This window comes from Mizuhopecten yessoensis, unplaced genomic scaffold, assembly GCF_002113885.1.
Source record: "Mizuhopecten yessoensis strain PY_sf001 unplaced genomic scaffold, ASM211388v2 scaffold9299, whole genome shotgun sequence".
Classification (NCBI taxonomy): domain Eukaryota; kingdom Metazoa; phylum Mollusca; class Bivalvia; order Pectinida; family Pectinidae; genus Mizuhopecten; species Mizuhopecten yessoensis.
Genome location: NW_018407978.1, coordinates 767,299 through 879,666, shown reverse-complemented (window position 1 = coordinate 879,666; position 112,368 = coordinate 767,299). Strand labels below are relative to the sequence as shown.

General features: G+C 35.1%; 3 protein-coding genes across 3 annotated transcripts; all 3 read left to right on the top strand.

Moving 5' to 3' along the window:
• The first annotated feature begins 18,402 nt into the window (after window positions 1-18,402).
• Window positions 18,403-65,635, top strand: LOC110457675. The gene is made up of 22 exons (XM_021509036.1): window positions 18,403-18,771; window positions 19,036-19,441; window positions 23,251-23,434; window positions 23,967-24,619; window positions 42,596-42,645; window positions 47,910-47,980; window positions 49,607-49,671; window positions 49,845-49,889; window positions 50,666-50,695; window positions 51,748-51,780; window positions 52,130-52,153; window positions 53,052-53,075; window positions 54,119-54,148; window positions 54,556-54,570; window positions 54,824-54,850; window positions 56,399-56,428; window positions 58,465-58,491; window positions 62,188-62,220; window positions 62,467-62,504; window positions 63,378-63,392; window positions 64,872-64,901; window positions 65,577-65,635. Exons 7-22 carry the CDS (start codon window positions 49,649-49,651, stop codon window positions 65,633-65,635), a joined length of 483 nt encoding a protein of 160 aa, XP_021364711.1. The 5' UTR covers window positions 18,403-18,771; window positions 19,036-19,441; window positions 23,251-23,434; window positions 23,967-24,619; window positions 42,596-42,645; window positions 47,910-47,980; window positions 49,607-49,648.
• A 1,016-nt stretch (window positions 65,636-66,651) lies between these two features.
• Window positions 66,652-79,157, top strand: LOC110457674. The gene is made up of 16 exons (XM_021509035.1): window positions 66,652-66,737; window positions 67,087-67,119; window positions 67,908-67,928; window positions 69,444-69,464; window positions 70,092-70,121; window positions 70,656-70,670; window positions 71,017-71,052; window positions 71,413-71,442; window positions 71,796-71,825; window positions 72,141-72,176; window positions 72,497-72,538; window positions 73,532-73,859; window positions 74,441-74,629; window positions 75,020-75,270; window positions 76,896-77,518; window positions 78,627-79,157. The coding sequence occupies exons 1-16, from the start codon at window positions 66,661-66,663 to the stop codon at window positions 78,935-78,937; spliced, it is 2,073 nt and encodes a 690-aa protein (XP_021364710.1). The 5' UTR covers window positions 66,652-66,660; the 3' UTR covers window positions 78,938-79,157.
• A 5,029-nt stretch (window positions 79,158-84,186) lies between these two features.
• On the top strand, window positions 84,187-93,493 carry LOC110457673 (rRNA biogenesis protein rrp36-like). Its single transcript, XM_021509034.1, has 3 exons — window positions 84,187-84,280; window positions 91,013-91,335; window positions 92,882-93,493. The coding sequence occupies exons 1-3, from the start codon at window positions 84,187-84,189 to the stop codon at window positions 93,404-93,406; spliced, it is 942 nt and encodes a 313-aa protein (XP_021364709.1). The 3' UTR covers window positions 93,407-93,493.
• Window positions 93,494-112,368: the final 18,875 nt, after the last annotated feature.

Below are 112,368 nucleotides of genomic sequence, written 5' to 3'. Positions count from 1 at the left end.
TTTTTTTTCTTTATGCACTTTAAATTCGAAGTTATTTTTAAAAAGAATAGCTACGCCTCTAGCATTTGATTTAAAAGAATTAAAGTAGCACTGAAAACCCCATTCACTTCTTATAATATTTTCCTGTTCTGTAGTAAAATGTGTATCTTGCAAGCAGAAAACATTACCACTTGTCGACCTAAGATAAGAAAACACATCTTTACGCTTAACTTTGTCTCCCAGGCCCTGATTATTAGCCGATAAAAACTGTATCTGAGCCATAGCTGTGACTTGAGAACGAGTTTATTTGATCCATCCCGGAAATAAATAGAGGAAAAGCAAAGACCGATAAAGAAATTAAAAGAAGAAGAAAAGAAAACATAAAAGACAATGATAAAGTGGTCATTTCATAGAGACTACTGCCGACAGCACACAGTCTTGAGTTATTTCTTGTTTATGATAATAAGAATACCTGGATAGATAACCATGCCTGCAGATGGGGTTCGCCGAAGACAGGAAGTAATACCACACCGGAAGTAGTGTAGTAACTATCGGATGGGATAGACTGTTTTAAAATTCCGGAAACATAAGGGAAGAGAGGGGAAAAGAGGGGAAAATGGAAAGACATAAGAACCCTTTTTACAGCGAAATAATATGAGTATACGAAACAAATATCTTATGAAATAGTAGGAATATACATATCCAATAACTGATTGGATTGTAAGGAGCGGTATAGCTGAAGCTTTTAAACTTATCAGACAAAAAATCCAGAGACGTCAGTGTACTGTATATATTGTATAAGAGAATTTTTAAGATATGTAAGCATGTCTATAGATATACATATGTATCAACATATACATGTTTTTTTTCGATATATATATATAAAAATAATTTTAATTAGTAGTCAATCAACAAGATAGATAAATGAAACTTGTATAGACTTACCGACGTATATGAACAATAGATCCCATACACAAGATTAAGCAAAACACTCACTGTAAATTTTCCAAAAGAAATGACACAATCACAGATATACAAATTTACACACACTATCCAAACACTGTCGTTACATCGGTAAAACCAGGGTAATTCCTGGCGGCACCATCGCGCCTAGTCCATTACCGATCACTATGCAATAAATATACATTTACACAAAGTTGGAATCTTCCTTAAGAAAATTGTCTGTGAGTGGTGTGCCAAACTGGAGCCTTCTCTTTCTACCATCAGTCAGTATAGCGAAAAGCTTACCGTCCGTACTGTACGAGTTCTTCACACACTGAAGCTTATACGCTGAGGATCTGCTGGTTGATCTTCGTGAGATCCTCAAACACCGTATATCCAGTTTTCTTCAATTTATAGCGGGCTTTGATGACCTCGTTCCTTTTTCGTCGATGTGTAAACTTGACGATGATGTTTCTCGGTCTTTCGCGGTTGAACTTCCCAAGAGGGTGAGCAATGTCAATGTCCCCACTAGTGATATCCACCTTAAGTTTAGAAGACACAAAGTTCACAAATTTGTCCACACATTCCTCCATAGTCTCTGAATCAGATGTGTCTTTCAGTCCGTGTATTCTGAGTGAGTTCTTGCGGCCGTGTTGCTCCAAATCGTTATGACGTGCCTCTATAGCGTCCTTAGAACACTGGAGATCACCGTATTGAGTCTCCAGGTTTCCAATAGTCAGTCGGAGATTCTCATTTTCCATTTCCAGTTCGAACACTCTCCCTTTGAGTTCTTCAACCAGTTCTCTATTTTCCTCTCGTATGGTTTCTTTCAACTTCTTCATCTTGGAATCAAAGTCTGCCTTTGTTATGAGCGTAGTTAACAAGGATGTAATCTCATCGAGTCTGTCCTCAATATTCTTATCCGCTCCCCTGGTCTTAACCCCGGCTGCTCCTCCCATACTGTGCTTTCTGTTGGCCATGGTTTCCACTGAGTATTAATACATATATATCAAGTCAACATATACAAGTCCATGTAGTTAGAATAGAGTGTGCTGTGAGCAGTAGTCACTAGGTAGGGTGTCAGGCCATTGTCCTAACTCAAAACGTCAAAAACACACATTTCCACCAAAAGTTCCAGAAAACAGATACTGATAAGGGATAAACTATCCACTTATGAGGTATGTAATCCAAAAATTATACTTCAAAACGTGTAATAATATATAAGAAAAACACTATTTTGTCGGAGCTCCAGACAAAGGACTACCCAGGCCCAGCGTGACCTTGGCCTATGTTACAATTATTACCTACCACTAATTTTACATAAACACATTGATGCTTTGTAGTATTTTGTCCATGTTGTTCACTGTGATATTGCTTCATGACCTGTATTGAAAGGGACTTCAGTGGCCAAGAGGTTAGGTGTCTAACATTCTGCTACCACTAGCCCTCCACCACTGGGTCGAGATCTACGTGGAGCAGTCGCCAGGTACTGGCCGTAGGTAGGTGGTTTTTCTCCGGGAGCTCTGGCTTTCCTCCATCTCTAGAACCTGGCACGTTTGTTAAATAGAGAATATATAGCCCTCGGGCTGATATTGCAGTTTCGGGTTGATACTGGGTGTGATATGGAAAAAGACTGTTTTTTTCTGTTTTTTACATACTTACTTACAAAAGCTAATATCTTGTGATGTATTTTTCTTTAGAAATACTGAAAAACGAAAAATTTCCAAAGGGGGTTTGATACGGGTTTCGTTGGCTGATACGGGTTTTGGTGTGTGATACGGCGGGGGCTGATATGGAATTTTGGGTTTTGATATGGCGAGGGCTGATATGGGTTAGAGCAATTGTTTCGCATCGCATATACAAAATAAAACGTATTTATTAGTAAGTATGTAATAATAGGTGTTAATAGGACGTTCAACACAAACAAACCAAACCAAACTTATTGAAAGTATTATATACTGATAAAGCTGTTGTAAATAGCTATATGTGTTGTCCCATGGTGTGTGACAGGTATCTTTTTCTCATAAAGACATTTTTCAACAGTGAATTAATTGTTAGACTGAATGACCAACTTCTAATCCGTCTTTATGTTAGAAAATATTTTTTCTAATGCGATATGAAGAACAATTGATCACAGGTACTTTGTATATAAACAGTCGAAGTTTATACCACAACATAAACACTGTTCCATTACAATTAAGTTCTAGCATTCTTCCAATAAAACTATGATGTGTAGGTATGGGTCTAGCATTTGTCCAGACATACATGTACTGTTGTAGTTGTGTTAGACTCTTGTATGAAGGTGTACTCATGGGTCTAGCATTTGTCCATTAAAACCATTGTATGGGACTGTGTTTTGAACTCATGGTTCCAGCATTGGTTCAGTTAAACCATTGTACGGTACTATTGTATGTTGACGTGTTCATGGTTCTAGCATCCCCCCAATAATATCATTGTGTGATACTATTATTTGTATAAGTGTTCACGGTTCTAGCATCCATTAAAACAATTGTTTGATACTGTTACATGTATTTATGGGTGCTCGTGGTTCCAACATACGTTCATTACAACAAATGAGTAATACCGTTGTGTGTATAAGTTTCAAGGTTTTGGCATCCCCCATTAAAACTAGTGTGTGATTCTGTAGCATATATAATACCTCATTATTCAAGAACTCGTCCATTAAAATCGTTGTGTTACACTGTGGTATACATAAATGTTCATGGTTTTGGCTTTCATCAATTACAACTACCGTAATTTCTTCCATATTGTCCGCTCCGTTATATTGCACGCAATCTTCTACAATTCATGCTTAGCAAATAATGTCTCAGATTGCCTACTCTGGCAGATTGCACTGATATACTCGTAGGTGGTTTTACTGTGATATTCAAATAGTGCCATTCATTTATGGAAAGAGCCAAGCTGACTCCTACAAGTGTAGCATTGCACTGAGTGCTACACAGATGTTAAAATACAGTGCCGGTTATATGATTCAATAGTACGTTCGATGATTGAACATTTTTATAATTATGCTGGTTTTTTAATTAAGATGTATACGAGTTTGGATACAAAAGTTAATGCATGACCTGCACTTTTTACAGTTTTTTGGAAACATTTCATCGCATTGTCCGCTTCATATATATATATTACGCAGAAGACATTGTTCGGTGTAAAACTCGATAGCCAAAGGACAATACGCAAGAGATTACGGTATCGTATTAAACTGTAACGTGTAAATCTACTCATAGTTTCAGCATTCGACCATCACAGACATCGTGAGTCTGCAATAAATATTTATCACTTTATTTTTGGACAGACGTGATTACGTTGATACATGCGTCAACCATTCCAGGATACACATTGTACGGTATGACCATGAATGTTAAATCATTGACTTAAATGTAATATGCCAATCGGAATTTCCGGAACGCGGCAGCAGCTGATCCAGACCAAAGCTTGGATTGGTCATTTTATAAACCTATGTGAGTAAAGGTAAACAATAAGAATATAAAAGCCAGCAAAGATATTTATTTCGTTAAATTTCAATTCGGCAGACTTCTACCTCACCTGTTTGCTTTTCCCGAATAATATGGTAAGTATTGTGTCCTTTTATTTGTCGTTTGGTATTATTACGAATCATATTGTTTTTAACAATACCGCAACGTTGTGAGTTTATATATGTATGATTTCTTGCTATATCATGTATTACCTTTCCAAAATATATCTAATGAAATTAACAGTTGAAAATCTGTAAAGAGTCAAGTAGGGTAGGAAATTGAGACTGATTTAATTTCTTGATGTTACATTTTTTTTACTTGGAAAGGAACCAAATAATAATTTATGCCGTTTAATCGACTATATTTTACGTTCAATGGCTGATGGAATACCATATATATATTGTACTGTTATTAAGAGATGTATATGCGTTTTCTATACTTTTTCCTTTGTTTTACTTTTACAAATGTTTCGAAACACTCTAGACATTAGCAACCGGCTTTCGGCGTCAGCATGCTAACTTTTAGGATTTCTTAAGTCCTCTTGCTGAAGTCGTGATAGCAATAGTAATCGTTTTTGAGTAGTGGCACGGTTCCTAATATAAACATTACACACGTTACTTAATTTGAAGATGGCCAGTACATCTCTAAATTTTGAAATTTGTATATTGAGGGTCTTTATGCACCTTCCCCTTCCGTTTCAAGAGAAGTTTCGACCAATATGAATGTCCAATTTGATGGCCCCTAGCATCAGCGATGTCTCTTTAAATAATAATTGTTATTAATTAATATTATTTTGTTAGCCACTGTCGTTCATATCTTTGATTGCGTCAATATTCTTTTGAAACGTAGGACTCATCAACGGTATTTTAGATCAAAGTAATGAAAATCAGTATTTTAAGTGTTTCGAATTATGTACACAAAACAGTCGATCGTTTTCTATATTTTTCAAGATTTTTTTTTATTAATTCTGACATGGTTATTTTATTATTTGTATCCCCGCAAGAATTGTTCAGGTCTGCTGTGCCAGCTCTATCAGTAATGCCGTCAGTGTTAGATTTTTTTATTCACTCATTTCTTTCATGATTTTATCAAAATTACTTCGAGGAGATATTTTGTTCGTTATTTAAAGTTTCTGACACTAGCTTTCACGATCTGGGTAGCTACTAATGTTCAGCGTATGAAATTCCGGGTAGTTTGGTTTTAATATCCAACAATCCCAATTTCCAACAATCCCATTCCAAGAAATATTTACAAGTAAGGTGGGTTTTTTTTTTTAACTTTTTTTTTTTTTTATAAACCATTGAGATACTTCAAACTTTCAAAACCCTCACACCTGTACCGGCTATAGAAAAATGTATTAGATCTAGATTTAATGATGAATCTCATAAATGAGGTGAACAAATTTGCCTCGTAAATATTACAATAAACCCCTAACGCTGCCCTTTCTACACAATGAGTTTTTCCATCATTCAAACACTATGTTCAAAAACAATAGTTTTCAGTGTTTGTTATCTGTTTGTTATCCTGCTTTGCACATGACCTCTCCAGTCATATCCGATTGTTCCCCGTTTCGTCATAGTATTGCTTCTTGTTGCGTGCAATCTGTCATACCCTAGGGAGTGACAAAGAAATCTTGAACAGATAAAACGAGAGACAATTCAGTCAAATATGGAAGAAATCGAAATCAATTTAGGTTTGTTCATTAACTTCATGTCCGTCTTGTTTTTATTTCCCCATAATTTAGTGGTCTGGTTTTCTTTGGGTAAGGTGGTTCTACCTATTTTGACTAATATGTATCGAATTAAATGTTGTAATCCTCTTTCAGGTTGCGGTTACCACACGACTGGTAAGTTATGCGTTTGCGGTTGTCATTGCCGTCGAGTTTAAACTGGTACGGACATTCTCATTAAGGAATCAAAAGGAAATTACGAAAATAGTTTTGCCAAAATCAATGACCAGTGACAGACGAGAAAGAGAATGGATTAGTACCGACTATCAGAGATTGGTAATAGACAGTTTGAAATACGGAACAGACTGTCCTACTAAAGGATCTCAAACACAATATACCAATGATGCACCAATTTACGCTCGGTCAAACTGTCCTTGGTATTTCAAGCTTCGACACGACCCTGATAGATTTCCAGCAACACTTCCGGTAGCTGTCCTGCGGTGTGGCCAGCGTTGCTATGGTTTACCGGACGATATTACCGATGACTTTACTTGTGCTTATGTGTTCCACGAAGTGACCGTTTTCAAAAGGGTAGACTTTGGTGATAATAATACAAGTTACCTAGAGCACATTGAGAGACTTCCTATAGGAGCTACGTGTGTACGGAAAAGAGAAATATAAATAAATAATAAAGCTGAATATTTTGATCATTTGTTATTACCACAAGTGACCAAAAATATTAACATATCGAATAGAAGATGTGCGCTTTGTGACGTTCGTTCCGATGAAAAAAATGGTGTTTTGTAATATCTTAGCAATATGTCCAGATGCTATATGTATGATAAGTTCAATGAAACTTACCGTCAAAACCAAATGTTTGCAATATCAGTAGCTAGAAAAGCATAGTATGTGGAAATCATCAAATTTTAACACTACTAAAATACCAGTTATATCAGTACGTCAACTCAAAACAGGGCACCAGCCAATTAACGACGAATATAGTTACAGCAATAAAACAATCCACAACATTGTCATTCGTATACATTATATTTGACATTAACATAAATTACAGAGATAGAGGAACAAAGAGTATAAAACTCCTTCATGAAGGATAGGGACATTTTACCGGAGGGGTTTTCAAATAGGGTTTTGCACGGATTTTGAAAGTCCCTTATGTATACTTTTCTTATCCTATATTCTTGGAATGAATGAGTATTTATCTCTTATTCCAATCATTCAAAATAGCTCAGAAACGTTGCGATTCCTGCTTCGAAACATCAGAATGTTCTCGATTTCGCAACCGATTCTTACCTCCAGAAGGTAAACTCATCGTAGTTCCGGATCCGGGATCTTTGTTGATGTTCTAACAGCTGCGTCTACCAAGTCTCTTTATATTTGTTCTTAAATGTTTACAAAACACTGTCTCTTATAACGTTGTTTTAAAAAACTAGATGTTAATTAAAGTATTTTATCATTGAATCACAATTCGTAATGCGATCTTGAATTGTTTATTAAGGCACATTTGATGTGTAAGTGATACTCATCTGAGTGAAGAGAATTTCTGGTGGTTCTATCATCACATATATATAGGATCTGACATGAGTTTCCATTTCATATGAGACGAGTCAAAGAATGTTTCAATTTAGCGAGCCTCTGGCGAGCTAAAATGAAAAATTCGTGACGAGTTTCATAAATTTTCTTATGAAATGAAAACGAGTGTGAGATCCTTTTTATCACATACTCAAGAATTGTGTCATTTATTCGTATAAAACGATAATTTTCATTTCATTTCAGAATATTTTATTGTACTTATCTTATGTACAAAAGGAATTGGGCAACAGGCATATCCTATATAAGCCCTCTCCTTACAATACATAACAGTATATACATATTATATAAATATTACTTTACAGATGTTTCTTTAAATATTAAAATAAGAGATTATTTGTACTTTGAATTTGATTTGACAATACATATTTCAAATATCGCAATTGTTGTAAGAGAGATTATTTTACAAAGCTATTTAAGAATCTATTAAAAACGTCTGGTGTCTCTAATGTAATTCTGAACCGTCTCCACAATAGTTATATTCATATTTACGTCTCGTAACTGGAAATCATAAATACAAGTTTGGGTATTGAGTGGAATAGCATCAGTCATCGCTGACAGAGTGTTAAGTATCATTAGTCTTTGGTTAGTATAAAAAGGATAATGCAATAATAAATTATCACGATCTTCGAATGGTGAACCACATATACAAGCAGGGCTATCATTTAAATGTGCATTAAATAAATCTGAATTTAAATTACTTGCAGAATTTCTTAACTGACATAATGTTATGTTAATTTTCTATCATCGTGATATTTACAAATGTTACTACATATTGGTTGAACATCCATATCGGATGAACGTAAAAAATCCCTTTTCAAGAGATGTCATACTCGGAAACAGACAGGCTGGATTGTTCCATTCTGACATAAGTTTTGGAAAAAAACTAGAGTTATGTAAATGCGTTCTTGGTACTGGAACATCAAATAACCTATTGTGTCGAAAGTTGTAATATTCAATGTTATTAAAAAAGGGCAGTATCAAGTCTGAGACATGAGATGGACAATTGTTATTAAAGAATTAATAAAAAGCAATATTTTGATGTAAATGTCTTCTTTTACTAAGTGTAACAAAGCCAGTCTCTCTATATAAAATGTTATGGCTCGTTCCTCGTCTTAAACCAGAAATAATGCGTGCTGCTTCAAATTGGATTGACTCTAAGACGTTGCACTCTCTCTGGGAACAGTTAGCCCATACAATATCAGCATATTCGAGGTTTGGACGAACATATGATATATATATTGTTTCAAGGGATTTTTCTATCAATCAAGTATATTCAGTCTTTTATATGCTTTTTCATAAATATAATGTATATGAGTTGACCAGTTGGCTTTGCCATTGAAAATATGACGAAGGTGTTTATGATCAATAACGTTATTAATAACTGCATTTTTAAAAAATAGGTTAGGATGCAACGTCTCAGAGTCTACCCGCCTTGAGAAAAGTAGAGCCTCCGTTTTATCCGGATTGAAGATGATACCCCAATTATCGGCCCAGACAGAAATTTTACGTAAATCTTCATTTAGTATGTCAGCAACTTCCTGTCTGTTTCCATCTATCAATGCATATAAAGATGTGTCGTCAGCGAAAAGCTTGACATAAGAGATTAAATTTTCTCCGATATCATTTATGTACAGTAAAAATAAATATGACCCCTGAGGTACTAACGTTTTCCAGTTAGATTTAAATCCATCAAAGACCATCCTCTGGGTCCTATCAATTAAATACGAAGAAACCCATTTCAAAATATTACCGCAAAACCCATATTTTTTTTAATTTGAAAATTAAACCATCATGCCTGACCCTGTCGAAAGCTTTGCTGATGTCACAAAATAGTATTCTAGCTTCTTTACCTTTATCCAAGTACTTTACAATTGCATCATATATAACTAATAATTGGTAGACAGTTGAATCTTTAGGTAGAAACCCTGATTGATTCTTAGAAACAATATTATATCTTGAGAGATAATTAAACATATGTTTAAAAACAATTTGTTCAAGAAGTTTATTAAAAATAGGAGTAACAGAGATTGGTCTATAATTAGATGGATTACTTCTTGCACCCTTACACTTGTACTAAGGAATTATTTTTATTTTTTCAACATTTATGACCTCATAAATGTTGAAAAAATAAATATCATTCCTTATATTTACATTGACGAATCCTTCCAGTGGATCGATACAACAACGAATAAAACAAATAAACAGGGTTTGTTCCTGCTTATACACAGGTGCAACGCAGTGGCGTGAACAGTGTTTTGTCGCGGGGAAATGTGACACTATCGTGAGAGATCTTAGCAACCGTCAACAACAATAACACAACAAAATGTAGTTCCATATTCAATGTTTATTTGTAGTACAGGACACGTGAATACGTGGATATTTCACAAAGCACAGTTCAATAATTAGTGTTTTTTTTAGATATAGACAAACACCAGGGCGGGGTGACGGCGGACGGATTTACAGGGATGCGGTCAACACGACATGACAGCGAAGGGCCGATTCAGTCTAATTTGGCTGGGAACCGAAATTGAAACTACATTGTACACCCATGGGATACGGAATGTGGAGAAACCCTGAGGTTACTGAAGTTGAACTTGCTTGTTGGAGGAGGTGATTTGGTACAAGTGACTGATTTGGTACAACTGACAGAGGATTTGAGTGTGAATTCGAACTACACGTGGACTGAGAGTGTGACACAGGGGCCGGCACAGTCTGACCCTTGTGTGACGGCTGACAGCGCGTTTGAAAGCGAGTGTTTTTGTGCGGCCGAAAATGATCTGTTATATGAACGAATTGACGATTCGCTACGCTGTCCTGTCATGAACAGAATGTGTCTTGCCTCGAAATTAAAATCATTCATTTGTTGAATTGCAATGGCACGGAGACAGTGGTTTGTGTAACGGCGGTCTACACCGGCAGCGATGCAAAATTCCGACATGAATCCTTGAAATGTCCGTGCGGCCAGCGGTTTTGAAGTAAACCATAACGGAGAGCATTCATTTGCCTTATTATCGTAATGATTGAACAGGCTTTCAGCGCTGGGATCCGTCTTTTCAATGAGTATCTTAAGGAGACTGACCGGACACGTACTTGAAAAGGGGGATGCATACATCCGTTTCCCCGTGGGAGCCTCGCAACCCGTCAATCCGCCCTGATAGTATTTTTGCTGTGTTTCATGTGTAAGCTGTACAAACTCGCCATTCTCGTCATTAAGGAAAGAGAACGAATCAAGTTTCAACTGTTGGCGGAACTCTGTGCCACGACTTACAAAGTGTATCGACAAAGCGTACCATACAGCTTACCGGAGAATTACCGGATTTATCTTAGCACTTTCAAGATAGGTTGCAATTTTTTTTAAATCAACTGCCTCGACAACTTTCTTATGTTGTGTGGGTCTAGATGTCCCAGACTTCAATTGCTTTTTCAGGAACCCATTTAGAGTTTTGTTTGCTACCTTAAACTCTTTATCTCGCACAATATCAATATTGCGGCCGATATCCCGAATGCGCCTATTTATAGCCCCCCTTATATTTTTCAAAGTGTTCTTGTGATATTCCTCAGCCTGTCGTGCTGGCATTTGCTTAGCTCTCTTCTCCACATTTTTGAGTTTTGCTTCACAGTAGAATGCACTCAATCTGTATGCCAATTCCTCTGTGGGTATACTGTTGAATGGGACATGCTCCCCAGACGTTTCCATGCTTCACTCTACAAAAAAAGAATGTCTTCTGTGTAATGATGAAGTGCTTTGGATTGCTTGTGTATTCAAAATCAACAACCGAATTTACTTCATCAGCATTAATACCTGTTATTATGCAGTTATACGGAAAGATAACTTTCAACAACATCAAGAGCATCAGCGGAGACAGTACGGTAACTTCCGTTAGTTTAAACATGNTCTCCTTGTTGCTAAAGATTGGTTGGCATCTACAAAGGATTTCCGCTCCTCCTCTGTAACCTTTTTAAATCGGGAAGGTACTAATCTGTTGGCAGGAAATTGATGAGGGGGGTCACTCCGGACCGGCTGCCCGGGGGATGGGATACCGGGGTCAGCACTCGCGGTAAGTTCTACCTCAATGTCTTGTGCCGATTTCATTTCAATGATTGATGAAAAATCCAGAGTAGAAATAAATCTCTCTACTTCTCGTCTGACATATCTTGGTGATCGGGTAGTTCCAGCTCAAAAGTTATTGTTTCCTCGTCCAGCTGACAGCTAAGTTGTTTTGAGACGTTCATTTTGACAGATGTATCAGACGACAGTGTAACTTCCGTTAACTCTGAGGTGTGGACTTTTTTAAAATATTAATTTCCAGTATGCAAATTATGTATCCATAGTACATAAATAACACAGAAACACGGTCGTTCCGAGTGAATAGTTTTTGTAGTGTATTACTACGCAGTGTGATCAGGTTACTATCAGTTCCCACGTGCTGAGATTCTATGAACACCTGTGTTATGCATTTATGAATGTAATTTTTGTCAATGGGTCTAAGCATACAGAATGTAAATAAACGGGTATAACATGAGCATTTTTCCATGCTGAAGGGAGAATACCGGAGGACACGCTGTCTTGTCTTACTGATCTTACCTCGAGAAAGTAAACTCATCGTAGTTCCAGATCCGGGACATTTGTTGATGTTCTAACAGCTGCGTCTACCAAGTCTCTTTATATTTGTTCTTAAATGTTTACAAAACACTGTCTCTTATCACGTTGTTTAAAACTAGATGTTAATTAAAGCATTTTATCATTGAACCACATTTCGTAATGCGATCTTGAATTGTTTACTAAGGCACATTTGATGTGTAAGTGATACTCATCTGAGTGAAGAGAATTTCTGGTGGTTCTATCATCACATATATATAGGATCTGACATGAGTTTCCATTTCATATGAGATTTATGTGACGAGTCAAAGAATGTTTCAATTTAGCAAGCCTAAATTTTCTTATGAAATGAAAACGAGTGTAAGATCCTTTTTATCACATAATCAAGATTTGTGTCATTTTTCGTGTAAAACGATAATTTTCATGCAACCTTGAAATGTAAAAGACCGCCATTTTGACTTCAGTTCGTAAGTTTGTGACGTCATGTACTTGTCCTAGGCGTGACGTCCCAATTGCAACAATTGAAACAATTAAAACTTACAACCAATCACATGACTGATAGGTCATATTACATTTGGTAAATATTTACTGGATAACACAGTACATTATGTGATAAATATAAAAAATAAACATTTTTCTATCATCGTCAACTTGCCTTCGTCAAACAGGCTGTTACATGTAACGCCCGTTGACTAATGTGCAGGGCAGTTACATTGATGTCAAATCAAGCGAGTGCAAAATAAGGGATACAGAATGTATTGATTTTGTCTTCTGCAGGAATAAGTGTAGCAGGATACCTAAGCGATTATCACGACAAGCAAGTGTAAATAATAACCGATATGGTAATAAAACAATATCAACATGCACAAGTAAGCATTGCGTATGATACTGCTTTGACTTTTTTTCAATTCTGGCTGCCCCATTAGGCAATAAGTCCTCAGGACGCATAGTATTTCAACTGTTTTCTTCTTGCGTTTTTGTGATTGCGTAATCTTAGGTTGACGATGCTCGCAAACAGCAAGTCTCCGAAAAAGATACAATGTTGTACACTGCTTCTGAAATCAAGGGCGACACCGACCTCAAACGGTCTATCGACCAATCGACAAACCAGATGCAGTGAGTGACACGCTGAAACAACCGTTCGGTTTGTGGGCGTGTTCTTTTTGAATACGGCTTGTTGACACCGTAACGATTTTGATTGTACTTTATACAAAAAATCATTCGCCCAGTCAAAGTTTTGCCCTTCACCGTTAAATTCTAGTTTTGCCCAGTGTTGTTTTCGTCCGTTACATTTAATCACCATGTGTATTGTGTTGTTCACTAATGTTCACTGTCATGATCAATTCATCTTAATTACGGAGGGCGAAAAAGGCGAAAGTTTAACCTCGGCGAACACTTCCGGACATACAGTATTCTTAAAAAAATTCAATTTAAATGTTTCGATCGAAACAAATCTCATTTATGGATTTGTAAATCCCAATTTGAAGAATACCCTTAAATCCTAACAATATGCTGCAGCCTATTATAACAGAAACATAAATCGATGCAAATTTGATACCAGTGGCCGTATTACTTTCACAGGCGATATCTTTATGGTCACATTGGTGCATTTTGAAACCAAGATTTCTCCGAAACTAACAAGATGAAAATCATCTATACATTGTTGTCTGCTTTATTACCCTAACGAATTTCCCGCCATCCACTTATCGTGAATATTCACTGCAGTATTAAACGACTTTCATGCTTCCGTCATTACTGTATATAAAGTGCGAAGCGTTTCTCTCCTCGTTTTTCATAGTGTCGGTTATAACCGGAACAAGGACGGTGAGCATCAATCGACTTAACTTCATCGCCTTCGACCAGCTATAGGGGTCAATATAGTACGTGTGTGCATAACGTTTGTAAATGTGGGCCCGAGTATTTGTTACTTTTGTGACCATCATGATCATATATATCAGAAAGTATCCTTGTGAATCCTACCCTACATTGTTATCACATTGTAAAGTTTTATTATGTTTGATAGCAATTTTAGATACATTAATGTTGTTTCTTTAAATTAATAGGCTTCATTGGTATCATTTTTAAAGCCAACACATATTTTTTTTTTTTTTTTTTTTATCAATACAATTATCGGTGTCAAGTTATACATTTCCATGATTTTCTATTTGGTGATGACTTTGCATACCGGAATTATGGCGGCCTCATTCGTTCCGGGCACAACAAATCAGCAAGATGTTACATTTGAATACATTAAAACAACGAATGTCCTTAACTTTCTGAGACTACTTCTATTGAACATAGTCTGGAATTTGTCCACAATCGACGACAATATACTCCGAATTCCACAACGGATTATTGTAATGGACGAGACCTTCGAGTTGTTTTTTCTTCGCCAATCGCAGGAGCGTTATATTGTAATTATCTAACCTACAGTAATCGTCAATTTTTTGTTTATTTATAACGATTCTCTGTTTTATGTAATTTATTGACAATTTCTGTCTATGGTATGTGCATTTATACTCGTTCTTCTTTTTAATTGGTCGGCGTAGTCCAGCAGCTTATGCTTTCGTTTCAGGGAAAACATCCCTGACACTCAAAGACGTTATGGTCACTTTCGCTCCCTGCACAGCTGGATTTTATATGTCATAGCAAATCGAAGGCTCAGTGTGCAACATCTTTTGAATGAGACAAAAAGACGTATATGATCTATTGGTGTAATTCGAAGTAATCTGTCAGTCACATAACGGTAACATTGTCTGGCTTTGAAGTGGATTTTCGCTTCTCTGTACTCTTCAGAGAACATGTACATGTATCAGCCTAGCAATTGGTAAGGTTTTCTCCCGAGACCAATCAAATAGTGATCAGCGTGCCTTCATTTTTGCTAGGAGATATTCTAGTGATTAAGAGAGCGAAAGTGAGTATCGAGGATGCAGGAGAATGGATTTGTGTACAAGATAACAATTAAGGGGTCGGCTTGGATTCATCTGAAATGAAATTCATATAATTAAGGGTTTTTTTACGCTCCTTCCTTTCTGGATCAGCATTATGAACTAATACCAATTTGGATTTCCACCTTTCGGGCCCAGCGCATCACCGATTTGAGTCATGCTACACGGATGAAACAGTGCTATATCTTTCTTTTCTTTTAATTGGCATACTGTATCTTTTACTTAATGTTATAAGTGCAGTCACTTATGTGTGTTATTACATCCATATTATAGACACGCATATTGTTTGTTTTTTTCATTTTTCATTTTTTTTTGTCTTAGATGACAAGAAACGGAACAAGAAATACCTTCGTGGTGTAAAACACAGGAAGAAAGGATGTAACAAACGAATCAATGTCTGTACAGGAATGCAGAGACGACGCAATAGGTGCAGGAATTTGTGTAAAAGCCTTATCAGAAAAGCAATATGTGTTTGAACTGCATGAAGAGCGAAAAGTAAGTAAACATATACTTCATATACGTCACATACTACATCACCTGGACCCCAACATTAGGAAAGGGAAAACATTACAAATTTGGATAAGCACAAAATATAACTTAAACTTTTGCTCTGCCCACACACAGGTGCCAAATGGAATATAATCTCTTTATTTCAATTTCAATAACTTACAGAAAGTTTGGTTTGGTGTATTTGTATTTTACGTCCAGCTATGTTACATTAGTAGCTATGGTCAAAGCTTTCTCAAGGATTGATTTACAGGTAACAGGATTTCGTGTTGATACACAAAGCAGGCGTTTTAATACAAAACTGCCGTTGTAATCACTGTCGTTCATTCCTTTCATTGTGTCAATATTATTCTTGATATTAGGTCTTACAACGGTATTTTTAGGTAAAAGACATGAAAATCAATGTTTTAAATGTTTCGAATTATGAACAAAAACAGTCGATCGTTTCCTTTCGTTTTAGGATTTAATCAATTCAATACTGACTTGTTTTTTATGCAGTGCCAGCTCTGGTATTTCAAGCTTTGACACGACCCTGATGGATTTCCTGCAACACTTCCGGTAGCTGTTCTGCGATGCGGCCAGCGTTGTTATGGTTTACCGGAAAATGTTACCTTTGACTTCACTTGTGCTTATGTCTTCCACTAATTATATGTGACAGTGTACAGAAGGGTAGACTTTGGAAATAAGAATACAAGTTACATAGAGTAAATTGAGATGTACTTCGTATTTGCGCTACGTGTGTTCAAAAAGGAGAATATTTTGTTATGTTGTTATTACCATCATCTTGCTACTACAAGTGTCTAAAAATATTAACATATAAAATAGATAATGTTAGTTCTGATGAGGAAAAATTATAACTGATGCATCATCCTAACAATATTGTATACCAGGACATTTGCACTGGGTCTAACTTCCGCTCTTCACGTTAAATTACCATGTATAATATGTTGTTACATGTAATCGCTGTAATAACTAACATCCCTTTATAAACTATGTTAGTTTATAGTTTTAGAGACCTATTGGAGCTATGTGTGTACGTAAAGGAGATTATAAATGGATGATTCGTCTCGATATTTTGTTTTTTTGTAATACCATCGTCCTATTACCATAAGTGTAACGAACTATTTAAAAATATGATATATAATCTGTGCTTTGATATGTTAGTTACGATGAAAATATATTGGGTTGTATGCATCGTCATCATAAATATACTGTATACCGGAAATTGGCGCTAGGTCAAACTTACGTCCTCCACGTTTAATTACTTTGTGTATTATGTTGTTAACATGTAATCGCTGTAATAACTAAGATCCCTTTATAAACCACGTTATAAGTGACAGTGATTAACAGAGACTTGGTAGACGCAGCTCTTAGAATATCAACAAAAATCACGGATCTGGAACTACGATGAGTTTATTTGCTCGAGATTAGATTCAGTTAGACAAGACAGCGTGTCCTTTTGTAGGGTAAGTAAGTAAACCGTAAACGGCGTCATAGTTGGTGAAATGGTCTGATATTTGAAAATATTTACGGAGCTTACTAAAATTACTGGATTCCAGACAAGTTACATTTGGTATTTTCAAGGAATCACTGAAAACTGCTTGAGTAGAATTTTCCTATTCTACACCCCTGGACAGGAAACAGTTTTTTCCTCATTCTAATCACCAGAATCGTATATTCGCTATGCATTTATCAATGTTATTGTGTTTTATTGATTCGCCCTTGTTTTTGTGTTTATGAACTATTATTTTGTACGGATGACACTGTCGTGAGTTTTATTGTTGTCAAGATGTTCGTTGTAGATTGTCTACTGTCTTATGTTTATCTGATGTACCCATTGTACTGGTACACTAGTTATGTGAACACTAGATGATATAGAGAATTGATACTTTATTAGATACTTACATTTCAAATATTTGATTTTAACGGTAAGTTGCACTGAGCTTAACATTGCAACAGGACATACTGCACATCGGGGAATTGTCGCTATTGTTTGATTTCCGCCGTTTTCACCCGCTGTTAAAATCTAGATTCGCCCAGTGTTGATTTCGCCCATCCCATTTGATAACTATGTTCACTTTGTTGAATTCTGATATTCACTATAATGCAAAATCACTCTTCATTATAGAGGGCAAAAATGGCAAAAGTAAACTGCGGCTAATATTTCCTGGTATACAGTATTGTTTTCTGAAAACTTGATACATACCCTTAAATCTTAACAATTAGCTGCAGTTTGTTTTCATTTTCATTCAGTTTCCCGTATTTATCTGCAAGGTAGTCTTATTTCGAAGTCATTTACACATGAAGTAAATAATGGTTAAATTTAAGTTCGTCCTTTTACCATAGTAAATTGATATTATAGAGGTTTTTATGGAACACTTATTTTCTTTTAAGCAAATGTTGCAATAACAAAGTTATGTGGTATGTAATTGTTAGCCTGTACTTTTAAATGTGTAAGCATACTTGGAAATTGTCCCTCATATCTTCAATGCAATGCATTTTTCAAAGCAGACTTATTTTCAAACGAGGTGTACTTTTAAAATTTGAGTGTAAATACTTTCCTATGGGAAAGCAATAATGTTTTTATAAGAAGGTTGGCCCATGTTCTTGTTTGTTTCTGCTAACGATTATACATGATACATAAAACGATGCAAAGTTTGATAAACAGTGGGTGGATATCTTTCACATGCTATATCGTAATGGTCACATTGGTGCATTTTTAAACCAAAATGTCCCCGAAAGTAGCAAGATGCAAATCAACTTTAAGCTGTTGTTAGCTTTGTTACCCTCATGATCCTCCCGCCATCCGCTTATCGGGAACATTCGCTGCAGTATTTAAGCGCGTACATGCTTCCGTCATCACTGTATATAAAGTCAGAAGCGTTTCTCTCCTCGTTATTCCTGCGGTCGGTTACAACCGGAACAAGGACGGTGGACATCTATCAACTTAACTTCATCGCCAGACGACCAGCTATAGAGGTTCATACAGCACGCTTGTGCGTAACCTTTAGTTACAAGGTAAATGTGGGCTTGTTACGTTTGTGACCATTATCAATATGGTTATTACATATATCAGATATTATCTTCATGAATCTTTTTCTACATTTTAATCACTTTGTAAAGTAACATTAATGTTTGGTAGAACTTTTGGTTACCTTGTTTTCTTTGAATTTATAGGCGTCATTGGTATCGCGTTTTAAATCAGTAAATATTTGCCTTGTAGAAATTTTGATACTTTTAAAAATAGAATTATTAGTATGAAGTTATATTTTTTATCTGTAGATGATTTTCTATATTGTGATGGCTTTGCATACCGGAATCATGGAGGCCTCATTCGTTCCGGACACAACAAATCAGCCAAATGTGACATTTAAATACATAAAAACAAACGAATGTGCTTCATTTCCTGAGACTACTTCTATTGAGCATAGTCGTGCAATTTGTCCATGGACTTCCACAATCGACGACAATATACTTCGAATTCCTCAACGGATAATTGTAACGGATGAGACACAAGGACTACCTTCCAAATGTAATAGTAACATGACGGGAAACTTTACATGTGAAACTATACGGAGAAGGATGAATGTGTTATGGAAAACCAACTGCGATGACGGGAAGTGTGTTCTAGAGGAGAGAACCATTACGGTGTCAGTAGGTCTGACGTGTGTCCAGAGTGGCAATGAGGGTAAGTAATTTCAAACCATCCTCCTATTGGTGTTCTTCTTGTTTTCTCCTACATTTCATAGATTTATTCACGTTCGTCATAGGGAAAAGATTTTGAAATATATTGATCACTCCTTTGTAAAGCAGACAGAAATATCTCGATCTGATTTTTCAAATAAACACAAGTATTTGCGATTTTTTCTGTATGCATTTCATATCTGATTATTCTTCTCCAATCTTCGTTCCTTTAAAATAACCATGTAATGGTTTACCCAATGCATGGCGCCATCTCTGAATAAAAAATGTGTCAAAATGTGGACAATACATCCTGGGTACAATTATAAAATGATGACGGAATAGTGACTTTTTCTAGGTAGGAAAATACAGTTTTTTCCACTAATAGAAACAGGTTTGCACGTAGGAAGCGTGGTAGAATAATAATAACTGTATTGTGTGGACTGAAAAAATGTCACCCCGAGGACAACGTTTTGAGGATCAGCACGACTCTTTGCCGGGTTTGACACTTCCAAAATTATTTTTTCTGTAAACAACCTCCTTCTGAAAAGAGCACATGCCTTCATCTAAGGACAGCTTAATTACAGTAGGTAAAGAGAGAAAAATGAATAATTCATCTTTTAAATCGACTTCAAAATTGCAACCGTCGAGTTAAGCGTACCTTCAGGTTGGGATTTCTTCGCAACTCGAAGGAGCAATATATTGCAGTGATTTAATTTAATCTACAGTAGTGATAACGATGCTCTGTTTTATGTAATTTATTTACAATTTTTGTCTAGGTTATGTGTATGTATACACGTTCTACTTTTCAACTGGTGGGCGTAGCGCAGCAGCTTATGCTATTGCGTCAGGATAAAAATTATGGATACTCAAATTTGTTACGCTCACTTTTACTCTCTGCACCTCTTGAACATGTCATATCAAAATCGAATGCTCAGTGTGACCACCTTTTGAATGAGACGAGAAGACCCATTTAAACTTTTAATGGACATGTACATCAAAACAAATCTGTCAGTCACATAAGTGTAACATTGACTAGCGTTGAAGTCTGGTGTCGCTCCTCTGTTCTCTAGAATATGCATCAGCCTAGCAATTGTTATTTTATTAACCTGAGACCAAACAAATAACTATCGGCGTGCCTTCAATTTTGCTATGTCATATTCCAGTGGGTAAGAACGCGAAAGTGACGCCTGAGGTATCGAAGAAGTTAGGAGATAGAGTTTGTTTACGAGATACCAAGGATTCGGCTTTGATTCATCAGTTGTTTATCTTGTTGTGTAGCGTTACATAGAACCATATTGATTTGAGGGTTGAGTGATAAACCATTGTTTATTAATTCATTCATTTTGAGATTCGTCTTCATAAACACGCTTTTATGTATAGCAAAATATGTGTATATATTTTGTTAGTTTTAATGGTTCAACGTCCGCTTCGCTATCGAGTATTAAGGTTGTAAAACAGACGAATATATAAACATGCTTGTATATACATGTGTATATGCAGCTGTGCTTAGTTAAAAATAGTGTCAACAACAAGGCCTATAGTGTGGGTTTCACCAGGCACACTACAATGCATGGTCTGATTGAGTTTGGTCTGGTCTTGTCTGGTTAGTGTTATTTCGGCAACATGTGTAACGATATATTACATGTAATATTTGCGGAAATATTTAAAATCAAAACATAAATAAATAAATACAAAACTGTTAATGTCATGGTAGTTCCAGACGCTTTCATGTTGACTTATAATATAATAGAATATTGAATGCAATTATCAATCATATTTAGCTAAATATAATTGATAGTCAGTATTGTTCACAAAATAGTTTTACTTCCTTTTTTAAATGCATGCGCAGAAATGGGTCATTCATAATTTGTCAACATACTATAGAATAGAATGTTCTTTACGCAGTTTCACTTTTTGCATTTTAACATTAATTCAAATATGAATTCCACACGGAGTAAACATTTTGGTGATATAAATATATTGAGGAAATACATTTTGGCAGATCTTGTATCCATGTCAACTGTCCCATCATTTTCAATTATAACATATCGTTTTAGCCAACATTGAACAAATTCTTTTATAACTACTTTGAACAGGCGCTTTACTTTCCTTATTGGGATTAAAACGAAATCTGAAATATATACATTCAATTCAAATAATAAACGTTGATCGATAGCTATTTTTTAGCTTTTATGATAGTTCACTTCAGGTATTGAGTACCAAGAATTTAAACTAGAGTATTACCGTAGTCACAACAGTGAAAATTTTCTCTAAGTCCCTTTCAAAATAAATATTCCATAAAAGTCATATGTTGTCTAATATTTTACAGTTTAATAGTTATTCGATGTATGTTTAAAAAGAAACAAACAGATATGCAGGGGTCGGAGTCAAAACCTTTACATTGCAAAGTATAATTTCTACTAATGTTGCTGCACAGGAATTTTTAAACACTGTTTAATGAGTGTCAAAATGGTCAGCAAATCATATAAAAAACTTTTGGTTTGCTTCATATTCTATAAAGGGAGATAACTCCAACTGAGTTATTCGATGTGATATAATACGTCGCTGTATCACAGAGATTGTCAGTTATCTATGAGTTACTTATTTGTTGGGTGTGATGCTATATGTCAATGTATTAGCTAGTCTCTCACCTGCTAAGCGAGTTACTGCTTTGTTGGGTGTGTTGCTATACATCAATGTATTAGATAAACTCTCACCTGTTTAGCGAGTTACTGAATTGTTGGGTGTGGTACTACAATGTATACATCAATGTATTAGATAAGCTCTCACCTGTTTAGCAAGTTACTGAGTTGTGTGGTTCTATGCTGTATATAAATGTATGAGAGAATTTCCCACCTGTTTGGCGAGTTATTGATTTGTTGGATGTGATGCTATACGTCAATGTATTGACGATATCCCACTTGTTTGGCGAGATATCAATATTTTGATAGTTACTGAGTTTTTTGGTGTGACACCCTGTTTCTGTATAATTATAATGTACCACATTGTATTTTTGAGCACGTGGATAAAATTTTCCACTTGCTGGGGAATGGGAAAATCCGTTCTCAAGTTCTTCCAACGTTGCTCTAAAGTCGTTCTCAATTTCCTTTCATTCTGACAACCAATGATAATGAATGTATCATGCTACCGGTAGATGGTATTAAGTAGTATATAGATAATAAAAGAATAAATCACTTGTTTTGCGTGATATTGATTTGTACCATGTGACACTATACGTCGCTATATAAATGAATAGGTCGTCTGCTTTATGATTTACTGACTTTTAGAGTGTGATACTTGATGTCATCGTATCAGAGAATATATCACATTTTCTTCGAGTTACTTATTTGCTGGGTGTGACACTTAATGTCACTCTTCTTCGCAATGATTACGTATGTAGTGAGACCATTTGTCTTAATAATCATTAGATATTTCGAGAAATCCGATCAAGTGTTATACTGAATAGTGATTATTTGATTATCAGCCTCTCTTTTGAATGGTCACTTCACACTTGACTCATTACTAATTTGACATTAACCAGTTCGCCGCCAATTTATAAAATTAATATAATTAAGTGTTTTGTTTTAATGCTCCTCCCTTTCTGGTTCAGCAATTCCAATCAATACCAATTGGGATTTCCACCTTCCAGGCACATAGCACAACCGATTTGAGTCCTACACTGACAGAATAACAGTGCTATATGGTGTAATTATTTTTGGCAAACTGTATCTTTTACCAATTTGTTTAAGTGCAGTCACTAATGTGTGTTTTACATCCATCATATAATCATGCATCTTTTTGTTTTTGTTTTAGATGACAACGAACGGGACAAGAAATGCCATCGTAGTGTAAAACGCAGGAAGAAAATATGTAACAAACGAATCAATGAATGCAAAGGAAAGCAGCGACGACGTGACAGAAGTAATGTGAAAACCGAATCAGAAAATCCATACATGTTTGAACTGCATGAACAGCGTAATAAGAACTCATAGGTTTAGTAAGTAAAAATATACTACACATATTACACACCTGCATCCCAACATTAGGAAAGGGGCAAACATTACAAAATGGGATTAGCACAAAATATAGCCTACAACTTATGCTCTGCCCACACACAGGTGCAGAAACGGTATATTTCAATTTTAATTACTCATAAAAAAAAGTTTGGTTTAGTGTATTTGTGTTTTGCGTTCAGCTACGTTACGTTAGTAACTATGGTAACAGTCTTCTCAAAGATGAATTTACGTTTTTTATTTTAAAGTTATGTCACTGTTATTTCATTGATACAACTACTGGACTTCGTGTTGATACACTCGGCAGGTGTTTGCTTACAATATACCTTGCTAGCCCCTGTCGTTCATTCCTTTGATTGCATCAATATTCCTTTTGCACTTAGGACTTATCAACGGTATATAAGGTCAAAGAAATTAAATTCAATGTCTTAAATGTTTTGGATTATGAACGAAATCAGTCAATTGTTTCCTATATTTTCAGGATTTTATCATTTTAACACTGACTTGTTTTTCCAGCATGGACAGAACTGGTATTTCAAGCTTCGACACGACACTGATATATTTCCAGCAACACTTCCGTTAGCTGTCCGGTGGTGTGGCCAGCGTTACTATGGTTTACCGGAAGACGTTACCGATGACTTTACTTGTGCTTATGTGTTCCACGTTCAGAAGGGTAGACTTTGGAGATAAGAAAACAAGCTACCTAAGGTTAACGGAGAGACTTCCTATTGGAGCTACGTGTGTACGGAAAGGAGAATATATATGGATGATTCATCTCGATATTTTTTTTATTTTGTAATACCATCTTCCTATTACCATTAGTGTAACGAACTATTAACAAATACAATATATAATCTGTGCTTTGATGTGTTAGTTACGATGAGGATGTATTGGGGTTTATGCATCATCATAAAAATACTATATACCGGAAATTGGCGCTGGGTCAAACTTATGTCCTTCACATTTACTATATATATTATGTTGTTAACGTGTAATCGCTGTAATAACTAAGATCCCTTTATAAACCACGTTATAAGTGACAGTGATTAACAGAGACTTGGTAGACGCAGCTCTTAGAATATCAACAAATGTCCCAGATCTGGAACTACGATGAGTCTACTTGATTGAGGTTAGGTTCAGTTAGACAAGACAGCGTGTCCTTTTGTAGGGTAAGTAAGTAAACCGTAAACGACGTCATATACTAACATTTCAAACATTTGATTATGAAAGTAAGTTGCACTGCGCTTAACATTGCAGCAGCATATATTGTATACCGGGGAATGGTTGTTGCAGTTTAATTTTTCGCCGTTTTCGCCCGCCGTTTGTTCATTATGCTATTTTCTAATATTCACTATGATGATAAATTACTCTTCAGGTCGAAAAAGGCAAATGATAAATCGCGGTGAAAATTTCCCGGTACACATTTTTTATTTGTTTTTTATTTTTATTAAAATCTTTGGATTAAAACAAATCTGAAAATGTTATCCAATTTTGAAGAAAACGCTATTTTTTATAAAATGTTTATTTCTTTTTCAAGTCAGGTATCCTGTACTTATATTAAGGCAGTCTTATTTTCGAAGTCATATTTAAAACCGTCCTTTTCCTTTAGACAATATGATGTTATACAGGTTTTTTTTAATGAAACAACTTTTTTCTTTTAAGCAGTTGTTGCAATAATAAAATGATGTGGTATGTGATTGAGAGCCTGTATTTGTACCTGTTTAAGCAAACTGAAAACATGTACCTCATACCATTTTTCAATGCCGTCTTATTTTCAAATGTGGTATGTTTTTGAGATTTGAGTGCATTAACTTTCCCACGGGAATGTACTAATATTTTGTTATAAGCATGTGGACCAATGTCCTTGTTTTTTTCTGCTTTAATTATTCCAGATACATATATCATTGAAGAGTTTGATACGCAGTTGGCGGATTACTCTCTCAGGCGATATCGTTAGGGTCACGTTGGTGCATTTTGAAACCAAAATTTCTCCGAAACTAGCAAGATGCAAATCATCTATACATTGTTGTTCGCTATGTAACCCTAACACACTTCCCGCCATGCACTTATCGTGAACATTCACCGCCGTTTTTAAGGGCTTTAATGCTTCCGTCATTACTGTATATAAAGTGAGAAATGTTTCTCTCCTCGTTATTCCTGGGGTCGGTTACAACCGGAACAAGGACGGTGGGCATCTATCAACTTAACTTCATCGCCAGGCGACCAGCTATAAAGGTTCATACAGCACGTGTGTGCGTAACTCTTAGTTACAAGGTAAATGTGGGCTCCGATATTTGTTACGTTTATGACCATTATCAATATAGCTATTACATATATCAGAAATTATCTTTATGAATCTTTTTCTACATTTTAATCACTTTGTAAAGTAACAATAATGTTTGGTAGCAATTTTGGTTACCTTTCTTTTCTTTGAATGTATAGGCGTCATCGGTTTCGCATTTTTAATCAAAATTAAAATTAAATGAAATTATTTGCCTTATAGAAATTTTGATACTTTTTAAAATAGAATTGTTAAAAACAAGTTATCTTTGTTTTATCTGTAGATGATTTTCTATATTGTGATGGTTTTGCATACCGGAATCATGGAGGCCTCATTCTTTCCGGACACAACAAATCAGCCAAATGTGACATTTAAATACAGTAAAACAAACGAAGGTGCATCCCTTCCTGAAACTACATATATTGAGTATGGTCGTGCAATTTGTCCATGGACTTCCACAATCGACGACAATATACTCCGCATTCCACAACGAATAATGGTAATGGACGAGACACAATGAATATCTTCCTAATGTAGTGTTAACATGACGGGATACTTTACATGTGAAGCTATACGAATAAGGGTGAATGTGTTATGGAAAACCAACTGCGATGACGGGAAGTGTGTTCGAGAGGAGAGAACCATTACGGTGTCAGTAGGTCTGACGTGTGTCCAGAGTGCCAATGAGGGTAAGTTATTTTAAACCATCCTTCTATTGGTGTTCTTCTTGTTTCCTGCTACATTTCATTGATTTATTCACGTTCGTCACAGGGAAAAGATTATGTTATTGATCACTCCTTTGTGAAGCATAAAGACATAAATATCTTATTCTGATGGAAAGATTTTTGAAGTAAACACAAGCATTTGCGATTTTTCTGTATGCATCTCATATCTGCTTATTTTCCTACAAACTTCACTAACGTTAAAGTAACTATGTAATTGTAAACCCAATGCACAGAGACATCGCTGCATAAAATGTGTGAAAAAGTTGATGATACACCCAGGTTACACTGCTAAAGTGATGACGAGATAGTGACTTTTTTGAAATTAACTGTCAGTTCCTTGGTAGAAAAAACAGGTTTATTTTTTTTCCTAGCAGAAACGAGAATGCATTTTTTAGAATATTAAAACCATTTCTGTGTGGTGCGGACATTCAATAATGTCAACCCGAGGGCAATGTCTTGAGGATCAGCAGAACTCTTTGCCGGGCTTGACACTCCCAAAATCGTATAACTAGGGATTGAGACTTTTCTGATTAAACCACATAGGATTAAATATTTTTTTACCTATTTAGAAATTGACAGACTGCTGTCGCAACTTGTAGGAGCGATATATAGTATTTATCTAATCAATAATCGTTATGTCGTTTGTGTTTATAACGATACCCTGCTCTATGATATCTATTTACTCTCTTTTTCTGTTTATGTTGTGTTTATTCATAAGCATTATAATATTCCTAACTAATATCCCTTTATAAACCACGTTATAAGTGACAGTGTTTCATAAACAGAGACTTGGTAGACGCAGCTCTTAGAATATCAACAAATGTCCCAGATCTGGAACTACGATGAATCTACTTGATCGAGGTTAGATTCAGTTAGACAAGACAGCGTGTCCTTTTGTAGGGTAAGTTAGTAAACCGTAAACGACATCATAGTTGGTGAAATGGTCTGATATTTGATATTTGACAACATGTACGGAGCTTACCAAATTTACTACATTCCAGACAACTTACATTTCGTATTTTCAAGCAAACACTGAAAACTGCTCGAGTGGAACTTTCCTATTCTACACCCATGGGCAGGAAAAAGTGTTTTCCTCAATCTAATCACCAGAATCGTATTTTGTATTATATTGTTTCGCTATTGTTTTTTTGCGTTTATCAAATATTAAATTTGTACGGATGACACTGTCTTGAGTTTTATTGTTGTCAAGATATTCGTCGAACATTGTCTACTGTCCTGTTTTGATCTGATGTACCTATACTACTATTACAGTCGAATTGTGAACATTTGATGATATAGAGAAATTATACTTAACTATATACGAACATTTCAAACATTTGATTTTGAATTAAGTTGCACTGCGCTTAATATTGCAGCAGGATATATTGTATACCGGGGAATTGTTGTTGCAGTTTAATTTTCGCCGTTAAAATCTAGATTCGCCCAGTGTTATAATCACCCTTCATATTTGATTACTATGTCCATTATGCTATTTTCTAATATTCACTATAATGATAAATTACTCTTCAGGGCGAAAAAGGCAAATGATAAACCGCGATGAAAATTTCCCGGTAAACAGTATATCTTTTTTTTTTTTATTAAAATCTTTGGATTTATTGTATTCATCTATTCAATAATCGTTATGTCGTTGTGTGTTTATAACGATACCCGTTCCATGTTATCTATTTACTATCCTTTTTCTGTACATGTTGTGTTTTTTCATAAGCATTATAATTTTTTGTTGGAGGGCGTAGCAGAGCAGCTTATGCTATCATGTTAGTAGAAACCTCCTCGATACTCAAAGGGATTACGCTCACTTTCGCTCTCTGAACCGCTGGAATATGTCATAGCAAAATTGAAGGCTCAGTGTGCACCACCTTTTGAATAAGACCAGAAGCCCTTTAGATATTTTGATGCAAATCAAAGAATAATAGAAAGCCTCGTGCTAAACCTAAAATTTTTATCTCACCCTCTGGTTGAGATATCTCTGTCTATATCACACAGGAGTGATTGATTATTTTTCTCCCACATTTTTATACCGTAAAAATACCTCCACTGCGAAGTTGTATTTTTGACCCCGATGCACCGTACTATCATCAATGGCGCATGAATACACACATAGCCGCTGTACTGCAAATGTGTGTAAACAAAATCCGCAACGTCAATAATAAATAGAAGTCATAGATATTTTATACATTAGTAGTATTAGCAACGTTATATTGTATATTAACATTTTTTGTCATAAGATTAAGCGATATAGTGTCTTTAACGAAAACACACAGAACTAATTGCACTTCCTGACTTCACGCTTCGAAAAGTTCACTCGGAGTCAGAATACAACACCCTCGGTCGTTTCGTTTTGGGGCTGACATCGTTATGTTCCTGTTTATAGTTATGTTAAAGGTTCCTTCAGTGATTGTTGTGCCTTGGAAGATACTTGGGATTTCACATTCATTGGATTTTAATTTACGAACGCGTTCAGGTTCGCACAAGGACATGCTGTTGTGCGCTGTAGTCACATGTGTAATATTTGTTGACTGTTCGTTTGACATTGACCGATGTGAGGTAGGTGCACTAGACCCAGTGTGTCGTCCTAAGTCCGTTTGTACGGTTTTATTTGGGCGATTTGTCATTGAGAGAAGAGACGACATCTTCTGTTTTTGTTTATTGTTGACTGTTCTGTAATTGTTCAAAGATTGAATGTTTTTGTGACCGGTTAATGTGATTGCCTGTGCATCTGGAATGTTTTCGTCCAAAAGTTTTTGACACGTGTATTTGCGAACACTGGTATTTGTCAATCTTTTTTGCACAACATTGTTTTCGGACCTGTTAGTAAACATTCCACTTTTTGTCACCATAGTTTTCATTAATTTAAACAGTTTGTTGCGCCCAACAGGAGCTCTCAAAAACCACTGGTCGCGTTGGTGGGGAGTTTTGCTGTGCGTCACCGTACCGAGGTAAAATGGGTGTTCGTCATCACAAAAATTGACAGGTCGCTTTTCCTTGTAAGCTTTGTACGTTTCTACTGGACATTTGTCACTACCGGGTTCCGCGTACATTGCTGGCTTTGTACTCCTTGTGTTTGTAACGTCTATACCTGTCCGTGTTTTTGTCTGTCTTTCGTTAAATTGTAAAAATTCTCTTTCAAGTTCCTGGTCATATCCAAGTTTTAGGTCACCCCAGCATAACTGTCTGTGCTCATCTCCTCCCCTCATCCCGAAATGAAGCATGTTGTTAAACCATACGGTGTTCAGCAGAGATTCAGGTGTGTCTTTACCTAGCTGTTTTGTCTCATACAAAGTGTTTATTTCAGAATCGGTGATAACATCCGCTGCCATTGGTTTATTCCCCATTCCTTTCTTTTTTAAATCTTTTTGTTTGGTTTTGAGCGCCTCTCTCGTACCTGCGAACTGATGACTGGAAATCAAACTATACCCATATCTATGACGTTTTAAATACCTTTCAAACGAGCCAAGCATCCCTCTTAAGTAACTGGGTTGATACTCGCTACCATCTTTCTGTCGTACACAAATTAAAAATTTTGAAAGGTGCGAATCGAGTTCGGTAGTTGGGATTTGGTGCATTTGGCGCAATTCGTTTACGTCGTTCAGAAAATGTTCAAACAGTTTCATATGACAAAGAGTTTTCTTTTTCGTGTTAATATTCTCGTTTTGGTCCACAAAGTTTCTTAAGTCATTTTCGTCCATGTTAACAAATCTACCGGCAACGCGTGGGGCTGTGGCAGTCGCCGTCTGCTGAGGAGAGCCCGGGGGCGCCGGGGTTGTATGTGATCGTCGGGGGGTCAACATTGATTCAGATTGTCCCTGCTCTAACTCATGTAGCATTGCCTGTGTTTCTGCATGGGATATTTCACTCAGATATTTGCTCACATCAAAATCAAGCATATCAAACTCAAGTTCGTCGTCTGCTAGCCCTTTTACCAATTCATGCTTCGACGCTGTAACGATAGTACCGTTACCAAATAATTGCACTTTGTACATAACATACGTTCCTAATGGTTTAACTTCATCTACAATTCTTCCCTTTTCACCATTTCTTCCTACGGTAACACATTCGCCTATTTTGAATTGTCGGGATGTTGAGCTTGCCATTATACAGTGTTTGTTTACATGTGTATTACATGTGTGTAAAAGGTGATGATGTAATCGTTTTTGCTGAAAGTGCACAGGGTCACAGGTCATGGTGAAAGAAGTGCGTTGTCTGTGACGTAATAGCGCGTGTCAGCTGTCTTGATCGAGGTAGATCAAGACAGGTTTATCTTTTCCCTACCAAAAACGGGAATGAACCTGTGAAGGGTGGGAGAATATGTCAGTCACGTAAATGTAATATTGACTTGCTTTGAAGTCGCTACTCTGTAATCTTCAAAGAACATGTATCAGCCGAGCTAATGGTAAGTTTTTTTTTTACCTGAGACCAACCAAATAACAGCGTGCCTTCAATTTTGCTATGACATATTCGAGTAATTAAGAGAGCAAAAGTGAGCGTTACCCCTGGAGTATCGAGGATGCAGAAGAACGTGTTTGTGAACTAGGTAACTAGGGATCGGTTTGAATTTATCTTTTGTATATCTTGTCGCGTGGCGTTTACACGGAATCCTATGGATTTGAGGGCTGAGTGATAAATCGTTGATTATTAATTATTGTAGTTTGAAATTAGTTTTCATAAACATACTGTTATATAACTAAAGAATGTGTGTATATATTTTGTTTGTTTGAGTGGGTTTACGTCTGCTTCGCTATCGAGTAGTTCAGTTGTTAAATAGACAGATCAATATATATAAACATGCTTGTATATACACGTATATATGCACCTGTTCTTAGCTAAACATATTGTCAACAGCAAGGCCTATAGTATGGGTTTTACTAGGCACACTACAAAACATGATCTGGTCGGGTTTGGTGTGGTCTTGTCCGATCTCATTGGTCTGGTCCGAAATTTTGTTTCATCTGGCCTGGTCTCATAGGTCTGGACTAGTAAATCGGAGACCAAAATCTGTCATTTTTGTCTTTTCTTTTATATCAGTGAATATTATTAAATCGATATTTTTTTTTTTTATGTACAAACATTCCAAATTTTATGTTGATCATGCATACAAATGTATACATTTGTTGTTTTCTAGTACAAATGCTTCAAATATCATGAATGTATTCAAATATGATATCAATTCAATTCCCAAAAAAAGTTGGCATTTATATTTTCCTTCCTTTTCACATTGTATTTCTAATTAATATTTCTATTGTAACTAGTCGCCTAAGCGTGTCAGCTTGAAGCAAAATGTCTCAAATACTGTAAAAACATCTGTGTTTTTGCGGGATGTTGATTTGTACACAGTAGCATGTGACACTATACGTCGCTACATAAACATATCCGTCGTCTGCTTTATGATCTACTGATTTCCAGAGTGTGATACTTCATGTCACAGTATCAGAGAATATATCTTTTTTTTCGAGTTACTTATTTGCTGGGTGTGACACTAATGTCACTTCTCTTCTTCGCAATGATCACGTCTGTAATGAGACCATTTGTCTTAATAATCATTAGATATTTCGAGATATCCAAACAAGTGTTCATCAGAATGGTGATTTTTGTATTGTCAGCGTCTCTTTTGAGTGGTGGCATTGTTCATAACTTTCATTTTACTCATTATAAATTTGACATTAGCCATTAGCTCCTCCTTTTTGAAATTTATAAGATTACATTCTGGTTCAGCAGTAATTTACACCAATTTGGATTTCCATTCTCCTGGTACCCAGTACCACCTATTTAAGTCTGACATGGACAAAACAGCTGTATGGTGCAGTCTAATCAATTTATGGCATACTGTATCTATTTCAAAATTTTGAAGGTGCTATCATTTTTATGTGATTTTACATTTCTCTTCTAAACGCATTTTTTGTTGTTGATTTTCTGCCTTTAGATGAAAGCGAACGGGACAAGAAATGTCATCGTGGTGTAAAACGAAGGAAGAAAACATTTAACAAACGTATATGTGACTGCAAAGGAAAAAGGAGACGACGTGACAGGTGTGGGAAGTTATGTAAAGAACATAATCAGAAAAACAAGAGATGTTTGAACTGCGTGAAGAGAGGAAAGTGAACTAATAAATTTAGTAAGCAAAACTACATTAAACAAATTACATTGCACACCACCTACATCTATTGGGTGGTCGGGTTGCGCAGTGAATAGCGAATGCGTCTTTAACCATGACGGCCGGGGTTCCAATTCCCGATCGCGCGTGAAAAGGTGTGAGTTTAATGCCCGATCACACGTATTTTCTCCGGGTCCTCGGGTTCCCTCTTACATTAAGAGCCCCTGCACGCTAAAATCCGGGCCAACAACACTGAGTCATATAAGTTATTTAACGTGTTTCATAATTGTTGTAAAATATTATATATAAAATTTATTTCTTCCTACATTCCAACAAATGGGAAGGGGGAAACATTATATACTGGGGTTAGTACAAAAATAACAAACGACCTATTCACTGCTCAAACACATGTGGGAATAGATAACCAGGGTAAGTAAATCTACATACCAAAATGTACAAAACCACACATCCGCGCACGATTACACACACGCGATCCCTGATATACTTGTACCGGCCGCGACGAGAACAGTACAAATTAACACCGTGATAATGAAAAGATATAAACAAGAAAAGAAAAAAAAGAATTTCGTGAACATATTTGATAGCTACCCACCAAATGTCTTGTATACAAATTTTTGAATAGAACATGTAAATATCAAATCGGAAAGAAAAGGCATTTTAAAACATTTTCTTTTGATAGAAATTAATTAGGTCTGATGTTATTTATCTGCACATGGTACCTAGAACGAGGTATCTCAGAGCGAGAGATGTTTACCTGGTAACTAGTTGGCGCCTCGGAGAGTCAGCTTTCACGTAGATATTGTGAATGTCATCATGTATAGATATATTTATCATTTTTTAATTAAACAAAATTATCATATCAACAACATATTTAGTAATGTTTGTATTCAACCACCTTACTGTTATATAAACAGTGTAAAGAAAAGGAAAAGGAATACAAATGCATCAGTTTTAAGAACATGATATAATATTCAGTGTGTTGACGTCATAGTTTGTTCTAATACGAATGTACTTAATACATGTAACATTACACTCTTTTGTACAAAATAGTTTTCTTTTAGTTTGAAAAAAATCAACAACAACGCTTTCTTTTATCTATCTTACGGACCCCGCGAAGGGACATGGTAATACATTTATTAATCTGTGCGCACTAGTTACCAAAAAAACGTGCGCACGAGTTAAAGAACATTAAAATAATGTCACAACACCAAGTCAGAGTAAACAATATTTTCTGTTATTTCAAATATGAAAATGCTAAACAGAAGCAGAAGTATAATAAATGATAATTTCCGAATTTGTAGCAAAAGCAGGTTTTACGAATGTGCGTTTACCTGTGGAGAAGTTGTTCTTTTCCTTTTTTTTTTTGTTTCCTATTGGTTTCCAATTCAGGAAAAGACATACCAAAACTACACATGAAATATTATCCTTGTTAAGTTATATTAAAACATGGAACGGAAAACAACCAATATACGCAGTTTGCTGTCAACGACAGCGCAAGACAATGTCCTGCTGAATTCTTCTTTAAAATGCATTGCTATAGGTCAGGATCTAAACACTTGCAGCCAATCACATGATCCAACATAGTTACATTGTCATTATACTTAGTAATTTTAATCTATCAAATGCATCGGGTCCTTTTTTGGGGCATGGTTAGCTTAACGAAAAGGTAAAACAATATTGCGGTCTTGTATTGATCTGAAACTGTATTTATTAATATTAAATAATCACACATCAACAAACGGGATACAAAATAAATGTTTGTAAATATTCAGATATTTCTAATAAATAAATTTAAAAAAATCTTGAATTGAACATCTGCCTCGTGGACAATATTCTGGTCATTTTAATGGCCGATTAAAGATTTAATTAGAAACCTTTAAATTCAGCTTTAAGCATTTATAGCCTTTAGCAATGGATGAGTAACCTCTCCAATGCTTTTTATTAATACCTTACTCCTATTTGATGACTGAAATACAAAACATCAAAATATACCCTGTGTACTAGTAGATCTTTTATCTGTTATACAGTATATTGCTATTGTAAACACAAAACAATAACTCTAATACCAAGTCTTCCCTATCAACACCCGCGCAGGTTAACAGGTCATCAACGCCTTACACCGAGGCTGGGTACGGAACAAAGGAAATGTTGTTGTCTATGTGTACTAACAAGGATAAACATGGTACAAAAAAAGTATGTTACATGTGCATTTCCCATTAAATGTTGGAGTTATTGTTAATGAAAACAAATCGTTCCGGTATGTGTACCTCGTGACAAAAAAACAGAATATACCCAATAATTAAAACAATAGTCTAATTCGTCGAAGTTTATTTTCCAAACATTTTCGTGACTGTAAATCCGGAAAAAATACAAATCCGGAAAGAATTATCTCAGAGTGTCCTACTACGACTTTATTTATCAATAGGAATTCGCGAATGCTATATGATTATAGGGAACCATGGTATAATATATATATATCGTTTTTGTAAACTTCGAGTTTCGTTCCTTTGGCCTAATCACACATGCAGGATTTCCGATTATCGATATTCCTTCGCCGAGATCAACCAACGGCGAGGAAATTATCCTTCTACTCCAAACTCCGTCTAACGGAAACGACTAATCAGAATTTTTTTCTGGATATCTCCATAAGGACAAATACAGTATAAAAACATCTTGTCTTATAATACTTAGAGTAAATAAACACATCTTACAAACTGCACATAACGATAACCGCTGCAAGATATCAGTATGGTATGATGATGTTTTATGTAGGAAATATTAACTTGATTTACTTTACAACAATTATGAACTAATGAGGGTCGGGCCTTAATTTTGGACGGAACCGTACTTATAGTGTCGTAGGAAGTGTCTAGTTCAACAAAATAATAACATCGATGAATATATTTCATACGTTTCAAAAAAGGATTTAGTTCCTACTATTAACATATAGTCTACTCTGTGTTATGAATTATGTTATTCAATGAACTCTTCATATTAATATGGCTTTATATATATATATAAACGTAGAAATAATGACACTTTAATAAACTGTTTCTTTTAATTATTGACTATCATAGTACTATTTATTTATCAATTTACTATTTTTGAACAAATGCTTTGTAATCACTCTTTCTTTTGCAGGTATTGCAAAGTTTCCCTGCCCTCATTGGCTTCATTATGCTTCAAGCTATCTGTAATTACACTTTGGGACAACAGGTGTGTGATTCGCTGGCAAACCCACCAATATTTATGAAACAACTTTCTGATCTAAGAAATGAGACAATGGCAGTAATAGACCCAGCATATAGAGGTCTGACTTCAGAAGTTGACGTCACTAGAACGGAGGTGCCAGTTGTGCCGCGAGGAGCAGCTTTCTTAGAAGATCGCCTACGCGCCGTGTGTCCTTGGAGCTACGCACGAAATGAAGATCCACATAGAATTCCACAGGTGATTTTTGAAGCAAAGTGCGATCACCAAACGACATGTTTCGGTTACCTTGGTAGCCATGACGCACTACCAATGAGAAGACCGGTTTGTTCGGAAATGTACTACTACTCAAGTGTTATGCGCAGGACCGGATGCGACGAAAATGGACAAAATCAGTACGAGAGGGTTATGCAAAAGATAAGTGCAGGTTGTACTGCCTTAAGACCGGCAGGATCCTAAAGAACGTAGCAGGGAACGCAACATGAAGCTGTTTTAAGTGCTCGTTATCGATGCACCTTCAAAATTCTGTCAATCTATTTGATAAGTCCGTTTACATGCAATGAACTGACCAAACATTCTTTATTCATGATATTGTGCTCTGTATGCGACACTTTTAAGGTTGTTTCAAATATTTACGTACGAAAGGAAGATCCCAACACATTTCAACAGGTGGTTTGCGACAGAACAAATTAGCGAAAAATATATTTTGAAACATGTATATCAGAAGTACAAAATCTATCTTCATCTACATGGCTTACGGCGTTTATAATTTGTGATAGCATAACAATACCAAAGCTCAAAGCACGGAAATTACGATAAGCGTCATCCGAAATCCCTGGGTACACCAAGACAGCTTGAAATTCTTACACAAAACTTAATGTTTTCTGTACCACACATGGCACCATCTACCAAGTTTCGTCAGCATAGATACATACATCTCCGATAGAACACCCTAGCAATGTAATAAGTTGTAAAGAGTCAACTGTGAAATGTGAATTCAATGAATCTTACAGGTTTGCAAGTTACTCGGGAAAGGAAAGTTTGCTCTCGGAAAAAAATAGAGTAAGGAACTAAATGGTTCCAGTGTATCATTTGGAAATTTTCATATTCTATTCCGTAACAACCCGAGAATCCCATATCAGCCCACTCTTCATTATATTTATTAATATTATATTATATTCTACAACATTAAAATTATGATGAATTAAACATGAAACCAACAGCAAAATTTATACTTGCTATTTAATATATAATCACGTTCTATCTTAAAATAAAACACAATAAAGAATATGCAGTGTGTATAATACTACACGTTTGCTGCACTCACTACTCGATGATTGAGGCGCGATTAAAAAAGGAAGTGTTTTTCGATTGGAAGTTTAACGGAGTGTTCCGAGCGGATATGAGTCGGTCCGGGATAAGGCCTCCGCACAACTAGCAGTATCATACATGCAAAACAAAAACATTTATCCTGGTTAATGTAAGATACTGGATATTCGGCACTACTTTTTGCACTATTATACTTCTTAAGACATTGCAAAAACTGGAATTCGTGAAAAAGTAAAAAAAATACTTTTAACGTCCTTTTATAATTGTGTTTAAAAAAATGCCAAAATATTTAAATTTGCGATCGTCTCTCCTCCTACAAAATTAACGAAAAAATAAATGTCTCCTGAAATTTATTTGGTTTACACTATATTTGTATGACGTCAAAAGTAAGAATCATCGATATACTGAGTAGTTCGTATATCACAATGTTATTTTGATGAAATAAGAAGAACAATGTTTCAAAGAATTCACCAGAGCATGAAATGAAATACTCAAGTTTTCTTTCTTTTTTCAACGAAATTGGTTGTCAACATTTATTTTAATTCATTTACAATTATCTAAAATATATGTCTTTAATTGAAATGCAACAAACACAGATTTATATAAATTTCCGTTTACCTCGATTGTTTTAATTTGTGACAGTATGTTAAAAAAAATATGTATTGAACTGCAATTCTTGTTTATCATTGTGTTTAATCAAATAAACATAGGTAACATATGGTAAAATTGAGGATCTATTTTTAAACCTCAAATTAGCAAACTATTATACACAGCAGTCACTCGAGTTAGTATTCGAAACTTGTCAGGTGTTGAATGGTGAGGTGTTTAGTAGGAAGTGTCTAGACTAAATACACAGCAGTCTTTCTTATAAGTACTCACATGAGGCACGGCAGTCTAATGGTAGGACGACTGGTTCGTGACCGAAGGGTTGCGGTTTTCTAGTCACGTGATGGCAATGTGTTGTATCCTTGAGAAAGATACTTTACTCCGCTTGTTCCAGTCTACTCAGCTGTAAACGAGGACGTGGTTGGGTAGTGCTAGAATTGAAGAATGCCAGCTGTGAGCGCCGAAATGGCAGCACCGGCTGTATACTCCCTAGGGAGTTGAGACAGATATTTGCTAGTTGCAAAGGCCCTATAACCACGGATAATAATTTGTGAACTGCTTTAAGACGACCTACGAACTTGGTTGTGATAAAGCGGCATATAAGAACCTCTAATTATTAATTATAACTATTACTCCAACTTATTCGCTAGGTCAGTGGGTTACCGTGTCGTAGGAAGTGTCTAGACTTCAAAGCACTACGTTTCTGTCGGCTTCTGTATAGCATGCACAATCGAGGTCAAGAGCGTTCATTGTCAAGATATTTGGTCGCGCTGTTGTGCACATGGTGAAAAGTACTTCAAGTATGTAATTAGTACGTATTGCATAACAATTGAAACTCCAACGAGCTCGTACACAATCACCGCTGACAATTATTTACATAATGTAACGTGTAGTTATGAAGTTGATGGAAGTGGTATGCAAAGGATATCAAACGAATTTTTACTTGATACACAAACAATGTACGTATTAAACATGTCGCTACGTCTTAAGACCGACAGGTTCCTGTATCAAGATATGACAGAATTAGCAATTTGTATTTTTTACCTGTACAACGATATGACGAAATCGAAAAATGCAATGTCGCGAGACACGGGACACCCTTTTCCTTTTTAAAACTTAAATAATGACTGGTTGTAGCATAAGTGTAAAAACTGCATAAAATTTCTATAAATATACCCTGGCACGCTGAAACGAAAATAAAGTAATGCTTTAAGACTGAAATCTGTAAAAAGGCCCAGCTGCTGAGTCATACGAATGACGAGAAAGAGGGCTAGATCTACCATATTTTGTCACATCGTTGTACAAGTTAACAGTACAAACTGTACATGTAAACACATTAGACAATTCCATGTTGTAGTATAGGTGTATAAAAGTGTAATAAGAGTTCTACTAATATGTCCGGGTAAAACAAAAACGTAAGGATTTTAGACTGTACCCTGTGGATTATTTTAAGCCTGGGGTATCGTTGATACCCTTGTGCATGTGAATATCTCAGATAATGACAAGTCGCATAATAGTTATAATTACGTTTGTGAGATTTGAATATTAAACTAGTCCAATATTTGGCTAGTAACCAACTTCATGCTGGTTGAGTTATATAGGGGCATGGTTTCACTTGCTATAATGTTCGCTTATATAAATTGGAATTTTACCTTCTTTAAATAGTGAGGTCACATTTACCAAATGTGTCTTACAACACCATGAAATAATATTTCTCTTAGGTTATACTTTCTGGAAAATCTTTTCAATAATTCAAAATCTTTGAATCGCATTTGCTGGATGTGTATATGTACCAAAATTTAACACAACAGTGTATTTGTACATTATCGTCGTAATTTCTGGATTGCAGATATGTTTTTGTCAAATTTGACTTCTATGTATAATTTTGCATTTTTGGTGAGGGTAGACGTACCTGTTTGCCTATTCATTGAAACAACACGATACTTTAAACTAATGTGTCACGTTCATTATTCAAATATAGCGTGTCCTTTGCTCGGCGGTTTAAAGCAATGCTACCCAATGCCATCAGTTATGCAGGTTGAACCAAAGCAAAGTAAACCGATCAGGAGGCACGATAGTCTAGTGGTAGATTGCCGTGCTCGTGACCGAATGGTTGTTGGTTCGAGACACGGCACGGCACTGTGTTGTATCTTTGAGAAAGTTACTTTACTTCGCTTATTCCAGTCTATTCAGCTGTAAATAATTACGTAGTTGGGCAGTGCTAAAATTGTAGAATGCTAGTTGTGAGCGTCGAAATGGCAGCACCGGCTGTATGCTCTCCAGGGGGTTGAGAAAGATATTGGCTGGTTGCAAAGACCCTATAACCACAGATATTAATTTGTGAACCGCTTTGAGACGACCTATGAACTAAGTTGTGATAAAGCGGTATCTAAGAACCTTGAATTATTATTATTATTAAAAATTATCAGTTCATTTAAGTTTTGTTTTAGTTAAAAGTTCTAAAATATTAAACCCTAACCTGAATAGATACCTATCAGTGGTATTATGTCCAGGCCTTTGACATCGCAATCATGATTATCTAAACAGGTTGAATAGGTCTGTTTAAATGTCCCCGAAATGCAAAACCACTTCTCGCCACGTTGATTTTCTATCTTGTATATTGTTCAAAGCAAACTATACAAAATTCAAACAGGTAATGGTTTTCCCCGCAGAAATTTGTGTTAGTAAAGGCAAATATAGAGTCACGATCATGTCAAAACGGGGTTCAGAGGGGGTAAGGAATTTGTATTTAACAAAGAAAATATTCCTTCGCTAAGAGTGAACGGATGAAAACATTTCGTCTAGTTTAAATGGCTTTATCTTATGAACTTCACGAGTAAAATAGATTAGTATTGCCCAACAAATACAGCAGGTTTGGTTATCGTACTCGTCTAGTAATCTGGTACATCAGTATATAAAACTGTTCAGGTCCGATAGAACCTAATTGATTCAATCACCTGTTTAGCGGACCAGTTGTCATACAAGCAATATTTATAATTACAAATGTTTTATATTACTATATAGCTAGTGTCGTATAGAACACCTACCTTTGTAATTTGACGGTTAGTCTAAATATGTCTTTCTCGGGCATTGACATAACCTTGTAGTTAAGTAATATAAAACTTATATTCATGTTCTACTTCAAAGGTATATGTTCATCTTTGAAAGTACCGTATCAAATGATGCTTTCTAAAAATATGGGTTTCCTACTTAAACAGAAATAAACCTAAATCAATTGCTTGTTTCATCGAAGATCTGAACGCTATAAAAGCGAGCCCCCGGTAAATCCTCCCTCTCCCACCCTAATCCCCATCTCAATCCCTAACCGAAATTTCAGTATGGTGTACGCGCCTCTATACGTCACTAATATCTTTTTTTTTTTTTAGATAATTAAAATATAAGTAAAAATCATAGATACTATTTTAAAACTATGCGCATCTTTATATGTCTCAATACAGTGTGAGAGCCATGTCTATTCTTTGAGGTTCTTTTAAACATGAACACGCGAAGGTTATATCTATCTATTTATAGAGTTTCTATGTTGAGTTATATTTGTAATACTTAGAAAATTAACTTGACCGGGAAGTAAATTGCAAAGCGGCCAGCATGTTAACTGCCGCTCGCGCAAGTTTTACAACGAACTGATATCAGGTAAGATTTTTAGTCTTGGACTGTAACGACCTTATCGATTAAAACTACACTGTTTAGGTTACAATATATCATGAAAGCGTTCTCTTATAAGTAGCTTTGATAAACTACATACCAAAAGTTGTACGGTGTATATGAATTTGTAACACATTCTGGCTAATTCGTTTTGTCTAAAATGCTCAGGGGAAACATTGATATTTTCAAAAAGGTGGCCAGTCCAAACGCATTTTCATGGTTTTTGAGCTTATTCTGTTGGTTGCAATGAGAGAAAAATATCCTTTCATGCCCAAGGGTGGAGGATAGGGAAAGTCCAACCTCGGGATTTTCAAATACCCCCACCCCCACCCCCACCCCTACTGGCATACTGTGTCTAAAACCTATTTTTTGAAGGTGCAATCAACCATGCGTGTGTTACATTCATCTCTCTATCATTTTTGTCATAAAGATAGCCCGTGCGTTTGGGATAGGGAGATAAAACGTGTTTAATACAGGTTTTCTATGGCCTTATTGATCACACATGTCATTGGAACAAGAAAATCTCGACGTGGAGACACACATGTGTACACTAGTTATGTCAAAATAATTAAATGTCCTTTTAACTTTGAAGGTCTATCAGACAGCAGACGGTTTTTGTTATAAACGTCACACGGAGTAGTACAATTACATAATTGCATGTTAAAAGCTCTACGGAGAGACCTTTAAATGTTTAGTGCATATCTAAACAGCACATGATATACACAAGTCTGTATGTGTGGATAAGGTGTATATGAATGTATTGATAGCCAAAGATTGTGTTTGGTTCAATGCGTTACTGGTACATCAAAACACAGTTAACAATATAATTTGATTTTGAAAAGAATATTTTTTACGAAAGCCGACGTTCAAAAGGATATGCAGGATTTAGCGACAAATTGCGTCAGGTGATTACGGGGAAGCAGTAGTAAGTAGGAGTATAAGTACCACTTAGAAAAGGGGGAAAATGCATTTATTCGTGCTACCATTTAAAAATTCTGGCTTATCTATTCACAAGCAGGAAATTTCGACATAACTGGAAATTTTGACTTACAGACTCCAAATTTCGACTATAAGATAATAACTCGAAATTTCGACTTATAATCTCTAAATCAAAAGATCATTCTCATGTTTTCACTTTGCAAAGCAGTGTTTAATATAAGCATAAATATTTGAAAAAGTTATCACTTATCCATTTTTCTTACAGACTGATGAAACATATGTATTTACTAGAACACACAGACATTACATACGCAGGTAAGTAAATAATCGAAAAATATAATGAAATTATAATTTTGTGATTTCACAAACAATTACGTAAAGAAAAGGGTGATGTTGCAGAATTATATTTTTTTTTTTTTATATATTTTATTATGATAAGTAATATATGCTTATGTACGTCTAGCCCGGTTTGTTAAAAATGACTTGTCTAGTAATTAGGATGGAACTTGGAAAGAACTTTTGCTATGCCGGTTCACAGGGAATACGTTTCTAGTGTATAGAAGATATAAGGTCGGGAAACAAAGCTGGTTTGCAGAATAAACAGTCCTAGAAGCAAGACATAAATAAAGTAAGTTTATTAATTATAGGCCAACTTATTTGACCGGTTTTCATAAGTCTGGTATAAGCAAAGTCAACATCACATACATTTTATTAAAACTGATATATTGATTTATTGCATTTCTTCAATTTCTATGGGCTTTTCCTCCTTTCCATCTTACCCCAATAAGGGTTCGCCCCTCGACCTGCCGCCTTCGTTAAAGTGAGGCTCAAGACGTTTTACGCCTCCTCATCTGAAAATCCATGGTTCTCCCCTACATACACGTAATGCAAACAATTTATTTGATAAGTCGATTTCCAAGTTGATATCTGGGAATTTGGTCTAAGTCGAAATTTCGAGTTAGTTGGTGTCTCAAAATGTATAGTTATGTTGAAATTTCGCAATTTTGAATAAATAAGTCGAAATCTGGAGTTATTATCTACAGATAGGTTGAAATGATTGAGTAGTCGGTGTTTCAAAAGGTAGGGTCAACGCCTATGGAGATTTGACATTAGCGTCGGGCCCCGCTTAGATTTTTAAAACAAGATAAATAAAAAAGGTATGGGTATAGGAAGCTTAAATCAGGAACAGTTAGTTTGAAAATTCATTCTATGACAAATGGGACCTCATCGACTTACACCTGTGTGAGGGTAAAATGTGTGGTAATACAACTTCTCCTAGAGCATTTAAATGACACAATTACTATAAAATTATATCATCATTGTGTGCACCATATTCCAACCGTTATTTTGATACCAAATATTACACCATTTCTAGAAAGAATTGTTCTTTTTAGTGAAGATTTAAGCAGAAAAGTATGTGAAATTTCATTACTTACGAGAAAATTCCCATTTTGGACACAATAATGTACATAGTTCTAAAACTAGTCTATTGTTCATACTATCTAAAAAGTTAGCTACCAATAATATCTTTTAGCATGAGGATTTAAAAAAAATGACAACCGGTAAATTGGTCATTTAACACCTTTGATGCAAAAACAGCAAAACATAGCCTTCTTTCCATTTTTCCTTTAAATTTTGTTTCTTTATAACCAAAAGTCTGTGGGTCTTGACATTTGGCAAGTAGGTTGTTCATGTGAATGGATATTAGTTTGGTTAACATTGGTGACATGAATGAAATTTGTTCAAATAGTTACAAGATTTGTTTTAGGAATTGAAATTAAAATATTTAGTCAGTAGATTTATATAAATCTTGGGATAAAGTTCAATGGGGTAAAACGTAGTATACAATTGAAGTGACATTTTTTAATATCTAATAGTGACCGGTTTTGTTTTTGTCAGTTTATATCATTGTGGCACTTCTAAGAAGTCAAACAGTGATGGAAGATTTGCAGTTCAAAATTCATTGATTTGCTGAAATGACTAAAACAGCTTAATTGATTGCTTGTTTGAACTTGAGTGTCGCATGGGCTGGTAGGCTGTGGTCTTGGTGACGTGCATGACCCATGACATACAATATGCATGCAACATGTGCACACATCCCAACTCTTCGCTTGCCCGCCGGGCAGACACAGTAGTAATCGTTTACAGGGTCATCTCGGTCATTTCTATCAAACGCAATCCAAACATTATATTTTGTCTGGGATTTGTGCCTGGAATGGATTTGGCCTCGGACGAGGTTTTCAGCATGCTGATAGACCAACACTTCAAAGTCCCCAGCCGGTGTTAGATGCTCTGCGATATACCTTGGCGCTACTTTCAGCTGGTATGATCCGCATGTCACTGTCTCGAGATACTCCATATCAGGTACGGGGAACTCGATTTAACAAGCGTCCAGCTTCACCCATTTGATCTTGTTGCGTCTAGAAAGGTCGGGCTCATCAGCTATCCTTAAGGCCAAGGTATTGTGCAGATTCAAACGGGATTGCATGCGCTCAGCAAGGCGATGGTCCCTCAAGTCCTTCTCTGGTGTAGACACATACATGGGTCCACGTATAGCATTTAAAGAAGCTATAGCTACTTATACCAGTTCCTCTATGATGTTGAGGAAGTAGTTTGAACTGAGTTGCTCTTTGAACAATTTCCACTGTTTCAATCGACCATGGTAACTCTCCACTACCCATCTCGACTTTGTGCACTGGCGGTCCTCGTTGGCAATCAGTATATCATGCTGTGTCTGGCCTGGCAGAAGATAAGAAGGCATGTACACCGAAAACCCTGAACCTCGCAGCAGGTCCAATACATCCCTAGACTGAGATGGTCAATATCAATGCCTGAACTGATTGGGCTACCTGCAGATAGAAAATGACTCAGTTCATAGAGGTCATTTATCACCTGACCAGCTCTGTCTTGGAGATGGAGCTCTAACGGTTCCCTTGTATGTAGGTCGATTGTCAATGAAGGGTTCAGGAAGTCGCCAATTATATGTTCATTGCAAACGCGTGCATCCAGTGGACACCACAGACAATGGAAACATGTTAGGCTTGTTCTGGCACGCTGTGGCATGTTGCATAACCCAGGGCCCTCTTTTCCACAGATGACACTCCTTTTATGTGAGTTACCACCATAAAAAAACTCTTAACAGAGATTAGTGATAGCTGGTTGGTTGACATGAAGTTTGTGTAAGCGTCGTCAAGATCATTTTCTATGTTATCTGGAGTACTTACACTGGTACTTTTAGGTTCACCAAACATAGATGCCAATGGTCTTTATTTGAGGTAGCGCTTGTAGCATTTACCACATATTATGCTTTCTTCTGATATACTGATATTCTCAGCAGTCAATACTTGCTGCAGCCAGTTATACTGAATATATATACATGTCTTATTTGAGCTCGAGACCCTTGAGGTAAATCTTTCAATCTGGTTTTGCAACCATGACCTATGCACACATCTTCCATGGCTTTACAGTAGGTGAACTTAATGAGAGATCAGTGTAACACCTTAGTAGTTAATACAGAATATCTGACTTAGATGTAAGTGAGCTTTGTGAAAATGGTTTTATCACAATTATAATACCTATACATACCTGTAGTCAGAAAATAAATCACTTTTATGGGTTGTCAGACAAGGTTATCTTTTCTTGCTTTACTTGTTTACAGTTAAAGATAGAAAACTAGAAAATGCCCCCGCTGCCATGTGAAATTAGTTTCAGTGTTCTTTAAAAAGTTACAACCACTTTGATATTGATACCCTAAAACATGCACACACACAAGCTACTACACTTAAAGTTGATTTTAATATTCATATGTTTTTTCTGTATGTTATTACCATCTCCATAACATATTGAATGAAGTTGCTAAGTGTTTAAAGTGAATCAGTATATTCTTTTCTATGTATAACAACAGTGACCTTGGCCTTGACCTTGGAACCCTGAAACACAACAATGTCCGAAGTATACCCATACTTGACCTTTGTATAAAGTTTGACCAAAATCTGTAAAAGAATGAAGTTGCTAAGTGTTTAAATTGAATCAGTTGATGATTTTCTATATATAGCAAGTGTGACCTTGGCCTTGGCCTTGACCTTGGATCCCTGAAATACAACGATATCCGAAGTATACCCATACTTGACCTTTGTATAAAGTTTGACCAAAATCTGTAAAAGAATGAAGTTGCTAAGTGTTTACATTGAATCGGGTCGGGACAAAAACAAAAACAGAAATGTATTGGTATTTACCATAAAAAACAATGATAATCAAATCTTCATGATTATGTGAAAATATGTATTGGTCATGTTTGGCATGCTAAAAAAATATTTTACCGGTTTTAATATTATATAAAAATGATTCTGTAAACAGAATATATATATGGACAGTTTTAAAGAAGTTTTAAATATAGACTAGCATTGTAACTATACAGAATCAAATTGACAATGTTGGATATATTTTAAAGTTTGTGAAAATTTTGCATGTTTTTCTAATTAAAAGTATCACTTCGCTTAATTCATGTTTGCCAATATGACATATTTAGTATCAAAATAACAGTAATTTTATACACTATACACTACCATAATTCATTTTCAAAATTACATTCGCCTATGATATTTATCTGTCATTTTGTTAGGATACCCCCGTTACTCAACCTGGTGTTATGAAAAGAGGTCACTACGGTTATCAGTGGTATTAATCAATAATCATATATGCAAATATTGTTCATTTTTATGTGTCTACATATGGCAAAAAAATTAAAGAAATCGAAGTGGGGGCCAAATGTTGATCCCACCTTTCTAGTGAAGTTAAAATATCGAAATTTTTAGTTATTAAGACGACATTTGTTTTGTTCTAAGTGGCCCTAGTGTTCTTCCGTTGGTGTTTATATATATATATTAGTTGTTTAAGTACAAGGAACGTGACATTTTAAATAGTTCCTAGATGATTATTAATTCAAAATCAGGGTTTCACTCCCATACCTTCAATCGGAGATTCTGCTGAATAAAAATACTGTTGTGTGTACGTAAATGCGAATAAATGTGATATAACTATGTCCCTATTTGAAATTAACATTTAAAACGCCAACAAATAAAAAAAGATCACCAGTAATATCTTGTTACAAGAATCATATTGTGGACCCATGTCCCATTGAAGGAAATTTACTATAGAACTCCACTGCAGATGTCCATTGCATCAAGTGACTTCTAATCGTTGCATTTTGATATACATGAATCTGCTGTGGAACTGGGTTATGGGGTTACCACCGATCAGGTAGCTCAGTTTTTAAGAGCGACCATGATCGGAGGTCTAGGGCTCGATTCTCCGTCTTCTGCTGTTGTATTATTACTAATAGAACATGGTTATGTCATACTTATTATTATTAGTTTCGTAAATGTGTAGTATTCTTTCAAGAAATTATTAAGAAAAAATATTGTCATGACTGCATAAATATTTCTTGCTCATCAACACATATTGTGACACTGATACATGGATCCTAAACATATAAAGGTTTCAACATATTTCACTTTTAATGACGCATTTAGGTATCATTAAGCCTAGACACTGATATTTCCTTTTATTCTCCAAACCAGAGCTCAGAGACCAGATTGTGAGTTTTACCTTGAGGCTGAAACAGTTACCACCGAGGACCTGTCTCTCCAAAGTAATTCAATCTGACCAACACAGTCTACTATAAAGCCAATACATATTTGGTAGAGGATCACTTCACATTAATCGACCCAGGGCAAGTGGAGCATTGGTGGTACAATGTAACAGGCTGTTTGTTTAAAATCTGTGATTTTACTTGTTGCGAGTAACACCTTAAAAGACGCAAAATATCATTCTGAACGGTGGTTTCTATAGACAACTTTCGTAACGATATTTTGTTAGAAAGAACATTTTGCGTACCTACATTAGTTATTAGCTCACCTAGTCCAACGGACTATTGCGAGCTAATAGTACTTGATTTAATATTTTTGTATTAACACATATCAGTTTCTAAAGGAAAGTTAAATCTAAAACAATAGTAGAAAAGGTCATGTTCTCAGAAGCCAAATTGGACTAAGCTTGGCAATTTCTGTAAAATAACCTCGGAGGAAAGTAAAAGACATGTTCGGACTATCAATTAATTAAAAAGTTTATTTATGAATTATTTTTGAGCATGGGACTGAAATTGGCGAAGTGACCTGATGGTTTTGAAACCGTCATGATGTAGGGGAGATAATTAGAGATTTCCACAGTAAATGCTATAGCCAAGTCTGAAATGAAAAGAAATTGCGCCGACAGTAGACAAAAATGCCTATCAAAATTAAAAAAGTATATTCTTCCCGATACAAAATGTAGAGACAAAACAGCTGGTACCGAGATAGTGAATTGGATACTTACACTGGACTAAGCAGACTATTTTAATATTACGAACATAGCAGATGATATCGCGATAGACGAGTGGCTGAAAATTGTTTGCATTACATGATCTCGCCCATGAATAATGATACCGCAGATAGTGTTGCACTCACAAAATGCATCCGTTTTGGACAACATGTATTTGTACACCAATACATTCACTTCATTTGGTCACAGTCTAAGAACAGCAGCATTGCAAAAGACATCGCGGTCAATCTTACTACAAGCTGGTGATACAGGTTAAAGTTGATCATTCAAGTGTCAAATATTACTTACTTCAGCCAAAAAAAGAAATTTGACGTTTAAATCTCCCTATTTAGATATAGGATATTCATAAAAATATAATATAATTTGATTGAAAGAAAGTTATAGAGGGTACGGTTTTCTACGGGGTACTCACGTTTCATCAGACATTTAGACATCATTCGCACACCAATCGGGTCAACAATGATTAAATATCAGTTGGTTTCATAATTGTTGATACAAAATTAATAAATTGATATTTACTTTGAAGCATATGTCATCCACGAAGAAAGAAAACTACATTATGTAACATTATCCTCGATACTCCAGGGATTACGCTCATTGTGCAGACAACGTAAGTGAGCGTTACCCCTGGGGTATCGAGGATAAGTGTAACATATACAATTCAGGTTAATTCACATATTGCATCTTACAATGATATTGTATCTTAACATAAAATAAATGTCAAATTATGTATTTACATTTGCTGACAACACAGGAATACTATATTTTTTAAGCGCACAGATTGATGTGATGGACTTGCTTATAACAATATAACTAATAATTTGTCACTTTTGTCTCCCTATCGAAAATGTTACATTTATTGAACATTTTATACTGATATTTTGTTCCATATTTTAAGATTCCTGTTGCGGCAGAATAGCCTTCTTGGTAATTGAATAGAATGGCTGAGGCAGCAAAACCAAGGTAAGTCGTATATTTGCTTTACATTTCCTTATTAAAATGATATTCTTAAGACTTTTGTACGACAATTAAGGACCTAAATATGTTTACGTCATGGTACTTAAACTAAACTGCTTTGTTTTGATAAATGGTTCAGGCTTCATGAAACGAAATATTCACGGATCGATCTGTTTCAGTGTTGACAAGGATAAAAATAAGGACAAACTGGACAAAAAAAAACTGTAAGTAGATAGTTTAGCAATTGATATGAATACGTAATGTTGTTTTATCATCGTAAGAAGATAACGGGCAAACATTGCTCTCAAAGGCGAAGGGCTAAAGTTTGGATGGGCGAAAAATTCGCGCTATATAGTACATGTATTAGTACGCTTAACACTTTATAATATTATTTCACTCTGCATTTCCGAAAAGTTTGTACTGATTATTATGCCCGGATACTGCATTAAACACATCAAAACAATAAATGCGATATTTCAAATAAAATAAATGTATTTCATTCTTAAAAATATGTACAAACAAATACAAGATTGTGTTGTAACATGTTTTAATGTATGATATTGTTATGTAAGAAATGAAAATGACAACGTTATACCGAAATTATTGAAAGAAAGTGTAGCATTTGGACTGTTTCTTCATTTCAAGTTCTTCATTACTTTAAGTCGGTTGACTTATCAGTCATAACATATATACAAAACAATACAGAGACAACATACAATATGATACACACACATACACACACACACACACACACACACACACACTTCATTTATACAGATGTAGCTGCTATCTTATGTATAGCCTTTTGTGTTTTTGTGTTAGTCCAATTTATCTCACTGTTGCAAACAAGTTATTTTGATCAATTGTATGTATGTTTAGCATAGCATTTAAACCGCAAGCGTACTAAGTCATGCACTTCATACTCACAAATATATAAAATGTAGGTGATCATGAACATCACTCCTTGTCTAAACATTGCATTCATTACTGATTGTTTCAGACGTGAACAGTTGTCTGAGTGGCATAGTCAGTAAGTATTTGTATTGTTTTAACTAGGATTGCTGGCTTTAACCAATGGTTAATCTGCTGTGCCTAAACTATGTGCATTTCTGATATATTAATATACTTTACATTGCCTTATATGCACTCCATACAAGTTAAATCATAGAAATCAATGCTCTATAATGGCATACACAGTTTGATTATTTACCAGTAAAATGCAAAGATATACTTAACCTTGCTATCACTTGAATAATATTCTTACCTGTTGTATTAACAATTGACGTAATTTAACATATTTGTATTGTCCATGCCTCATTTTTATCACAATATTGTTGAAAATAATAACATGTTATGATATGTAACTGTATACTTAGTTTAATGCAGAACCTGACAATCAAGGTTCCATTCTTCTTGAATAGGAACAAAAGATCCTCCTGGAACATGAACAAAGCAAAAAGTGGGGGTTCTTTTATTTGCTTACTTCAACTAGGAAAACAACTCTTATTTAAAGCTATTATACTAGCAATGTTTATCCAGTAACTGTCACATTATACCACATTTTCCATCTTTGACTTAGAGTTGATGTGACCACGTCCTTGCAGAGACCTCTCGTTTCTCGCAGTTTTTTCATGCCGTGCTTACATAAATGTCAAGGATTATAGACTATTGGCAATATTTTCTATACACTTTAATTCACGTCTTGAAGATACTTTTTACCATAATAAGTCTTCGGATACAAGCTAACCGAGGGATATGCGTTATTGTCTTACTTTGTAAGTGATAACTAATTATAGTTTCTGCATTGTTTTGTAGTACTGTTTCGTTGTGACTTTTTTATCTTCTTAGTTTCTGTTTTGAAAAAAGGACGAATTGTCCTGAAATTTTGACAAATTCCTTTAGTATAAACTATATTTCATTTCTTTTTGCATTCACATTATGAAGTAAAGCAACACACGATTGTATGTTCCCTTATCTGCTCTCTCGTTATTACGTTCTTCTTTGCTTGTTTACATATACTTTCATATGATATTTTCACAACAGTTGATAACCCAACTTAATATGAGTTTTGTATCGTTACAGAGTGGTGCGCAGTTTTCCAAACGAAGATGAAAGGTTTGTATCAATTTCTATAAAACTTCCGATATACATGTACATTTGAATATCTGCTGTTTCTATCATTTTTGTTTTATCAGAGCACCTTGAATCAAAACGCCAACAGTTTTGTTTGATTATGTTTACAATACGATTATTTCCAAAACCGTGTACATCACAGTAAAAAAGCAGAACGTGTTCAACATGATTTTTTTCCCTGAAACTATGTATATTTTACTTAATTCGTATAAACAAACTTTTGCATATAACAATCTTATTACACGATTGTTGACATATGCTGATTGCTATACCGCATGTATTGGAACACTTCAAATGGTTGTCATTTATATTGGTAGTCTTCTGTTTTCAGAGAAAGAGAAGAATTGCTTAATGAGTAAGTATTATTTTCAAATCTAAGGACAATTTTTTTTTCATTTGAAATATAGAAAACAATTACAGAATGTCAGCGAGTATATATACACTATAGAGAAACAATAGTTGATGTGTGTCACAAATATATCAATTTCACCAGCTTCACATCACGTCAAAAGTAAAATTCTAATAACGATATGCTACCGTATAACTATCAAAAGGGAACAGCAATATTAGCCTGTAGGTGTATAAACATTCTTTGTTATTCTGATATACACTAAACAGTGTATTCCCAACCAATATCTGTACTCTGATCTACAACAGTAAGTTTATCTTATTCCTGTACGATACTGCTGGTATTCATGGGCATGCACCGTATCTGCCCAGCACGCGCCATATCGGTTTCACTTCCGGCTTAACACATTTCACTAACCATCACGCCTTAATGACCTTTTATCAGTGTTACTGTCTATAATTTGTATGATATTGAGATGTTTACCGTGTTCTTTATGATAAACATAATAACATGGCATTGACACATAGACAAGATATTTACACCATAAGCTTTATCCTGGTATAAAAATAATAACAATCAATTAGCTTCAATAGCTTCAATAGCTTCCGTATACATGTTGTGTATGCCTGTTATTTTCATACCCTATCCCTTACCAACCCTTTGTCCAGAGCAGCCATCGGGCATCTGACCCCTGGAATTGATATGTGATATGGGATACTAGTCTCTAAAGATAAAGATCACCAACAAGTTTAAAATATATTCACATTTATACATATGTTAACCCTTTTAATGTAACATACATTTCAGTTATAACAAATTGTAAGAAACCTATATATAAATGAAAATCATACTACTTATTATGTTTTTTTGTGGGTTTTACATGGATAACTCTATTTTATTATAGGCTGGAAGACAGCATGCCTGCAAGGTAAGGATTTTTAACACAATGCCTTTTAATCTTAATTAGTTTTTAACGGCAAAATGTGTCAATAACAATTAATTTTTGATAGCGTATTACGATGCCCAAATTTATTTTCAAGGACAAAATATTTAACGTCTCGTTGCTAGTAAAATTGCAGTTCATCGGTATATTATCAAAATGGCGCTTATTTCCTTTCTTTTATTACTGATGAGTTTAAGTGAATAAAGAGTCAAACGACTTAATACTAAAGTAGTATGTATTGAAATTCACTCAGGGTACTCTTCGTTTGTCTCCACTAAATAACTACGACAATATTTTGTACAGCTAGTACTTTTCTTGTAATGGGACAGTTCTAAATTATCACCCTTTACTCGTTATTATTGATTTGAGATTAACCAGTACTCCGTAAATTTTGAAATTCATGTTATTAAGTGGTTTCCAACAGTAGATAAGACCCTTTTGGGTTTCCAGCTTTTTGGCCCCTACATTATAGCATCACCGATGTTGCCTAGAAGGACGAAATAACGGTATCTTGAAGTGTAATTTATTTGTTGACATGCTGTGTCTATTACCAAAAACATATTGTATAAAGACGAAAATCAATGCGTGTGTTTTATTGTCTTCTGTCTTATTCATAATTCATCAATTTCACATTCACATACTATCTCTAATTGTTTATATATGACTTACTCATGACATCCCATTCTTATTTAAAAGGTTGCATAAGTCAAATATCGCGGTTATATCGTTTGAGTTAAACAATATGAACTCAATTTTGACACAAAGAAATTCCTTCATTACTTCTGACATTTTGTTCGGAGTACCGATGCAACTAGCTACTTACTGTTTCTTTCCATAAAATTACTTACAGTTTAAGCATTTTAGCAGTAAAACACCAGTCATATTTTCACATTGTATTGCACTGTCGTGTTTTTGTGAAATTATTGGTATAAATACCTCAAATATTAAGTTTTATTTTACATTGCTGAAAAATATTTTGTCAACGAAAAAGATTGACAGCTATATTTTGCTTTCAATGTTTATTTCAGGCTATCTGAAGTCAAAGAATGTCTGCGCATGTATGTATACTATGTTCTTATTTACAATGAAACTAATTAAACATTGTCTTAAACGATTGACAAATATTAAACTAAGCAATTAAGAGGGAAAAAACAAACTGACAATGCTTATATCCTGTTGCTCTTTAAATACTATCATATGGGCGTTAAATTTCCGAAAAATATGCACGCTTGTTCACAAATAAAGATAAGGGTAAATGTTTATGACCTTTACCTTAATTCGGAACATCTCTTGCGTATTAAGTTATTGTAGCGTATAGGTTACATTTTGTAAACAACGTGTATATTATTAATTGCAATGTCAATGTATGAAACAGATTGTAAAATACGAAAATATCTTCTTCTTTTTTCAAACGAACGCGGTTTGAAGGACTGATGTTATATTTACCAAAATTGTTTTTTTACAGGTTTCTGGAAAACGGGTAAGTGTTTATATATATTAATATATGCATGTGTATAAACATACAATTTATTTTCATGAATAGGTATGTAAAGATAATATTGTTGCATGATACTTGATACTTTTGGTAATTATTTATACTTTGATATCATAAAATATTTTGATATTTTTTACATTTTGTAGTCCGTCTTTTTCACATTTAAAAAAATTAAGGTAGAAATACATGGTGTATGACATCCTATTTAGAAGTGCTATGTTTGTATTATGTGTTTCAGATCAGATTTCGTCGACACTTATAACCTGTACGTATAAAGATCATATGATACACTAGTTCAGCTGCATTATTTTATTAACTATACTTAATCTACATAGAAGTAAGCATGCAATTAATCTGTTTGTTTTCAATAGATGTTACTGCCGTGCAATAAATCCTAGTTATTAAAGCAATAGCAATTTTGGACTTTATACTTGGTGACATATTTTATATTTTATTCGAGCTTTGACGGTGTTATTATGTCCAGGTCGCACGACATACCTTTCTCCTGCTAGTACAGCTTAAACACTAACGGCTCCTTTTGTGGCCTTTCGTGTATTTAGGGTATCTTTTGTTTTAAAAGCATCATTACTGACGGTGGCAAAACGTTGATTAAACGAGCTGTCATTAGGCTTAGCTGGCATCGACGTCATTGTTGTTGTGAAGGAAGCGGCCGGATTGCTCGGATGTTTAAGTTTTTTCTAGGTGTCATATTTAAAATTTGATAATCACCGGATTTCATGAAAACCGTTGAATATCGACTTTTATTGATCGGGTTGTGGAGTACTCTCGGCCAATCAGAATCTGTTTAAAAATCAGTTATATAATAATTCATCTAACGAACTACATATATATCTTATTTTATTCGAATTGAATGTTTATCAAATTCACCTAACTTGTAAACTGTCTTCATTCCAAAATATGTATATTTATTGTTTGAACACCAAACTTTTGTGTGATGGTGTTTGTACACTGTCTAACAGTTAATTCCATCATATCTTAGTCGGGTTCACCCCTACCAAGTATTTCTCATCTGAAAAGGAAAATTGAGTTCCATTTGATTTCCTTGTTTAGACGATTTTTACCTCATTATGTCACCTCTAGAATAAGCGTTGTACAAAATGTATGTACCAATTTTGCGAGACATAAACACATATATATATCTGTCGTATGTTAATATCTGTGTGATTGTTTTTGCTTGCTTATCTTTGTTTACAAAACTCTTGTCTGGCATTCTTTGGACATAACATAAAAATTCACATGAAATGTTTTCTGCGTGTATATCATTGTGAATAGAGAGCCCTTTTATTTCAATTGGTCGATAGTATTATCGCAGGAAATACTTTATTTAACTACTTCGACCATGTTTTGTTCCCTCAACATAACTCCTGATAATGACATGAAGTTACTTTCAGGTTAGACAGACAACTTAAATGTCATGCTGCACAATGACACACAATTACGTAATGAAAGGATTTTACTGTATTTCTCAGTGCTGTGTTTATGTTGCCAGTAGCCCGTACCTTGATATATGTGTTATGATATAAGTAATGCCATATGTTTATACGCATGTAGTCTTTGATGAGATCATTAGTGAACCCCTCTGCAATGTGTAACGTATCAATAATGACGAGGTTCAAATGTTCTAATAACATGTTAAAATATGTTTTTTCCTACATATATATAATGCAAACATCAGTATGCATATGGATAATTTAGATACATTCGGTTTTTAGTCCTCAGAGGTAGGATAGTTTCAAACTATCAAAACATCTATTTGTCCTTAATTTGTCATATTGTATATTCCCTTTTCTAGATTTCTTCAAGCCGATGACATGACATTGGGGTAAGTTTCTTTTTTTGATATTTTTTTTCACAATATTTCTTTTTTCTCAACAGATGTCAGACAAAAATGTTCATAAATATTTATTACTGTTGTAATAAAGAACTATTTCTGTGCAGACTATTTAAGACAGCACGAAATCCAAGTTACAACGAAGCTAGAGCGATTACCACACTCTATGTCCATCTAGTGCAGTAAAATTCTTACCTTTTTTTCTTTCTATATATCTTCAACCTGTTATAAAACTAAATATTTCTCGCCGTTTTACGCTGTTATGAACAATCGAACCAAATACAAATTGTATGACTGAAATGCATATGTTGTATTTCTTTTTTTGTAAAAACAGGATTGCATTTTAGTTGTACAATCCCTCATTTTTCGCTCATCTGGTGAGCTTACGCCATACCGCAGCGTCCGTCGTCCGTCCGTCCGTCAACTTTTCCTAAAAATCGCTACTAGTCATGAACGACTGAGCAGGTTTTGACCAAATTTGGTCTGAAGCATTCTTGGGGGAAGGGGAACACATTTTGTATAAATGGTGGGAGCTGAGGGGCAGGGCCCAATAGGGGAAATATTGCATATTCTTTAAAATCCTTCTTCTTCTGTAGGAATCAAAGGATTTGTTCCATATTTAGTCTGAAGCATCATCGGGGAAAGGAGAACAAATTTGTATAAATGGTGGGTCTGGTCCCCGTAGGGGCTGAGGGGCGGAGCCACATAGGGGAAACATAGCATTTTTTTTTAAAAATCCCTCTTCTTCTGTAGGAATGAAAGGATGTGTTCCATATTTGGTCTGAAGCATCCTTTGGTGAAGAGGAACCAATTTTGTATAAATGGTGGGTCTGGCCTTCCCTGGGGCTGAGAAGCAGGGCCCAAATAGGGAAAATATAGCATATTCTTTAAAATCCTTCTTCTTCTGTAGGAATCAAAGGATTTGTTCCATATCTAGTCTGAAGCATCCTTGGGGGAAGGGGAACAAAGTTTGTATACATGGTGGGTCTGGCCCCCGTTGGGGCTAAGTGGCGTGGCCCAATAGGGGAAATATAGCAAATTCTTTAAAATCCTTCTGAAGGAATGAAAGTCTGTGTTCCATATTTGGTCTGATGCATTCTATGGTGAAGGAGAACCAATTTTGTATAAACCGTGGGTCTGGCTCCCAGGGGCCTGAGGGGCGGGCCCAATAGGGGAAACATAGCAAATAAGTTGTTAAAATCCTTCTTCTTCTGTAAGAATGAAAGGATTTGTTCCATATTTGGTTTGAAGCATCCTTGGGTGAAGGGGAACCAATATTGTATAAACCGTGGGTCTGGCCCCCAGGGGCCCGAGGAGCGGGCCCAATAAGGGAAATATAGCAAGTTCGTGGGTCTGGCCCCCCAGGGGGTCAGTTTTGTGAATTCTTGGGCCAAGATGACTCAATTTTGTATGAGCAGTGGGTGTGGTCTCCCAGGGGGCAGACGAGTGGGGCCCAATAGGAGAAATAGATGTAAAACCTTTAAAATCGTTTTTCGACCATCGGGATTAAGGGATTTTATTCTTATTTTGTTTGGAGCATCCTTGGGCCAATGGGACTCAAGTTTGTATAATTGGTAGGTATGACCCCCCCCCCCCCCCCCNGGGGCGGGGCTATGTTCACTGTATCTCAAGTACTGGATGGAACTTTCTGAAATTTCATACGTACTTACAGCACCTACCATGGAGTGCTATATCTTTACTTCATACTATTATTATTTTTAACATATTTAGGTGACCGATACAGGCCCTCTGGGCCTCTTGTAAGTTAACTTTGATGTTTTTAATGATAGGCTGAATTTATAAATATTTTATTTAAAACAAAATGGAAGTTGTTTTCCAGCATACCTAATACTTAACTGCAATCAGTTTTCTGGCTGGCTATTTTAGCATCAAATTTGACCGAGGCTACCCTATGAATACCAATCTTTAACATACCAATACTTGCAATGGAGGTATTATAAAGCTAATAATATTAATCTGATGTCGTATTTATAGCACAGATTTCTTTCATTTGTTTTCATTTTTAGAATTAAAAATGCTTCAAATGGTGATGGGTGAGTACACTTTGATAACATGTTCATGTTTATTATTAGATTAAATAATTCAGATGGAATTTGTACTTTCTAAAATCACCTAGTGCATTGCAAAATAAATATTAATTTTCAATTTCAACAAATTTTATTGATAATCATGATCAATTGGATTGAACAATTGGGTTGCCGTTATTATTTGTGTTTGCATTTTTAAGCTCACCCCAAGGTGAGCTTATGCCATACCGCAGCGTCCGTCGTCCGTCGTCCGTCGACTTTACACTACTAGTCATGTACCACTGAGCGGATTTTAACAAAATTTGGTGTGGAGCATTCTTGGGTAAAGAAGAACCAATTTCGTATAGATGGTGGGTCTGGACCCCCAGGGGCCTAACGGACAGGGCCAAATAGGGGAAATATGGCAAATTCTTCTTTAAAATCCTTCTTCTTCTGTAGGAATGAAAGGATTTGGTCCATATGTGGTGTGGAGCAATCTTGGGTTGTGGGAAACCAATTTTGTATAAACCATGGGTCTGGCTCCCCAGGGGCCTGAGGGGCGGGGCCCAATAGGGGAAACATAGCAAATTATTCTTTAAAATCCTTCTTCTGTAGGAATGAAAGGATTTGGTCCATATTTGGTGTGGGACATCATTGGGTAGTGGGGAACCAATTGGGCCCCGCCCCTCCAGGGGCCTGATGGGCGGGGCCCAATAGGGGAAACATAGCAAGTTATTCTTTAAAATCCTTCTTCTTCTGTAGGAATGAACGGATTTGGTCCATATTTGGTGTGGGACATCCTTGGGTAGTGGGGAACCAATTTTTATAAACCATGGATCTGGCTTCCCAAGGGCCTGAGGGGCGGGGCCCAATAGGGGAAACATAGCAAATTATTCTTTAAAATCCTTCTTCTTCTGTAGGAATGAAAGGATTTGGTCCATATTTGGTCAGAAGCATCCTTGGGGAAAGGGGAACAAAGTTTGTATAAATGGTGGGTCTGGCCCCCCTGGGGGCTGAGGGGCGGGACCCAATAGGGGAATTATAACAAATTCTTTAAAATCCTTCTTCTTCTGTAGGAATGAAAGGATTTGTTCCATATTTGGTCTGAATCATTCTTCGGTGAAGGGATCCAATTTTGTATACATCATTGGAATGGCACCCCAGGGGCCTGATGGGTGGAGTAAAATAGGGGAAACAGCAAATTATTCTCTAAAATCCTTCTCCTGTATTAATGAAAGGATTTGGTCCATAATTGGTCTGAAGTATCCTTGGGTGAAGGAAATCCAATTTTGTATAAGTCAAGGGTCTGGCCCTCCAGGGGCCTGAGGGGCGGGGCCCAATAGGGGAAACATAGCAAGTTATTCTTTAAAATCCTTCTTCTTTTGTAGGAATGAACGGATTTGGTCCATATTTGGTGTGGGACATCCTTGGGTAGTGGGGAACCAATTTTTATAAACCATGGGTCTGGCTTCCCAGGGGCCTGAGGGGCGGGGCCAAATAGGGGAAACATAGCAAATTATCTTTTACAGTCCTTCTTCTTCTGTAGGAATGAAAGGATTTGGTCCATATTTGGTGAGAAGCATGCTTGGGGGAAGGGGAAGAAAGTTTGTATAAATGGTGGGTCTGGCCTCCCTGGGGGCTTAGGGGCGGAGCCCAATAGGAGAAATATAGCAGATTCCTTAAAATCCTTCTTCTGTAGGAATGAAAGGATTTGCTCAATATTTGGTCTGAAGCATTCTTGGGTGAAGGGGAAGCAATTTTGTATACACCGTGGATCTGGCTCCCAGGTGCCTGACCGGTGGGGCCCAATAGGGGAGACATAGCAAATTATTCTTTAAAATCCTTCTTTTTCTGTCGGAATAAAAGGATTTGGTCCACATTTGGTGTGGAGCATCCTTGGGTAGTGGGGAACCATTTTGTATAAACCATGGGTCTGGCTACCCAGGGACCTGATGCGTGGAGCCCACTAGGGGAAAACATAGCAAATTATTCTTTAAAATCCTTCTTCTGTAGGAATAAAAGGATTTGGTCTATATTTGGTCTGATTCATCCTTGGGTGAAGGGGAACCAATTTTGTATAAATCAAGGGTCTGGCTTCCCAGCGGCCTGAGGGGCGGGGCCAAATAGGGGAAACCTAGCTAATTATTCTTTAAAATCCTTCTTCTTTTGTAGGAGTGAAAGTATTTGGTCCATATTTGGTCAGAAGCATTCTTGGGGAAAGGGGGACAAAGTTTGTATAAATGGTGGGTCTGGTCTCCCTTGGGGCTGAGGGGCGTGGCCCAATAGGGGAAATATAGCAAATTCTTTAAAATCCTTCTTCTGTAGGAATGAAAGGATTTGTTCCATATTTGGTCTGAAACATTCTTGGGTGAAGGGGAACCAATTCTGTATACCCCGTGGATCCGGTCCCCCAGGTGCCTGAGGGGCTGGGCCAAATAGGGGAAACATAGCAAATTATTCTTTAAAATCCTTATTCTTCTGTAGGAATGAAAGGATTTGGTCCATATTTGGTGTGGAACATCCTTGGGTAAAGGGAAACCAATTTTGTATAAACGGTGGGTGTGGTCCCCCTGGGACCTGAGGGGTGGGGCCCAATAGGCGAAATAGACAAAAATCTTCAAAATCCTTCTTCTTCGGTAGGAATGACAGGATTTTGTCCATATTTGGTCTGAAGCATTCTTGGGTGAAGGGGAACCAATTTTGTATAAACTGTGTGTCTGATCCCCATGTAGGCAGAGAGGCGGGGCCCAATAGGGAAAATAGAGGTAAAACCTTTAAAATCCTTCTTCTACCATAGGGATTAAGGGATTTTATACTAATTTAGTGTGGAGCATCCTTCGGTGACGGTGACTCAATTTTGTATAATTGGTGGGTATGACCCCCGTATGGGCATACGGGTGGGGCTCTGTTTGAAGTTTGTTCTCTATATCTCAAGTACTGGATGGATCTTTCTGAAATTTTATATGTACTTACAGCACTTACCATGGAGTGCTATAGGGACCGAGGAACCAAATGATTTTCCATAGACGATAGTGTTAACGTTTACCCCTGTCCTGGTTAAATGGGGTTATCCACACTGGTTTACCTGACCTCATTTTGAAGAATAGCATCTGACACAACTGTAAAAAAAATATTTCAAAATTCTGCCTATTTGAACGTTTTTTATATGGGGGCTGCCATCTTGTATTGAATTCGGCACTAAAAATCGAACAAAATTAACAGCAAATTACACACTTAATAAACTCACCCAGACAAAACCAGACTTGATTTTTTTTTATTTTTTTTATACGTATTACATCTATATATATATTGCTCAACCCACACATATAACTTTTGAAACTTCTGCCACCTTAATATCCAACCAGCAGGCCCCGAGGCATTCACCTTTCTATTAAATCTTCTGCCCAAAAGGGAAAAACCTACAATCTATTTTTGATTTGGTTCCGTGGTCCCTATATCTTTACTTCATACCAATTACTTTAATTATATGCAGGTGAACGATACAGGCCCTCTGGGCCTCTTGTTATTATGATGTATCATTATAAAAGTTATGAAGCACACATGCTTTTAAGATAGTGGAACTTAACCTTGATTCACGTTGATACAGGACATTGTTTACTGTACATCATAATCTATTACCTTATCTGTAAAAGAATATGATTCTCTTTCACGTCTAGCATACTAAACTAAATTTAAGCTATGTTCGTTCTTTTCCCCTGACAGGATAGACGCTGATCAGTTGCATCGACTGAAAAAGTAAGATATCAATATAAACTATTATTTTCGAATAGGTGATGAATGTTTTCAAAGATTTATATGAAAATGCAAAGAACGTAAAGATAAAGTATAATTGGAAGACGCAGATTTCTTAAAGTTATAACGATTCGATAATACTTAGTTATATAAGTATATGTACATATATGTAATTCACAATGAGAGTATTCTTATAAACAATATTTTATATATATATTTATTCTTTTTCTTTTGATTTTCCTCAAACAGGTTGCTGGAACAATTGAAGGCGCTTCACCTACTTGAGTGTAGGTAAGTATCAATGATATAAATTAATGTATTTCATTGTGGACAGTTATTCACCATATTTCTTAAAGGACTAACAATTTCAATCGCCCTAATTGCCTATACATTATAAATGTGTAACGGCATTGCAAATATATTGTCAAAATGTAAGCGGCTGAAATTGGAGAAAAAAGTTATATATTTGTAAAAATACTGTTTTCAATTGAATACTGTGTTGTACATGTATAATCTATTTTCAAACGTCGTGTCTTATTCTCTTAGTAAATGAATCGTACCAACCACATTTTCGATATTTCATAACGACATCACGATTAGAAGGTTTATTATCCCTGCTCATTGTTTTCGCTTGTCATATTATTCTGCGGATCATATTTAATCAACCAAGTTAATATTGACCCCGCGAAATCGCAAAACAAAATTCTCCAAGCGGAAATAAACGGCTATACGGAAGCAAGCTAAAATTAAAATAAAAAATATATCGAAATGTTTTAAACACGTTAATTTCACATAAAATGCGATACGTATACGTTCAATAGAAAGGATATACTTAAACAAAATAGAATATGGTAACATAAGTTAACAAAACCAGCATATTTCCGAAATCAGCATATGTTAGTTTAAAAAATCGGTTGTTATTCAGGGCATTCCATTATTTAAGAGACAGTTTGTTTATTTATTTCTAATTTTTATTTAATTGAACTATATCGCTCGCTGATATGAAACCTGTCATATTTCATGTCTGTGTATGCTCTGTTTGTGCCACACTCATTAATGTTGCATAGTTTGCACAACTCTTTTAACACTAGCGTTATTGCACCATTCATTTGGCTGTAGCGTTATTTCACCATTCATTTGGCTGAAATGTTATATTTCAGGTGGTCAGTCAATATGTAAGTATACGAATATTCGATATTCACACCCTATCGTCATCAGGGCCACAGTAAACATTTTAATAACTTATAACTGAAAATATATCCACTAACATAAATTCATTATCATGGTTTGGAATGTGTAAGCCACTCTTTATTCAGTCTTTGTTCAATTTTTTTAAACGTAAGCCACTTCCACGATGTTATTCGAGTTATGCGGGTTTATAAATTTGGTATGAAATGCACTAGTAGTTGTTGTTTTTATTTATAGCTAATGCTTATAACCAATCGATGAACGATATACGTAATCAATATAACAAATACAGGTATGTTATTTTACAATAAACACGTGTACAAAAATAAAGTTATTTATTTCCGAAAAACGTACTTTCGTTTACATGTAACGCGATCAAAACGTTTAGACTTTACTGTGAATTCGTTATAAAATATGGACGAGCCTAGTGTTTAAATGTTGTTTTTGGCTAGTCTAGATCTTGGCAAATTCGAACACTTTGAAGTAAGGGATGTTTTGATGTTGGATTGACGCTATTGAAACCAATATCTTACTTCGAGGTATCCGAGTTTGACAACTTTTCAGGGTTCGAATTATGAAATTTTTAATTACTCGGATATAGAAGAGATTTGGCCGGGATCGGAGAAATACTTCCAGATAAACGGGGTCTTCAAATTGAAAAAGTTCGAGATAACGAGGTTCGACTGTATGTTTTATTTGTTCTTTTTTTCGCGAGAGAAAAATCCTTTTATTTTCACACATTTTTATCTTTGTGAGCCTCCGCTCATTTTACTTCTATCAAAATATGTCCTGAAACAAGAAGGTAATCTTTTGTTGGTTTTGCATTTGATAGGAAACATCGGTTAGGTTTAACAATAAGGACTAACTTGAACGAACTTTTCTATTTGCAACAGATGTTATTTGAAATCCATTGATAATTTTCATACCAATCAGCTGATGATATGTATCCACATTTAAATTCAGTGTTGTTGTTGTTGTGTGTTTGTGATGTACGAACTCCAAGACGTAAACTGTATGCATTTTTTTTTCGATTTAATGATGAGTATGAGATACTAGACGCGCCTCTCAAAATTAAACAAATAGGAACGGGTTATACAAATAAGTGCGCCAATAACAGTATATGTGGCTGGTGCGTAGTCGATCCTTTAAGAAGAAAAAACAATTAACAGTGCATACCATTGTTTGAATTGTCTATTGCTTTCCGCTTTTTGTTAAAAAACGAATTCTCATTTTGTTGTAACAATTAACGGACGCCTTTCTCCATATATCATCTATCATTTTCCGTCAGTTATAGTATAGATTTATCGTATTAATAAAACCAAAGAAATCGGAATTAACAAGATCACATTATTATACACGTAAATATTTATAAAAATCTGTCAAATGTATTTTCAAGTCAGTTATATAGGATAAATATATCAGCGTTTGGTAAAAGTATTGAATTAATTTTCCAAAATGCATTTCAGCCTTCACATTCTACGAACTTGGTCTGCGGAGTAAGTATTGGTTATATTTTCTGTTTAAGTATGCTTTCAAGGTGTATTGTGTAACTGGGGAAAAAACCCCATCAAAACTATATGTACTGATACGGCAAATGAATGCAAATAAAATGGATAGTTGTTAAACTGTATGTCTGCGACAAACTAAAGCTATAGTCAATCTTTGAGCAGCTACAATGATTAAACCTTAATAGGAATAAAGCCACTTATCATGAAATCTGCATCAGTAGTACAATCTTTTGAATTACTTTAACGCATAAATAATTCAATAGGAGTATTTAAGTTCAGATATGAAACATGTTTTACAACAAAATTTTGAAGAATTCAAAGTAGCTATACCATTGCAATACATTTATCATAACATTCAGTATTAAACACAAATTGTGTATAATTATTAAAACAATACCTGAATGCGTGGTACAGCAATGGAAACTTCAGATTTTATAATAACAAATATGATCGTGCAGCTTATTCAAAATGTTTTATCGAAGTAAGAATTTGTATCAATAAGGTCTTGATACATAAATGTAATAAAAGAAAATAAAAACTTTTGAAATAACTGAAAGACATATTTTGTAACTTCAGTACGTGGATCAATAATGAGCCATACGCCCATCATAAGTCACTTACCAAATCACAATTTCAGTTGGGTGTTGTATCTTATGTTGTAAGAATATCTTGTAGCCTTCTTTTCTATGACATTCTATGAAAAGCAACATCTTAAACAATGAAAATGATCACATACGATATCAAAAGAATTAAGAAATTGAGCAATGCTTAAAATTAACCGTGCTGATGTAGTAGGTAGCACGTGAAGTGTTTGAGTTCAGTAGGTAGCACGTAGTGTTTGAGTTCAGTAGGTAGCACGTAGTGTTTGAGTTCAGTAGGTAGCACGTAGTGTTTGAGTTCAGTAGGTAGCACGTAGTGTTTGAGTTCAGTAGGTAGCACGTAGTGTTTGAGTTCAGTAGGTAGCACGTAGTGTTTGAGTTCAGTAGGTAGCACGTAGTGTTTGAGTTCAGTAGGTAGCACGTAGTGTTTGAGTTCAGTAGGTAGCACGTAGTGTTTGAGTTCAGTAGGTAGCACGTAGTGTTTAAGTTCAGTAGGTAGCACGTAGTGTTTGAGTTCTGTAGATAGCACGTGGTGTTTGAGTTCAGTAGATAGCACGTAGTGTTTGAGTTCAGTAGATAGCACGTAGTGTTTGAGTTCAGTAGGTAGCATGTAAAGTGTTTGAGTTCAGTAGGTAGCACGTAGTGTTTGAGTTCTGTAGATAGCACGTGGTGTTTGAGTACAGTAGATACCACGTAGAGTTTGAGTTCAGTAGATAACACGCACATAGTGTTTGAGTTGAGTAGGTAGGACGTAGTGTTTGAGTTCAGTAGATACCACGTAGTGTTTGAGTTCCGTAGATAGCACGTGGTGTTTGAGTTCAGTAGGTAGCATAACAAGTGTTTGAGTTCAGTAGGTAGCAAGGAAAGTGTTTGAGTTCAATTTGGTTTGATGTATTGACAAGCAGATAAAAGATAAAAAAAACTAAACTCTTAGAATCATTCGTTATTAGGTTTAATAACGGCTGCAAACTCAAAGGTGTTAAATAATTTCTGACTGCTTTTGTTCATTGGCAATGACGTTTTTATTGAATGCATGGAAAAACGAAACCATTGCGTTCATATCATCTTACCACCTTTATCGAGCTGTCCAACACAACTAAAAGCCTATATAAAGCTGAAAAGAATAAACATTAGGTATAAAAGCAGTCATGTATATACTCCTGTGTGAATTTATTACCAGTCTTCTTTCATTTTTCAGCCTGGATGAATGGAGGTCAACTAACAGGTAAGAATTTTAATCTCCCGATTGCTTGCATCTATCTCTCCTGTACTGTTCACATATTCCATTATCAGGTCACTTAAAACAAAGTCTCCGTTGACATTTTGCGATCGCATTTTATCCACTGAACCAATTTCGATAAAAAAAAAAACTTTGCATGAAGCTACTAATGCGCAAGAGACAACCAATAAATGGAGGCAGGGGAGGGGGCGTTGTTTTGATAATGTAGTAAGATAATACTCTTAGGTATGTTTTTTATTATGCTTTGAGAGATTTTTGACTTCATATTTCCATCGAACCGAAAATATACTGTTCTCTTCAAGTTACTAATAAACTGTATTTTTTTTTGTCGAAGGTCGGAAGCTGACTTGGAAAATATCCTTAAAAGGTCAGTAGCATCATATTAGTTATATCATTAGTGGTGCATCACATATTTGTTAATTATGATTCGATATTTACATACCCGTGAACGTTTGCTGTTTCATTTTGAGCGTAGCGTTTCCGTAGCACTTGCGTACCATTTGCGTCCTACGGCTTCTTATTTTGGTTGAAATTTTACGGAATATCATTTTTTTGCGAAACAAAACGTTCATAGCGTTCATTTGGTTGATATTTTACGGAATATCATTTTTTGCGATACGAAACGTTCATAGCGCTCATTATACACAAAATAAAGAGATAAAGATACTTTTACATGAACTATACTTATATAATAATGCCAACCCATAGAAATAGACAACGATGCTAAAATAAAAATAATTAATTGTTGAAACGAAACGTCTATAAAGTAAATAAATCACTCTACTACTCATTTAACACAGACATCGATATTCTTTGCTCAAGCAGTAATGACACTGACCTAACATAGTAATCAAACATGGATATGTACGTCTTGCTTTTCATCGTGCGCCTTTGCATTAGGTGAAGCATATTATATTTCTTGTAGTTCAGTTATGACAAATTAATTTCGGAATTTCAAAATAATTTCCTTATTCCTAATTACTTCGAAAAATGATACAAACATGTGTCTTGGTTTACTGTCCAAAAGCCTAAGAAGCAACATGTGAACAAATATTATGACAAATTCTTGACTAAGTTTTGTATCGCCATACTTGATCTGATAATTTTTGGAAGATAATTAAATGAAAAAAACCCAACATTTGGACTTTTTTTCAGTTTTGAAGATTTGCGCAAAACGTAAGTATCTAAACATTGAATGATTTCATTAATAGTGGATATTCGTTCCTTAATATACATCATATAAAGTATACAGTTATGTTTTGTATTTGTTATTATACTCGATCATATCATTTAACCCGAGTTTGATGCAATGTACTGACATTTCAAATCACTGTACATTTAGTTCTCCTTGATAGTAATGTGTCTCGTCGACCGGAAATTAAACCAACGTAGCATTATTGAATGGGATAGGAAGGGTAAGCTCACTATTGTCATATTTGCTTTTTTGCGGATCATTTTGATTAATTAATTTATATTCCTAAATCATCGAATGAGTATTAGATTATAAAATGAATAACTAAATCTTTCATGAAAGAGGATCTTGCTAGAAACTATGTAATTTATTTAATTGACAGAATAATACCATGTTTACGCCAACGACAAAATTATCACTACCTCTAAATCAAATATTGGCTTCTAAAATCGTTATTCAACCAAATGATAAACATTTCGATATGAATCCCAACAGCTATAACTAAGCGGATCTTGTTACATATTGATCATTGTGTAAAAGGCTTCACTGATGTTATTTAAGTATAAGAAAAAAAAACTTAAATGTGAATAAAAATAATCTTCTTAATATGATACGTATGTATACGGATGTCTTGTTATGTCCATTAAGGAAAGCTGACAAATACGCAAATGAATACTATCAAATTAGATATATTGGCACAATTATGAGATATTCATTTTATTTATTTCTAAAAAAAGTTTTTCTATATAATTATGATAATAATAATAATATTAATTAAATTCCAGGGGTCGAACTCTTAATCTGTTCACTTCCGATCCTAAATCTTACAAGTATTGCTACCAAGTAATTGTAAATACACAACATCAGAATTGAATATGAATACATTGACAAGGAAGCACGGTAGTCAAGTGGTAGGACGCTGGACTTGTGACCGAAGGGTTGCGGGTTCGAGTCACGGCACGGCACTGTGTTGCATCTATGAGCAAGATACTTTACTTCGCTTGTTCCAGTCTACTCAGCTGTAAATTAGTACGTGTTTGGGCAGTGCTAGAAATGTTAAATGCTAGCTGTGAGCGCCGAATGGCAGCACTAGCTGTATGCTCCTCAGGGAGTTAAGAAAAATATCGGTTGGTTGCAAAGGTCCTATAACCACGGATAATAATTTGTGAACCGCTTTGAGACGACCTACGAACTAGGTATTGGTAAAGTATATTGCAATTTGTATAAGAACCTCGAACTATTATGATTATTATTAAAGGAACTTTGAGTAAGGGGGAAATGCGTTGATGTACCTTTGCTTTACGAGGCGATATAATCCAAACAGAGAAGAACAAACAGTTACACAGTGTTATTCCTCTTTGAGATCATAGCTATTGGAGTGGTACTCTTTATAAGCTAACGCCTTTTTCGACGTCTGCTTATCTGAATTTCATTTCTAAAAGTTATGTTTTTAAACGAGATTAGACGCGATTGAAGCTACTGCAACATTTTCTTTTTAGAGCATATATCTGGCCAGACATGTAAGTATGCTCTCATTTTATCACATTATCACAGACACAATGAAAAGAAGCTTTCAAAACTGATGAACAGAACACTGATCATATTTTATATTAATGTATATACCTTATGTATAGTATGATGCAGCTGTCAATACTTCAGTAGATCGCTTTATAATTTCATTGGTTTGATGTTTGAAGGATTATCTTAATATAATAAATTATTATATGTACCGGATTTGTTTGCATATATGATGTTTTGTTTTCATTATTGAGATCATGTAACAGTAAAATCATATATCGTGATGTTAAAATAAATGAACAATATGTAAAAAGGACATGAACGTATCTTTCATTATAACATAACAATTAAAACGAATCAACTATTGATACAGTATGCTTTCATTTTTACACTCAAAATGATATGTGATATAGTAACTTCATAACTATAACTACATAAAAATTGATAATTCCAATTCTCAATGATACATGTGATGCGAATTCCTTCTTAATTTCTTTCAGATGACGAAGAATCAACAGTATCTCTGAATATAAAAATTGATAATTGTACTATTCACTTTTGTATGAATCCTTGTGTCAATACATGTCATAAAAATAATACGGCATTAAGCTGCTACGTATCTGTTTCAGCTTGGAAAAGATTCAGAACATCCATCAAAAGTAAGTTATGTTTATGATTTAATTTTAGCTATTATTTCCAGTGATAAAGATATAGTAAACCTAACATACAGAAAATGGTAAAAATATAATCAAACGGAAACTATGATAATTTCGTCTTATATTTTGCATACCCATTTACAGTACAATAAATAATAAGCTATATATAGTATAATAAATATATTCGGGCTCGGTGAAAAGTATCTTTACTGTGTCGCTACATAATGGTTTTCACCGTATAAAAGCAAATAATTTACCAATACTCGACGTTAAATATAGCTTAAACCTTCAAAGTTCATTCCTTTATTTGCAATGTGTATTCAAGTGCGTTACTTAAAGTTTTGTTTCCATGCGTAGAGTTTCCCACATGTGTTCCGATTGTCCCCATCATCACTGTTTACTTTACCTTGTGTTCATACCGTCAAATGCAAACGGTTTTTACCGAAATGTAGATGTATTATCACTTAATACCTGTTTCTATTGTAATAAAAACAATATTTTATCATTAAATATTCAGCTATGTTCTTTATTTTACAGGTGTGAAGGAGGAAGGTTTGTATTCAAATGCAGCATCCTTAAAATAATATAATTTTATGTTCATAATAATGTACAATGCGTGTGACTTTTGATTGAATAATTGAAGAGAATTGTTGTGATAGAACAGCTAGTAATTTAGTGCCTGAAAGCCTATGTGAAGTGCTCGGGTTGTTAAAGCTGGTCTAAACCATTCATTGAGACGCAGTTGAAGGAAACATACACAACATGCAGTACTTCAATCATCCTTTCATTCTAAAACTTTTAGTGAAATAACCTCTTAAGACTACTCATTTTAACCAAATATGTCAGTAAAATCATGTTCACGTCCGACTTAAAAGATGTTAGTCGATCTTTATTACAGATGGCCTGCAATCTTACTGGACATTTTTCATTTTATGTAAGTACATTTAACATTGGACTGGTTGATGATACATTTTGTAAATATATCGAAACATGTTCTTAAATATCCCTACGCTCTCTTTTCTTTTAAATCATGACACTGAGTAGAAATGTAATATATCAGCAACTATAGAACGGCATCACTACGTGTATATGTTGTTTTTTATAAAATCATAAACATTTATAACGATGAACCATAATTCAAACTTTTAGATATAAAGCTGTGGCACAATTCCAAATAAAAAACTAATTAATAAATATTTTCTGAAAAATGCTATACCAATTACTGCAACTTTATTTCGCATAAAAGTCGTACAATAATTTTAATTTGACATTCTTTGCCATTTATTTATTTCAGGGTGAGAGCTGTCCAGTTGTTCAACACCAGGCAAGTGTCATTGCGTTATATCTCTCGAAATAAGTCAATCGTTCAAGATAGAAGATACTGAAGCCTGATCAAAACAATTTCAGTAAAATTATAATATACATCAGCTTGGTGATCTAAATTATCAGATATAGAATACGTTATTTCACCTGTTATGTATTTATGTGAAATGCAAGACCGATGTTCTCATGGAAAGAAATATAAAGCATACATACATTGCGAAATGAAAAGTTTATTCCAAAAGCAGTACAGCTTAAAGTAGTTTCACAACGGTAAACATATTAAATGAACACTTCTATCAATCGAATGTTATACCATTTGACAACATTATATGAATTTGTTGAAACAATTTCTAGGTTGGGAGAGGCTCGTGCTGCTCCGAACATGTAAGTATATATTTTATGAGATGATCGTAATAATGAGCATAAGCAATGCGTGTTTAATTCAATGTGACGGACAACGGTCAAAAAAGGCTAAAGCGGTTTATGTCTGAACTGGGGAAGTATAGTGAATGAGGTAAATCAAAGATACCTAAATTTAGGGGTTTTAAATATGTAAAGAAAGTTGCATTTATTTCCTGCATTCATTGTTTTTAAGAAAGATACTGAGAGTTTCTCAAGTAAACTTTAAACTCGTTAGATGAATCATAAAGAGTTTTGTAAACTCAGCGTTATATTAATAATATGCTCTAATTTCTTTAGGGGAGAATCTAGCCCGTTGGTGGATCGTCTGAGCAAGTAAGATTTTGATATTGTATAACGATTAATGAAATTTGTTATTTTATTTCTTATTATCACTTGTATAAAATTGTCTATACCGAGTACTTTCCTGATACTTTTTATTCATACATGTATGTATTATTGTTTTAATAAATACATTATCTTCAAAAACGAAACAATTGGCTTCAGCTAATGGACACACCATAAATATTCTGACAGACATATGGTTTAATCAAAGTTTTTTTTTGTAAACATGAATTATCGAAAGATTTTTGAATTATTATCATTGTTATTCATTTATGAGAGATATGGTGCATTCACTGTATTTTATTTGAAAGGATGAAATCATCTTTAAAAGATATCCTGGAAACGAAAACAATGTAAGTTAATTTACATTTCTTTTTAAAGATTTAAGAAAATATTGCAATAATTACTCACCAGTAATGTTAGACATAGCTAGTTATCATATGGAACGCATCTTTGTTAATTTGGAAAACAGCATATCTGAATTTCTCATATGCAACATGTAGAACTTGTCTTGACCAATAGTATGGTTCGTCAAGAGTCACGTGTTATGTATATATTTTTGCCATAAATTCCAGTCCATGCCCCATACAAACATTAGCATTAAGGTATCCACGCCCGAAGTTTTGTTCCTACAAATAACACATACACTATAACTAAACCGTCGCTACATGTAAAACGGCAATCGTTAATGAACAGATTCGATGCTTACTCACTGCAAATAAATAATCATTTATGTGATCGGATTATCATTCAAATGGAAACATAATGAGTCATCGTTTATATAAGAAAAATGTTACACAAAATGCATTTTGAATGGTTTTTTTTAGTAATTGTATTATTCATATGTATGTATGTATGTGGGCGTGAATATTTTACCATCGGGTTAGAATTAGGGCCAGAACCGAGGCTATTTTTACCCGAGGGTACAATTTTCATATCCTACATAATGACATTATTTTTTTTCCATTTCTGAACCAAACTCTTAGAGAAAACAAAATAACAAACGAAGATCATATAAGAAAAGAGCAGAAAAAAGTACTTTTTTCCAAGTGTATGCCTCAAACTTAAAAATTCACGCAGGACCTTCAAGGTAAGTTTGTACACAAGCACTGATGCTCCTGAAATGGTGACTTTTGCCAACGGCAATATTATCAGAATCAGTCAAAGAACGTTAAGACGGACATTCGGTTATGACGTCACAATATAACATAGTAATCTAATCGCGATGTAATAGTAAAAAATGTAATTGAATTCAACCCGTATGACACACATGTATCTAACATACCTAGAGGTAGGAGAAAACATCACTGTGTTCATTTTGACGTGTAGTATTTGCTACATTGCAGCATTCAGGATTTGGTAGTTGTTAACATTACCGTCGACCTTGTCGGAAAAACTGATGAAGAGATATCGTTGCAAAGAACCGAACACCGGGAAACTGATATTTATTGTCTGACAAAAAGGCCTGTGGGACGTCTGAAGGACTTGTTGATAAAGAACAGTTTATCCACAAATATTCTTGATCTAAATGATGGAACTGAGGAAAGTCTTGTCAGCGAAGTAGACGGGGAAGTGAATATCATAATTTCTCATGACGCCCAAAAATCATACAAATCATATCGCGTACATCTGAAGGAGGGAGACGAGTGGACAAGGCTTTCTGCGACTCTGCAGGTTGGAAAATTTGAAACTATCATATGCCTCGAAAAAATATAAGTCAACGGAGTCGTGTAGTTGGAAAAGGGCATGACTTAAAATCTATTAAAATGCATTTGGTAATCGTACTAAAAATTTACTTGTTATAGCTTTGATTTAATGCTCAGTCGAAATGCATGTAATTCAAAGCTGTAAACAGAAATTTAATTATCGTCATTACACTTAAGCGCAATATTTCAAGCATGAAAGTTAGATAAGTTGCCGTTAAAATATGTACTTTAAAGAGTATACAATTACAAACTTTCGGGGCTAAAGTATTTCTTTTTTCAGAATTTTCATAATGATTGCCTTATGGGAGATCTGCGCGGGTTTTTTTCTCTGAATATTTAATGTCATTTTCGTACTTTAAACTTATCATTTTGAAAATTAGAATATTGCTTGAAATTTCAGTTATGAAAAGAAAAGCGGTATAACTTCCCATTTTTGCCTCTGAACGCAGATGTGAAATCTTCGTTTACGGAACTGCATTCTCAGTACTGATCTGTTCGGATTTTAGTAAGCTGTTTACTCACTTATGTAAATATATGTATTTTTTTCAGAATAATCGGCTATGCGTAACTGGTAAGTTACCACCAACAACGATGGTGTTTTTCACGTCAATGAAAAACGACACGAAAACAACATTAAACCCAGATCAGGAAAATATACATATCTGCCCTGAAAATAACGATGTGGTGTTGGAATTCTCCAAAGAAACCGTGAAGTCCCCCCAGGAGATTCAAATAACGGTTAGAAAGTTTAAATTATCTACAACTTCATAAATTGCTGAAGCATACAGAATTGTTAATTGAGAGGTGTTCTGTCCATATGTATAGAAAATAATGTTGTTTCATATAACATAATGACAAATTATATATAACCTTAAGTAACATATTTAAAAAGCGTGAAGTGCATTTGGCATGCTATTTTAGTAATAGCACTTTAACATAGGCATAAGATCTGCGCTATCACAAAGAGGCAAAAACACCACCATACCCTGCCTTCGCACAAATGCACACCAACCAACAGCTCAAAATGATAATGTCTGCATAAGAAGTGTAACTTATCTAAACATATGAGGTTATTCGCAACAAGCACAAGACCACCTGCCGATGTCTTATTTTCTTATTGCTTTACAGCTCAGAGGATGCAAATTCCCACTGTCAGAGATCGCCGGCTATTCTGATATTGTTTGTATCCAGCATGAAGAGAAATTCTTGAAACCAGTCACTGTAACAATGCCGATGACCATGCTTGGAGAAAACGACATCGAGCAGTGTGATTTATTTTGTGTCCACATTGGAGATGACCGACCTACTATCAACAAAGATGTGAAGGTAGAGATATTGAGCGGAAACGTCTGCCGGTTTGAAACGGTCACATTCGGCTGGTATGTAAAACTTGATATTCATACAAATTCAAGTTTTGAGTACATTACAAATGTATCCATGCTAATGTGTACATTTATATCATTTTGTACGGTAAACCGGGAAACTTAATTGACTAAAGTGTCAATCAAAACTATAAAAAGAATATAATACTCTTATGGGCAAACCTGTATCTCAGTTGTTTTATTACAATAAATTCAGATAAGTATGGTTTTACCATGGACTTATATATCTGAACGTCAAATGCATGTTCAACTAACAAGCCATTCGGATTGATATGTCGCGCCTGCATCCCGCTTTGACCAGCAGTGCACATATCAAATTTGGTTGATCTAGCACTTAAAGTTTCAGAGATACTTGAACGCAAAAAATGTATGTTGATGGATATAATGACAAAGTCAATGTACTTTGAAAGATAGGCCGCATCAAGCATGTGATGCATGGGTTGAGATGTTCTACCTTAGATGTAACTATGGTCTAAGTTTGGTTGATATAGCACTTATACTTTCAGGGAAACTAACTCAAACACACACTCAATGTTGACCCCGCTATCGCCGGATAAGCAACACCTTAGTCTCGCTTCTGCTACTTCGTGGCGGCGAGACAAATTAGCAGGTGTTATCTGGCTTTTGAAACAAGAAACGTTACAATTTTGAAATAAAAAATGGTTAAAAAAGTTATTACAACAGTAATCCGATCTTAATTGCTATGAATATGGTTTCCAAAGCACATCTCAGCCACCGTTTCATGAATTTGCGCCAAACTTTGTTCAAGGTAAATGTACATCATGGGAAAGAGATGTTTAGCACACTCTTAAATGAGATCAGTGTGACCTCAATTTAACCTTTGACGTTGGCCTAAATGACTAAAATAATGGTTTCCGAAGCATATATCAATTATTGTTTCAGAAATTCGAACCAAACTATGTTCAAGGGTATATCATGGGGAAGCGATGCGTAGCACACCCTTATTTGACCTTTTACCTTGAAAGTACTAAAATAGGAGTTTCCAGAGCATATCCCTGCTGCTATCTCATGAATCGGCATCAAACGTTTATGTACAGGTACAACTTAGGAAGGTGGTATGTTGCAACTTAAAATAAAGTAATTTTTATCTCTACTTTACCTTTACAATTGCTCACAAATCCTTAAATACACTGTAAAACAGTTGTTCAATACATATCTTATTCACCGTTTATAAGGAGTCTATGCTTCAGCTGAAATAAAAGTTTCAGTCATTTTCTATTTTTTGCAGCTTTCGTGTTCCTCAACACATTACAATCACGCAGAAATTTCTAAAAACATATCACGTTATTTGCACATAAACGGTTATTTGTGAGTTTGGTCCCTCATTTAACACTCACATATCTCGGAATGGTTTCAAAGCTAACGTTAATATGACAGCACTACCCGAATGGATTTTTATGCAAAAAGTGAAACTTATAGTTCATAAAAAACGAAATTTGTACCCCTCCTTCATTAAGTTGTTATTGTTTGATGCATTTGAGGGTTATATCATGATGATATTTTGTAAAATGTTCGTACCGTTGAAAACCACTGTATTTTTAGGAATATATTTGACAGAACAATGAGCACATAAAACATTTAATTATATTTTTATATACTAGGAACGTGTTGCACGCAAGAAAGAAGATTAAAGAAATGCTGGGAAGAAATCCTAATCTGGGAACATTTTCAAAACAATTGCACCTGCTTCATGACCCAGGTCCTCATAGGATTATACTTTTTATTTGTAGAAGATTTGATGATGATACATGGCAAGTACTCGCTGAAGTTGTTTCCCAAGCACAAATTGATCATACCATAGAAAAACGACGGAAGGAAATGGCATTATTTGAACTATGTCAATATAGATCTCCAAGTTTGATTGTTAGTGGGATACAACAAATTGCCATTCTTGGAGAAAACTGTTCGCTGAGCAGTAGGAAGGGTGCACCGACAGGTGGTGTCGTCATCAAAGTCATCCGGGGAGGTGAAGACAACTTTATCAAATTTGTAGTCACGTTTACTGGCGAAAAGAAAATGGGAACTGTTCTCTTTCAAGCAGCAGGAATAGAAGAGCATTCGGCTTTCTTTGACCAAGAGGATATAGACAAGATCAACCGTTTCATCACATCCCAGAGAATTGCTTCATCCGAGTCACTTTCTGCAAATAGTGAGGCTGCAACCCCAGACACATCCATTTCAACGATGGCAAGGGCACAATCTGAAACAGAAACAGTACCTGAAAGTAAGTCATTTGGCATGTATACTGTTTTTTGCCATTTGTAAGTACCAATTACTTCATTTTCTTTCTAAACAAGGCGATTAAACCTTATGCTTGTTTTATATACCCCTTGAAATGATTTTCAAAATAAAATTGCAGAAATGTGAACATTATCTATTGATTTCGTATGATGCAGTTTAAAAGTACTCTGCAAAACAAGTGAGGCTAACACTTCACCTTGCTGAGTATCTTTACATCAATAAAATTACAATGCCGTCTTTTGTAGTATAAACATTTGGGAGTGGAATATCTACCAAGTGATATAATATTCATGAAAGCCATGCAAGCGTGAAAGTCTGTTGTCGCCTATACAATTCTGCCTTTCTATAACGACTGACAGAATCGCCATGATGCCACAGCTGTCAAACGTTTACAGTTACAGTTTGTTCCGGTGCTACGACAATAAACCTCTTGTTGAATCTTCTGAAATATTTGGTCGAGGTCCGACCATTTGCAAAACGTCAAATACCGTATAACGACTGCTCGGGGAGAACGCCGGATACGGCTGCATTACAGCATTGTTCATGCATATGAGACCTCGATACATTACGTTGGCGTCGTGTATCGCTACCTATCCAAAACCGCTTAAATGGCCGATTAAGAGCGAAGCTCCATTTTTACACGGCCATTTTTAAAGGAAAATACCGTAAAAACGCTTTACCTAGACTCGTTCACATCACTTTGAACAATATTCCAGATTCCACTTTCACGTGGTGACGAGAGGCGTAAACTTTTGGAAGTTTATCGAAGTGTCTTTCATGTTTAACTGATTACATAATCTATTTAAAATAAAATATTGGACCTGGCAGCTCTCCTGTAACGTCCATTGTGATGTTCTCTTTATAGCATCGACGTGAAGGCCTGTAATATAGGCTATATAACTATTTTCCTAAAGCAATTCACAGTTATAAAGATACAAATAAAGATGAAATAACTGACGGCTTACATTGTCTCCCGAAATGACTATCTCTCACGCTTACTCGATCGAAGTTCCAGCATCAGTACGAAGGAGTTTCTGGTAATATTCATTGTTCCGCACTTCCATGTTATCACACACGTTGTTTAATTACAGAATTTTTCGGAGACAAAAGTATGCATTACCTTATAAAGCAGATCGCACCAGACAAGATGTTGGAACTGGCCATCAGTCTAGGAATAGGGAATGTAGAGGTCCAGGATCTCAGGGTGAAACATAGTGGTACTCCCGAATTGCTGAGGCTGAACATCATCACACGTTGGCTCGGAGGTCAGACATGTTCGGACCAGGAAAGAGTGGAAACCCTGTGTAAAGCTTTGGAAGAAGGAGACTTGAAAAGGATTGCCGACATTGTGGTCTCTGTGTTCAAGAAGAGTCGGCCTTTAGAGAAAACTGACTTTGAGTGACGAGCTCAAAGACATTGGCATAAGGTTCAAGCTGTACAATATTCATCATCCAATCATCCACAAATTCCTTCAGTCAGCTCGACGTAGAAAAAACTGCACACTAGCCCACATTGTATGGTTCACTAAATTATTTGGCTATATATTAGTAGAATAATATGTTTTAAGTAATTCGTATCCTACGGACATACCTCCATTAGGATCCAGTGTTATATGGGATTTTACCGTCTATATTACTTCTTTGACCCATATTATATATTAGTATATATATCAAATTTCATTTGTCGTTTCAGACATGTTGTTGCAAGTTTAATACTATTTCGGCATTATGTGTATTAATGCAAATTTAGCACCAAAATAGCACGAATGATTCTCATTGCTTTCATATTCCATTTATGTTTATTAATAATTTTGAATTGTAACATCAAAGTCCCTTGTTACCTAACTAGTTTAATATAACAAACATGAATTTGGTTTATAACTTTTACATCGAACATACAGAATTACATTCATTAATCCATAAGTTACACGCTTTGCACTTAGTCGTATATGGATAGATTTGTTTTATCTGTTGTTTTCCTCAGCGAAATAATTGTGTTAAACTAATGCCAAAAAACTGTTACTTCACATGGGATATTAATTTAATCAATAAATCTTACACAGGCAATATATTGGGATTGAATGTCCATGCCAGAAGCAGGCTTTATGTTTAATATGGAAGTAACCGATTTGCGTTCATCCCGGTATGAAAATTTAAAAAACGCCGTTTAATCCATATCTTTACATTTTACTATAGAGCAATTGTTTAATTTTATTGTTTGTTCTTAAATTATTAATTTATATACTGCGTTTTGTATATGCGTCGTCGTTTCAACGACATTGGCGGAACAACCCTTTCTCAATAAAATTGGCGCCAATAATTATCCGTAGTCATTTGAGCGTGTGAACAAGATTGATATATGACGTCATAAGTAAACCATGTGTTACGTCACAGGAGTTTTTGCTTTCTTGCTCAAATGAAATGCATTTCTGCTAGTAATTTGCAAACATATGCAGATGAGGACAACATGGTCACAATCAAATAACGCCACGCTTTATGCGGAGAAGCACTTGTTCGTACGTAACTGCAACAATGAGAATCCTTATTGTATATATAACAGTTTTCGTTTCATGCTATTTTTGTGTTTCAGTGCATCTGTTCTATTTCCATAAATACAGTGAATGTGGGTGCGTTTTTGTGCTGCTATTTTATATTTAGAAACTAAGCTATTTCCTTTTTTTATCGAGTTTTTACGGTTATTTGTTTATAAACCTTGAATTAAAAAGTATGTCCATTCGGCAAAAATCACAGTTGATTTTGGGATTGAGCCTGTTTAATAGCAACTATCTTATAACGTCAGTAAATGAGAACAATTGGTGCATATTTCATTAGGTTATTGATACTTGTATTTATTATAATTGACTAGGATTTCAGGACAATGACTATCCTAAATAATTATGTATTTCAGTTAAATTTTTGAGTGTGCCTGAATTATTGCAATCATCTTGCCAAATTTGCAAACAGGTGAAAGTTGTGCGTTTTTTATTAGGTTTTCGCTGTCCCCTTAATATAATTTTGCGTTAATATTTGTTTTTAACATTGCGTTGATTTTCAACAAAGTTTGGTTTATAACTAATGATTGGTTTTCCTTTTCCATAGCAAAGTTTTTTCGTTCCATACGTAGATTTCACCAAAGTTTGGTGTAAAAGGTCAATGTTTGCATAACACATGATGGATATTCTATCTCTTTTTATATTTTCTTTATATATATTAATTTATACCAAACTTTGGTGTCAGATGTCAATGTTTGTATAACACATTATCAATTTCCATAGCATATTTTTTACTATAACTCGAGTTTCACCAAAGTTAAATGTATAATGTCAATATTTGAATAACATGATTGGTTTTCTTTACCTATAGCATTTTTTTTTTTTACTATCTCAATAAGGATTAAAAAACAGTTTAATGTATGATGTCAATGTTTAAATAACATAGTCGGTTTTAAATTGCCATAGCCTACTTTTAAGTCTTCATGGATTTTAACCAAAGTTATGAGTACGATGCCAATGTTTGTATAACATGATTGTTTTCCTTCCCTTAGCATATTTGTAACTTTACATGGATTTTAACCAAAGTAATGTACATGATGTCAATATTTGAATAATATGATTTTTTTTCCATCCAATGGTATATGTTTAACTCGACATGGATTTCAACCAAAGTGAGATTCACGATGTCAACATTTGTATAACATGACTGGTTTTCTATTCCCATAGCCTTTTTCAAATTCTAAGTGAATTTTCACTCAACAATGGTGTAAAATTTCAATATTTGTATATCATATGATGGATTTTCCATTTCCAAAACACATTTTTAACCTTACATAGATTTTCATCAAATGTTTTTATTACAAGTGATTGGTTTTCCTTTTCTATATTAGATATTTCAACTATGTGTGAATTTTTACCATGGCTTGAAGTATGATGTCCATGGTTGTATTTCGTATGGTTGATTTTCCATTTCATGAGCATAATTTCATATGGGGTTGGGTTCTGACTCTTTATTCTCCTAAACGTTCTTATGTTAAAATGTCACTGATAGTTATAATATAACATTCCCTTGATAATTCTAATGTAACATTCTCTTGATAATAATAATGTTACATTCCCCTGATAGATATACTGCTACTTTCCCCTCATTGTTCTAATGTCACATTCCCCTGATAGTTATGATGTTACATTCCTCTGATAGTTCTAATATGACATTCCCGAACAGTTCTATTGTTACATTCCTTTGACAGTTATCATGTAACATTCCAAAGATAGTTATAATGTTACATTTTCTTGATAGTTCTAATGTTACATTCCTAGGATAGTTATAATGTTACATTTTCTTGATAGTTCCAATGTTGTATTCCACAGATAGTTCTAATGTTACATTCCCCTAATAGTTCTAATGTTACATTCCAAAGATAAATATACTGTTACATTCCCTTGAAAGTTATAATATTATATTCCGGAAGAGTTATATTGAAACATTCCCGAAGAGTTATATTGTAACATTCCCCCAATAGTTATACTGTTACATTCCCGAAGAGTTATATTGTAACATTCCCCCAATATTTATAATGTTACATTACCGAAGAGTTATATTGTAACATTCCTCTGATAGATATAATGTTACATTCCATTGACTGTTATACTGTTACATTCCCGAAGAGTTATATTGTAACATTCCCGTGATATTTATAATGTTACATTCCTGAAGAGCTATATTGTAACATTCCCTTGATTGTTATAATGTTACATTCCCCCAATATTTATAATGTTACATTACCGAAGAGTTTTATTGTAACATTCCTCTGATAGATATAATGTTACATTCCATTGACTGTTATACTGTTACATTCCCGAAGAGTTATATTGTAAAATTCCTATGATAGTTATAATGTTACATTTCCCTGATAGTTATAATGTTACATTACCGAAGAGTTATATTGTAACATTCCTCTGCTAGATATAATGTTACATTTCATTGACTGTTATACTGTTACATTCCCGAAGAGATATATTGTAAAATTCCTATGATAGTTATAATGTTACATTTCCCTGATAGTTATAATGTTACATTACCGAATAGTTATATTGTAACATTCCCCTGATAGTTAAAATGTTACATTCCCGAAGAGTTATATTGTAACATTCCCCTGATAGATATAATGTTACATTCCCGAGGACTTATATTGAAACATTCCCCTGATAGATATAATGTTACATTCCCGAAGAGTTATATTGTAACATTCCCCCAATAGTTAAAATGTTACATTCCATTGATAGTTATAATGTTACATCCTCGAATAGTTATATTGTAACATTTCCCTGATAGTTATAATGTTACATTCCATTTATAGTTATAATGTAACATTCCCGAAGAGTTATATTGTAACATTCCCTTGATAGTTATACTATTACATTCCTGAAGAGCTATATTGTAACATTCCCTTGATAGTTATACTGTTACATTCCATTGACTGTTATACTGTTACATTCCCGAAGAGTTACATTGTAACATTCCCCTGATAGTTATAATGTTACATTCCTGAAGAGCTATATTGTTACATTCCCTTGATTGTTATAATGTTACATTCCCCCAATATCTATAATGTTACATTTCCGAAGAGTTTTATTGTAACATTCCTCTGATAGATATAATGTTACATTCCACTGACTGTTATACTGTTACATTCCCGAAGAGTTATATTGTAACATTCCTATGATAGTTATAATGTTACATTCCCCTGAGAGTTATAATGTTACATTACCGAAGAGTTATATTGTAACATTCCTCCGATAGTTATAATAATACATTCCCCTGATAGTTATTATGTACATTCCCGAAGAGTTATATTGAAACATTCCCCCAATAGTTATACTGTTACATTCCCGAGGAGTTATATTGTAACATTCCTCCGATAGTTATAATAATACATTCCCCTGATAGTTATAATGTTACATTACCGAATAGTTATATTGTAACATTCCCCTGATAGTTATTATGTTACATTCCCGAAGAGTTATATTGTAACATTCCCCTGATAGATATAATGTTACATTCCCGAAGACTTATATTGAAATATTCCCCTGATAGATATAATGTTACATTCCCGAAGAGTTATATTGTAACATTCCCCCAATAGTTAAAATGTTACATTCCATTGATAGTTATAATGTTACATTCTCGAATAGTTATATTGGAACATTTCCCTGATAGTTATAATGTTACATTCCATTGATAGTTATAATGTAACATTCCCGAAGAGTTATATTGTAACATTCCCTTGATAGTTATACTATTACATTCCTGTAGAGCTATATTGTATTTTTACACCTCAAGTGAATTTCTAGCTATCTGATTGGTTGGGAAAAAATCAAACAAAATCTGTTACCCTCCGAAAAAACATTGGTTTTAAGGGGCGCGGGTGAAATTGCCATGAGACAGAGAAAATTTATAACATGCGCGAAAATGTGCGTTCCGGGTTCTTCACAGTGGCCATTTTTCTCCGCTTCGTTTCCCCCACCATGATGGTCACAAGAACGTTTGACGGCAACATCCAATTTTATCAAGCGCCGGTGCGATAGCGATTGTAAACAGTAGACTATCACATACAAGATATCATTATCGAGGTTTGCTGCCGTTTTTTGAGCTACATATGGAGGAGATTCCTTCCTCCAAGGACTCAAAAAACACTCAGAGGGTGGTTAAAGGAAGCTGCCGGGTATTCAGAGAGTTTCCAGGCGAGGATAGTAATTTTGAAGACTTTACGTAGCAGAAACTCAATGAAAAACGTAAAACATTTTTTGCTTCAGTAAATATTCATATAAAGACTTTTGGTGTAACAAAAAAGATATAACATTCATTAGCAGGTGACAGTGAATAATGTCAACCCTCAAAAACCCATTGTCACCCTCAGCTTTGCCTCGGGTGACAATGTTTTGTCGGGTGACAATATTCACGGTCACCTGCTAATGAATGTCATATTTATATAACCTTCCCCTGATAGATATAATGTTACAACCCATTGATAGTTATAATGACAAGGTCATCGTTTCGAATTACAAAAAAAAATATGTGTCATCATTTTATCACTATATATCAAAAAGCATCATTCGTAATGTTATATTTCTTAAATGACTGAATTAAAACTTGACACAATATTTTAAATATGAACATACCAGGAATGAGTGCGCGTTAGAATGTTACCTGCCACGGCAAATGTCGCCATTTCTTTGATGGTATTTTTTAAGCATTTGTCATCATCCTAAATATTTTCTTTCTTAATTGTACGTTCAAATCTGAAATAGTTCTGGATTGCTCTTGTTTACACGTTTGAGAAATTAAAAAAATGTATATCGAAATCCAAAATTTAAAGTTAATATGCTTAGCTTTGCAGACGTAAATCATGACGTCGAATGACTACAACAATGATATATTGTTATTCCAGACCCTGAAAAATGTACTCTGCAATCGTTTTTGGTAATAATATCCGTTTAAATATACCACATAATTGTTTGATATTTGCGTGTGCAGTGAAACTTTTCTAAAAAAAGAACACCACCAGGACTTATATAACGTAAAGTACCTATAGGAATGTGTAAAAAAAAGCGTAATCAGGGTTGGTCTAATACAGGTGTCCATATTAAGTAATTTTTAGTGTCAACAAACATATTACCGATGCATTGACGACAAAGAGATATTTTCTTATTGTAAAAGTGGAAATTTTCGCTGTGTGGAAATCTCTAGTTTTTCGGGTAGGTAAATAGATGCGACAATACCCACAGACATATATGTATTTATAAATGATACAGAGTGTTAATATGTAGAATATGTGGATTTCAGAACTTCTGCCAACGCGATCATTTCGACGCCGGGATCTTCCCACTTGCGACAATTTCTTCTTTTATATTATCTATTTACATTCATCTGTTTGGTTTCGTTCAGGACAATGCTTTTCATCAAGTTTTGCCGATATATCAGACTTTGGTAATGTGCCTTGGCTCCCAGTTTGATAATGTAGCAGTACGAAATATTATTCATTCTTTCATATTTGACGTTTTATTACTCATTATAAGTCATAATGAGTCTTACATATAATAGAAAACAAAAATATCAAGAAGACTTGTTTGCTTTAAGGGTAAAATGTAGATGTGGAAAGTTTATTAAATATTTCATTCAATGAAACTATTACATAATGCTAAATTGTTCAAAATCAAATCAGCGTAAACTAAGCTATTATATATTAATACTTTCAGATTTCTTTATATTCAGTAAAAATAGAGTTTTTGGAAAATGATGATTTTTGGTAATTTTAACAACATGAAATATATTTGTTTTTCTCACAACGTGAAGACCAAAATGGGTTTTTATCGTAAAGTACAAAACTTGTGTTTGATTTCTTTGAATTTGCTACTGTATATTAAACATTTTTATTATACCCTAAATGAAGTCTTTCGTGTTATGATTGTTTGATAACTGGAAGTTATGTTCATATAACAATTTCGCAAAAGTGTTGAATAGTAAAAACACGTCAAACATTTTCGTGATGAAAAAAGTTATTGTCAAGACGTGTAAAATTAAAGTTAGATAATGGCGGTCACAAGCTGACCTGATTGAGCTATTATATATTAAATTATATTACAAAAAATAAAAATAAAATATGAAAAAAAAATGTTAAGCACGTATTAAGTTTGAAGATGAAGGTAGGACTTATATATATGATAACACCTATAACATTTGGTCATTGATACAGTATGCGGAAAAATGAATGACTGCTTCAATTAACTATTGAGTCCGCCTAGGACTTATTGGTTATGTTAGTGACCAAAAACGATGAAATATAAATAGTTCTAACTATTGTCGAAAGCGAAAAGATGGACATTCAACCCCTTAATTATGAGAATTTTACAATTGTAAAAGTGATGGGAATTTTTGTTTTAATTGATGATTAGTATATTATCATGAACCCTGCAACTAGTCAAAAGAGATAACTGTCGTCATCAAGATTACAGCACCAACATAGTCTACCATCTTGAATTAACGTAAGACAGACACTGGTCATTGCATGTATAAAATTTGGTAATTGCAATAGTATGCAAAAATTGAACTACACTACATGATACAAATTACATCATCTCAGGTATTTCGAAGACCTGTGATGACATCACATTATTTGATGAAACATTACTGTTACAAAAACAATATTTAACTGAGAATACCATGTTAGTTACAGACTGCTTCAGGATAACGTTCAATGCTGTGGAATATTAACTACACGTATAATCATAGTGTAATGAACAGGTTCAGAAGTGAATTATCACTCATACAAAGCTTTTATTTGAGTAAGGCAACAGACCACAGGCAAACTCAATGCAGCATAGCAGAATAGTTATGCTGGCTGCAAGTTTGATTTACACAGATTTTTTCGCAATCTAGGTTTGCATGTTTTATCTGTAATTCTTATTTCATAGATATTTACTTATAAACACATAATTATGAGATAAAAAATCAATAAAATAACGGAAATGTCATAAAAATATTTGCTAGCTAACCAAAACATGTCTTGGATATTAATAGTTGAACAAAACCTGTAGAGATCCGGTCTGAAAGGGAATAAATTAAAACGTTTTCTTTTGGTAGAAAATGCAGTGAAATAACAGTCTAATTCAGACCATAAATCAATGCATAGTGTGGCGTGATAACGACTTTAACCTGCAACAGTTATCTCAGAGCATGTAAGATGAAACATGTCATGTATTAAGGCACATTGTTTAGATAAGGTTACATACTAATAGTGTTAAGATAAGGTAACGAAAAACAGTGTTTAGATAAGGTAACTTACAAACAGTGTTGAAATAAGGCTACATAGAAACAGTGTTAAGATCAGGTAACATAGAAACAGTGTAAAGATAAGGTAGCATAGAAACAGTGTTTAGATAAGGTAACAAACAAACAGTGTTATGATGAGGTAACATACAACAGTGTTAAGATAAGGTAACATACGGAAAGAGTTAAGATAAGGTAACATACAAGCAGTGTTAAGTTAAGGTAACGTATAAACAGTGTTTAGGTAAGGTAACTTACAAACAGTGTTGAAATAAGGCAACATAGAAACAGTGTTAAGATCAGGTAACATAGAAACAGTGTAAAGATAAGGTAGCATAGAAACAGTGTTTAGATAAGGTAACATACAAACAGTGTTATGATGAAGAGTTAAGTTATGGTAACATACAAACAGTGTTAAGATAAAGTAACATAGAAACAATGTAAAGATAAGGTAGCATAGAAACAGTGTTTAGATAAGGTAACATACCAACAGTGTTATGATAAGGTAACATACAACAGTGTTAAGAATAGGTAACATACGGACAGAGTTAGGATAAGGTAACATACAAACAGTGTTAAGATAAGGTAACGAATAAACAGTGTTAAAATAAGGTAACATACAAACAGTGTTAATATAAGGTAACATCCAACAGTTTAAAGATAAGGTAACGTATATACAGTGTTAAGATAAGGTAACGTATAAACAGTGTTAGAATAAGGTAACATACAAACAGTGTTAATATAAGATAACGTATAAACAGTGTTAAGATAAGGTAACATACAAACAGTGTTAAGATAAGGTAACATCCAACAGTGTTAAGATAAGGTAACATACAAACAGTGTTATGATAAGTAACATACAACAGTGTTAAGATAAGGTAACATCCAACAGTGTTAAGATAAGGTTACATATAAACAGTGTTAAGATAAGGTAACATACAAACAGTGTTAAGGTAAGGTAACATAGAAACAATGTAAAGATAAGGTAGCATAGAAACAGTGTTTAGATAAGGTAACATACTAACAGTGTTATGATAAGGTTACATACAACAGTGTTAAGAATAGGTAACATACGGACAGAGTTAGGATAAGGTAACATACAAACAGTGTTAAGATAAGGTAACGAATAAACAGTGTTAAAATAAGGTAACATACAAACAGTGTTAATATAAGGTAACATCCAACAGTTTAAAGATAAGGTAACGTATATACAGTGTTAAGATAAGGTAACGTATAAACAATGTTAGAATAAGGTAACATGCAAACAGTGTTAATATAAGATAACGTATAAACAGTATTAAGATAAGGTAACATACAAACAGTGTAAATATAAGGTAACATCCAACAGTGTTAAGATAAGGTAACATACAAACAGTGTTATGATAAGTAACATACAACAGTGTTAAGATAAGGTAACATCCAACATTGTTAAGATAAGGTTACGTATAAACAGTGTTAAGATAAGGTAACATACAAACAGTGTTAATATAAGATAACGTATAAACAGTGTTAAGATAAGGTAACATACAAACAGTGTTAAGATAAGGTAACATCCAACAGTGTTAAGATAAGGTAACATACAAACAGTTTTAAGATTAGGTAACATACAAACAGTGTTAAGATAAGGTAACGTATAAGCAGTGTTAAGATAAGGTAACGTATAAACAGTTTTAAGATAAGGTAACATAGAAACAGTGTTAAGATAAGGTAACGTATATACAGTGTTAAGATAAGGTAACATACAAACAGTGTTAATAATAGGTAATATACGGACAGAGTTAAGATAAGGTAACATACTAACAGTGTTAAGATAAGGTAACATCCAACAGTTTTAAGATAAGGTTACGTATAAACAGTGTTTAGATAAGGTAACATCCAAACAGTGTTAAGATAAGGTAACATCCAACAGTTTTAAGATAAGGTAACATACAAACAGTGTTAAGATAAGGTAACGTATAAACAGTGTTTAAATAAGGTAACACACAAACAGTGTTATTATAACGTAACGTATAAACAGTGTTAAGTTAAGGTAACATACAAACAGTGTAAATATAAGGTAACATCCAACAGTGTTAAGATAAGGTAACATATAAACAGTGTTAAGAAAGATAACATTAAAACAGTGCTAATATTAAGTAACATACAACAGTGTTTAGATAAGGTATCATACAAACAGTATTAAGATAAGGTAACATCCAACAGTGTTAAGATAAGGTAGCATACAAACAGTAATAATATAAGGTAACGTATAAACAGTGTTAAGAAAGATATCATAAAAACAGTGTTAATATAAGGTAATGTATATACAGTGTTAAGATAAGGTAACATACGGACAGAGTTAAGATTAGGTAACATACAAACAGTGTTAAGATAAGGTAACATACAAACAGTGTTAAGATAAGGTAACATCCAACAGTGTTAAGATAAGGTAACGTATAAACAGTGTTAAGATAAGATAACATTAAAACAGTGTTAATATAAGGTAACACCCAATAGTGTTAAGATAAGGTAACATATAAACAGTGTTAAGATAAGGTAACAACAGTGTTAAAATTAGGTAACATACAAACAGTGTTAAGATAAGGTAACGTATAAACAGTGTTAAGAAAGATAACATAAAAACAGTGTTAATATTGAGTAACATACAACAGTCTTAAGATAAGGTAACATACAAACAGTGTTAAGATAAGGTAACACAAGAACAGTGTGTATATAAGGTTACATAAAACAGTGTAAAGATAAGGTTACATAAAAACAGTGTAAAGATAAGGTAACATATACCGATAAAATGTCTATGTTGAAACAATTAAACAAGAATGCTTTCTAGTATCCAATCTCCGCTGTTATAAATTTGAGGACGCTTCAAATCGAGCGATTGTAAAATTATTATCTGTCATAGCAAATATGGAAAATCCCACACAAAGTTAGAATTACAATAAACTTAATTTGCGTATAAGCAGTAAATGCAGATGGCACGAATGTGCGATTAGCTGCTGGGAACCTTTTACTATTTTGTTTTTAAGTGGTATATAATTTCCTGGTTTTGTTATATTTAAACGCGGATCGGGAAACAACCTATATACGCAGTGCACTGTCGACTAATGAAAGGGTCGCGCAATGTCTTGCTGTATTCTTCGTTAGAGATATATTATCGTAGGTGAGGATATAAATACATTTTACCTGCGGCAAATCACGTTATCGATATTATATCTTCACTTCAGTTTATTCTGTTAATCTATTAAAGACGTCATCACCGTTCGTTTGATGCATGGTTAGCTTAACGAGAATGTGACGCAAAACTTCAATCGAGTATAATTTTAAAACTAAAACTATATTTATAATTATTCAAAACAATCACATATACAGATGGAACACGCAAAAAACTGTTTGTAAACTTTCAGATATTTTAATAATAACAATAAAAAGATAAATAAATTAATAACATGTAATTAATTGTTTTTAATGATTCGTTATGAAAGCTAGGACGTGAACAACTGCTCCTTTATCAAAATTCCGGACAATTCGATGACCTATTTACCATCTAATTATTACACGTTGGGGCAGTTAAATGCTCTGATTAATAACATATTGCTATGCAGCAGATTTAATCATTCGTAATTAATGTCGTATTCATATTTGATGACTGAAAAATAAAGGAGGACGAGGACGAGAAGGACGAGGAGGACGAGGACGAGGAGGAGGAGGAGGAGAAGAAGGACGAGGAGGAGGACGAGGAGGAGGAGAACGAGGACGAGGAGGACGAGGAGGAGGAGGAGGAGGAGGAGGACGACGAGGAGGACGAGGAAGAGGACGAGGACGAGGACGACGAGGAGGGGAGGAGGACGAGGAGGACGAGGACGAGGACGAGGAGGACGAGGAGGACGAGGACGAGGAGGACGAGGAGGACGAGGAGGAGGAGGAGGAGGAGGAAGGGGAGGAGGACGAGGAGGACGAGGACGACCCGATTAGGATTTGTGATGTATGTACCAGTTATACATTTGTATGTAAGCGTTACTTGTTTTGCAAATGTAGATCCAATAAGTTGTAAAACCTACGGAAATAAATTGAATTCACTAATAGTTTAGTTATTTTAGCATGTTTATCTCGTGGACTAGTATATCCTTGATATGCTATAGACTTGCATTGTAAACACTACACAACCACCAAGTCTCCCTGATCAACACCGGTCTAGACTAACAGGTCATGAACGCCTTCCATCGAGGTTGAGTCCGGAACAAAGGCGACCTAAGTGAAGCTATATGTGATTTTACCCGGATAAACATGAAGCAACCAAAAACATCCTCCACGCATGTTCCTTTAGTGTTATACATCTGATCGCCGATTGTTCTACAATAGCAGTTTTTCTCAGACACTGTGCATATTTCGTGATAGTAATAAATTTAACACAATAAACAAAACGAGAAATAGTATATTGAGTCGAAGATAATTTTCCAAACAACTTCTTGACCGTAAATCCGGAAAAAATACGAAACCCAGAACGAATTATCTCCGATGATCTTACATGACTCAATGTGATTAGGGAGCGGAATCCGACAAGCGCATACAAAATAATGTCCTAGCTTTATCAGTAGGACAATATGTACATGTATGTTGGATGACCCTGGGGAACCAGGATGTTAAAAGACAGCACATAAAAAGGCTATATGACTATAGGGAACTATGGTGTTAATAGAGATTAGTACCAATTACCCCAGAGAACACTAAATATAGGGATTAATATATATTACGGCTTTCTGCGACTTGGAGATGCTGTCGTTTTAGCCAGTTTACACATTGATTATTTCCGATTGTTTATCGAGGAGTTCCGATTGTCGATATTCCTCGCCGGGATCACCCAACGGCGAGGAAATTATCCATCTGCTCTAAAACTCGTCTAACGGAAACGACCAATCAGAAATTGTTTTGGGGATATCCCATAAGGACAAATACAGTATAAATGCATCCAGTCTTATAAGACTTCTAGACAGAGTAAATAAACACATCCTACATGCTACACATAACGGTATATGCTGCAAGATATCAGTATGGTATGATATTTTATTTGGAAAATATTGACTTTTTTTTAAAACAATTATGAAACAATTAATTTCAACTTATATTAATCACTCCTATTCGCCAAGATTTTAGCGCAGGGAGGGGTGTGTGCGTCTTAATGTTGAAGGAAACCGTATTTACTCATTTTCAACATTGACGCTTCTTTTCATTGTCATCGGGTTATAAAAATAACAACAAAAACATTAAGATCGACAACTGTATTTTGCTCCCTTAAAACAAAACAAAAAAGAGGAAAAAAATACTTAGTTCTTACTATATACATGTATTGTAAGAAATAGAATCAATTGAATTGTTCGTATTAATATCGCTTTATAGATATACATACATAAAAATAATGACATTTTTATAAACATTTTTTTTATGATTATTTACTATCATAGTAAACTAGCTATTATTGAACAATTTAGCTAGTCTTGATAGCATTTTTTGTAATCACTCTTTTTTTGTAGGTTGGGAAAACTTTCACTACCCTGATTGACTTCTTAATGCTTCAAGCTATCGGTAAATGTACTTTGGGACAACAGGTGTGTGATTCGCTGGCAAGCCCACCAATATTTATGAAACAACTTTCTGATCTAAGAAATGAGACAATGGCAGTAATCGACCCAGCATATAGAGGTCTGGCGTCAGAAGATGACGTCATTAAAACGGAGGTGCCAGTCGTGCCGCGAGGAACAGCATTCTTAGAAGATCGCCTACGCGCCGTGTGTCCTTGGAGCTACGTACGAAATGAAGATCCCAACAGAATTCCACAGGTGATTTTTGAAGCAAAATGCGATCATCAAACGACATGTTTCGGTGTTCTTGGTAACCATGACGCATTACCAATGAGGAGACCGGTATGTTCGGGACTGTACTACTACGCAAGTGTTATGCGCAGAACCGGATGTGACAGCAATGGACAAAATCAGTATGAGAGGGTGATGCAAAAGATTGGTGCAGGTTGTACTGGTTTAAGACCGGCAAGCTCTTAAGTAACGTAGCAGGGATCTAAGTCTGACAATTATTAATTGTTTCGTTTTAGATGAACTCTCACAATCCTTTCAATCAATTTCAATGAATGTTACCTTGCAATAAACTTTTTAAAAAGTTTGTTATTGACATTTTTATATAAAGCCTAGGACACTATCGCAGCTGTTCCAAATATCTTTAAAACGCGTTTATCTGATGGGCGAAGTCTGTCTTTGTCTGTCTTTTTCGACCGCTATTGTAATATCCGTAAGATTTGTGCATTTTGTAAACAAATCATTTGCACTGTTAATACTCTATTGAGAGAGAGGGAGAGAATTTTCTGTATAAGATATCTTATATAATATATATGATATATCATATTCTATATGAGATATCTTAAATAAATAATGAGATATCTTATTTAATATATAAGATATCTTATTTTATATATAAGATATATCATATTCTATATAAGATATCTCATATTTTAAAGCTCGACACTATATAAGATATCTTATATAGGAGCGAGATTTTAACAAAATGTCAAAAACGAAGTCTCCCAAACCGGAATCTCTCAAGGATCTAGTACACAAAAAGGCAGTATGCTTGCTGTCAAGACGTGGTCCTATCGCCATTTTGTCAGAGCCCGCTCAAAGGGTGCGTGAAATGGCAACCTCTGGAAAACGTTGAACAAATTAGTTTCCCATGTTTAAAACCTCTAAATCTCATTCTATATAAGATATCTCATATGATAACAATATCTCAATTATATATGTTGTCTTATATTAGCATATCAGATATCTTATATATATATGGTTTCTGAGCATGTACAAAATGTGACATTTATCAGATACCATAGTGGCGGTTTTATCCCCACCTAGGACCAAACTATTTTATGTACATGTTCCATATTGGTTTATGTTATGGAAATATTTTCAATTGTCGTTTATACAAATCAAACGGCCAATTTCAATTCAATCATGTGTTTGGTTATTTATGTTCAGTTTGGTCCAACAAGCTTGCCCTGTCTGAAGTCATGTATAATAAACAATTAAAATACAATTTTAATAAATTTTATACATGCGGTTATTGATTGATTCACTTGATGTTATGTGTTCAGTATATAAATAAACAGTTTGTAAACAGTGAATGGGGTTGTGGGTCAGGAGGTGAAAAGGTCATGCGCATTGATCTGGTTATATAAACTGATTGCGCAGCATCAGCTTACTACAGCCGCTGCAGACATCGCCTACAACCACAAAGATGGAGACTGGTCAAGGTCAGTTTTGTTGTTTAAAGTACAATCATTTTTGACCCGCCTCCTCCCCATCTTCCTCCATCTGGTATTGCGGTACTTACCTGTTAATTATTATCCAGGTGGCGGTTTTATCCCCACCTAGGACCAAACTATTTTATGTACATGTTCCATATTGGTTTATGTGTTGGAAATATTTTCAATTGTCGTTTATACAAATCAAACGGCCAATTTCAATTCAATCATGTGTTTGGTTATTTATGTTCAGTTTGGTCCAACATGTATAAATATATATAATCAAATAAGGTACTTAATAAATTACATAAGATATACATAATTAAGATATCTAAGTTAATTTCTAAATGAGATATCTCATATACTATATCAGATAGTTCATATACTGTATCAGATAGTTCATATACTATATAAGATATATCACATACTATATCAGATAGTTCATATACTATATAAGATATATCACATACTATATCAGATAGTTCATATACTATATAAGATATCTTTTAGTGCTCCTTGAATAAATGTTAAGTTGGCTTGCCATTTTTTGGTCGCCGTTTAAGCCGCTTCAGAGTTAAGATTTCCGTACATCTGCATTGAAAGTATTTTACTGAACTTCACACTAAGTAAATGGAAGGAAGAATACATTCTAGATGCGATATTTATCAATTAAAAGGATCAAATAGTCTAGTTTTATAAAATGCTTCAGTGTTATGATTGTTTATGCGGAGGACACGGAGTTTTTTTGCCTCCCTGTAGTATTTAACTACAGAGGGGAGACTGTAGCGTGCACGATCTAGTATTATCAATACTCTTACTGTACGAAAGTTTACACTGGCAAAGTTTCTCTTTTTCTTTCAGAAGGAAAATCAATGGTTTTAACCATTTAACTTTTCAAAAGTATGTTTTGTTTTCTGTTTTTTTTGTTATTGTTTACATGCATCAACATTAAGCTATGTATATGTGTAAATGACTGTACTCATATTTCATTTAATGCTACATCATTCAACATGTCAATGTGTTCTATTTGCTCTCGATATACGTGTAAACCTTACAAAATGTAATAAAATTCGAAAAGTGTGTGACCGAGTTCTCCGCATAATAACCATAACCACTGAAGGTGTGTAGCAAAACTAGAAATAATTGATCAATATAACATCTAGACTGTTTTCTACCCGCCGTCCACTTAGTGTGCTATACATGTCTTTCGTCAGGTCGCCTTATACAACACAAACAGAGCATTATCAAATCTGTTCCTGTTAGGAATTTTCAACCATCGGTGGTGTAGCCGTTATAGAATGTATTGTAAACATATTTCTTTTATCTAATGAAACATACACACAGTTTAAAAACACGCCTCGTGAACCGGTTGAATAGATTATATGATGACAGAAATACAGAAATAATTTAACGAGATAATGAGAATTGAGGAAATAGAATTCTGTCATTGTTTAGAGTAACCTGCGTGGGTGTAAACTTGGTACGTGGGAAGTGGCCTACAAATTCTGTATATTTATACTGGGTTAAATAAACTTGATTTTTCCGGGTTCATTGTGTGTGAAACACTTAATATTGCATTGCAGACGGCAGACGTCGAAGGGAGATAACTCTTGAAAATGTCCGGGTTCGTGGGGTGTAAACCTTATTCAGGCGTCATAGAGAGGTTACTTTCACAAATACTGTTTCGTTCTAAAGTATAAACTTTATTTATTTTAAATCAATTATTAAATAAGTTATTTCAACTTATATTAATCTATCTTTTTAGCCCCGACTATTCGCGCGTGGAGGGGGTCTTAATGTGAGAGGAAACCGGAGTACACAGAGAAAACCCACGTGGTCGGGCTACGTCAGATCGAGGAATCGAACCCCCGGCCGCCCTTATGAAAGGCAAGTGCGCTATCCACTGCGCCACCCGATCACTCGAATCGTTCTATGCTATAGTTATATATTAAGTTTATGCTGCGCATTTTAATTTATCAACTTCACATATGGGATTGAGATTATGTTGAATATGATAATTAGCAAATGATTAGTTAGACTTCAGAATTATATGTAATTAGTATGTCAACAAGAACGAACTCTTAATTAAAAATCAGGCATATTTGTGTCTCTCAAGTATCAATATCTTAATAGTCACTAAAAATTGGTTTTGTTTTCGTCGTGTGCAGCAATAAATACACAAGTAAACACTAGCTAATAGTCACAACTTTTGTTATCAGCAATTTTAATATTTCAAATATTGAAAGACATTTGTAGAAATAATAAATTCATTCATAAAGTCATCTAATAAATATATTCATAAATTCATCAAATAAATTTATCTAAGAAAACTTACATGATGTTGACTTAGAGAGTAATATAAATATATAAACTACCGGTGTAACCAACTCTGCAGGTTGTTCATCACGGCCTATACACAAAAATGATATAATGTTTTACCCAATGCTATGAAAACGGTGTAGACACAAAAATAATATGAAAAGGCAAAAGCCGTAAAAGAGCGAAGTTTTTGTTGATCTCTGATATTTACTGATTCAGAATGAGATAATACTGCTTTCAGAATGAGGTAAGATAAAATGTATTTAAAGTCGGCTAGTCGAGGGATAACAATAAAACATAATGTCTAATGGGATTAAGACCGACATAACAATAGGGGAGATCGGGGCAAATTCGGCCCTTTATTTAAAGTCCGTTTTGGGAAGTATGGCAGCACGTTTGTTTTTGAATTTTTCCTGTCGGATGATCGTATGGCCGAACGAGCCCCGCCATGGGATAAGTTCGGACAGGCATTGGGGTAAATTCGGCCCCATTGGAATCAGCTTAAGTATGATGTTATAAAGCATGCAGCGTCAGATTTTACCGCCAATTTTACGACTTTTTATGTGTTACATGGGCCGAACTTGCCACGGTATCATTGGGCGAAACTGTCCAAAATTGATATTTCAATAAATTCTTATCGTACAGCAATATGGTATTGAGTGCTTGGCTTGACTTTTATGTATATCATTTGAAGCTGTCAGCGTGTTACACGTTTGACCGTAAAACAAATAGCAATTTCGTTTACAGAAAGTTCGCATAACTAGAAGCGAGATCATGATTTTCTTTCTACCCTCTCAAAAGTAATTTTCTCCTGTTAAGTAATTTTAAATTAGAGTTTTCCTCGCCATTTTTTCGTGTGAATGCCCGGCCAACTAGACTGCTAAGATCTTTAAAGTTGTAAATATTAGCTCAAAAACAAAAATATCAGGGGTGGCCGAACTTGCCCCGGTCTCCCGTATGTAGATTTTTTGTATCGTTGATGTATTCGCAATATAATTTTTGCATCATTGAGGCCATTTTCAAAGCGAAAGTAGATATTTGTTTTTGTTCGTGACGTATATGATAGGTCGGGTGGCGCAGTGGATAGCGCGCTCGTCTTCACCAAGATGGCCGGAGTCAATCCCGGTTACCTGCCCGACCATGCGGATTTTCTCCCGATACTCCGGCTTCCTCCCACATTAAGAATTAAATCCTCTGCGTGCTTCCGTCAGGTCACAAAAAGAATGATTGAAATAAGTTGGGGGAAAACTATTTTGTAATTGCTATAGAAAAAAGTGCATATTACATATTTGACGATAAGTCTATAAAAGTAAATGTATAGAGATGTTAGTTAAAAATATGAAATTAAAAAAAGAAAACATATACTTTGATGTAACTGAAATTGTCGTTATATCGATACAGGTACCTGTATATAGTCTGAATTCCTGTTCCATCCTGAAACACCGGATTGAATTTCAAGTTTTGTAACTGTCACTGAGGTTTGACAGGTAATGATGCCAAATAAAAATTAAACAGTTTCTGTCTGTAAATCGGCATGCGTTGTGAAAAAGTGATACGTTGCTGAAAAATGACGGTGAACTTGGGTTCGTTGTCTGGACAATTATTGTTGATTTCGACATAAATGAATTATCCATTGTTTCTTTCATGAGTGGTGATGCATACATAAATTATGTAAAGACTATAACCAGACTTTCAAAAATGTTAATTATTTCGTTCCTAAACACAACAAATCGAAATCAAAAGCTGATGAAATTTCAGACGATGAAAAATAAATGTACACGTTGACCTATTGGTTCAATGCGACTCTTTTAAAAAATATCCCCGGTAGAAATTTTAACAGAACATGGTTGATGACAAAAAGGATCTTCAGAAAACATCCGCGTTGTTACTTTTTGTGCCTGTGGCAAAAACTGAAATTAAAAAGTCATGAAGCACCGACAAAGAGATAAGTGCGACAGCTATCAGTTCCAACATTTTCCTGATATTTTTCATACTTCCGGAAATAACCGATGAAGGCCGATGGAGTGTGACGTGCTTGTGATGTCATAGTATGATAATATCTGAACGACTTTTCATGCCTGCTAGTATCAAAATTTAGGTGATAGATTTTTTCACTTAGAATGTATATTAGTTTTTACCTAAATAGAAAAAGTAATAAAACATGGGTATTATTTTCACTATATGAAGATGTGCATGTATGGGTTGAAATACAATTGTCTTTGCTCCACTGATAGACTTCCTGTTTCCCCACTGGACGTCTACTTCCGGACGAATTTTTTAAAAGGCAAGGTGTAGAAAGGGGAAGCAACTCTGTTTACGCACGCATGTGTTACCATTAAAGAGCTTCGCTCGGGCGCCTTCGTTGCCCGAGAGCTACGCTCTTAATACTCTGACATGTGATTTCGATTTCGCTGTGAGGTATAAACACTGCTTATGTACAATAATAATATCATAGGGTGTAGTTTCGCCGCGAGGTATAAATACGGCGTACACTCTATAACACAACCCAGATTGATCATTTCGCCCTAAGGTATACAAAAAAAAAACGGCGTATGAAATGCATTTGTCTGACGTTCACAATAATATCACAATAATGATAAATAAATGGTCAATAAAACACACACACAAATTTAAATCTCAAATCACCACCATCATTATCATCATCATCATCATAATCACCATCTTCAACATCATCATCATCATCATCATCATCATCATCATCATATCATCATCATCATCATCATCATCTGTATTCTAGTCAGCGTATCATTACAGTATATATCTGAAACCATACTCCCATCTCATTCTTATCTCAAATATATATTTGTCCAGCTTACAAAATTACACACTATGTTGGTGTATAAGTTACGACCGACCTCTCCAAAAATATTGTAAAGAGCGGGAAACAATGGTGTCCATTTGACCTGTCACTGCCAGCATATATATACAGGTACTTGATCAGTTGCTATACGAGATATTAATTGAAATTCATCATTTGCGGAACAAAGGGAAACATTGACTTTTGAATTAACGTATAAAATGAGCGGTTGGCGTAGGTGGTGTCGGAAGGCGAAGCGCCTAGGAGATTGGGCCTGGGGAATACCCTGATAACGTACAATGATAAAATATACACATTCATACTACATGTATATCCCGCTATCTCGTTAGAGGTAGAAAACATTTGAGATTATGAACGAATTATTCAACCGATATTCACAATTTTTACATCTTTTTCCCCCCTGAGTTTGCTCAGGAAAACACAAAAAAGGAAATCGCGTTTGAAATATGATGTTTTTTTTCAGTGACTTGTAAAAGTAATTGACGTTATCAATAAATCCATACAAAAAAATGTGTTTGGTCGAATTAAGGTTTCGTGAGCATAGGTAAATAGAAAATAAATGTTGTCATATTGAAATTAAATATAAACACATTCATGATGTCTTTGCGATTAGTGTAAAATGGTGTTAGTATATTGAAAATCTGCATGATTTTTCGCCTATAAGCTCAACTTTCGTGAAACAAAGTCCCGTAATGACTGTAAATTATGTATATTTAGCTGCTCATATAGGTTAAATGTATACATGCATATAATACAAATATTTCCCCTCATAAAATGATTCACAAATATCGTTTAAAAATACGACATATCGAGGCGCAAATATGGCAATTAGGAAAGAGATCAGTTGTAGTTGGGGCGAAATAGCGATAACACATTTACTTATTAAAAGTCAGGAAAAAACAAAATAGAAAAAACGTCACCTAATATTATGATATGCCATGAAAGCGACAAAATAACTTATTGCTTTGGTGTGACATTTTTAGCAGTGTGTTTTTAACCATTCGGTTTTACAACAGTAGTCACGATTTGCATGGTTATGTCACGAACCGCCGCACACGTGCACCCTACCGAGTGTTTCTCCGTCACGGGAACATATTGATACCCTTTCATCAGACAGATTCGTCGAAGTACCATAGAATATGAGTACACAGACATACACACGTGACCCGCTTGACCAATACCGCCATCACCCTGGGCAACGGTCATCATTCACGTCCATGTAGATGTACCAGGGGCACGTGGATCTAGCGATGACGTTAGCAGACGCGGAGTTCGTATTGGGACATGACCTATCTCCAAAAAGAGTGTACCCCCTTCTTTTTTGGATGTTCTTGAATAGTTTATCAGTTTGAGATTCTTTCGCCAAATTCTTCCTCAGAGGCGGGATTAAGTTGAACGATCTATGAAGGGCGCGGTCCACAAAGTCATCGGCGATCTCGCGACGGATAATCCTTTCCGGTACGTGTGTATTTACACATTTCCTTCCACCGGACACGAGAGCAGGTAACAAAAGTTGCAGTAAAGCATATAACAGGAAGTTCATCAACTAAAACATAACCAGTGCATCAATGTTATTTCTTATTAAAATGGACTATAACCAATGATTTTCCCTTACCATTTTTGAACGGCAGATGGCGCTTGTGTACCAAACAAGACGCCTTTATCGCGGAAACGCTTGTAACGCAATGTTTACAGGTTGCACTTGGTAACCGCTTTGTGTACACCTTATTATATTAAATTTTAATTCACATTGCAATGCCTCACCGCTGTTGTGTGCCTAGATGCTCAAACAGTGGTGGACATAAATTTCCAACTGACCATTCAGCTCCGCCAGGAATGGAGAGTGGTAATCACGCGACAGGACAGAAAAACAAAAGGCCTTTGGAACCCTGGAACACATGACGTCGTTTGTCATTTCCATTTTGAACTGTGAGACTACACCGGCGACACATTAACAGGTTAGGAAGGAATTAAATCAACATTTCAGATTTTGTTATTTTATGCATTTCATGTTTGTACTGGAAAGAAACTTTGCCGAAATCCAGTCTTAAAAAGGGGGGGCAACATTTTTTTTTTTTNGTATTGTTCCAATATTCAAAATATTCATTGTTGTTGTTTTCATCTTTTCCACATGGTCTGTGCCTCCAACTGAAATCTATTTGCTAATATATAAGTGTTACTCAATCATGTTTAACATTATCATATTTCTATATTTTAGTGTTAAAATAAATTGTGCTGTGTGCAATAAATCTAATTAAAAAACACTCCCCTAGCTATTAAAGTATAAAGGGACAAAATCATGATTAAGAGACCAAGTTCAATACATGATTGACATACATTTATTAGATGTTTATTTTTATGTTTGTTATTTTTCTTGCATGTTTTTGTTTTACAAGTTTGCGTTGCTTGGTGTTTTGTTTTTTGTTTTTATTTCAGAGTTGACTCTCTACACATGGTTGTGCAAATGGTATATAACTGAATCAAAAGGAAACCAACCAATGTTGATGTAATATGTGGATACTGGGTAAGTTTAATGTATACAATTCTATTGATATTAAACAGAACTTTTATCAAATATATATATAAGTAAAACAAAGCATTTTTTCATCATGACACGTTACAATTGATAAAGAAATTAAAGAGATGAACATGAAGATTTCATGACGATTTTTGTGATTTGGGGGTTGTAGAGAAGAACAACAAGAGAGAGCTGTCTGACGAGCAGCAAACCAGAAAGCTACTAATCTCAAATTTGTACTAAAACTGCGTTTGATCATAAGAAACAACACTCTAAAATTTGCAATAATTCCCATGAACGGTGGAAAATCTGGTTAAAGCCCCGGAAGGGTAAACTGTATCCAGGTCCCATGTGCCTGTGGGTCAGCTGCTTGTTACGTATTGAATCAGCATTTATGCATGTTCAAGCTTTCAGACATGATTTAATTCTAGATTTGTCATTACACACCAAGGAAGGACCATTTAAATAAATAAGGAGGGTGCAATGGGTTTTTTTTCTTAAAAAATATTCTCATTAGAAAAAAATCTTTTTATCAGAGGGAAGGGGAAAAATAACTTTCTGATTGCGAGTTTTTGCCAATATATTTATTGTTTTCTGAAAAAGTTCAATGGTCATTTCCTTATGGACTATATATAGAAACATGTAAATATTGTTTAAGGAACCATCATATTCCTACATCTTGGATTGAGCACCTCAAATATGATTATGGTTTGCAGGTGATAGAGGGCGTTTGACAAAAGATGCTGTTCCCTCAGTCTTTCCTTTTCGTGACATTGGCGTCATTATTCCTAGGGGTTTGTTCTCCTTTCTCCCACTTTTTTTCTGATCAAAGGAATTATATAAACACTGGAAAACAATAGATGTGTCAGTATAGTCTGTTCTGGTAAAGTCCAGGTAGATTATTTGCCTGAATTTACCTGTTCACCCATAGGAAATAATGTGTTAGTTATAGGAATATTTAACAAATATATTTCCTGATTTTCGTAATATTTACTAGAATTATAAATAAATATATAAAAGATTCCAGTTATTACTTAATAAAAACACATCAAAATACATAACCTGAAAAACCTGCTGTATTCATTTTTACTTTACATTTACATGTATGTTATATATATATTTCATAAAATAGAACTAAATGTACACGGTCTAACAGAACAAGGCGTAGTACAGCGGCTAGCCTTACAAGTTGTCGGACATCATCGTTGTTGGCGTAGAGTTGTTTAAGTCCGGTCTGCTGGACTTTCCTCCAAATACACTGTGTATATTGGAAGAAACAGCCCTTCAAACTCACAGCTGGAAACACTGCGCAGATAGCGTTCTGGGCAGCAGCCTCAAAGTCCAGGTAAACTGTGGTGGGATTGAGTTGTAGGTTGAGTTTTGTCATCTTGGTCTTGAGGAACGTAAATAATCTTTGGTACGTTGCCTGGCTCTTGCTGGGAAGAAGACTGTATAAAAGTGGGTACATCTGGTCTCCAATCCTGGCATGGACGGTGTAGATCTGGTGAAACTGAGTCGGGCACGTGTAAAACATTCCATCACAGAAGAGAGTGTCGGCGTTGCAGAGGTCTATCAGATTGTCGGATGTCGCGAAGGCCATAATCCTGGATTGGTCACCATCATCAAGTAGTAGGAATTCCTCCCCAGCACTTGTCTGGGTCCATTTTCCTTCTAGGTTGATGTCCTGAATGGTCCTTGGTAGCTGAGGAGTCTGAGTACGTCGCACGTTATACAGTGACCTCTTAGTGGACTGGAAGGTGGGAAGTTGTCTGACTGTGTTCTCTGCGTCGTCGTTCCAATCATCGGATCGAAGCTTGGTTACCTCCTCATCGTAGATCCTGGAAATTGGTTTCACTTTCTTCGAGCAGCTGATACGAATGGTCTCCATAATCTCCTGGGCGACGATCTTAGCATGGTCCTGAAGGTGGTTGTGGGGATGGCGGCCGTTTCCGGTAGGAATGTGCATCGGGTACTAAGGGTAGCTGGACAGTTGGGGATGGTACATCTCCAATATACACGCTCACCTCTGTTGTTTTTAACACAGTTAATGTATCCGTTGTAGGCGATGTTCTGTCTTCCAAACTTGTTGCGAAGAAACGTCACTTGAATTTCTCATCACAATAATCAAGATTATACAATTTCACAATGCGTGTTTTACAGTATTACAGCGACCGTTAGGCTGTCAAGAATGGGTTTGGCTCCAAGGTAACAGAACAGGTAAATAACAATTTGATGAGTGTCCGGAGTTTTACCTGACCAGTGCCTGACACACAGAGCTGATATGCGATACCGTTTGACCGTAATGAATAGTATTTGTTATTTGCATTCGTTTGCCTATAGCTCCCCTTCACCTGGATTTTCACACCCCCGGCCTTACCCGACGAGTTACGTAAGTGCCCCAGGCGNTCAATTTACACCAACCACGATTGTTATCGCACAACGTCCGTCCATCGTGCACACAGGTGTGCGCAAGCAATGATCGTCCATCTTTTTATCGTTCGCCCATCGTGCACACACCGTTCACACACCGTGCACACATCGTGCGCACACCGCACATAGTGTAACGTTGTGCGATCCCACAACTGTATATAAAATATATAAAATATTTGTTACTGTTTTGTATGTTTGTATAGATGAAAATGGTATATCATATGAAAAGAAGAGGCCCAATGGGCCTGCATCGCTCACCTGGTATTAATCTCACACTTGTAATCTTAAAAGTGGACAAAAATACAGCTACGGGCAGAATATCAGTGTGACCTTGAATGTCAAACAATGTAGAATATAAGTCAATGTCATGTATTTGAACACACTTGGTAGCCCTTTAACCCAGTATGTTACAGGCCAAATATCATCACCCTAGGACTCTTAGTTATTCAGAAGAAGTTGTTGAAAGATTTTAAACATATTTGACCCATGTGACCTTGAATATGAATCAAGGTCATTTATTTGAACAAACCTGGTAGCCCTTGATCCCAGCATGTTACTGGCCAAATATCATCACTCTATGCCTCTTGGTTATTCAGGTGAGCCAAAAATGGCTAAAAATCATGAAAATAGACTATATCAAATATGATACAGGGTGGGAGAACACAAATAAAAATGTATATGACAGTACTGTACCCGGTATATATAATACAGGTAATGTGGGAGAACACAGGTAAAAACCAGGTAAAATATATATGAAACAGACTATAACTGCTATCACAACATTAATGCCTCTATGGTTTTTTTAAAAGTGGGAGAAAGGAGAACACACCTTCCTAGGATGGTTAGAACGCAGAAAAGGCAAAAAAGATGTGATGATGATGCTGTTGACAGCTACCAAGGGATCCAGAACGAGATTGAAGTGGCAGAGGAACAGAATGAGAAATCAGACAAAGATGATGATGAAGAATTGCCCATTAAAGAAGCTGGGGTTCAATGTGAATCACCTGTTCAGGGAAGTTATTCCATTGAAAACTATAAAGATAATCCCAAGGCTGTCAGGTACTATACTGGATTTTCATCTTACAATCACTTCATGTTTCTTTTTCATTGTCTTGGTCCAGCTGTGTTTGATTTAAATCCAAAGTGTGCAGCTCTACACCCAACTGATCAATTGTTTTTAACACTGATGAAACTGAGATGTGCTAAGGAAGATATAGAACTATTACTACTTTTTTAAAGATTTCTGAGTCAACCGTATCAAGGGTGATAATAACTTGGATACATTTTCTTTATTATCAACTTGAAGAACTCAAAATGTTGCCAGCAACATAGTTGATAGCTACATGCCTATAGATTTCAAAGCAAAGTTTCCTTCAACTCGCTTAATACTGGATGTGGCCACAGAGGTGCAAATCCAGAAACTATCCGATGTAAACATTCAAAGTGCAACTTGGTCCTCATACAAGCACCATAACACAGTTAAGACAATGATTGGCTGCACACCTAGGGGCACATTTTCTTATGTTTCAGACACTTTTGCAGGGTCAGTAAGTGACCGACAGATTATTTAAAACTCGGATCTACTGAATGATTCTGTATTTCAGAAAGGTGACAGTATAATGGCGGATCGTGGGATTATGGTCCAGGATTTGTTTGCAACATAGGATGTTATGGTAAACACACCAACAATGCTGAAAGGGAAGTCTCAGTTGGAACCTACGGAAGAAGTTCATGACAGGAGAGTTGCCTCAAAGCGAATCCACATAGAGAGGGTTATAGGCCCAGAGTAAATTCCCTCTTAGTAGCCGGATAATCAAAGTTTGCCTCTATCTGGTAAATTTCAGAAAAGTAAATGTTGACAAACTTGCATAATTTGGTATTTAAGTGAAAAAGTAAAATAAAAGTACCTTCTTTACTCATAGTTATTTGCCCATACCAAGTCAGGGTTATACAGTTATATGTTTTTGGCATTGTTTTGTTTTTATTTCTGATGGGATATATGCCAAAAAAGACAGCAACGTATATATCAATATATAAATCCATTTATTGGAATGAAGTATTTGTACATAAAATATAAAGCAAGAATTACATTTTAGCTTTTTCACATTTTTCATTCAATTGACTTGGATACCACTGCACCATGTTGAACTCCTTACTTACAATGGATTGACATTATTAGGGAACAACCATTTAACTTCCCAGGGAGGTAATGTTGTTTTTTACATTACTTCTTTATACCATTTCCCTTAGGGACCACATGAAAAGTTAGATGTAGGATAAAAAAAACTTCGCATAAATCTTTCAAAGACACCACTACCTCCCTCTTAACCTTATTTAAAAAATAATAGAGCGACAAGTATGACACCTATCTGTGTAACCAAAAAGGCGATGTAGGATAACAAAACATGCAGCCAATTTACCCCCCCCCCCCCCCCCAAAAAGAAGAAAAACATGAATTCCCTTTTTTACCTGACATCGATTTTTGATGTGGTCCTTTAGTTCCTTATACGATACTAATCTTGACATTAAATAAATAAAAGTCAGTTTGATGTATTTCCTTTTGAAACTCGCATACCAGTAACTTGTATAAAACTCAAACTTTTGAAAACTGGAAAACCCATCGACTATGAATGACAACTTGTAAGATGAATGTAATGCGACTGAAAATAAAGGGATGTTGCCATAAATGTGCAATCAAGACATGTGCTCTTAACCAAAATACAAGAAGATGACCATTTCCAACTTAATATAGTGGAACATACAAATATTTATAAGTTTAAACTGTTTAGCGCAATAAACTTATTCTGCAATTTAATATAGTTTCATTTTCTTGTTATTGTACTTTACATTGTTTCCTTATTATATTTTTCATGAAACGACATTCTTAGATTTTCTAAAAGCTATACATTTCTGTAACAATGATTTGAATTTGGTTTAGATTATCAAGAATTCCAGGAGTGTTACTGTTTGCACATTTGTCTTACAATAAAGAACTGATATATGGTCTTAAATGCTTAGAATAAAACAATTTAATCTTTGGAAAAATACAAGTTTCACAGTACTTTCTGTCAATTTGAATTTTCTGAACAAATAAGTCAACAAATGTGTAAACAACAAAGTAACAACATTCTTTCTGTGCAATATAAAGTCGGCCCTGAACCTGGTCGTAATAACAGCTTGTCGTTTTCAAAATCATGTTATGGCCTTCATCTAATTCCAAAAACCGGAAGTGTTCGCTTGGTCTGATCTTTTCATTTCAGCCATTGTACGGACATTTGACTTCAACAATGCCAGTAGTGTTACAATGGCATCAGGAGATACCCCAGCATAAGATTTACTTAGCAAAACTAATAGCCCACATTGCTCAGTTTTAAAATTAAAAGTTTCTCAAACTGAGCAATTGCTTTCCGTTCATACATTTTCCCATGTTGAACTAGCAAGGTGTTGATCTGCTTGGGATTGACTTAAGACTGGCATAACTTCTGAATATTCCTCTTTTGTGTAATCCTACAGACTTCACTAAATCTGGAGGCGGTTAACCGCCACCGTCTTGCCTCAAACAATTTCTTATTGTCAGCTTGGCCTACTGTTTTCTTCTCCAGACGTCTAGCCTCTAACTCTTATATCTGAAATAAGAAAAAGAAAATATGCTTTCACGCACTTCCAGAAAGCACTTGCATCTATATTTTACACTAAAATAATGTCTACTTGTGGGATTTATTATATATGAAATCAATCATGTCAACCTTCATGTGAAATGGCAGTTGAAGCGTCTGGACATTCTATTATGTACTATTCGCATGAAGATAAATATAAGTGGTATGTGTTATGAACATTTAATCCTAATCCTTTTAATTTTGTTAAAGCCTTAAGCTTCTTGGGTGATTTTGTGATGTCTTCATGCCATTGCCCCATATCCGTTCTTTTTCATATTTTATGTATTTTCTGAAATGTTTTTGTTTAAGGTTGTTGTATTGACTTGTTTACCCAATATCTCTATAATTGACAAGTATGGTAATTTTTGGTATCCTGCAAATTGATTTGGAATTATGATCCATAAAGCCAACAGATAGGTAAATAAAATAAAACATGTATGCTCCCAATTGATTTTAAGGATTTGTACCAGTTCAAGACTTGATTCTCATATCTTGACATATTTTCAAAGTATAAGTTATACACGTCTAACTTTAGATAAATTTTATACCTTTATAGATTGTTCCACCCAGTATTCTGTTAAGGGTAAGGCGAGGTAGTCGTGATCTTTTTGGGCGGTCTAATGGTAATAAATGAAAACATGTTACAATTTTGACAATCAACGCTAATATTAAGATGCAAACTGTTCTATATTTAGTCAAATGATGGATTTTTTTTTCTAAAAGCAGGCCTTTTTGCGAACATTGCGAGTATAAGGTCATTGACCTTATAACATTTCTAGTACCTTTTGACGTTTGAGAGCAAGGGGAATGTAGTTGTATTGCAATCTAAATGCATTTTTAGTGATTAAGTAGTTTTTTAAACATTGCAGATTAAAGACAATACATGGTCATTGTCATAAAATAAAGCATACAAAAAATGCTTGCCTTTTCTCTGGTTTTTGAAGCTTTCTCAAATAAAATTTAACATTTTCTGACCATTGCCATGCATTGTATTTTCTCCCAGGGCTTGGTCTATATACTGACTAAGTTTGAAATGAGGTTTTTTACTAGTAAAAAAATACAGACTTGTTTCATAATGTGAAAGGCCAATGGCATGAAGACAGTACAAATTTACCCACTGCAACACATATGCAATGCAACAAGAGGCACAGAGGGCCTGTATCGCTCACCTGGAAACGTTAGCAAAATTGAAGTTGGAATAGCTAGATGTTGCTGGTAGTGTACATGTATTACATGGTTAGTCAGGGGTTATATTCATATGCGTTTTGACAAAATCCTGTCATTTCTACAGGAAAAGGAGGATTTTGAAGAATTTGCTATGTTTCCCCTATTGGGCCCATCCTCTGCTCCCAGGGGGTCAGACCCACCGTTGATGCAAAATTGGTACCTCTTCACATAAAGATGCTCCACACCAAATATGGACCAAATCCTTTCATTCCTACAGAAGAAGAAGGATTTTAAAGAATTTGCTATACTTCCCCTATTGGGCCCCTGACCCACCGTTTATACAAAATTGGTTCCCCTTTATCCAAGGATGCTCCACAACAAATATGGACCAAATCCTTACATTCCTACAGAAGAAGAAGGATTTTAAAGAATAATTTGTTATATTTCCCCTATTTGGCCCCCGACCCTCAGCCCCTAGGGGGGCCAGACCCACCGTTTATACAAAATTGGTTCCCTTTCATCCAAGAATGCTTCAGACCAAATATGGAACAAATCCTTTAATTCATCCAAAAGAAGGATTTTAAAGAATTTGCTATATTTCTCCTATTGGGCCCGCTCCTCAGTCCCCAGGGGGGAGGCCACACCCGCCGTTTATACAAAATTGGTTCCCTTTCATCCAAGAATGCTTCAGACCAAATATGGAACAAATCCTTTAATTCATCCAAAAGAAGGATTTTAAAGAATTTGCTATATTTCTCCTATTGGGCCCGCTCCTCAGTCCCCAGGGGGGAGGCCACACCCGCCGTTTATACAAAATTGGTTCCCTTTCACCCATGAATGCTTCAGACCAAATATGGAACAAATCCTTTCATTCCTACAGAATAAGAAGGATTTTAAAGAATTTGCTATATTTCCCCTATTGGGCCCCGCTCCTCAGGCCAGGGGGGCCAGACCCACAGTTTATACAAAATTGAGTCCCCTTGGCCTAAGAATGCTCCTAAGGAAAAGTTGACGGACGGACGGACGACGGACGCTGCGCCAAAAAATGAGGCAAGTGAGCTAAAAAATCCAGAGCTCAATGCCCAAATGTATAATGTATTTTATTACCCCTTTGAGATTTCTTGTAAGTTTTGTCCACGTGTAGATGAATTTTCTCTGATATTAAACATGTAGGATACTTTAAAGTCATGTATCCCGGACAATATTTTATAGACCTCTTACTGTATTTGTCCTGTTAAATTTGTTATTTCAGTATATTTGTACAAAAAAAGGTTAAAAATTGCAGCTACTGTAAAGGGGTTGTTTATTTTTATTAGTTTTCCAGTAATCTAATAGAAAACAATAAAATGATGTACCGTAATCAACCCCCTCCCCCACACCTCCCTTTTATGTTCTCCCTACAATAAGATCTTTGTTAGTTTTCCTCTGTTGTTAATAAAGGTAGTATTAATGAGGCTTCACCCTTTCGCAATTAACTAGCATAATTCAATGAAAGTTTCAGATAATGGTAATTTCACTATGTAGGGATGATTTAATGAAAATCTAAGCATTCCGATAAACTGGGATTTTTTTTTTGTAAAAAAGATACCGAAAAGCTGAATTTTTGTCAAATTAACACTTTCACATTTTTTTTAGTGTGCATTTTTCTAAACTATTACAATTATGAAAGGAAGCATTGCTAATCAACCCTACACATATTTCATTTATCATACAATATCTAAACCACATTACACAAAGCGTTTTTTATTGAAATCGTATGGATAAAAGTTATAACATACAAGCTAAAACAAACAGGACAAATACTTTCATACAAAAAGAGCGAAAAATTGAACCAAATATACACAAAGTCTTTATAATTCATATATTTTACATTTTTCAATCATTTTGATCCTGATGAGAGTTGTCTACCTTTAAAAAAATCGGAACTTTTTGTAGAGGGATACAATTTATACAATGACAGTTATTGTCTTCACATATATCAACAAAAGGCCCAGGGACCTTAATAGTTCACCTGGTATTTTATGTTTCAAATTAAAACCTGCTGAGTACCATACAGGTTTATCAAAGGAGTTTAAGAAACAAAGTTGCAAGAAGAACTACATGTAAATCTGTTTTGGTAGGTAAGACACCAAGACACATCCTCCATTTTCAGATATTAAATTCCCTTTGCCTAAAGATGCTCTAGAACAAGTTTGGTTAAAATACATTCAACGGTACAGAAGGAAAAGGATCTTCCGTCAAAATCCTTCTATTGGTTGAGAAGATTTTCAAAGATTGACCTATTTTCCCCCTATTTGGCCCGCCCTTCCGCCCCCAGGGGGACCATACCCCCTATTTATACAAAACTAAGAACCCTTTGGCTAATGATGCTCCAGACCAAATTTTGTCAAAATCCCTTTATCGGTACAAAAGGAGAAGGATCTTTAATGTTTTCCTCTATTTCCCCTAATGGGCCCCACCCATCTGCCCCACAAAAGAGGGTCCACACATCTCCGTTTATACAAAATTGATTCTTTTGTCCCTAAGCATGTTTCAGACTACATTTGGTTTATATTCCCTTACTTGTAAAGTAGGGGGAACATCTATATTTCCCCTATTGGGCCCCGCCCCTCTGCCCCCAGAGGGGCCACATCCTCCGTTTATACAAACTTGAGGCTCCTTTCTCCGAAGATGCTCTAGAACAAATTTTGTCAAAATTGGTTGAGAAGAAGTTTTTTTTTTAAGTTTTACCAAATTTAGTCAAAATCCTCTGAGCCGTTAAGGACTGACTAGAAGCGTTTTAAAGG

Excerpts from the sequence above, each read along its gene's own strand:
- LOC110457673 (XM_021509034.1), top strand. The coding sequence starts at position 84,187 with ATGGAGGAGATTCCTTCCTCCAAGGACTCAAAAAACACTCAGAGGGTG. Across the intron at positions 84,281-91,012 it reads AGAGTTTCCAGGCGAGGATA|GAGGACGAGGACGAGAAGGA; the intron begins GTAATTTTGAAG and ends TGAAAAATAAAG. Across the intron at positions 91,336-92,881 it reads ACCCGATTAGGATTTGTGAT|GTTGGGAAAACTTTCACTAC; the intron begins GTATGTACCAGT and ends CTTTTTTTGTAG.
- LOC110457674 (XM_021509035.1), top strand. The coding sequence starts at position 66,661 with ATGTATATACTCCTGTGTGAATTTATTACCAGTCTTCTTTCATTTTTC. Across the intron at positions 72,177-72,496 it reads TTGGTGGATCGTCTGAGCAA|GATGAAATCATCTTTAAAAG; the intron begins GTAAGATTTTGA and ends TTTATTTGAAAG. Across the intron at positions 77,519-78,626 it reads AACAGAAACAGTACCTGAAA|AATTTTTCGGAGACAAAAGT; the intron begins GTAAGTCATTTG and ends GTTTAATTACAG.
- LOC110457675 (XM_021509036.1), top strand. The coding sequence starts at position 49,649 with ATGGCTGAGGCAGCAAAACCAAG. Across the intron at positions 50,696-51,747 it reads TTGTCTGAGTGGCATAGTCA|AGTGGTGCGCAGTTTTCCAA; the intron begins GTAAGTATTTGT and ends GTATCGTTACAG. Across the intron at positions 52,154-53,051 it reads AGAGAAGAATTGCTTAATGA|GCTGGAAGACAGCATGCCTG; the intron begins GTAAGTATTATT and ends ATTTTATTATAG.